Here is a 144,179-nt window from a genome sequence, read left to right on the forward strand (position 1 = left end):
TGCACACCTATTTTTATAATGTCTGTTAATATGGTACTTGCATGACTTGTTTTAATGGGGCAGTCAACTGTGTATACAAAATATTTCTCTATTTTTATATCTGTATAAAAAATGTTCACTCCAAAATCCTGGAGTTTTTTTTTGGATAAACTCAGTAATTGCCCCACCATGCTGGGTAGCACAATTTACACAACTTGAAGAGAAATAACCAACACAGATATTGGAAGGAAGGACATACTCGTGACATTGAAGCCAATTGTACCCTACATTTTCCTGACTGACATCAGTAGGCTCCACACAGACCAAGGCTAGATCCTCAAATCATTGTAATCTATATAGATCAATATCACAACATGTGATGCTTATCCCATTGGGGGCCTTACTTTTATTTAAATAGTAACTCATTGTTTTTTAAAAATAGAATCAGCATCTATTTGTATATTATAAATAATAGATAAGTCATGACATTTTATTTCAATATGGTTTGTAAAACCCATTGTCTATCTGGTCCAATGGAAAAGTTCATTTACAGAAGTGTCCACAGTTATCTGCAATACTTGTTACTTCTGAAGGTTTTCAGCATGGAGGTTTGCTGACAATAATAACCTCAAAATGTTTTACACCACGACACCTTAACTCATAAGCAAACCTGAAGAATTTTCTGCCAGTTCAGAAATTAAGGGTCGTCTCTGCCTTTATTCAGGTAAAAAACCAAAGGCCCTTTCAAAATTGAAGTATAGGTAATGTTTCAATGTTTGAAAACTCTGGAAATATTCACTGACAAAATCAGGGTCTACTGAAAACAAAAAAAACATTGGAGAATGTTTATAAAATATTAAGGCCCTTTCAATGGTAGAAAATAAAAAGTCAGTAATGCTTTTTTTCTTGGAAAGTCAGAGCAACACTTATCCCTAAGGCACTTTTACAAACACCCATGCTGAGATATTTTTCTAACCCCACTCCTCTTCCCTAAGGTACTTTTCCTGCTCACAATCTTCTCCACCACTCAGTTTAGTCATGACTAGTCATGTGCAACAACGCAAAGGTAAATTAACATATAATAAAATTTTAGTGTAAAAAAATTAAATGGTTACCTGGAGGTACACACTCATAGCAACATTTGTCAGCATCCCATTTTTTGTCAGCCTAAACAAAGAGAATAAACAGTAAAAAGTTAATAGCGCTCTTCAAATCTACAGTGATAAAACTTTGTGCCTGTAAGAATGTAAAGATGATCATGTGTGCTAAGGTATGACTAAAAAAAAGGAAAAAGTTAAGCCTTCCATTTACATACTCATTTTTTTCAGAAATGCCTCAAACTACTTCACGATAAACTTGCTAGATTTAAAATAAATTTGATCCAAAATGGGAGAATCACCACCCTTTTTTAAGAATTATTAATTGGTAACTCATCCCTGAGAATCAGTGTCCTCACTGATGCAGTTTCCAATTTCACCAGTTCTATGACATTTGTTTGTGGTGCATGTTTGAGTTGCTGGGAGTTCTAGCTCCCCAACCGATATATTCTTTAAGAGAAAGAAGGAGTAAAATCACATATAGATAAGAGAAAAAATAAATGTACCCACAGAGGATGATAGAATAAAAAGGGGGTGATTTACTTTGTCTTCATGCCTAGGGAATGTTTAGTTTTTGGTTAGGAGACAGAGGGGTCCCACAAGCAACAGTCAGTACTGCTGCTTCAGGCCTGCACTAGATACTGGGACTAATGGTGCAAACCCAGAAATATGTGTGGATTCAAACATGTCAAATAGGGTGTACTTCTGGTCTGCCCTGCCCAACTAATGCCATGTAGTAGGCTTAGGAGGGAAGTCAGGACAAAAATCAGGACTAATGTGTGATAGGAGTACAGAGGGATTGTAAGACACAAGAAAAAACAAACGGAAACAGCAGTCAAATTGTGTGACAGCCAGATAGAAACTGGGAAAGAGGGAAATTGGAGGGGCAGAGCAGTGGAGCCACAGAAAGATGGAGATGAGGAAAAGCAAATTAGAGAAGAGGTCAAGCAAAGAAACCATTACAGATAAAGAAAGAGGAGTTATTTTATTGTGTGAGCACTAGCACGGTCAGCTAATGACAATAACCTGCAGGTATAACATTTGTAATAAGTATAACAAATCAAAGTCTGCAAACTGCACAGGTAATTTCAGTAATATCCATAAACGCTTTGCAGTTATCATATTTCTACTGAAATATATTACTTTGTCCAGAATCGCATAAGTAACAGCCCAGGTAAGCTCTGGATTGTCATTAACTGAGCAGAAAAATCAATTCTGCATCCTGCAGCAATATTAATGCTGATATGGAAGCAATGGCAAAGTCACCATTTCCTTTTTAGCTATTTGATGGATATCAAACCATGGCCTGAATTTTCAACTTGGTGTGTGAGCGCGATCAGCGGGCCCAGAAGCAGATGTGACATCCACTCCCGCCCGCGATCGGCTGTCAAACTCAATTTCACACTGGTTGGCCAATTAACTGCTGGCCGGTGTGAAACGTTGCCGGCGGGGGCGGGGAGAGGGGGGACAGCAGGAACAGGAAGGGTTCAGGTGGGGGATTTAAATACATCTCCCTGTAGACTGGAAGTCTGCTTTTAGCACCTCACAGAGCTAGTTTGCAGTGGGAATATTTCTGATCTCCGTAACAGATTTGAAGTGCTGCTCCAGTGTGCAAGATGGCAGCGATGCCCGGATCCCATGCCAGGCATGACGGGAATGCAAGGATCCAGTCTGCCCCATTTTTTGGATGAATGCCTGAGGGTATTACTGAAGGCAGTAAAATAGCTGTTGTCACATTCTGCTGCCAAGGGACAGCAAGTGGAGGCCACCTCACGTCACAAAGATGGCCTGAGTGGGGTGGCGGGCCTGGTCAGCGGCCATGACGAAGCACGCAGAACCTGGATCCAGTGCTGGAAAAGTGCAATGACTTTCTACGCTCCGGCAGTGTGAATACTGATTCCAGTTGGAACCTTGGGTAGGTGTCTTTGTGGGAGGCAGCACGTGTTGGTGCTCAGGGATGTGAAATGCAGAGCACAATGTGGCATATCATGTGCCTTGATAGACCATGGCTGGCATGTAGGTTGGGTGATGTGCGACTATGTGACGGGCAACTGTTCCTGCATCTTTGGGGTTGGGGAAGCTGTAATGTGGTGGCATGTTGGGGGGAACTAATGGAAGCACTTTTCCCCTTACTGGGGAAGAGCAGTCACAATTTGGTGAAGTGTGGGCAGACTGGTGGGGTGATTCCAAAGCTACTGATCTTCAGTCATGTGGAGGAGCAGGCTTTGGAAATGGCCTGCGAGTGTGGAGCCAGGTCCACAGGTCAGAGAGAGGCAGGGGTGTCGGATGAGGGTGAGAGTCCAATGGAAAGGGACGAGCTTGGCGTAGGGTCTGAGAGATTTGGGGCTGTTGCTGTAAGGCTGACATGTGAGATGCGGTTGTTCCCATTGCTTGTCCATTCGAATGTATTTACTCAGCCAGATGTCCATTCTAATGAGAAAGCACACTGAGTGCACTCAGACTTCATAATGATGGTCGGTGCTGACATCTTTGCTTCCTCCCTCAGATGATTCATCATCATGACCCCAAAAGGACCCCGGGGACCTTCCCCTCCTGACTCCCAAGGAGGAACAGCTGCCAGATGCATCCACATCACATCCTCTCTCTGCACCATGCGCCAGTGCAGATACAGGCACATTGGTGAGCATAAATTCATGCTAGATTATTTGACACGGTTAAAATTCTTTCATATCATGTAATCATGTTTATAGCATGTCCTTTGAACAATGCCAGTTTTCATTAAAACTACTTCATCTGTACTTGATTAGGATTCGTCAAGATGAAGACAACTGATAAACCTGGACAATGTACTGTACAAACCTCTTTGCAAAAAGGGCGAGAAGCACAAGTCTTTGTGTGAGTTAAGACACCATTTTCATTACATGAGTAGGAAATACAGCCATCGTTGGGATTAATCCACATTTCATTTTCCTAGGAATGACAATGGGGCATAATAAAATAAGTACATTCAACTGAAGCTTCCCAAACAAATAAAGCAAAATTTAACGTCACCATTTCTTGTGTGAAGGGGACATTGGTAGGGTTTTCACAATCAACACAGTAAATAATCTCAATTTACTTGTTAAATATAATAGACCTGAAGGTTCACAGGGAATGCACATCCCACCAAGACTTCTGTTGCTAATTCTACCGAAGTTTGCAATGTTAGGGATGGATTCCTTCGGTTCCACTTTGCATCTCGAGCAACCCCCACAGAAGAGACTAGAAGGTTTTGTAAGGGAACTATGTAGAGAAGGTTTTTCAGTTGTATTAAAAAAAAAACTGGATCCCTTTCAGAGTTCCAGGCCAGGACCCTGGCCCCATTTCCACCATTTGGGATGTTTGTTCTCATCAGATATAGTGGCTGCCGACCCTGTCCTGAGTGAATTCTGATGTGCAAAGCCTCTGTACCAGCCCTGCCTTTCCTTACATCTTGCAAGAGTTGGGCTCAGGCACCACCCCTTTACAAGGGCCAGCTGAAATTTTTGCACCAGAATGGGATTTTCCATATCGCATTCCCAGCCTAACTTCCAAACCTTCTAGGAGCCTCCCACTGAAGTTACAACAGAGCTATATCAGAAGGGCTGCGGATTTCCAGGGACAATATCCTGGTTGCACGTAAAACAAACATTGACAGCTACTTGGGAAGAATAGGAATTATTAGCCTCAAAGTTTTAAAACCAGAGTTAAAATTGTGATTGAATACGAATGCCTGCCTGAAATTTCCACAGGAGTTATACAGCAGGGATGCAGTGAATCCCTGGAGAAATTATACAAATGACCTTTTGCACAACTTATCCGAAGATTCTGCTGAAGTTAAGTTGAAGTTAGAGAGAAAAGCACAGAATCTCTACTCTGTCTTGTTTAAACTTTTATTTGTTAAAAATTACACCAATTGCTGAAAACTAAATATAATTGCATTTTCATGGTTGTCTCTTTATTTTGTTGTACTTACACCTAGAAGCCTGGAAACTGCCATCAATGTAAAATCTTAAAGCAGCAAGATCCAGACCATGCACTTTCCACCTCCAGCAAGCCAGTTTCTAAATTACCCCAGGTCTTCTCACCAGCTGGTGCATCTTCTCAACAAACCTGTGTCGTAAAGACACGACCAATCTAGGCAATTAGTCGCTTGGTAGTACAGAACTTGAGTATTGCTGAGAAAAAGACACACGCAGTTGAAGCTTTTCTGTTTTGCTGTCATCAGGTCAGACACAAGAATGTCAAATTTCAAAGGGAGCATAATTTATACTGCACAAGAAAAGGGTGCTGATTGGTTGGCAAGTCAGCTCTGAATCGTTGGGGCTTTGCCATGGCAAATGCACCAAGGAGCTGTTGTCCCTGTGCTTCTGTTTGTTTCAAAAAGGTGCAATGTCTGGACATATTCATTTTGTCTGCAGGGATAGCTTCTAGCAAGTGTAAGCCTGGCTGATAATTTTAAATTGCACCTTAGTGCTATTCTTAGCACATCTGGGATTGTTTAACAAATGCTGCCCAATTGCAGAATCACATCTAACATTAACCATTACGTTCTGAGTTTTGCAAGCATGTGTTGGTTGAGTACGGCCAGTACTCTGCCTACTGTGAAAACTGAGGGGAGGTGCTGGTTTGATACGATCTGCCAGTCATTTGGATGTACAGCGTACTTACCTGGCATCGCACAGGCACTGAAATTCATATACCACATTACTCATTTGCGTGGTAGGCAGAACATCTTTTTGGCTTGGTGGCAGCAACCTGTTAGTGGAAGACACCACTCGTGTTGCCTCTCTATAGAAGCAGTGTGAAATGGCTAGCTTCACCTGTTGCTCAAATATTTGAGATACTTTACTCTTTCAGGGTAATTTGAGGTAGACTGGGCACTTTTCAGGTCCCAAAATAGCAGCTTTAGTCCCATTCATGAGTATGCGTGATACACAGTGAGCAATGATCAGCTCAGGGCAGCCATTATCCTGCAGGATCGCTTTGTTGTGCTCTATTTACATGACAAGCTTATACAGTGAATAAATGGCTCGGGCCCTATTTACCAGATTGCCGATAAGACCAATCTTATGGTGCGTGGAGCTGTAGGCATCCCAGCCAGTATACTGACCAGTGAAGGTTGGCTTGCTGGAGACAGTAGTAGAGAACCCATTAGCCGATTGCTCAGCTAGCATTGAGACTGCTCCATTTTAAAGGTGAATTTGAGTATGGGATGGACAGCAATTAAGGACAGCTCTCGTTAACATTTTCATCGGTTTCCACGAGAAACACGTTTTTGATGGAATGAACCTTAACCTCTTATCCCTTGCATATTTCCGATATGTAGATGACAGGGTTGCTATATGAATACAGCTACATATAAGGATTTCTTGACACACCATAATGCACTCCATCCTGTGCTCAAATTCACCTTTGAAATGGTGCAGTCAAATGAGCTCCCTTTCCTCAGCATGCTAGTTGAGAAATCTTCTAATGGATCTTATATTACTGTCTGTCACAAACCTTCCTTCACTGGTCAATATACACGTTGGGATGCCTACAGCTCCACGTGCTACAAGATTGACCTCATCGGCACTCTTGTAAATGGTGCACGAGCTATTTGATAAACGTGCAAGCTTGATGCTGAAATAGGCCACATCAAAGCTATTCTGAGGGATAATGTTACCCTGATCAGATCATTGCTTGCTGCGTATCATGCTTACTCATGCATGGGTCAAAGGCCACTACTTTCGGACCTGAAAAGTGTCCAGTCTACCTCACATTACCCTGGAAGGAAAGTACCTCAAAAATTTGAGAAGCAGGTAAAGCTACCCGTTCACGTTGCTACTATGCAGTGGCAACATGAGTGGTGTTTTCCACTAACAAGATGCTGCTGTCAAGCCAAAAAGGCATTCTGCCTAAAAAAGAAATTATTAATGTGGAGTGCCAGTGGTGCGATGCCAGGTATGTAGGATGTACATCCCAACATATGGATCGTTTCAAACAGCATGTCCCTTTGGCTGTTCTCAATAGGCAGAGTACTGACTGGACTCAACTAACCTGTGTTTGCAAAACTCAGAACATAATGTCTAGCATTAGATGTGATTCCACGATTAGACCCCACTTGCTGCAGAATGACACCAACAACCAATTTAAGATTATCAGTCGGGCTTACAATGTAGCTCACTTATGCTTGCTAGAAGCTACATACATTTATAGACAGATGCCTGCCTTCAGCAGGCAAAAGGAATATGTGGACATTGCACCTTTTTTGAATAAACAAAAACATGGGGAACAATAGCTCCCTGGTACATTCACCATGGTAATGTCTCAGCCATTCAGAGCGGACCTGATAACTGATCAGTGCCCTTTTCTAATGCAGTATAAATTGTTCCCTTTGAAATGTGGCATTCTTATGCCCATCCTGATGAGCACAAGAAAAAACAAGCTTCGCCAGGATGTTGATTTTTTTCAGCAATAATCTGGCCAATATTAATACTTCAAGAAGGAGCATAGTAAATTACCACTTTAATGCATTGTTAATGCAGTAACTCTCAGCCAAGTTCTTGCACTTTGAAGATCAAGGCAATTGCTGCATTTGATTTATTGAACATATTAGATGCACCGTTAGGTAATCAACATCTTACATGTTAACAGAAGGTGACACTGGCTAAATGTAATAAAATGACAATTCCAAAAGGCAGGTGTTCGCTTTGAGTCTAATTTCTTTTCCAAGTGATATCCACCATAACCAATCAAAAGTTCCCAACGTCATTGTTCCAGTGAAAGCAATGAACTGATGAAAACAATTCCATTCCCCAATATGACAAGTGAACCACAGTTAATAAATAACTGTTTACAAATATACTCTGCATAAAGGAAACAAATTCTGAATCACTTACCTTTCTCCGTGTTCCGTTACTGTCTAGGCAACCTGATTTTCAAGAAAAAGCTTCATCAGTTCTATGATTTTACTTGATACAGTGATCAAAGCTGTTCATTAATATTTGTTTTTATCTGACTACATATTGAGTGAAGGTAAGTAAACTTACATGTAGAAACACATTTGGTTTTGTCTTCAGATAGCTTCTTTCCAGGTGGGCAAAAGCAGCCTTCTTCGTAAGAGATAAGCTTCATCCCCTCCATCACTGCACTAAAAATGAGAGTGCAACCATTAGTATTTTAAAGAGTAGCCAATAATGGCCACACATGTTTTTCAGCTTTAACCCAGTAGTGACGGTCCAGCACTGACCCTGCCACATGTTGTGGGTCGAGTGGGAAAGCATGGGACTGGAGGGTTACTACAGACACATATCTGGCACCTGCCTGTCCCATGTAGCTGGAAAATCCAGCATCTGCCTGACTTCTATTAGCAGAAGGTGTCAGCAAGTTTGTCATGCCCATTTCTTGGTGTCATTGGTCCTTTAAGTAGGTGGTAGAGATTCTGGTTCTCACAAGGTTGACCAGGAATTCTCAGGGCTGGTGGGGACCCAGTGCAGCCTGGGGTTACAGCCATATTCTTGTGCAAATTCTGAGGAAATTCAAGGCCTAATTAAAATATTTATTACGTTAAAGATAAAATTTGAAAAATCAATCTGGGATTGCATTGCTGCTGCAAAGCATTAAAAATATGGCTGTCAATCATTATTTCTAACATTAATTTTCTGATCTAATGCCCTAGTTAAATTGCATGCTTGATATGATTGTTTGAATATGTTATCAATACAAGACCACCTGAAAGAACTGGTCTTATACCGTGATTGTCAAACTTGTGTTTCTTCAGTTTTAATCTAATCAGTTACATTTTTTTGCTTATTCATTCAGGGGATGTAGGCATCACTGGCAAAGTCGGCATTTATTGTCCACCCTTGGAGAAGGTGGTGTTGAACCTCCTTCTTGAACTACTGCATGCTGTAGATACAGCCGGAGTGGTGTTAGGGAGAAAATTCCAGGATTTTGACACAGTGAATATGAAGGAATGCCCTTATTGTTCCAAGTCAGGTGAGTGACTCAGAGGGGAACTTGCAGGTGGTGGTGTTCCCATAGACCTTCTGCCTATTCTTGTAGTGGTAGAAGTAGCAGGTTCAGAAGTTGATGAAGCTTTGGTGAGTTTCTGCAGTACACCCTGTGGATGGTACTACTGCTACCACTGTGCACCATTGGTGGAGGGAATGAATGTTTAAGGTGCCAGTTAAGTGGGCTGCTTTGGTACTGCATGGTGATGAGCTTCTTGAGTGTTGTTGGAGCTGGCCTCACGCAGGCAAGTAGAGAGTATTCCATCACACTCTTGACTTGTGTCTTGTAGATGGTGAAAAGGCTTTAGAGAGCTTGGAAGTGAGGCATACACCTTAGAAAACATATTCTCTGACCATCTCTCATAGCCACGTTATTTATGTTCCTTGCCCAATTAAATTTTTGGTCAACAGTAACACCTCTCCTCTTATCCCAGGATGTTGATGGTGGGGATTTGATGATGGTAAGGCTGTTGAATGTTAAGGGAAGGTGTTTACATGCTTTCTTGGAGGCGCTCATTGCCTGTCACATATGTGGAACAGAAGTTACTTGCCACTTACCAGCCCAAGTCTGAATGTTGTCCAGGCATTGCTGCATGCACACATAGACAATTTCATTTTTGAGGAAATGGAACTGAACACTATATATTCATCAGCGAACATCTCCACTTCTGATCCAATGATGGATGGAAGGTCATTGATGAAGCTTCTGAAGATGGTTGGACCTAGGACACTACCCTGAGCAACTCCTGCAGTAATGTCCTGGAGCTGAGATGATTGATCTCCATAATCATTTTCCTTTGTGCTAGGTATGATTCTGGTCAGTAGAGAGTTTTCCCTGATTCCAATTTTAAAAAGGTTCCTTGGCGAGACACTTGGTCAAATGATACCTTGATGTCAAATAGGATTTATTGATGCAATGTGAGTGACAGTCATGTTGCCAGGCAAGGCATCAATGAGTCATTTCATGAACTTGGGAACTGCTGAGCACAACCTTGTGAGTCAGGAGCAACTGGGTTTAAGAATGATATTAAATTTTAACTTTAGCATACTAAATATTTTAATACCATGAATTTGGAAGAACATAAGAGATAGGAGCAGGAGTAGGCCATTCAATCATTTGAGACTGCTCCACCATTCAATCAAATTGAGACTGATCTACCTCAGTTGCACCCTTCTGCTTTATCCCCATTTTCTTGATATCCTAGGATCCCAAAATTTAATGATCTCAGCCTTGATTATATTCAACAACTCAGCATACGAAGCTTTCTGGGGTAGAGAATTCCAAAAGTTTGCAACCCTTTGAATGGAGGAATTTCTCCTCACCTCAGCCCTAAGCAGCCAACACCTTATTCTGGGACTGTGGTGAAAAAACCCTAAAATTAGCACTTATATAGTGCCTTTCATGACCACCAGAAGTTTCAAAGCACTTTAGTCAATGAGTACTTTTGAAGTGCAGTCACTCGTAATTTAGAAAACATGGTAGTCAATTTGCGCACAGTGAATTTGCTGACATTGACCAGATAATCTGTTTTTGTAATGCTGATTGAGGGATAAATATTAGCCCAGATACTAAGGAGAACTCCCTGCTGTTCTTCGAAATAGAGGCATGGGATTTTTACCCCCTAGTTTTAGGCTCCCCGACTAGAGAAAATATCCTCCTAGCATCTATCCTTAATATTTTATGTTCCAAACAGATCATCTCTCAATTCTTCCAAACTCTAGGAATTATAGGCCTAGTCTGCTTAATCTCCGTAACTGTAATCTCTGGACTGTAACTCCAGGCTGTGCAGGGTGAAACGTGATTCTCGTGCACAAAGCTCTGTGGCAGCAGTACAAATTGGTAAATTCCAGCTTGTCTGTTGTGACCAAACTGGTGAGAGGGAAAGTAATTTTTGGTGCTAATCATTCATAATAAGCATAAGATAATATACAAATCAGAATCAAGCTCAAATTGTGTAAAAGAAAGTACATCATACTTACTTGCTCTCACAATAATCATCCTGCTTCATTTCACAAGGCTTATAAATGAAAGTTTCATTGCAGGGGAAAGCTATTAAAAAAAGTTTTTTAAAAAAAGTGAGTATAAGATGCACAAGCAGTCAGAAAAACCATCAGAAATGAAATAAATCATGACCTAATTTTAAATGAAATGAAGCTAGTAATGCCAGTATTCTAACACAAACACTAGCATGCACCCCACGAAGGCATTTTTAAACTTTGAAATTAAGGTCATTAGTATTGCCAGAGAATTTTCTAAAATATGCTCATGTAGTTTTTTTTTAATTCCTCGACTACAATATGTTCTCTAGGTCTGTTGTTTAATGGGACAAAAATCGCAGAAAAAAAACAAGTTTTGTTTAAGTTTTATAATTGAAAACTAATACATAGTTTGGGCAGATGAAATACTGTAAGAGCCATGGAGACTGATTTTGGTCTCCCAGCATGGGATGGGTAGGAGATGAACAGAGCAAAATTAACTAGGCGATGGGAGCAGGGAAAAGCCAATAAATGGTTGCATGTCTTGCCTAGGTACATCTTTACCCATTTTTACCCTTCTTGCAGGAGGGAGACAACTACACTATGTTTACCCTGCCATTCTGCAGACACCAGGGAAGAGATTGGTGTTGACGTCTCTAGATCAGACATGACAGTCAGCAGTGCAAAAGGTTAACCTTGGAGGCAGGGTATTGCTAGAAAGCCATGCTTTATAGTGAAAAGGACTTCATTTATTTATTGGGCTGAAAACACTGGTTGAGTTTTAAAAGACTGAATAAAAGCATTTCAGTGACTTAAAACAGCAGCTTCTAAAGTGGCCAAATATTTGCATAACTGTACCACAAAAATTCCAAAGCCGTTGGAAATGGAGTCAGTCTGCCTAGAACCCCCCACCCCGCCATCAAAGATGATCACCTTAGAGGAATATGAATGACCACATCTCCTGACCCATTCACAAAACATCCAGACAATCACCTGTGTATTAATCTGGGTGGAGAACATGCCGTTAGACAAAATCACTTTGGACAATGGACCCTAGCTGAGAAAGGAACTCTACCAGCCATAATCTATTCATGCCCAAACCATGGACCTGGAATCAACTTGCTTTGACCATGCTTGTACAGAGGGATTTATAGGGGGAAGTTGATGCTGCTACCTAGTCTGTAGTTCTACTACAGAAAATTAATTTAAACCAAAGCAAGAATATAAAAATTATAACCAAAAATTCCAATACAACAATTGTCCCTTTAAGAAGCCACTTTTGACCTGATCAGCTAGTCTTGTACACCTTATTTATACAACCTATATTTTACACTTAGAGCAAGGCAGGTATAAATGATGGAATTAGGTAATTCTGTTATTATCCTGTGCTGGCACTGAGAACAGGCACTTCTTCCATACACTCCCACTTTCAGCTGCAACTGCAATGAATGTAAAACAGGACAGAGAGCAGCTTAATGAGGCCCCACCCAAACTCGGCTTATATCAGAATAAATGATGCAAATGCACTCCCCGGCCCAACTAAGCAGTAAGTTAACCCTTTGTGGATACTTTCAAATAATAGTGTTTTAGCTTCTGATTACTATAACAACCTAATTAATCTAATTTTTTTCTGAAAACTAACACAAGTTTTTCTCTCTTTAAGAAATCTCAAAGTGATCCCCTTCTCTGAACATTTTCAGTAGCTTCCTTAATTTGAATGGGCTAACTTTCCTCACATCCTGGAAAGGTTATTGGCATTTTCCTGAATTTTGAATATTACGGCAGTGAGTCATGCATGAAACAAAATTATCACACATCATTGTTTAAGTTTGAATTATTCTTCTTGTCAAAACCTATAGGCTGTACTCAAATAAGTTAGGGTAAGGGGTCTGAATTACAGCCCCTAATTTATTTTTTAATATATTATGACTAATTAAAATAGTTGCCTCGAAATCAAAACCAGACACAAATCAACATTATATTTCATCTATAATTGCTATTATAACTTTGTAACAACCCATAATCAACTTCAATATGTGCACAGATACAGGGATCAATTTCAGTCCCAGGTGAGTTTTGGGTAAGGGAGGTGGAGCAAGTTGCTCAAATTTCAGGTCTGGGGAACTTTAATCCTGAACCTCAGCTACACACCACTGGATCAATTTTAACCCCACACATCTACCCCAATTTTTATTTACAAAAGGGTGGAATAACATGAACTGCTGACTCTGTATCACCCATTTTACACTGTGGCACAAAATGAAGATCTAAACCCTCATATGCAGGAACATACATAATCATTAAACACAGCCCTTTGAGGGTTTTACATACATTGGGGGTTTTATGTGTAGGTATCCATAAATATATACATTATATACTTTACATATACATAAAAGCCAGAAGAGAAAGAACTTGCATTTATATACCAACTTTTTACTTCCTCAGATATCCAAACTGATTTTGAGCCAAAACTTACAATCACTGATATTTTGTAGACAAAGACAGCAGGTTATTTGCACACAAGAAGATCTCAAACAACAAGGCGATAAGTCATTAACAATCCTAGTTTCACTTTTGCTTTTGAGCAAGGCGGACACACATAGCTCTGCTGCTGATGTCTTCAAGATTTCTGCATATATATAAATGTTCCCATGTACCTAGTCTAAATAAATAAACCCACAACATGTTTACCCAATCCATTATGAGTGATTGGTGCCTTTATATCATTATAACAACACAACATATTGTATTGCATTGGTGGCCGTGCCTTCAGCTGCCTAGACTCTGGAATTCTCTCCCTAAACCTCTCCATTTCACTACCTTGCTTGCGTCCTTCAAAGCATTCCTTAAAACTCTTTGACTAAGCATTTAGTCATTTTCCCTAATATTTCTGTATTTGACTTAGTGTCCAATTATGTTTTATAATGGTCCTATGAAATACTTTAGGGAATTTTATTCTGTTAAAGAAAGGGGGGCAAAGATTTGTTAATGCAGCACTGCTTCGAACAGCATCATGGAGGCTTGCTTCAATTCCTGGGGACAGAGAGCACTGCAGGTCACTACCTGTGCAACCTGCATGATATTCCTCATTGATAACATTGAACAATGCAGTGAGGCAGTGCAAGATGCGCAGGTATTGGCCCAGAGTGCTAACTGCACCTCCCCAACTGCCCTCCGAGAATCAACGTAGTCTGAGTAATGTACAAACTTTACCCCCACTATGAAAAGACAAGTTGTTGTTGTTGAGGGATGAGTTTTAGTCAGGCCTGAATAGTGCCTGAATAAGAATCTTTTTTCTCCAGCTGAAAAGGTGTATGGGGCCTGGATTCAACACCTCATCTGAAGGACAACATCTCCAACAATGCGGCCTTCCTCCAGTGCTGCACTGAAGTCACAATCTCTGTAATGGGTCTTGGAGTTGTGTTGACACAGTGTTGAATTTGTACAAGACATTGGTCAGCTGACAGTTGATTATTGCATATGGTTCTGGTCACTAATTATGAGAAATATAAGTGTGGAAACAAGACTTACTGGGCTGATAGGAGGAATGGAAGATTATGAAAATGGTTTGAATAATTGGATCTTTTTCCTTGGAACAGAAAAAGTTGGCATAGTGGGTGGGGTGATGGCGTGGAGGGAGGTGGAATTTGTAAGAGATGTCAAAATTATGGTGTGAATTTTATCCCAACACAACTGATGCCAACAAAGCTGGAGTGTAGGATGGGTCATTAAAATGGAGGATTCAGCCTTTCTGCCCCATTCCCAATAGAAATCCCATTGGCTGTCATGTTGACTGCTCTGTGTAATTTGCTGAGATGCCACCTGGAAGCAGGCAGCAGCCTCATACATTTATGTTAATCAGGCTCCTATTCCATCATGGGACTCCAATTAGTGTTTAAGTAGAGCATGAGTGGGATGTCGCCACAACTTTGCAGCCAGGCTGAAGCAACTGTCAGAAGAAGCATGGAAGGTGTGCTACTTTGGACCTTCTTTGAAAAGGCACATTCCAGAAAGGGGTGGACGATGGTGTCTTCCCCATCACAGCCACCTCAAGGGCAACAAGATAAACTTCAACTGCAGCTGGAGGGCCATTAGCTCGGTGAAAGACACTCTTTGGATTCCTGAAACTTGCTGGTTCCCCCAGTGCAAAGAGTTGTCCATGGCCTGGCACATTCCAAGGTCCAGGATTAGGTGCCGAGGGATGCATTGAAAGCTTGGGGCAGCCGCAGCAAAGTCACAATGGGGGAAGGTCATCATCTGAGGCCTTTCAGCCATAGTGCCCCAAGGGGCTGAAAGCTGGGTAAAACCTTCTGGCTATATGTTCAACATGTAAATGAACATTGTAAGTATTAACTGTAATAGTAAATAGAGTGAGTAACATACCATATTAGAAGAAACTGATCTGGTTTGCACCTTATGTAATGTCAACTTTGAACAGTTATGTACTTTTATAACTTTCATGAATAAAGTATAATTTTGGAAAAACAAAAAGATGAGACCCTTCAGGGGGAGTTGAAATCTTTCCTCTTGTGCCAAATGGGACAGAAATGATCCTCCTGGACCCACAAGAAAAGTCACAGCCTCTCCTGCGATGGACTCCAAACCACCTGCCCCATCCACAAACCCTGCCCCCCAACAAGACCACCCTGAAACCTCTCCCTGTGACTTACCTGCTTGTCAACACACTTTCCTTTGCTATCAACAGGTATTCTCTGACTGTCTGAACTTCTCCCATCTGCTAGTTGCTGCTTTCTGCCTGTTTCAGGCTGCTTAACAGGCAGCATTCGGACTGGACCCAGGAGTTAAATTGCCCCAGGCTGAAAATCTGGGCTAGCAACTTACTCCATTCTCCCCTCCAAAACCGTCGAACCAAAGACCCACACAGGATTAAAATTGTCCCCAGTATCTGTGCATTTATTAAGATAAGTTATTGATTGCTTCAAAATTATGATACAAAGCAAAAGAGAATATTTTTCTTAATAAAGTACGATTTGACTGTTCCCTAGGTTCAAAGTACTTACGACATTCATCTACAGACGATCTCCAGTCAACACAGGTGCTTTCTCTGCAGCTGGCAGCAGCAGCTGACACACTTACACAGTCCATTTCTGTAGAATTGACTAGACAGTGGTCAGTTCTACAGCTTATCTTGTAAGGCTCAAGATTTGTATTGGTACAGTTTTCAAATGGTCTGTGTGGTGGGGGAAAACACAAATATATTTAAAGAAAAGCCTCATGCCCGTATGCAATATCTTATTAAATTTCAAGTTATATTTTTTAGTTAATTCTAAGCATCAATGGATGCGTAAAACAGCAGTTCATTTGGTTAGTTCAAATGATAACTCAAATAACATTGTTCTAAATTATTCATAATCAAAACAGTAGTAGAGTGAAAACCACCTCCATATTTTAGGTAATATCAATCTTCCTATTTCTTCTTAAACATTTTACAGGTGTGTGTGCAATTACAAGCTAATATATCACTATGGAATCTCCCAATGTGTTTCTCATTCTAAAGTTGGGGAGGTAATTGAGGTGGAGCAGATTGGTAAGGACACAGGGTTGAGCTGGTGAAAGAAAGGGTTTAGAAGCAGGAAGAACTGTTTATGGAACACTAGTAAATAATGTATGCTGGCACACAGAGGCAAGAGTTCCAGTCATTGAATACTGGCTTGACATTCGGCAGAATCCTTCCATCTGATGAGACCTGAGTTCTCCCCTCCCCCATCCCCCCAACATCACAACTTGTTCTCCTAGTAGAGAGAGTTGGGCAGATGACCTGTCCAAGTTAATAGGAACTTTCTTACAGAAACAATCCAGAGCATCAGTCTGTAAAGCAGAGCAAGAAATTGCTCCATGTTCCACCAGGCATGGAAGGGAAGAACAGGTGATGTGCTGCAGATTGTTGAGCTAAGCCATCAGTATCTCTCATTTTCTCTCCAACTCTATAATAATATTTGTATTTATATAGCAGCCTATCAAATCAGACATCTTAAAATGCATTACACAGTGAATTTCTTCTGAAGTGCAGTGGCTACTATGAAGGCAAATTTAGTAGCTATTTTATGCTAGCAACATCCAACAGACAGTCCTGTGATGAATAAAGGCAAAATACTGCGGATGCTGGAAATCTGAAACGAAAACAAAAAACGTTGGAAAAGCTCAGCAGGTCTGACAGCATCTGTGGAGAGAAAGACAGAGTTAACGTTTCGAATCCATATGACTCAAACATTAACTCTGTCTTTCTTTCCACAGATGCTGTCAGACCTGCTGAGCTTTTCCTGCAATGAATGATGGCTTAACTGAGGGGAAATGATTTACACCTCAGTACTTCAACACGATGGGCATTGTGAGACTGGAAATAACCATCGAGGAAAATATAATGGTAGAAGATTATGCCCAATGTCTCAGCCAACAAAAATAACTCTTTACATGGTTCCTCAAATGGCACGTGTAGTGAGACCTGCTGCTTATGGAATGTGCATGTTACATTACTTCATGAACAGTCACAAGACTTCCCCCTGTTCTTTCTGCAAACACCACTCCCTAATCACCTGGTGCAAAATTTTTGACTGCCTGAGGAGGTGGGACCAGAGGTGGACGGTTCCATAATTTCTCTCTGCTGGCCAGCATACTGGGATGGGGGGGGGGGGGGGCGGGGGGGGGTGCGGTGGCAGGGAAGGGGTGGGGGTGGGGTGGTGGTGGGGTTTGTGACAGCTACCTGCCCACAAGCCAGTGGGTAGCCAATTAGACCAATTAAAGAGCCACTTAATTCCACTCTGCAGATGCTGACTGGAATTTTCCAGTTGGCCTGCAGGTCCCGAGCACCAGGCTCTATCCAGTCAGGAGACACACCTCCCGCACTCACCATAGCCATTGGGTCACAGCTGTGGTCACAGACCACCCATTGAGGGAGGGGCTAGCCCTTCACGATGAAGGCCTGGCAGCTGTGGCGTTTTTGAATAAAAAATATTATCAGAGCTCTTCAGGAGCGCTTCCATCTCCAGGTGCTCACCCTCTCCTGACTACAGTGGCAGACAGTGGCACTGCCATTCCCTCAGTGCTGGAGGGGCTCCTATTGTGCCTCCCGCCATGTGAGCCCACATGCCGTCCTTACTTGGATGAGCGCTCACCAAGGCCACTAATTGGCCTGCTTATTAAAATTCATGTCAGGCATCAATGCAACACGGGGGTCACGATCCGGAAATGCACCCAATCTTAGGAGCCTGGCTCCAGAATGAAAATCAGCCCATAGACTTTTGAAAACTATTTTAAAGTAAGTCAAATTATAATTTAGAGTTTTACATACTTTTGTGAAATGATGTCACACACAGGTATCTCGGAAGTGCAAAGTGGCGAGGGTGTAGTTGGTACACAGGTCTGATTTTGAGGAGCTGAGTTACAATATGGCTTACTGGGGACATTAACCTTCCAATCAAGTGCAGTCTTATGGCAGCAGTCAGGAGGCTCCATTGTCCCATTTGGTCTCAAGCAATCAACAGTGGGAATATTTGTGCAAGAGCCTGAGAGAGGGAGAAAAAACATAAAAAGTTTGACCTAATTGCATGACAAATATCTAACCACCAGCACCTTCAGCTCTGCAATGAAACATTAATATGGCAAAGAGCACAATATGAGAATATGAAACCACATACCACACTGTCCCTGGGTATTATTGATGAAAAACATTTCTGGCACGATGATTTTAAAGTCGTTCTGAGCGGCAATGATTGTTGTTTTAATTTCACTGAAATAAATCCGTGCACTCCAGGGATTCCGTTTAGTTACACTTATTCCATCTGTCATGTAGGGAATTTGTTTTGGACTTTGATTAACTGTTAGCTGTAAGATTTAAAATGCAGTTTTATTTAAACCATCCCAAATGAGCAACCAGCCTAGCAAGTCTTGGAAATTAATTTGGGCATTGTTAACTGTAACAAAAGAAAATATTGCGGAGGTTTGAAATAAAATTTGAAAATGCTGGAAATACTCTGCAGGGCAGGTACCATCCGTGGAGAGAGAAACAGAGTTAATGGTGAGAATTCTACCAGCCTGAATTAAGGCAGGAACAGGCAGGGGTGCTGGGAAAATTGCAGAGGGCAACAGTAGATTGGCTGCCTGATCATGTCCTGCTGTCAGGAAATTTTACCAATGGTGCAAATGGGATGGAACAGGCTTCCCCCCACAATGAGGCAGGAAGCTAATTTGAGTATCCATAGGCTCCATTAAGGGCCATTTTACCGGGTCATTGGTACTTTGCGATAGCAGGCTGAGCCCTCCATCACGGTGAGCTTGTCTAAATGTAGGTGGCCTCCCAAGGAGCAACTGGAAAGGGATTGTTGTTTTAATCAGAGGGGGATGCTGGAAGGGAAGGCAGCCCCTGCCACCCACCCCCCACCCCCCAGCAATTTCCTTGGAGAGGTTTCCCCTCCATCACTAAAAGATTTACGATCATTTTCGACAATTTTCAGCCTCCATGCTGCAGGCTACAGGGACCATACCTTCCTCAGCAGTAGCCACCATCCCTGGTGACGCTGTTGAGGCCCTTGAGCTGTCAGCCCTGTGATTGGTCATTCTTTCAAAAATTGTGTCGAGTCATTATTTCTCACACGTTGTGGGTTGGGACCTGGAGGTTCTCCTGACATCGCGTTCCCAAGCACAGGACGAAGGTCCAGCCCATGGAAGTTAATTGTAGTTCCCCCATCACTCTAGCTGGCAAAGCACAGACCAGTAATTGTTTGGCCTGTACAATTTGACAGCTCAACACACAATGCATTTGGATTCAATCAGTTATTGCTCTTCAAATGTTGCAAGGATATGTGGAACTGGTTGATTATTTGGCCAATTGACTAAGCAGATGTTGGACAGTATTAGTAAAAGAAAATGTGCAGAATACTTACCACAATGTCACGATTAGTTGAAATAGTTATCTGAAATCCTTTGTAAACAATGTTTAGTGCTTTTGGACAGGAAGCAGCGAACGCAGGAAAGCAGAAGTAATTATCCAGTAGAACACGGAAATTGTATATTGGATTACGTTCTTCCACAAGAACGTACGTGCATCTCTCGTAGAAATCATATGCCACCCCGCTGAAGGTACGGTAGTGTGGATCTCCCCATACTTGACATTCACCTAAAAAGTAAGCAGAATATGGTTTTCAAGGGTTTTTTTGTGATGAGGGAAACAAAATAAGTAATACTAATGCTACTAAGAATTTCTAATGATATAGTAATTAGAACAGACAAGAGATACTAACATCCACATTCCCAAGATGGGCAGCCACATTCATTTATGACTTCAATAAGCTTTAAATTATTCGGACATACAGGCTTCTCTTGTATGCAATTTTTTCGTATAACAGTTTTTCCATCCACACATTCTTTAATAGCACAGCCTTCGGTCCATGTTCCATTGCACTAGTAAAAGAAAGAAAGGCTTGCAATTATCTGGTGTTTTTCATGATCACCAGACATATCAAAGCACTTTTCAGCCACTGCAGCATGTTTGAAGTCTAATTTGTGCACAGCAAGCTCCTACAAAGCACGATGCGATAATGACCAAATAATCTGTTTTTGTATATGTTGATTGAGGAATAAATATTGGCCAAGGTACCAGGAATAACTCCCCTGCTACTCTTTAAAATAGTACCAGATGACCTGTTACAGCCACATGAGCAGGCGGAAGGGGTCAAGATTTAACAGCTCACCTGAAAGACAGTGCCTCTGACAATGATGCACTCTCTCAGTATTGCATTCCAGTGTTAGCCTTGATTTTTGTGCTCAGGTCCTGGGGCTACATTTTACACGCCTTCACTGGGTGTGTTTCCAGCAGGGCACGTAAAATAGGAGAGGTGCCCACCCCACCACCTTCCCATCTACCCCCGAGCTCACCCCCATTATCTGGAGAGTGGGTGGGCGCCAAAATCTGTAGCCCGCCTGCCATGTTTGAACTGGTAATCAAGGGTCAGTTAGGCTTTTTACCAAGCCAATTGATCCTGATAATATGCTGGCCACACCATAAAAGCTTTGGCATGGCTGTAAGGCGGGAGTGGGCAGCCCGATTTTTTTCCTACATTCATTAAAGGGCAGGAAGGAAGGGGCAGCAGTTCGATCTTTGGGGGCTGCCCGCCTAAGATGGAACCCCCTCCCCCCACTTTCTTCCTATCCACCCACAGCCTTAAACCCAATCCCGATCCCCCTCCCTGACCTGTTCAAACCCTTTCTGCCCATGACCCCAGGTTTACCTACTCTGGGGATCCTTTTTGCCACCTTCCTCCTCTTCCCGCAGCCCCAGCAGCGACCACTAATGCACTCTTTGTGCTGCCAGGACTGCTGGAGTTACCGGCTCAAGAGGCTGGGACTTTCTCCCCAGTGAGGAGTGGTAGTCTCACTTGGCACTTATTAAGCCCACTCTCAGCACATTATGGCTGTGAGGCGAGCCATTCTCCCCCAGCCCCCTACTCCGTATTATTCCCCTGGAGTGGGAATTGAGCCCAGAACCTTGTCACTTAGGAGGCATGAGTGCTACCAACTGAGTGATAGCTAATTCTAGGATTCAAGGAAGTGAATTAGATTAGTACACATGAGGATTTCTTTAACAGTACTCCTGTAATTCATGTGCCTGGGTGTGCTGCTGCAGGAAGTGTGACAAGGAAGCTATATACTTTATGGGCTGAGCAAGACCCTGTACAAGTTCAACAAACATTATAGAGAGATAGCCAACATGTCAAATGCAGAATTTTCTGTCTATAGGTCATGGGAGAAAGTGAAGAAAGTGGTTTACTGGACTAAAGAAGAATATCCAACTAGGTTTATTTTAAATGTACCTGCTCAAAAGAAAGCCAGTACAATGTTTGCACAGCCCGTTAACTGTGCAGCTAGATAAGCACAGGTCTCACCCTTTGCATCCTCCACTCTCAAGCTACAATGTCTGCAAAGCTGTTGCTGCAACTCAGCTGATTAATTTGGTACTTCGTCATTCATCATGGGGAGCTATATCTCCAAATTATTGGGTCGCTGGGTGTGGAAATTGGAGAACTTAGTAGATTCATGGAAGCCCCACTAGACAGTGAGTCCAGACATATCTGGCCACCAATATCATGCATTATATTGACAATGCTACTATGTGCACAGATATTTGGCATTTGGTTCATGCTAACATAGTTCCCTTTCTTTTTGTCTAAGGAGCTCCCGTCATGTAGCTTGCCACAGGAAAAACAAAAGATGGTCACTTCACAAATACTTGTGAATTACTCTTCTGTTCACAGGCAACAGAAATCAGATAGAGTTAGGAGCAAACACCTCATGAACTATTGAGCAGCAAGTGGAGATGGCAGCAAGCAAGCATCAAAAAATGGAAGCGAGAGTAAGTGCCATCTGTGCAGTCTGCCTGCTCCTTGAAATAATGCTGGCACTATGGACTGGTTCAAGATCCAGGTTTTATGAGAGCTACCGATATCACACATTCTCCTGTCTTATTCTGGTTCTATGGTTAGGCACTATCAAGATGTAGGTGGAATGAAAGTCTTCAATATAACTAAGGGGAATAATTGCCAAGTGAAACTAGCATCAAGGTCTGACCTGACACCTGAATAAACTGTAGCAAGATGCTCAAGATAGAGGAGTCTCAGTCCACATCATTCCAGAGTTAGTTTTCAACAACAATAACGTACCTTTATAAAGCAACTTTAATGTCACAAAAAGTCCTAAGGTGCTTCGCAGGAGCGTTATTAAACAAAATATGACACCAAGCCAAATAAGGAGGTTTTAGGGCAATGACCAAAATCTTGGTCAAAGAAGTAAGTTTTAAGTGGTGTCTTAAAGGAGATAGAGAGACAAAGAGGTGTAGGGAGGGTGTCCCAGAGCTTAGGGCCTCGGCAGCTGAAGGCATGGCCACTAATGGTGGAGCAATTAAAATTGGGGATGCACAGGAGGCCAGAATTAGAAGAGCACAGATATCTCAGAGGGCAGTGTGGCTGAAGGAGATTAAAAAGATAGGGAATTGCGAGGCCATGAAGGATTTGAAAACAAGAATGAGAATTTTAATATCAAGATATTGCTTTATTTTTCAATTTTACATCTGATTTATACCATGCAAGTTTGATATCCATGTGGAGCCTTAAATGTTCAACATCACTACCAAACTTGTAGGCCTTGGAAATCTTGAGGGCCCTCTCCACTGGTACTAGTGCAGTAGAACAAAAGTCCTTTTTTGCCATTCCCAAGACACTGATTCTACTCCAAATTTCAGTGCCGGGGTCATCCACATGACCAGGGTGAATACATTGAATCTGCAAAAACACCCACTCCAAACTGGCAGCTGGAGCAGTACCATCCCAATCTCACACTGGAAAGGAGGCCCAGCAAGGATCCAACAGAAAAATGATATCAATGGAGTGAGCAGGTCCATCAAAGGTTTGGGTCCTTCTAAAGGCCCTCAGTAAGGCTTAGACCAAATCTCAGCTACTGTGCGTTTTTATGATCATAGGCCTATCGAAGGAAGTGTTAGTGGAATGTTCAGGGACAGCCAGCAACTCCCATTGACAACCCGCCTTGCTATCAGGAGAGTGGTAAGAAAATTCCTCTTGGCCCCATTGGAATTTAAAGGTCCAATGTAAATGCAATAGAACTCCAGCCTAACCAGGTTTCACTCCAGGTTCACATAGTCCCAAAGCAGGCAGGAATCTTCCTTTCTATCTTTCTGGAGTCAGGAATTTCCAGGCTATACTATAAACATATTCTGAAATTCAGTACAAGAGCATTTTTGTTAACATAATAGGTGAGCAGATAATGACACCATCAAGCCTTGGTCAACTAAGCTCCAAGTTTCCTGCAAATATTTTGAAAGCCCTCAGAAGTGTCATTTAGTGGATTATTAAGTGAAAAATCCTCTATAGATAGCATTGCAAACAACATGATCCAGCAAAAACCGACAATCAACTCAAGGGAAAGTGGTTTAATAACATAATTCATGTAATGGTGTTGGATGTTGAGGAAAGTATCTTTGAACAGAAGCTAAAAACTGACGAAGGCTCATTGATGACAGCACAAGGGCCTTCATCAAAACCAGAGTAACAGGAAGAGCATTATTTAAGCAATGTATGGGCAACCATATTCCAAAATGTTTAAATAGTGCAAGAGAACAACAATTATCCTGACTAACCCTATTAAAAGAGTGAAGAAAGTGATTAAGAGAAATGTCTTTATGCAGAGAGTTGTAACAGAATGAAATACTTTATAGTTAGTAGTTGAGTTATGGGACGTTCTCCTTCTTGAGTTCTCTGCCCAAAGTCAGGTCCAAACCACAGAGCCACGACCTCCACCACAGGTAGGGCAAGGAGGCAAGTCTCAAATTAACCCTAGCTGGAACAGAGATCAAACCCCAAACTGTTGCCATCAATCTGATCTACACCCTAGTTGATATGTGGAGGATAACAATTCAAGAAAAGTAAATGAACTCTTACAGCTTGCTGTGATGTAGTATTTTTGTTGAGCAAGAGAAAAACATTTTCCTTCAAAGAGGATATTCAAGTAGAAAAACTATTGTAGAATCAAAATTGTAAAGTTCTCTTTACGCAGAACAGTGTATTCTATTATCATGCATTTTGTAGCAAAATCTTACCTGTTTGCAAGCACATGTTCCGGGGGTGGTTGTAGGAATGGTTGTGGGGGTGGTTGTGGAGATGGTTGTAGGAGTGGTTGTGGGGGTGGTTGTTGGAGTGGTTGTGGATGTGGTTGTGGGGATGGTTGTGGAGGTGGTTGTAGGAGTGGTTGTGGGGGTGGTTGTGGAGGTGGTTGTAGGAGTGGTTGTGGGGGTGGTTGTTGGAGTGGTTGTGGGGATGGTTGTGGAGGTGGTTGTAGGAGTGGTTGTGGGGGTGGTTGTGGAGGTGGTTGTAGGAGTGGTTGTGGAGGTGGTAGTGGATGTGGTTGTGGGGATGGTTGTGGAGGTGGTTGTAGGAGTGGTTGTGGGGGTGGTTGTGGAGGTGGTTGTAGGAGTGGTTGTGGGGGTGGTTGTGGAGGTGGTTGTAGGAGTGGTTGTGGGGGTGGTTGTGGAGGTGGTTGTAGGAGTGGTTGTGGGGGTGGTTGTGGAGGTGGTTGTAGGAGTGGTTGTGGGGGTGGTTGTGGGAGTGGTTGTGGACGTGGTTGTTGGGGTGGTTGTGGGGGTGATTGTGGGGGTGCTTGTAGGAGTGGTTGTGGAGGTAGTTGTGGGGGTGATTGTGGAGGTGGTTGTGGGGGTGGTTGTGGGGGTGATTGTGGGGGTGCTTGTAGGAGTGGTTGTGGGGGTGGTTGTGGAGGTGGTTGTAGGAGTGGTTGTGGGGGTGGTTGTGGAGGTGGTTGTAGGAGTGGTTGTGGGGGTGGTTGTGGGAGTGGTTGTGGACGTGGTTGTTGGGGTGGTTGTGGGGGTGATTGTGGGGGTGCTTGTAGGAGTGGTTGTGGAGGTAGTTGTGGGGGTGATTGTGGAGGTGGTTGTGGGGGTGGTTGTGGGGGTGATTGTGGGGGTGCTTGTAGGAGTGGTTGTGGAGGTAGTTGTGGGGGTGATTGTGGAGGTGGTTGTGGGGGTGCTTGTAGGAGTGGTTGTGGGGGTAGTTGTGGGGGTGCTTGTAGGAGTGGTTGTGGGGCTGCTTGTGGACGTGGTTGTGGACGTGGTTGTGGGGGTGGTTGTTGGAGTGGTTGTGGGGGTGGTTGTGGGGGTGCTTGTAGGTGTGGTTGTGGGGGTGGTTGTGGAGGTGGTTGTGGGGGTGGTTGTTGGAGTGATTGTGGACGTGGTTATGGAGGTGGTTGTGGATGTGGTTGTGGGGGTGGTTGTTGGGGTGGTTGTGGTGAGTATTGTACAACATACTCTAATTCTGTAGTCAAGGCACATGATACTGATATCGGAAGGTGGTGGGATGCATTTGAGTCCTTGTAAATCACATGTCACATTATCAGTTGTTCCTGAGATTGGCTGTTTGGGGTTTTTAACGGCTTCGCACTGAATATTATTATATGAATTTTTGAAACGACATAGGTTCTCTGGTGATTCTCGATCTCCCCTGTCCGTTATACTTGGTGTAAATGTATTGCTCCATTCTGACCAATAACCTGAACAAGGCTCCACTGCAAAATAAAAAGAACAAAATTTATCAGTTTATATAAATGTTTAAAAAGGAAAGAAAGATGGAATTACAATTTAAAGTGCCTTTCATGACCTCAAGGCATCTCAAAGCACACTCCAACTAATGAAGTTATTTTTAAAATGTAGTCACCACTGTAGTCTAAGAAAGACACCACCACATTTTGCACAGCAAGATCCCACAAAGAAAAAATAAACGGCCAGATCATCTGTTTTCGGTATTTTGTGCTATAAGGCCAGGATCAGTACTCAGAATTAATTTAGGATGTGTGTGCAGCTCAGGTTCCTCATCTATTCCATGAGTAATAAACATGTGTTGCCATTGTTCATCATGAAACCTTTTCTTTCAACTTTCCACCCTAGCATAACCAGCTTGATACTGTTACTGATCAGTTTGATTCTGTTTAGGTACAGTTATGTTATAATGGGATCACTGGATAGGAACTGCAAGTCCCTTTCATGTAGTATTGTGTGTCTGCCTTGTACCTTCCAGTGGGGACCCTGTGCACCATTTCCTGATGCTCTCTTATGTGTTACTGGTTCGTATATTACAATTGAGAAATTTTCTTTTGGTATCGTGGGCAGAAAATCATTTGAAGTCCTTTGAAGCCACTGTTGCATTATTTCTGGAATGCTTATCCTTAATGGAACAATCGTGACCTCAAAGTGGGGCTAGTAATCTTACTACCTCATTAAAGCCAAGCAAGTGGCTGCTGCCATTTTGAAAGATACCTACTATTGCATGCCTGTTTCAAGTGATTGGCCTATTTCAAAATGCAAATAGGACCCTGAATGTCATTTTACATTGGAAATAGTCAAAGTGATCACCAGCCACGATTTGATTATTTCCGTTTGCAATGGAACAGAAGAAAACTAGTCAAGGTAAGTTTGATAATATTTCTGCAGAGGTAATAGGAGCACAAAAACTTTTCCAGGTGCCACAAAAAAGAACTCTGCACCGCTATCATCCCGGGACTCCAACCCTCCACAATTTGCACACCTCCAAGTTTCACTAACCCTTGCCCCATACTTACATGTTGTGCTTGATGCGGTTGTAGTTGGAGCTGTTGTGCTTGGAGATGTCGTGGTTAGAGTTGTTGTAGATGTTGTGGTTGGAGATGTCGTGCTTGGGGATGTGGTGCTTAGAGTTGTTGTTGTTGGAGATGTCGTGCTTGGGGATGTCGTGCTTAGAGTTGTTGTAGATGTTGTAGTTGGAGGTGTTGTACTTGGAGATGTCGTGCTTGGAGGTGTCGTGCTTGGAGTTGTTGTAGATGTTGTAGTTGGAGATGTCGAGGTTGGGGATGTCGTGCTTAGCGTTGTTGTAGATGTTGTGCTTAGAGATGTCGTGGTTAGAGTTGTTGTAGATGTTGTAGTTGGAGATGTTGTACTTGGAGATGTCGTAGTTAGAGTTGTTGTAGATGTTGTAGTTGGAGATGTCGTGCTTGGGGATGTCGTGCTTAGAGTTGTTGTAGATGGTGTAGTTGGAGATGTCGTGGTTGGGGATGCCGTGCTTAGCGTTGTTGTAGATGTTGTGCTTGGAGATGTCGTGGTTAGAGTTGTTGTAGATGTTGTAGTTGGAGATGTTGTACTTGGAGATGTCGTAGTTAGAGTTGTTGTAGATGTTGTAGTTGGAGATGTTGTACTTGGAGATGTCGTGGTTAGAGTTGTTGTAGATGTTGTAGTTGGAGATGTTGTGCTTGGAGATGTGGTGCTTAGAGTTGTTGTAGATGTTGTAGTTGGAGATGTTGTGCTTGGAGATGTCGTGCTTAGCGTTGTTGGAGATGTTGTGCTTGGAGATGTCGTGGTTAGAGTTGTTGTAGATGTTGTAGTTGGAGATGTTGTACTTGGAGATGTCGTAGTTAGAGTTGTTGTAGATGTTGTAGTTGGAGATGTCGTGCTTGGGGATGTCGTGCTTAGAGTTGTTGTAGATGGTGTAGTTGGAGATGTCGTGGTTGGGGATGCCGTGCTTAGCGTTGTTGTAGATGTTGTGCTTGGAGATGTGGTGCTTAGAGTTGTTGTAGATGTTGTAGTTGGAGATGTTGTGCTTGGAGATGTCGTGGTTAGAGTTGTTGTAGATGTTGTAGTTGGAGATGTCGTGCTTGGGGATGTCGTGCTTAGAGTTGTTGTAGATGTTGTAGTTGGAGATGTCGTGCTTGGGGATGTCGTGCTTAGAGTTGTTGTAGATGGTGTAGTTGGAGATGTCGTGGTTGGGGATGCCGTGCTTAGCGTTGTTGTAGATGTTGTGCTTGGAGATGTGGTGCTTAGAGTTGTTGTAGATGTTGTAGTTGGAGATGTTGTGCTTGGAGATGTCGTGGTTAGAGTTGTTGTAGATGTTGTAGTTGGAGATGTCGTGCTTGGAGATGTGGTGCTTAGAGTTGTTGTAGATGTTGTAGTTGGAGATGTCGTGGTTGGGGATGTTGTGCTTAGCGTTGTTGGAGATGTTGTGCTTGGAGATGTGGTGCTTATAGTTGTTGTATATGTTGTAGTTGGAGATGTTGTGCTTGGAGATGTCGTAGTTAGAGTTGTTGTAGATGTTGTAGTTGGAGATGTTGTACTTGGAGATGTCGTGGTTAGAGTTGTTGTAGATGTTGTAGTTGGAGATGTCGTGCTTGGAGATGTCGTGCTTAGCGTTGTTGGAGATGTTGTGCTTGGAGATGTCGTGGTTAGAGTTGTTGTAGATGTTGTAGTTGGAGATGTCGTGCTTGGGGATGTGGTGCTTAGAGTTGTTGTAGATGTTGTAGTTGGAGATGTCGTGGTTGGGGGTGTCGTGCTTAGCGTTGTTGGAGATGTTGTGCTTGGAGATGTCGTGGTTAGAGGAGTTGTAGTTGGAGATGTCGTGGTCGGAGATGTCGTGGTTACAGGTACTAAAGAAAAAATCATGAAAGATCATTAACTCAGTAAGAAGCCTTTTGATTTTGTGTATCAGCCATTTTTAGCAATTAGATTGCAAAAATAACAATTTCACTTTCTTTCAAAAATATAAATTAGCACAGTAACTTTTGAGCCCTTTGCATTGTTGATATTTCAGAATATTGATAGGTCAGGCTCTAGGCTAATGTAAAACATGTACAAAAGATGAAGTAGCTACTGATGCCATCAGAAACAAAACTGTTCCCTGGTGTTTATTGCAAAACTTGTGCTATTAAAAGCTATTAACCAAATGCTAAGATTTCAACTTAGACTAATTAAAGTTTTTTTAAAGGAACTAATATCTACAGGAAACTGATGCAAATAAAATAGTAATGTGGAACTTGCACATTTACAAACATAAGAATATAGGAAATAGGAGCAGGAGTACAAAAAGTCCCCTCGAGCCTACTCCATTATTTAACATGGCTGATCTGCCTCAACTTCAATAACTCCCCATATGCTGATTCTCTGACTCCAAAGATCTGTCTATCTCAGCCTTAAATATACTCAATGATAGAGACTCAACAGCTCTCTAGGGAATACAATTCCAAGGGTTTACAACACCTGTGTGAAGAAATTTTTCCTCCTATAAATCTAAATGATTGACCCCTAGATCCATAATAGCTTTATCCCCATTTGTTTCCACCACATGTTGTTCCAGAAAACTGTCAGAGAAAGATTCTACAAACTCATCTGGCCTTGTCAGTAATGCTCACATCCCATGAAAGAATTTTAAAAAAACTTCATACATCTCTACACTGAACTACATCTGCCATCTTTTCACTCCTCCATTCTTCCTCATAGTTTGATTAAACTCCTCATTTGGTATTATGAATAATCTTCAAAGTCATTCTCCTCGTGACTATCTGTTGATGTCTGTTTCCTCAAAAAATCAGTACTTTTGTTATTATACTCCTAGTTTTAGAATCCTCAATTTTTGCAATCTTGGAATTTTATTAAATACCTTTTGAATTTTTTTTATCCACACACAGCAAAAAAGGTCTCAAATATTGCCGTACTACTAATGCTACAAGTGCTCCTATTGGGCCTCCCACCTTGGGAACCCACTCGATGTCCTTTATTGGATTCCAAGAGCTGAGGTGGTTCATTAATTATCCACCTCCCGAAACACTCCAACTGTTGCGTACCTCTGACCTGTGCAGGCTTGGGCATATAACTCCGCTTATTGTTCTAAAGATGTGGAAAGTCTTCACCCACAATGATTGACACCAGTATTTGCCTTCATAATGATTTACTGTGGTGAATGACTTACAGAAAAACAAAGTTTACTTACCACATTTGACTTCTCCTTCAAAGCATGTGCTGTAAAATATTAAACGTTCAAATGATTTATTTTAGGAAATCAGTTTTTTAAAAATCCTTATTCTTTATATAGTCTCTATATCCATTACACTACAAGCACCTGTTAGAGATTGGTACATTTGTAGGACACAGAGCAGTATAGACCATAAGACCATAAGACATAGGAGCAGAAATTAGGCCATTCGGCCCATCGAGTCTGCTCCGCCATTCAATCATGGCTGATAAGTTTCTCAACCCCATTCTCCCGCCTTCTCCCCGTAACCTTTGATCCCCTTACCAATCAAGAACCTATCTATCTCAGTCTTAAATACACTCAACGACCTGGTCTCCACAGCCTTCTGTGGCAATGAATTCCATAGATTCACCACTCTCTGGCTAAAGAAGTTTCTCCTCATCTCTGTTCTAAAAGGTCTTCCCTTTACTCTGAGGCTGTGCCCTCGGGTCCTAGTCTCTCCTACTAATGGAAACATCTTCCCCACATCCACTCTATCCAGGCCTCTCAGTATAGATCAGAGTCATACTGCAAACTGTGCTTCACTCTCTGGTGAGGGAATAATACAGCTTTTTGCAAGTCTACCCTACTACCCAAAAGTTATTTATGTTTTCACACTAATAAGATAATATTTGCTTCCACCTGGTACTGAAAATATTAAAAATAACTTTTAAAAATTGCAGTATATGGACAGATAGCATGTGTGTACTTTGAATTATTCTTTGCACTTTCATTTGTATTATAGCTAATGTAACACCAAAGCATGTGAGGGTGTAGAAGATACTGCAATTTTAGCATCACTATGGAAAGGCAGTGAAAGAGAGGAAATAGCAGCTTAAACTTCTCTTTATTTTCCTCCTGTTGAAGTATCCAGCACTGTCTTTATTCCCATTAACCAGGAGTGAATGTTGGTGAATAAATGTTAGTGGATAGATGAGTGGGTAAATGGGCAAGTGGGCGAAGGGGTGGGTGGGCAAAGGGGTGAGTGGGTGAACGGTAAGGTGAGTAAGTGGCTGAGGTGTGTAGGTGGGTAGGTAGGTGAGGTGGCAGGTGTGTGAAGTGGCTAGGTGGATAAGGTGGTAGGTGGCCGAGGTGAGTAGGCTGATAGTGTGGTGAGGTGGAAGGTGAGTGATGTGGGTAGGTGGGTGAGTTGGATACGGTGGTGAGGTGGTGGGGCTGGTAGGTGGGTGAGGTGGCAAGTGGGTGGGGTGGTAGGTGGGTGAGGTGGGTGGGTGAGGTGACTGAGCTGGTAGGTCGATAATGTGGTAGGTGGGTGAGGTGGGCCTTGTGGTTAGGTTGGTAGATTGGCTGAGGTGGTAGGGTGGGTGGGATAAGTGAGTCGGCAGTGGGTTCTGGAGTGGTTGGGTGATCAGGGTAGTAGTTGGGTCAGGTCAGGTCGGGAGGGACTAGTCGGGTGGTCGGAGCTGATAGTTGGGTGGTTGAGGGATAGTTGATGGTTGGGGGGAAGTATTTGGGGGCCAGTATAAGTAATTGGGTGGGGGGGGGTCAGTTCTGTCGTTACCCAGATGTCAGACAAGATTTTAATCTGTCCAACATTTCCTTGGTAACTATTCACATACCACGGAACTGTCCAAAGTCTCCAACTATAACTCAGAGTCGGAGACACCACAGAGGGACCAGGGAATTACCCACTGGAGGTTTAAACTTCCCAGGCAATTCCCACATAGGTCTGCACATTAGGGCCCCGACACGCATCTTCAATCATATATCCGGTGACTAATGATCTGGAGACTGGAAGATTTGGCACATCATAGTTTTCATGATCCATTGGTAGTAATAATTAACAATGAAATGACATGTTCTGGATACTTTACCAGTTTTCATCGGCAGGTACATTTTGACCTGTTTCATATATGTGACCATTGTAATAACAGGTACAGTTAACCAGGCTGACACATGTCATTATATTTTCATCCAGATAAGGAGCACTCTCTGGACACTTTGGGTAGCAACCTAATTATCAAAAAAAAATGTGAAAATTAGTGTGAGGTGCTTATAGTGTCATTATCATGTTAGCAATGGTTTTATCACAATTATATCATGTAAATTATACCATAGTTTATTGGTTATTAGACAGGTCTGGAATTTCATATGTATTTTGCCTATCTCCATTTTTCTAATAATAGCTCGTTATTTGAAATTTAGCGAATGTAAATTAACTATGTAAATACAACTGGGCAATGTAAATTGTTTGTGTAATTTATCTCATGCAGATGCCTAATTCATTCCATAAAAATAAGAATTTAGAGTCCCCACAAAATAGGTCTACTTTTTATTGGACTAATGTAACAAAAGTAGAAAACCTAAAGTTTCAGCACCGTGAATACTTCTTTTGGAGTTTTGCAAGGGATTCTTGATGCCACGCTCAGTAAAATGTTGCCTTGATGTCAAAGGCAGTCATTGTCACCTTGACTCTGGAATTCAGCTCTTTTGTCCACGTTTGGACCAAGGCAGAAGCTGAGTGGCCCTGGCAGAATCCAAACTGAACATCAGTGAGCAGGTTATTGCTGTGCAAGTGCCATTTGACAGCACTGTCAATGATGGAAAATTTACTGATGGAGTGGTAATTGGCTGGATTGGATTTGTCCTGCTGTTCTGGGGACAGGACATAGCTGGGTAATTTTCAAAATTGTTGTAGTTGTAGCCAGTGTTGTAGCTGCACTGGACATTAACAAGGTGCCCCTGACCTGGATTATATAAAAATAAGGGTAGTTCTTGCAATGAGTTTAGTTCTGGAACATTGATGAGTCTTTTTTTATCCTTATATGAATTCATAATTTATCCCTTCTGATGTATTACTTGTGTTAATTCAACAAAATTGTTGAATAATATTTATATCAAGTGGTACAAATTATCATAAATATAGCTGACATTCTCAGAAACTCTATATAGTTCTACAGATTACTAAATGAAATCAATGGGCTGGATTTTACAGGAGAGGGGTGGGCAGAATGCCCACCCACCTCAAAGTCAGCTGGCAGCCAATCCAGAAAGGAGCCCATCCCGCAGCCATAACACGCTGCCAGCAGGCTAAACTAGGTGAGAATAGGACTTCCACCTCTCATTAGGAGGAAGTCCTGCCATCAAGAGCTGCCAGCAAACCTGATTGGTTAGCAGCTCTAACAGTCCCGGCAGCACCAGAGCTCAGTGGTGGGCACTGCTGGGACTGCAAGGAGGAGCAGAAAGAGGAGTGATGGCTGCTGTAGACAGCTAAGTGCCAGGCTTTTAGGGTGGGGAGGAATCAGAGAGGCCTGGGAGGGGGGAAGAGCGGGTGGAGGCCAGGGTTTAGAGGGCAAGCAGTGAGAAATGATGCGAGGGGGGTGACATCTTGGTTGGAGGTGCCCCCAAAGCACACAGGCACCCCCAGAATGACTTGCCACCCCCTTCCATCCCATCCTTTTACAAGCTGACCTAAAAAAACATACTGCTTATGCCTATGGTATTATGATGTGGACAGCATATTATCCCAGTCAATTGGCTTGGTAAGAAGCTCAATTGGCCCATAATTATTTATTTAAATATGGTGGACAGTCTGCCAATTGCAGCAGCCACCCACCTACCATGTTACAGAAGACAGTTTGGGGGTGAACAGGAAGGGAGTGGGCTAGGCACCCCTCATCTTTTACGTACATCCCCACCAAAAATATGCCCAATTGGGGGGCTGTAAAATACAGCCCAATGCCTTATTAGTTATAACTAACCTCAATCATTGTGTATACCTTCACTGAAATGTATTTGAACCACAATTATGCAGATTATTTGCTCCAACTTTCTTCCTTCCTCTTCCAAAGGTAATGTCCTTTGCTGGGTCATAATTCCACTCTGGCAACCCTCAGTTAACCCTCTCTAGAAACCACGTGTCTTTAATTCTAGGTACTAAGTATTAGCAGGCTTTTTGACAGTGAGGAGACATCACAGTTAAGTTGGATTCTAACTTCACCTGCCCTTCGCACACATGATTTTTAAAGCAAAACCTAACTGGTTCGCTAGTCTATTCAGAGAACTGGAAACCTTCCACCCTTATCTTAGTCATCCGACATGCAGGTACATGCAATCAGGGCAAGTAGGGATTGGCTGTAAGTAGTGCCACAACAGTGTCACCCACATTCCAAGAACAAGGATCAGCCAGCAGGGAATGATCAGAAGTGGAAACCCTGAATGATTTTTCTACTCATTAGCCCACGGGGATTGAGATCAATGCTTTACTCTCACATCTCCTACTGCTGATCTGACCTTATGACACAGCACAAGAAGAAACTGAAATGGGAATCTTGACGCAGATGACTGAGCACCGCACCATCTAATGAACTGGATTAGTAATGGTGACAGAGAAAAAAAAAACTCGTTGCCTGCTTAATATTAAAATGCATATGAAGAAAACGAATAGAGAAATGCCTTCTGGCATACTTAAACTAGAGCAGAATTATGAAATAATACCACCTTCAAGAACAGCGGACAGCTTTTTTCGAATTGTATGGTCCTTGCATGTTTTTGCTGTCAACGTTCCACATGGTTGATAATGCCAGCTGCATTCATTGGGCCTGTTATAATAGTCACAATACACAGCTGCAATGCAAAATAGTAATAGTTAATATGAAATCACCAACAATTGATTCAACATCCAAATGAATAGTTCACATAAAAGTCCAAATGTTGTTGAAATAGATTGGAAATAATTAGCATTACTCCAAAACCATGCTACAGTTGCCAGATGGATTGTTTCATCAGGGCAGACAGATTGACTTCCAAGGTCAGTGCAACACCTCACTAGAAGCAACTACCTCAAAGTCTGTGATTCAAACTAATCAGCATTCCAGGCATAAGCAAAAGGCAGGCAAGTGCCAAAGATTAGAACTTAAAGAGGGCTTTAAAAAAGGTTATTTAGGTAGTAATGCAAAATTAAATATCAGAAGATTGCCAATTTGCCTGTTACTTTCACCCATAAATACTTATCTTCAATAAAATATGCACCTTTGAGATGACCCAAACTCTCCTACATTCACCCAAAAGTTTCAGTTAGTATTTCTAACTAAACCAAAAACTTAGACTTACGACATCGTTCAGGGGTTCTCCAGCGAATACAAACACCAGCACTGTTACAGGCTTCTGCATACACTGCTACAGCAGTACAGAAACCCAGATATTTTCCCTCCAGATCGCAGGCACAAGCTTCCTTAAGGCAAGCCTCATAGTATGGTTCTGGGTTAACCTGTAAAGGGGCCACAATACAGTGTTAGAAAACAAATGGAAGAGGTTTTACAATACTTCAATTGAAAAAAACAGAATCTTGACTTCTTTGTTTATTTTACACATGAAAGACTCAATTTATGAGGATCACCATTCATGTGAACAAATTATCAGGTCTTTTATACAAGTAAAATAGGTTAGCAATATACCAACCAAATGTAACACTTTCTGTTTCCCTCCCCTCTTGACGGTTTGCTTCCTTGTTGAGATTTATCTCAACATCCAATATTGCAAAATACTACACAAGCAGCACAAAGGAAACTATCTGATTTTAGCCTCAACCTAAGTCCCCACACTCATCCTGACAACCAAACAGTGTCCTAGGGAGACAAGTTCAAGCTCTTAATAAGAAATATCAGTTCAGTTTATGTAACATAACCATTACACTACACTCCAAGTATTAACTACCTGCAAGTGTAAGGGTTATGTCCCAATTGCTGTCCTGCTCTTGTAGCCATGTTGGTGGTATAGCAAGTTCACTTAAGCTCCTGGTCAATCTTGATACCCCAGGATGTTGCTGGCAAAGGTTTCAACAATATCGTTACTGTTGAAGGTTAGAAGGAGTTGGCTGAACCTTTTTTTGTTGGCAATAGTCACTGTCTTAGGGGGAGATGGTGGTGTAGTGGTAATGTCAATGGACATCCAGGGGCCCAGGTTAATGCCTAGGGAGCATGGGTTCAAATCTCACCGTGGCAGCAGGTGGAATTTGAATTCAGTTAATAAATCTGAAATATACATCTAGCTGCAGTAATGGAAAACCCCATCTGGTTCACTAATGCCCTTTAGGGAAGGAAATTTGCCATCCTTACTGGGTCTGGCCTATATGTGAATCCAGACCCAGAACAATGTGGTTGACTTTTAACTGCACTCTGAAATGGCCTAGCAAGCCACTCAGTTCAAGGGCAATTAGGGTTTGCAACAAATGCTGGCCTTGCCAGAGACACCCACATCCTGTGAAAGAATAAAGAAAAAAATGTAACAATTACCTGCCGCTACTCAGTCCAAACCAATGTTCCCTATAATATTTTTGTTTGCTTTGCATAGGCAGTTTTTTCAATGCACAGTACCTTTAAGAATTTTTGCACAGCTGCACACGAGTGGTATTTAACGTGGAACAAGGTCTTCCAGGGTGCAGCTGCACATGTGTGTAGCTTAGTGGGACTGTTAGCCTAGGCCTGAATGTATCAGGTCCTGCTGTAGGCTGGCAGAGGCTGCTTCATTACCAGAGCCGTTGTGAACGGAAATCAACAATGGCCAATGAACAACACTACTCTTCAAAACGTGATGAAGAGAAGGTTATTGAGCAAGCAGCAGAAGAATATTGGGACTGAGGAAGTCTTACAGAGATATCTTGGAGCTCCAGTGATTGACCTCCACCAGAAAAAAAACCTTACTTTGTATCTGGTATGGCTCTGGAAATTTGAGTATTTTCCACCGGGCTCCATTACTGATCTCAGTATGCTGAACGCCTTGATGCAAAATCGGTGAAATGCTGCCCCTCATGATTTTGAAAACTTCTATCAAGTCTCCTCTTAGCTTTCTCCTCTCCAAGGAAAACCGTCCCAACTTCTCCAATCTTTCCTTATAACTGAAGTGTCTCATCCCTAGAACCATTCTCATAAACCTCTTCGGCACTCTCTCCAATGCATTCACATCCTTCCTATAGTGTGGCACCCAGAACCGTACACGATACTCCAGTTGAGGTCTAACCAGTGTTTTATACAAGTTCATCATAACCTCCCTGCTCTTGTACTCTGTGCCCACATTAATGAAGCCTAGAATACAGTATGCTTTAGAAACAACTCTCTCTACCTGTCCTGCCATCTTTAATGACATATGTACATGTACACCCAGGTCTCTCTGCTCCTGCACAACCTTTAGAATAGCACCCTTTATTTTATACTGTCTCTCCATGTTCTTTGAACCAAAGTGTATCACCTCACATTTCTCTCTATTGAACTTCATCTGCCACCTATCTGCCCAATCCACCAATGTGACAATGCCCTTTTGAAGTTCTACACTGTCCTCCTCACAGTTTACAATTCTCCCAAGTTTTGTGTCATCTGCAAACTTTGAAATTGTACCCTGCACACCAAGATCTAGGTCATTTATATATATCAGGAAAAGCAAGGGTCCCAATAGCGATCCCTGGGGAACTCCACTACAAACCTTCTTGCAGCCTGAAAAATGCGCATTAACCTTACTCTCTGTTTCCTATCCTTCAGCTAATTTTGTATCCATGTTGCTACGGTCCCTTTTATTCCATGGCCTATAAATTTCCTCACAAGCCTGTTGTGCGGCACTGTATCGAACACCTTTTGGAAGTCCACATACACCACATCAAAGGCCTTGCCCTCATCAACCATCTCTGTTACCTCTTCAAAGAACTCCAGAAAGTTAGCTAGACACGATTTTCCTTTAACAAATCCATGTTGATGCTTCCGAATCAATCCACATTTTTCCATGTGACTATTAACTCTATCCTGAATAATTGTTTCTAGAAGTTTCCCCACCACCAAAGTTAAACTGACAGGTCTGTAATTGCACAGCAGATCTTTACAACCTTTTTAGAACAAGGGTGTAATGTTTGCAATTCTCCAATCTTCCGGCACCTCCCCCAAATCCAGGGAACATTTAAAGATTATTGCCAGTGCTTCTGCAATTTCCACTCAGTTAAATTACATTGGAAAGAATTTTCCATTTTCGAAACATCTGTTTTAATGGAATATAATAAAATTTGGTTGATACAATGCTGACATTAGGACCTTTCAGCTTTCATCCCTGTGATGGTAAGGTAAGTAAGCAGAATCCACTCTGAAAATGGTTAAATATGTGCAAGCACACTCCTGTACAGACTGAACATTTTTAAACACATTCAAATAATTTTGTTTTTGTAGCTTTAAAAATATCATTAATAACTGTCAAAGTAGTAATAATATATTTGAAAAGTTTCTTACCTTATTGTGACATTTTTTAAACACTTCATTTGCATCTTTAATTATGGCGCACTTTCTCTGTGCCCATGGAAAACAGAATGGGTTTCTCTCACAAGGAAATGTCTGATTCACTGAATTAGAGCAGGACAGTGCAGATTTCCAACTGTTTCCAAATTCAATGGAGCTGCTCACCAAGGAGTTAGATTTTGTTGTTAAATCATCTTCAGTGTCATCATTGAAATTTCCACAGAGACCGCATACTTTGTTCTGTTGTAAAAGTTATAAGTAATCAAAAAATCTGACGTTTCAAAATCAATCTCCAACATAAACTAACTTAGCTGATATGATCTGCAAGTCACAAATACCTGCCATTAATCTGAGAAATCACTTATTCACTCTGATCTTTGTATTTTCATTGATCTGTACTCAGGTAGTTCATCTCAGCTGACTTGGCAGCAATTGAACTCTGCACTGCTGGGCTAGGCAAGGGGACAGGGAAGAAAATCATCTTGGATTATCACTACCAATCATTAACTGGTGACCAAAGTGCTTATGTGAAAGCCACGTCAGGACAGGATTGGACTGGCCGACACACCTGCTGACCTCTCTTATCTAGGGTAATCTTTAAAGGATGATCCATTGGCCAAAGTATTAGATGGGAACTAGTGCCACACTCTAGCAGCCGTCAACATCTTTGGGAAAGGAAGGCAGGAAACTAGGAAAAAATATTTTGATCATTGTGAGCTAGGTCATTGCTGGATTGTGTTTATGCCCCTTGATTGGAGGTAATAATAGTTACCTATTCATTAGCATCTCAGTTTTTTTGCTCTAATCTGCAAGAGTATGATACTGTGCAAGTTCATTTACTCCTGAGATTGTATTAGAAATTTGAATACACATAGTTATTTCTTTTGCTTCTCCAAAGCTTTACCTGGCAACTTACCTCTCAAATTTAGTCTCATCATCAATGTTATTCTCTGTGTCCCATCTGAGAGGGCCACATTATACATTGGAATATAAGAGTATGGAAGTGAAGCTACAATTATATAGAGCTTTGGTGAGGGGACTGTGTGCAGTTTTGGTCTCATTACATATGGGAGGATATACTTGCCTTTGAGGGGATGTAACAAAAGTTCACTGGATTAGTTCCAGGGATGAGGGGTTGAGTTCAATTGGACTATATGCTCTGGAGTTTAGAAGAATGAGAAATAATCACAGTGAATGTGTAGCATTCTTAGAGGTCTTGACAGCCAGGTTCTCCTGGCTGGAGAATCTAGGACTAGGTGTCACATTCTCAGTATAAGGGCTTGGCCATTTAGAACTGGGATGAGAAGAAATTACTTCACTCAGAGTGTTGGGAATCTTTGGAATTCTCCATCTCAGAGATCTGTGGATGCTCAATCATATATATGGCTTTATTACATGAATCTATTCAAGACTGGGATGGCACTAAGGGAATCAAGGGAAAATAGGAATAGGGTGGGAAAATAGAGAGGAGATGGGAGAACAGCCATGAACTTCTTGAATAGCGAAGCAAGCATGACGCGCCATACAGCCTTCTCCTGCTCCTATATCTGCTGTTCTTACACATAGAATATATTAATATTGTTGCATTGCTGGAATTTTTCCCTAGCACATAAAAGACGTGTATAACTTTGAATCCCGACCAAGGGTCCAAGACTTCTAAACTGTGATTTTGAGGCAGGCTAAGTATTTAATAAAAAAAGATTTTTGAGCTTAACGTACATTAGTGCCTTTTTGAGACTGACAAAGGCCCTAGGTGTAGGGGTTGACGACCTTACTGACTTCTTTCTGAATGTTTCAGGATCACATGTGCTGGTCATGTGACACCAAGTTCTGGATCATTATCTGGTCACTTAAATTGCCTCTCTGGTTAAATTAAGTGAAATTTCTCCAGATAAATGATCTTCCTTATGTTGGTTCATGTGATAGCTATGGATAGTTGTAAGTTACAATTTCGGCACAATTTTTCTCTATTTGTATCGCTCAGCCAACTAATTGACCGGTAGCTCTTCATATCAAACTCTTCTGTTTGATTACAATTTCCATGTGACTATTTGTCTGTTTTCAGAAAGGGCGAAGAATCAAAAAGTATATGTAGGAGAGATTATTTTAACTCAAAGTGACATTTACCCTCCAGTGTGCATCCAGTGTGACTGAAAACCTGGTGTGTTTGTCCCAAATCACAGTGATTCCATTGGAAAACGTGAGGATCAGATAGAGCCCAACAGTGTGAAATGAATAGAAACCTTCTGTGCTTCTTGTTGTCATATTTGTATTAACTTGCCCATCTTCCAAAGTTAGTTCTTTATCCTATAAGAGACAAGCGGATTTGAAAACAGGATGTTTTATGATGTACAAGATTATTAACGGTCCCTGCTGAAATTTGTATTTTGAAAACTCTTACTAAAATGTTAATATAGCTACCTAATAATTGTAAATTAGAAAATATACCTGAAATATAATTTTGATGTTTCTGGAACATGTCACTCCATTTTCACAGCATGCAACATTTTCTACTAGTATTTGGAATGTACCAATCTTTCCTCTGCAATGGTCCTAAAATGAAGGTAGTTTTAAATAAATATGTCCAACAAAGTATATCCTGTACAATTGTATATGGCTTAAACAGTTCAATAATAAATACCAATGTATTGTATATCAGTCTAATGAGAAAAATACTCCATACAATTTCAACCATAAATCATTGTGATGTTTTAGTACACAAGGGGATCAAACCGATTGCCATTGTGCCAGTTTTCCTGGCAGAAAATGGCTACAGAGTTCCAATTTAGGGAGCCAAATTACAGTACCCAAACAGCATATTGTTTTGGGTACTGTAGAGATGTCCCTGATGTCCACCTAAAACAGATGTAAGGCACTTCAAATTTGGGAAACTGGAACTAAGAAGGTAAGCGTTTTAAAAGTATTGACTTGAGTGTGGACCTGGGAGAAGCAGGTATGCCCCACTCAGCCTGCGCTGTTTGCAAAATTTCTAGCGTGTCCAAAAATAGGGACTAATTAATCCTTTTACATGTCTTAATTGGCTAAACAATGCTCCCATGCAAGTAGCCGCTGCCACAGAAAGTACGCCTCCAGGAAAATTGCATGGAGATTGGAAGACATCATGGAGTTGTCGTGATCAAACCCCCTTGCCACCTTGAAAGCCACCTTTGTGGCACTGGGAAAATTCAGCTTGCTCAGTGCTTTATAGGTCTTTACCGATGACCTGTTCGCAACAAGGTTTTTATTTTTGTCTGCATCATATCGTTATTCAGGTTTGTCGAAAGGTTAAGAAATAGCGAATCTTCAGAAATGTGTAATATCTGTTTAGGATCTTAACTTATTCTCGACCAAAATCAATGCAAAGCCATGACTCACTTCCTACTAATAGTAAGTCAAGTATCTAGCCATCGTAACTTACCTGAACAAATATATATTCACAATTGCCCTCATAGGTGTACCTCTTCTCATCAAAAGTTGTGTAATGACCTTCACCATAAACCTTGCAGGTCTTTGAACATAGCTTCCCAGTACAATTCCATACTCCACCCTGGCACGTGCTGCAACATAAAGAAGAGATATTGGGTTCTGTAATATTAAAGTGCTTTTAAGATATGAAACTGATCAATGTTGACATATGTTGAATCTCACCATTTGTTGCAATCCTTTTTGATTACTTTTCCTTCGGTATGGCTCTCTCCTTCAAATAAACAAGGGCATTTTTCATACGATACACAGTTTCCATTTTCATCTTCAGCTTTACCATCAGGACAGACGCAGCCAGGAATGCATCGAGCTGGCTGTTACAAAAGAGAAAATCTTCAGTGATTCCTCCAAACTTGTTTAATATTGATGTCAAATAACATGAAAAAATATAAGCTTACGCTCATCAGTTTTGCCATTCTCACGTAGTCATGATTACATACGGATTTCACTTACACACACACCACACACACACTACACACACACTTTATTGCTCTAATGAACAAAAGAACACAAGGAATAGTAGCAGGAGTCAGCCACATGGACCCTCAAAGCCTATTCTGCCATTCAGTAAGGCAATAAGATCATGGTTTAAGTGGTTAAACTTCACTTTTCCCCACATCCCAGTCTTGAATATATTGAGCATCCACAGTCCTCAGCAGTACAGAATTCCAGAGATTCATAACCTTCTGAGTGAAGAAACTTCTCATCTCATTTCTAAATGACCAGCTTCTTATCCTGACACTATGGTCTGGATTTTCACTGAGTCGGATTGACTCAGGGGCCCTTTAAAAATAGCAGACGGATCCCAATTCTGGGATTCCCAACATTCCAGGCTCTCTAATTTTCAGGAGTGCCTTTAAAGTGTGCAGGCTTGTTCCTATCAGAAGTCCACATCCGGCACTCCCAAACTGGCTAGCTCCATTGTGTGAATAGGCATGTCCTGCTCCTCTGAAATTTTCATCAAATCAGGCCTGGTTTTTAAAGGGTTGTGGTTCACGGCCCCTTGGATAAGTCATGGGCCCTAGTGTGCATGAGGGAAGCTTTTTAAAGGTCAGTTGAAAAGCTCCCCCTCACTCAGGCCAATCTGATTGACCAGCAGCTCTCTGGTCCCTGCAGCGACGGCACTGCAATGGACAGAAGAAGAAATGCAGGAGGATGTTGAAGCCTCAGTCCAGGCACTGGAGATCCCGTAAGTTCAAGGGGTCCCAGGGTGGAGAAGGTAGGGAAGGCCTGGGAGAGCACGAAAGGGGCGATCAGTGTCTCGGGGGAGTGGCCAAGGGGCAGGGAGGGTGGTGTTGAGGGAGGTCCGAAGGCTATCGGACCTTTATGGGGGGGTGGTGCCCAGCTTCAGAAAGGGGCTTCTGATTGAGGCGCCCCACCCACTTCCCGCCTGAGATGTAATTCTGTTCTTTTTCGGACTTCACCTATGGAGGTTCAATCCTCCCGGCAGCCTAAAAATGGAGGTTATGTAGGAGGTGGCCCTTAAGCGGCCAATAATTAACCACTTAAGGGCCCCAGTTGGGGCAAGGACGTGTTTCCTGGCTGAGGCCTTTCCTGCCTCTGCGTAAAATTGCTGTGCGGTCAGGGCAGGTGGGAGACCAGAGGGAATCCGTCCCTCCACCACCTAAAAACCCACCTGCTGAGGGGGAGGTATAAAATTCTGGCCGATGTGATTTTTCCAAATCACAAATCCCTCTACACATTTACTAGTTTCATCTTTTAAAAATATTCTGCTTCCTAATCTTCCTGCCAAAGTTGATAATTTCACATTTTCCCACCTTGTACTCCATCTGCCACCTTCGTATCCTATCATTTAACAAGCCTATATCTCTTTGCAGCCTCTTTGTGTCCTGCTCACAACTTACTTTCCCACCTAACTTTGTATCATCAGCAAACTTGGAAATATTATACTCAGTCCCTTCATCTAAGTCATTAATATACATTGTAAATAGCTAAGGCCCAAGCACTGGTCCTTGTGGCACTCCAATGGTTAGAACCTGCCAATCGGAAAATGAACATTTATATTCTCAGCATTCTACCTGTTAACCAATCCTGAATCCATGCTAATGTAATACCTCAATATCACAAACCTTTATCTTGTGTAACAACATTACGTATGGCCACTTTTAAAAATCCAAATATATTTCATCCACTAGTTCCCCCTTTTCTACTGCCTTAAAAAACCTCAATCGATTTGCCAAACACAATTTCCTTTTCATAAGCACATGCTGACTCTGCCTAATCATATTATGATTTTCTAAGTGACTTTAGATTGTAGCATTGTCCCTGCTATTAATCTCGGGCTAACTGGTCTAGAGTTCCTTGTTTTGTGCTTCCCTCCTTAAACAGCTGGATTATGTTTGCTATCTTCGTGCCTATGGAGACCATTCTAGAATTTATGCATTCCTGGAAGATCAGAACCTGTGCTCATGAAAAATTCCTTTGCAAAACTTCACAATGTAGCGAAAGAATTTTGTACTATCTTTATCAACCGATCAAAATATGTCCCCGCATCGTTTAGAATCACTTAATATTTTGTGTTCAACTTCTGCGTTGCATGCAAGTATGCATGTGTGTTCTTTACAAACTTGTATTGTCGGATATCACTTACACATGGTAAATTCAAGTTGCTGCATTTCTTCCCACAGGAATTCCGATTTAATTTTCCAGCTCCTGAACAATTAAAATACTCCTTTCCCCCAAAACACCCTAATGGACAAAAAAGTATGTAGAAAGTTGTTTCATACAGGTTCTAATTCATTCTTGCAGTAATGACTACTTTAAAAAATACCAAAAATTTACCTGGACTTGGTGTAGTGAAACTAATTTGACTGCACCTAATTAATCCACCTACACAAAAGCTGAAGAGAGAAAAGAAAAGCTAAGGGTATTTTTTCATATGCTTAATGATACAGCTTTGGTAGACTGTGACAAGTATGCTCACCAGTTATCAACACTCTGTCCAGATTCAATATACATGCCCTTGTAGTAACAGGAGCAACGTCCTTGATCAACACAGAACCCATTTTCATCCATGTACTTTCCCTCAGGACAACCACATCCATAAACTGCAGCATCCTTAACACTACAGGTGAAGTCAGTTGTTCCCAGTGATCTGCAGGTCCGGTTACAGGGTGTCATGTTATTATCAAAAACCTGGTCCTGCTCACAAGTTGTATCTAGAAACAGAAACCACTAGTATTAGAAAACAGCTGAATACTGATGAAAGCAAAAGATAAAGCCAGAAGCGTTCTCCACCACCTTCAGCCAAAAGTGCCAAGTAGATGATCCATCTCAGCTTCCTCCTGAGATCCTCACCTTCACAATCATCTGCCAATTTGATTCACTCATGGTGTGGAAAAACGACTGAGCACACTGGATACAGTAAAGGCCATGGGCCTCAACAACATCCTGGCTATAGTGAAGATTTGTGTTCCCAAACGAGCTGAGCCTCTAATCAAACTGTTCTAGTATTATACTGCCATCTACCTGACAAACCGGGAAATTGCTCAGACATGTCCTATCCAAAAGAAGGAGGACAAATTCAACCTGCCCAATTACAGCCCAATCAGCTTACGCTCAATCATCAGCAATGTGATGAAAAGCATGGTCAACTGCTATCAACTGGCACTTAATCAATATTGAGTTCAACAATTTTAGATCATGAACTCTCTCCTCCATCCCCACCCCCTTTCTGATCCCCCCTTTTTTTCCCAATAATTTATATAGATTTTTCTTTTTCCACCTATTTCCATTATTTTTAAATGTATTTCCATCCATTGTTTTATCTCTACCTTTTAGCCTTTTTTGATTCCTTCCCCCCACCCCACCCCCACTAGGGCTATCTGTACCTTGCTTGTCCTGCTTTCTACCCTTAATTAGCACATTCCTTAGATAATATCATCACCTTCAACACCGCTTTGTCCTTTTGTCTGTGACATCTTTTGGTTATCTCCACCTATCACTGGCTCTACTTGTCTCCCCCCCCCCCCCCCCCCCCACCCTTAAACCAGCTTATATTTCACCTCTCTTCTATCTTTACTTAGTTCTGTTGAAGGGTCATTCGGACTCGAAATGTTAACTGAGTTCCTCTCCGCAGATGCTGCCAGACTTGCTGAGTTTTTCCAGGTATTTTTGTTTTTGTTTTGGATTTCCAGCAGTCGCAGTTTTTTTGCTTTTAACTTAATCACCAATAACCTGCTCAACAATGTTCAGTTTAGGTTTCTCCTGAACCACTCATCTCCAGTCTTGATCCTACATGGGAAAAGAGCTGAATTCCAAAGGAGAGGTGAGAGGGACTGCCCTTGACATCAAGGCCTTGTGTAGCACCAGGGAGCCCTGGGCTGGGATTTTCTGGCCCCGCCATGGTGGGACCTGCAGCAGGAGATTCGGCAGCCCAATCAAAAGTCCATTGACTTTCGGCGGGACCAGATGGTCCCAACGATGGGCGGGACCTGAAACCCTACCCCTAGTAAAACTGAAGTCAATGGGATCAGGGGAAATTTCTCCATTCGTTTGGAGTCACTTCAAGCATGAAGGAAGATGGTGGCTGTGGGAGGCCAATCAGCTCAGCCACAGGACATCAGTGCAGGAGTTCCATAGGGCAGTGTCCTAGGCCCAACCCTCCAGTTCCTTCATCAGCGACCTTCTTTCCATCATAAAGTCAGAATGGGGGATTTTTGCTGATGATTGCACAGAGTTCAGTTTCATCTGCAATTCTTTAGATAATGAAGCAATCTGTGTTTTCAAGGACACTATCTAGGCCTGGGCTGGTAAATGTATTCACATCATACAATTGACTGGCAATGACCATACCCAATAAAAGTGTCTAACCTCACCTCATGACATTCAGTGACATTACCATCATTAACTGCTCCACCATCAACATCCTGAGGATTGCCATTGACCTCAAACCTAACTGGACCAGCCATATAAATACTGTGGCTGTAAGGACAGGTCAGAGGCTGGGAATTCTGTGGCGTGAAACTCACCTCCTGACTCCCCAAAGCCCATCCACCATCTACAAGGCAAAAGTTAGAAGTGTGATGGAACACTCACTTGCCTGGATAAGTACAATTGCAACATCATGCAAGACACTCAACATGATCAAGGAAAAACAGCTTGCTTGATCTGCACCTCATCCGCCACCTCAAGAGTCACCCTCTCCACCATTAGTGCACAGTGGCAGCATTGTGTACCATCTACAAGATGCACTGAAGCAACTCACCAAAACTTCATCAACAGCACCTACAAAACCTGCAACCTCTCCCACCTAGATAGACAAGGGTAGCAGGTCCTTGAGAACACCAAGTTCCCCTTCGAGTTGTACATCATCCTGACTTCGAAATATATCAGCATTCATTCATTGCCTAAAACTCCTTACCTAACAACACAGTGGGAGGGTCTTCACTATATGGACTGCAGGAGTTCAAGAAAGGGCTCATCACCACCTTCTCAAAGGCAATTAGGGATGAGCAAGAAATGCTGGCCTTGCCAGGGACACTCCCATCCCACAAATCATTAACTTTAAAAGAGCATAATTAAACAGTCAATATATTTTACTTCTAAATGAAAACGTTTATGTACCATGACTGAAAGATTTCAATTGGCAGTTTATTTCAGGTTACACGTAGTACTCTTCACTATCCATGGTCTACTTTAGTTAAGGGTTTCCCCTAAGTAAAGTTGTTTTTTTTTGCCCTAAACCCTAATTTTCTTCTATTTATACAAGAGCTTCTCATATTTTGCTGTTTACAATACTTCTGACAATTGTTTAGCTTTCTTCTTAACTGATCAAGTGTTCCAGTGCTCTATCCAATTTTTTATGTTCTACTTTTGTTATCTATCAATCATGTGACATAAAATATTTCTCTCCAATTTCAATTTCTTTCCAAGGACTCTACCAAAAAGCATAGCCAACCACATTCTATCAAAAACAGATCTCCAATAGTTTTTATCCAACCTGCTACATATTCCTAAAATAACATTCAAATCATAACAAATAAATGCAGTTTATTCAACAATCCAAGAAAAGATATTCAACAACTTTCCCGCCCTATTTTCTAATTGCTGTAGCTCACTCCATAAGTGCATAACCTGACAGCTTCTACACAGCACATGAACATCACTGAAAATAGTGTAGAGGAATGTAACCTGGGCAATTCTTGATGTCAGAATGAGGAGCTATGAGGAACAATTTGATAGCTTCATGACTGCATATATCACCTTGTAAAATGTTTAATAAAATAGAGAAAGTGAACCCAATATAATACTAAGACAGCAGGGCAAGAGGGCACCGGTTCAGGGGGCTGAAGTACAAATTTACAGCTGATGTCAGAGTATTTCTTTAACAGTGGACGATTATTATTGAAACCAAGGCCAGGATTTTACGGCTTCACCGCAGTGTGTCTTGCCCCCACCGCGGATGCGGCAAGATATTTAAATCTCCATTTAGTTCGGGAGGACAGTAATAGCCTGCCGAGCGAAAGGGGCCGTAAATTCCTGGCCTGATTGTTGGGAAGGTTGAGGTTAACTCCCTGGACTCATTTAAGAACTAGCTACATATTCTAATGGAAGGATGATATGACTGATGTTCTGAAAGGAAGAGATTGAATAGGCTCTAGGGCTTTCTTCATTGGAATCTAAGGATAAAAGAAAAAAATACTAATATGTACTAGGTGAGGTCAGTGAACTCTCTCCTCCATTAATTAAGCAGTCTACTAATTTATTATGTGTAGATCCCAAAGCTGTTATCTGTTAAATTTTGGGTCCATCATGGAGGAACTTCCTATCAAATGAGAATGCGTTTTCACAAAAAAAACAGAAGAAACATTTGGAGATAGTTGGGTTGAATGTCAGTCTAGAACGGCATGGACTTGGTCTCCAGGCATCAACACACTTAAAGAATGATATATACTTATGTTCATTTGTAACTTTTATAAATTGTTTTCAAATAACTGATTCTGCCTGCAGAAAATGGTGTGAAATTCTATGAAAGATAAATATCTCAACTTACTGCAAGTGCCTTCAGTCCATTTCCTCAGGATGACACCTCTTTCTGCACATGCATGAACATATGACCCAAGTGCCGCACAGATGCAGTGATCAATATTCTGACAGGTGCAGACGGAATCCTTACACATCTTTAAAGCAAATACAATTAAAATGATTATTTTCTTCCCTTATCTTTGGTAAGTTGATGTATATTTTGCTAATCTGGATATAACCGAATCGCAGAATTACAATGCCAGAACATATCAGGAGTCAAATAATCTTAGCTTTTTAAAAACACATAGGGCAGGATTTTCCCCCCGTCGGGGACGAAGTTGAAGGGGGGGGGGGCGAAGTTGAAGGGCGGGCGTGCACAGATGCGCCTCCGATCGGCGCCCCCAATCGGGGGCGTGGAGCCATTTTACGTGGGCGGGCCAATTAAGGCCCGCCCAGCACAACGTCCACACGGAAGCACTATGCACTCCCTGTGCGGGTGGGGGGAATCCCAAAATCGAGAGTGCACTCTTTCGCGCATGCGCACGAAAGAGCGCACTCATCTCCCTGAGGCTAAGTGCTGCCTCAGGGAGATCGCCTGTTCTGTGGCAAGTATTAAAAATAGGAAAAAAAGAAATTCCTGATATGTCCCCTCATGTGACACTGTCACATGACTTGGGACATAACAATAATTTTTACAAAAACATTAATAAAATGTTTTAAAAACCTACATGAAACCTCATCCCGCCCATGGATGAGGTTCCATGCTTTTTCTAATGCCCGCCAGGGCTCCTGGCCTGCCCGCCAACCTTAAGGTTGGACGGGCGGGTCCATTAATTAGCTAAATGACTCTGTTAATGGCCTCAATTGACCATTGACAGGTCGGCGGGCACACAGCTTATTTTGCTGCACCCCCGCCTACCGGAAAATTTAAATGGGGCGTGGTGACGTCAGGAGTTCCGCCCGATGTCACCGTGTGTCATTTTACGTGTCAGCGAGTGGGCCCCATACCCACTTGCTCGCCGAAAGGAAAATCCTACCCATAGGGGTCGAATTTGACAATTGAGCTACTGTATGTTGGAGTATGTTGCAGTAATCGTCAGTCCACTTTTCCGGCGATAAGGTCCCCATGATTTTGAGGACCCAGCCTCAGTTAAATGTTCCAAGGGAACTGCTGGGTGCCAAACGGACGGCCTGAAGCAACTCACCAAATTACGGCTCTATATCGGGCTGTGATGACTGCTGCAAGATGAGCTGTGAGGGCGTCATCTTCATGGAGGGTGAGGTCCCAGGACAATAGCAACCCAGATTATTTTTTGCCAGCATTTCTGCTGTTCAGGGGCCCACAGAAATAGTACGGCACAATGCAGACTCCAACCAGTCTGAATTAATATACTAATTGGGATCCTACTAACACTTCACAAACTCAATTTATATATTACAAGGAGACTATCACTTGAAACAGGTGGGCAAATTGGAGACCTGGCAATCGGCTTTTTCATTTTCTAATCAGTTATTTTCTAGAGTTTTTGATGACTTTCATTCTACTTTTCCCCACCAGTGGGTCAACAGTTGACAGTTGTCTTTTGGATCCGAATGATTCCATTTACCATAAAATTCCAAATAACATTGTGACGTGACTAACAAAATAGGTCTAATTAATTTGCAATAAGTTTATTATAAATATGAGTGATTTACTTTAACTTCCTTGCATTCTTCGAAATTTTACAACTACTCCAACTTTCGCGAGAGAAAAATTAATTTTTGAAGTGGTGCCCTCAGATTTTATTTCAGTAAATTACCGTCCTTCTAGGTTTCTGTGGATGAGTTATCTTAATATTTGAGCTATTGTTTCTGTGATATTTTCTGCATCAAAACAGGAGTGTCCTCAGTTCAATGGGCAGGATTTTGAGGTCGTCAGGCGGACACGGTGGGCGGGCCCAGGAGTGGCTGGGGAACGGTTCGCTACCCATGATCGGACCCCGACCACGATTTCACGCTGGTGGGCCAATTAAGACCCACCCAGCGTGAAACATGGCTCCACACTGGCCAGGAAGGGCCAAGCGGGGATGGGGGCCTGTCAGCTGTTGGATCCAATGGCGTGTTTAAAAGTGACCCAGGGAGCCCCTGGATGTCTGCCATGCAAGGACATCTTCTGTACTTCTGCAATGGAGTCAAGTGTGTCTGGACATGGCAGATGGGAGGGCAGGTCCGGTGGGCGCTCAGTCCCCCGCTTTTCTGATGAGTGCCTCGCCCGTCCTCCTGGAGGAGGTGGCTGCCAGGAGGGATGCCCTTGTCCCCGGGGATGGGAGGAGGAGGCCACCACACCTCACCAAGAGGGCATGGGAGGAGGTGGCAGCAATGGTGAGCAGCCATGATGCGGTGTGGCACACATGGGTGCACAGCCGGAAGCACCTCAATGATCTGTGCGCTCAGGAAGGGTGAGTGCCATGTTGGCATGGGTCAGTGTGCAGAAGTGTTAAGGTGTGGCCTTCCCCCCCTTGGACCTCAGGGGGGTTAGAGTCTGAGTACCAATTGCCAGTGACACCGGAGCTGACCAAGGGGATGAGCCCTGGCTGCTTGGACTGAGTGCCTTGCATCTCCGACTTGGGTGTGCCCTGCCAAGTGCTCCTCATCTGGGATTGGCCGGGCTGCAATGGGGCTGCAGGTAGAGAGTGGACTAATCAATGCTCCTCTGTCCTTTCAGGAGAAGATGACCCATAATAACATTGAAAGGTTGTGGGCCAGCGGAGGCCCTGCTTGCCTCCTAATCCTTTGCAAATATGAGCAAGATGCCCTGGAGCTCGAGAGCCAGTTCGTGCCCCATGCAACCAAGTATGGAGAGGCGGGGGTACCAGACAGAGGTAAGAGAGCAGTGCACAGAGATGAGGTTTCGGTTTGTGCAAGTCTCTTCATTGATGTGAGTCTTGAACCTGGAGTCCCCATTGATCATTGGAAGACGAGGGCACCATGATGCAGATCTCCATGGTCTCACCAGGGTGCCTGGCATGCACAGTGACAGTGTGATGACTTTAACTAATGTCTTTGTTCTCCATTTTAGTTTTGCCAGCAGGTGTGCACTCCGTGGACCCCGAAGGGCCACCCCTGGCACCAGAGGACCACCGAGCTTCTGTTGCACCTGCATCACACCCGCTCTCTGAAGCAGCCACCAGCGCAGATATCAACACCTTGGTGGACATTATATCAGCAGCTAGTGTATCAGTGCACATTGGTGAGGGCACTTCACACTTGCTTGAGGTGCAGGTGGAGGCAGAGAGTGTCCAGGGTGACAGCAGTCGGGAGGACTGCTGGGGACCAGGACGATGCTCAGTTGAAGGCTGATGATGAGTCTCTGGAGTCGCCCATTAGGCGGCAGATGCTGGATGTCCAGCGAGATGTGTGGGAGGATCTGGCGGAGATCCATGAGGGAATGCGTGCCATGGTCTCCGTGATGGAGGAGTCCATGCAGAGCATGAGCACTACGTTGCCCGTCATGGCCGAGCAATTGCCTCTTCCATTGAGAGAGTGGCGACTCTCATGGAGAGGCAGCTCCAGGAATAGAATCAGGGATTCCTGGGCCAGAATCTTCGGGTCGCCGTGCGGGGTCGGGCCCCGCTCGCTGACGGGTAAAATGACGCGCGGTGACATCGGGCGTGCATTCCGACGTCACCGGGTGCCTTTCCAATCTTCAGTTCGGCGGGCGCACGCTGGAGTTGCCTGTCAAAGGCCTATTAAGGCCATTTAAAAACTAATTAAAACGATTAACAGAGCTGCCTGTCCAACCTTAAGGCGGCCTTCACATTTATCATGAAACCTCATCCAAGGGCGGGATGAGGTTTCATGGTGGATTTATAAATCAAATTATTTTTTCCATTAAAATTCATCATCAAGGCCAACAGGACAGCAGAGTCAGCAGGCTGTCTCCAATGCCAGTGCTAGAGAGGGGGGAGCACCTAGACGTAGCACTTGCAAACGTAAGTTAAAGGCACCATGAGCACAAGAGGGACAGGTCACGGGTGATTTTATGTTCATTTGTGTTGACTTTACGCATACAGGTCTGGGGTTGAAGACCAGAAACGTTTATGTAAATATTGTTGAACTGTCAGAATGAGATAAATTGTGCTTTTGTCGCCATGGCCTGAATATGCTTCACCTTTTTAATTCATTGGTGTGGGGAAAGCCAATATGTAATACTGGACGTTGGTGGCTCTGAACTTTATTGTGCAGGCACTGAGTGTTCTTTGTGTTCAAATGAAAGGGTCCTTTCAGACATCTGGGATGGAGGCGACAGCCCTGGCGTGTGGCTGAAGATGATCTTTGGTGGCCTAGCTGAAGGAGCGTTGGGTCAAGGTGTCCCTGATGTTCCTGCTTCCCTGCAGGTTACTGAGGTCCAGTTCCAAGGCCTCAGTGTTCTCCTCATCTTTGGACTCACTACTGGACTCATCATTTGTGGCTTGTGCAGCTGCATCAAGATCCTCTTCCTCCAGTGGGTCCTCCATTGCCAGTGCCAGATTGTGGAGAGCGCAGCATGCAACCACTATCAGTGACACCCGCTCTGATCGACCCAGGCATCGGAAATGCATCTCAAGAAGACCTATGGTCCTCTCCACCACTGCCCTTGTGGAGCCATGACTTGCATTGTAATGTTTCTCTGCCTCTGTTGTTGGGTGCCGGACAGGCATCATGAGCCACCTCTTCAACGGATAGCCCTTGTCACCCAGCAGCCATCCATCCAGTCAGGCTGGAGCACTGAAGGGCCTCGGCACCTGGGAGTGTCTCAGGGTGTAAGCATCATGGGAGCTGCTAGGGTACCTTGCACAGACTTGCAGAATCTGCATTCTTTGGTCACACACTATGTGCACATTGAAGGAGTGGAATCCCTTCCTGTTGATGAAGGCATCCGACTGACCCACTGGTGTCTTGATAGCCACATGTGTGCAGTCGTTTGCACCCTGGACGTGGGGGAACCCAGCAATCACTGCAAAGCATCTGGCTCACTCAGCCTGGCTGGCCTCATCCGTATGGTAAAGAATAAAAGTCAGGACCTGCCTGAACAGAACTTCTGTCACCAGCTTGGTACAACTGTGGACAGCTGATTGAGACACTTCACACAGATCACCCACTGACCCCTGGAACGAGCCAGAGGCATAGAAGTTGAGGGCCACTGTGACCTTCAAAGCCACTGGCATGGACTGTCCACCCATACAGTCGAAGCTGGCCCCAGGCCCAATCATCTGACAAATGGAGGTCATGGTCTCCCTTGAGAGGCAGAGCCTCCTTCAGCATTGCACCTCAGACATATTGAGGCAGCTACATCACCGCCTGTAAACCCTGGCCGCAGGAGAGTTGTGTCTTCTGCGGCCCCTTCCTCCTTGGAATACCTGCTGGCCCTGTGCCCCTTGTGCCTGCGCATCTCCTTCCACAGGCCACTCCCTTGGGACACCTGGCCTCCTCTCCCTTCTGCCCCTCTCTTCCTCTTCAGAGGATGTGCCTCCAGTGGAGACCACAATCACCATTATCAGGGTAAGGGAAGGCTGTCTGACACTTGGAATGGTCCACATGGTCTGAATCCTCCAGGGGCCTTGCACACACCAATGAGTCCTGCGATGAAGTCTGGAAATGCTAAGAATGAAGCCCCGAACAGAGATGAGGCTGCCAAGTACCAATAAGCAACCAGCAGCAAACTATCTCCAAACTTCCTCATTACTCACAATGGCAATGCTGCTGACCTTTTTTATCCTGCCCATGGATGAGGTTTTTGAAAATGTCAGCTGGCTGCCTGCCCGTTTTGCCCTTGCGACAAGTGCAATATCACACGGGCAAGGAAAAATCGCCATCAATTGGACTGTTAAGTGCCTTAAGTGGCCTTTTAATTAATGGTGGGCCTGGCTCCGGCAGCCGCGCACGCACGCTGACCAAAATATTGCACGAGTGCGCGATGACATTGGGACGCTCACCCGACATCATCGCATGCAATTTTACACCTGATTGGGATGTAAAATTCTGCCCAATGTCTCTTTTCCTTGTCTTGCACAATTCCTTAGTTTATTAAATAGCATCCTCATCCAGCTGTAAGCAAATATATATCCATTGTGCATAACAAGTATTTTATTAACCCTGACTAAAATCCTAACAATCACCCCTAGAAGCATCTTTGACATTTTTATTACTAGATGATTTAATAGTGGACCTAATAATAGACCAATAACTACATTAATGTGCTGAAGGAATATTGTCTGTTATACAATAAATGCCTGATTTTTTTTCTTCCACTGCATTAATTAAAGTGGTTTAGTAAGGAATTATCAGAACAATTTATATTTAGTTTAATCCATTTCCCTTTTAAGTGTTCAGCGGGTGTTAAATATAGACTGTGCAACTTATTTCACTTTGATTCTGAAAGGTTTTCGCTTGCACATGCCTGCAAAATATTCCTGCTTACCTCATAGTATTTGACGTAATCTACTACAGAATGGCATTTATGAAAAACACCATTAGGGTTTATCAGCTTGGAGCAATGTCCTTTTGCATAGAAATCTGCAACATAATAAGAAGATGTGATTGTTTGGAATTCCAGAATGGAATTCATTGAATTCAGATAATTTCAACAACTTAATCTAATACAAATATAGTGAAAATAAATCATGCCTCGATGAATAACATTTGAGAAGTTCAACTGATATCATGAGCTGTGGATTGAAAATTCCACTTTGACTATAAATGAGACCAAAAAGCATGTTTTCTCCAATGTTAATGAAACGGTTAAGGTAGCATTGGAATGGGTTGCTTTCAAATATTTGTTTTATGAGAAAGCAATTTAATTAGTGCAATATAAACTTAGCAGTCAAAAAAGTGTAAAAGTTCAGTCATCCAGGTTCAGTGTGCAATTGTTGGGGGAAAATAGCTGAATGTCTACTGAGCAAAAGCTGTCAAAGCTGTTAAACACAAAAAAGCCTTAGGCACTGCTCCTCACTTATGCCAGCACAACTTCTGCAATACATCCGCTGCCTGGAGCAATACATGTTGTGAACTATCTGCCTGCTCCTCTGCACTCCTCATCCCCCACTCTTGCTACAATGCAATAAAACCTTGAATGCCCCCTGTTACAACCAAGGTCTCTGACAGCTGTGGTAGTACATCTCCCCTTTAGTTAAACTCACCAGCTGAGTTTGACATATAGTAATTCAGCAAAACATTTTGTAAGCAAAATGGGCCATTTTGTCTCACTCTTCACTTGTTTTTCTAAAATGCTTGATTTCACGGTTCAATGCTCTGAGCATTATCATGATCATAATTCATTATCATAATTATGCACAGCTTTAGACACGGTTTCTGGCAGGTGCAGAGAGTGAGAATGTAAAGTGAGAACGAAAAATCACAGGTCAGTGAAATCGAAAGTGATAGACAGTTACAGGAAAGGGATAATATAAGGTTGCAAAAATCCTTACAGACATAGGAAAGGCTCAGAGAAACTTCATCTCATTGAATGCTTTTGTCAAGTCTGAAAAGGGAAAAGTGCTATGATGTGTGGCAAGCAAAAAAAAAAGGTTAAATAACCCAAGATGCTGGCACAATGTTTACAGGAAAGTATGGAACAGCCCAGCACCTGGCTCCCTGTTTGAGGGGTGCAGAAGTGAAGGTGGTGCTGCATGAAATGATCACAAGAGGGTTGCATCACTCTCAGTGCTGGTCTGCTGTCAATAGATCACAAGCTTATGGGGTCAAGTATCAGGCTAAAGCAGACTGTTGTTATTGAATGTGTCAGCCCTTGGCTACATGGTGACTGCAGGTGTATTTGTAGCAGGTGGCGAACAAACTATATCAAGCTCGCCAGTAACAAGTGAAGGTTGCTGCCACCATGACATACTGCAAAGCTGGTGCTTCTGAGAAAGCATTGATCGGGCATTCACTTATATTGGTGGTGCCGGGAGGCAATTGGCCCAGTTTTCTTTAGAAATTGAAACCTCTGCACTATCATCAAAGTGAGGTAGGTTTGGTTATCTGCAATCGGTTTCAGCCAATGGGCAGAAAACACCTTACATGCAGCCAGATCTGTTTGGCACACCTTAGTTTGTCCTTCCAGATGTCTTAAACAGGGAAATTCCTAATGAGGAATGCACTGGTGCCAATTATAAGGCAAGGGGAGAGGTAGGACAATCGACACAAAGCCTCAAGAGAACTTAGGTGGCAGACATAAAAATGAATTAAAAGAAAGATTGTTAAGAAATGGCTTTAAAGCTACAGAATCAATTAATTTACTGTACCCTTTAGATCAATTACTGCGCGCAACTGATTTTCCTAGCAACCTTTTTCAAAATGGGTGTCATTTGGACCAGAAGTCTTGTATGTAGAATATTCCCAGCATTTTTTAAAAAGCCATCTGCTGTTAAACGTGGGGATCCCATGTTTAATAAGGATCAAATGACTTGCTAGAGAGTCAGTAACCGTGTGTTGCCTCACAACATCTTTCTCTGATGGCCATTCAGTCACTTTTATCACCATAGCTGGCCAAGAATATTTCTACCACAATAGGAAAAATCAGCTTCGTGAAAATTAAATACACCTTAGCCATAATCTAATTGAATGGAAAAACAGGCTCAATGGCCAGCTTTACTTCACACCTTCATTACTGACCTGTAATAAAACTGTTGAAAATGAGTAGTGATATATTAAAATACATTTATAAAGCACCTTTAATTGCAGTGAAATATCCCAAGGAACATTTACAACAATTGACAATCCATTGCTGCCAACCCAGAGTGAAATCCATGCCATGTGCACAAATTTGCTGAACTTTTTCTCCTGCTAAGAACTAGTTGAGAATAAAGAGTTCTATTTCAAGGTTAGGAGGAATTTGCATGTTAGCAAAAAATAACAAGGTAATTCTCAATTTCAACAGAAATCTACAATGATTCTGCCTGAGTGGAAAATGCTTGCCAGAATTTGATTCTGTAGAGGACACACTCTGCCAGCAGGATGATCCAAGAGAGATGGAAGGAACGTTAGTATAATGGTTTGTGACGCAACCACACACTTACAAAACAAAATGAAGGTATTAGCTGAAGGTCAGGTATGAAACAGAGCATTACCTTTTTCTGTACTAATACAAGTGTATTCTGGTTCAGTGGGTTTGCATTTTGAAATAGATTGCCATGAACGAGCAAAATTGACAATCGATTGTTCCACTATATTCTGTGAGGATGTTAAGTCATCAGCAGCATTGTCATTAAAGTTGCCACATAAGCCTGGAAAATAAATGATTGCATAACATCACAAAAATGTAAAGATCTGATTTGGTTGAGCAGCTGTTTTAACTGAGCTACATCCTCAAGTCATAGTTCATTTTTCAAAACAGCGGGCTGAATTTTTCCATCGGCAAGCAGGGGGCGGGGCCTGCTCGCCGACGTGAAAATGACGCAGGATGACATCGGGGGGAACACACCCCCCACCCGACGTCATCCCGCCCTATTTAAATATTCAGGAAGGCGAGGGCACAGCGACATCAGCTGTCCACCCGCCGACCTGTCAATGGCCAATTGAGACCATTGACAGGATAATTAAAACAGTTAAAGGCCCTGCCCGTCCAACCTTAAGGTTGGCGGGCAGGCCAGGAGCCCCGGCGGGGAATAGATAAAACATGAAACCTCATCCACTGGTGGGATGAGGTTTCATGTAGGGTTTAAAAAAGTTTATGAAAGTTTCAGTGAAATTTATGAACATGTCCCATCTCGTGTGACGTTGTCACATGAGGGGGACATGTTAAGGATTTTTTTATTTTTCTATTTTTAATGTTTGAATAACTGTCTGCGCTCTCCCTGAAGCAGCACTTAGCCTCAGGGAGATGTGCGCTCTTTCATGCGCATGCGCGAAAGAGCGCACTCTCACTTTTGGGGAATCCCCTCCCCCCTCCCCGCCCACACAGGAAGCGCATAGCCCGAGATTGGGTCAGGCCCGCCTGGCAAGCAGAAAATTCTGCTCACTGTGATAGAGTTTATTCCTCGAACAATAATTAACAAAATATGACATTAAGCATTTTATGAGACTATTTTAATATTTGCCTTTGGCTCATGTCTAAACGGTCCCATTACCCATGTCCAAACCCCCCTTTCCCTTTAAAGTCCTTGAACCATTGTTATCTCCCAACTGTAAGAAACAGATATTTTCCACATAATATAGAACTTTCATCGGATTTTCTAAACAGTATTGATTCTCTGGAAAGATGATTTCTAAACACTTTGACCTTGAAACAGTCTTAGCAGTTCAAGCCGCCATGCTGACATTCCTAAGCTGTTAGGATGGCGCTGTGTGTACCCCCTTGTCTATGTAAGTGTTTGGAAAAGGGCCTGGATATGACCCTTAGCAAGATGTAAACTAAAAAGCTGACCTCGAGCAGGGTGACGCACAAGAGGGGTGGTAACCACCCTGTCCTGTCCAATACCTGTCCTGTGTCCATTGGTCAGAATAGTTTGAATAGGTGACTGACACTGGGTAAGCTAGCAACCCGCCAAGAAGTGTATATATGGGGAGGTGCTGGTGAGGTTGCAGTACTTGTCAGTAGCTGCCTTCTTCAGAATGTATGAGGAGGAGGAGGCAGATGAGATCAACACACTCTGTGCCAGCCAATGCCTATCTTTTGTGGCCAATCACAAACCATTGCCTAAATTCTGTACCTGTTGCTGGCCACCATTTCAGGCTGATCCCACTTTTTGACCCTGAGCTGACTTTCCAACCACCTACTTGCACCCCCATAACATCTCTTATTTAACTTATACTTCAACCCATCTGATTCTGAGAGCCTCCTCCATGCCATTATGACCTCCAGACTTGACTATTCCACGTTCTGTAAACTTCAGCTCATTCTAAACACTGCTGCTATGTCCTATCCTGGATGGGTTTAGTCCCACTCACCCAGTATCACTGTTGATGACCTTAAAAAGAGCAAAAGATATTTAGGCGAAGTTTGTTCTGAATAGGGTGTGACATTGATTAATTGCTCTGTCATCTTCTTAAGACATGAAAGTGACCATAAACTGTGTTAATCAAACCTTATTTTCTCCTTATTTAAAAATTGACTTTGCTGGACCAAAAACATGCCTGCTACATATCACATGGCTTACAAGTTGGTTACAGTTCTGAAAAATTTCAAAAATAATTACAGGACAAAGCTCAACCCTCAGTTTTGTGGAATATCATGCCTATCATTGTGTGGACCATTTACAATCAATGAAACAAGAGATCGGTGGATGGCCTGTCTCCCCAGCCTGGACTTACAGTAAAGAGGGAGCCATTGAAACTTGTTATACCTACAGAGGCACTAATAGCCACCATCTATCTCCTAAAGTGAACAATGAATTTTGATCAGAGACATGTAAACTGATTATTAACCTAAAACTGACTAACAATGTGCAACACCATACGATCATACAAAGCTCCTTTGGCCTTTGGAAAGTTTTAATGTTACATTCCTGGACTCCCCCGGCAGTCTGCTGTTAACAAGCAGCTTGTGTACATCGAAGCAGGGCTCCAGGCTGATAACAAAGTCCAAACCTTCTCAAAGTCTGGTTCTTTGGAAGTTTCCTGCCAACGCCCACAGAATGGACCAAGCCTCTGTATACCAACCTTACCTGATTGCATCACCAACAACTTTGAAGGAATTCAGCAATTCCTGCTTTCGGTTAGCTGAACCCATCTGAACTTTAACTCCTACGTGAAGGAACCCTCACTCTACTCTGACATTCTGAACTCTGATATTCAAATAAATTAATATCCATATCTTTGATTTCATTTTGTTTTAAGTTATTCCTTGCTATAAAACTCTTTTCTTTCCTATCTCCTTCTTTTGTGCTTGAGTGTGTGCATGTAGCTGTGATGAGTATTCCCTGGGTCTAAATGTATGAATAAACAATACTGCTGATTTAATCCTAAAGAGAGTTTGTGGTGAGTCACTTTAAAATTGACTTCACAAACAAAGGGAAACATTTTCCCCTCGTTGGTGGGGAAGTGCAGGAGCGGACCTGGGCGGGCGCGCCTTCAATCGGCACCCCTGATTGGGGGTGCGCCACCATTTTACATGGGCGGGCCAATTAAGGCGGCAGCATGACATCCGCCAGAAAGTGCTATGTGCTCCCTGTGCGGGCGGGGGGAGATTCCCTCAGCCGGGAGTGAGCGATGAGTGATAGAAAAGTGATAGAAAAGTGTCCCTGACAGGTCTCCTCATGTGACGTCACATGAGTTGGGACATGTCCATAACTTTAACTGAAACCTTTATTGAAAATTTAAATAGCCTCATGGAACCTCATCCTGCCCATGGACGAGGTTTCATGCTTTTTCTGAAGCCCACCAGGGCTCCCGGCCTGCCTGCTAACCTTAAGGTTGGACAGGCAGGTCCATTAATGATTTTAATTGGTTTCTCAATGGCCTCAACAGGCCATTGACAGGTTGGCAGGCGCGCAGCTGACTCGGCTGCGCCCCCGCCAACCTGAAAATGGAAATGATGCGGGGTGATGTCGGGAGTTCCACCCAATGTCATCCCACGTCATTTTACACATCGGAGAGCGGGCCCTGCCCTCGCTCGCCGACCGGAAGATCCTGCCCAAAAAGTTTGGGGAAACACGCCACATCCTTTTTCAAAAATTAAAACACCTCTGCTTACGGCCAGACAGCGAGAAAAATAAAGTTCAGTTAGCCTCTTTCCCCTGTCCGTAACGGTGCAATAATATATATTATGGGCAAAATCTTTAGCTCAACGGTCAGATGTGCGCCCAACCCGCTCGAGTATAAAATGATGCGCGTTGACATTGGGTGAGTGTCCCAACGTCAATACACGATATTTCATTCGCCGGGCATGCGCCAGAGTCGGCAGCTTGCCCGCTGACAATAAAAGGCCTTTTAAGGCCATTAAAGAATCAATTAAATAGAATTTTTCGCAGCCCATCCAACCTTACGGCTGGCGGGCAGGCGGAAAGGCCAAATGGTCTTTGCACTTTTTGGGAAACCTCATCCACGGGCGGGATGAGGTTTCCTAAAGCAAATAAAATTAAAATAAATAAATTTAAAATTTATTTAATAACATGTCCCTGCTCATGTGACAGAGTTACATGAGGGGACATGTTTTATAACATTTTTAATTTCTTTATTTCTTTTCAGCTCTTCATCTCTCTGAAGCAGCTCTGTGCCTCAGGGAGATTATCAAGCGCTCACTCGCGTGCATGTGCGAAGTTTGCGCACGCTCTGCTTGCCTTCTTCCCTTCCCCACCCCCCTGGGCCTGCATAGGCAGTGCTGAGCTGCCGCTCATGTTTCACACTGGGCCTTAATTAGCCACCAGCGTGAAATTGCCTTCTGGCCTCGATCGCGGGCAACAGTCAGTTTCCCGACCGCCCCCGCCCGCCTCTGTCAAGCCCGCCCGACAAGGGTGAAATTCTGCTCTATGTGTTCCTTGTATGTTGATTATTGATTTTCTTCGGTTTGGGTTGGATTTTACCCCAAAATAGGTGTTCGGTTAGGATTGGATGGGGGAAGTTAAAATCAAGAAAATGTGTTTCCAGATACAAACCCATCTCCAACTTAATAATTTCCGGCTTTTACTGAGATAAGGAGGTTAGTGCCTGTCTCCTGGATCCGAGTGATTGCTTGAAAAGCCCCGGAGATTAGGCAGACCTTCGCCCCCCCCTGTGGTCAATAAGCAGCTATTTAGCAATACCTTTTACAGTTCCTTTGCTCTTTTCTGGCAGCGAAATGTACACCTGCATAATGGGAGATATTTGCACTTGCATTGTTAGCCCAAACGATGTTGAAAATTGAATGAAGTATGAAGACCGTTCAAATATTATTATTCCATCTGTGGAATTTAAAAAAAACAGTTTAATTTAAGTTTGAACAAATTTAGCTTTTTGATTAAAAGGAGGAATTAATTTTCTTCAATTTTAATTTTACCCTGATTTTGAGGAAGATTAATTTCTTTGCCACCAGAATAAACGTTGCCCTTGTTGTTGAATTCATATGTGATCTATAATGAAAAAGATTAATATAGCATATTCAAGCATAATTTAAATAAACAAAATAAGTGCTAAAAAAAAAACCACAAATGCTTACCGTACTTTGAGTGTAAATAACACTTCCTAAGCAGATCTGATTAACTGCAGTTTGACATAGGTGCATCTCAATATTTACTGACCAATCGATTCCCTGGGGGGTTTAAAAAGTTGGACTTTAAAATATGGAGCTCAAAATCCTGTCACACAAGGATGGATATCATAGATACTGTCTACCACAAATGTAGCAAAATATCTCACGTACAAGAACTGCAAAGTATTTGCAATCTCCTCTCAAATTATAATATCTCCCATCAAATGTTGTAATGTGTGTTCCTTCTTCTATTTTGCAACTTCTGGGACAGCTATGATGAGAGCAATCCCATAGTCCGCTATTACAAACACTAAAAAAGAAGCAAATGTCATTAGTGAAATATTTGACAACACATTGTTGAATTTTCTGATGTGAGCTGAATTAGAGCCATTACCATGTCTGGCAGTCGGTCTCCCTTCTGTCCCCAGCATCATAAATCTTTCCACTGTATACACAAGGACAACTTGAATTTCTGATGCATTTGTTGGTGTCTCTTATGTTATCAAGGACAGTGCCTGAAGTAGAATAAAAGTATAAGTGCATTGAATCCCAACTAAGGCAAAGTTTTCATTTATAGTTGCAACACTGAAAACTTTGTTATTACATAAGGCTGAATTTCCATCACCAAGGTAGGAGCGGGAGTCAGGAAAATTCCTGCCCACCTCGGGAGAAAGTGCCCACAAACACGGGATCTTCATTGCTGGCGGATGGACGTGGGCTTGAATTGGGCCGGCTGGCCCAGGAAAGAGATTGGGGCAGCTACAGGAGCTGCCAGTGCTGAGGTAGACTGTTTCAAAGACCCGCTGTGGGACTTCAGCCTAGCTAAAATAAAAATAGAAAGAATCTCCAGTCTTCTTACCTCACATCCCCTCAACACCACAGACACCCTATATGCCCCACTCATGCCACTTTATGCATCCCACTCAACCCCTCCATGGCCCCTCAAGCCCTCCACGCAAAGTTATGGCACTTCCATGCCGATTAACCCACGATACACTGTATAGAACCAGTGCACCATGTAGTGACAGTAGGATGTGTAAAAAGTTTTGAAGAAGTCATTCATTCATTACTTCCCACTAAGTCAAAGCAAAGTCATTTCACCACAGCCCAATAAAAGTGCCAATCATCCAGACCCTTTAAAATGTCAATAACAGCAATTGCAAGCCCTTGAAAACTGTTAGCCTTGTGTAAATAAGCATTACGAAATTGACTGCAGAGATCAGCAAGCCAGAGCTGTCAATAAAACAATGTTTTCTCTGGGGCTCAGGTGTTTCAACATGAGTAATGGATTTCTGGGCACTCAGTTAAGCTTCATTATGGAATTGAGTCCCTCCATTTTTAAAGGGCTCCAGTATCATCCCGACTTAGCAAAAATCCATTCCTCTGACTTTTGCCTGGAACTGGAATTTTGGTATTTGGTCTAGGCCCAAATTTTCAAACTTATTTGACAAAGGATATTTCTAATTATAGAAGATAAGTTGCTAAATAGCTAGGATGCCAATGAGATGTAATATTCAGAGCTACTCCTGGTTGTCTTACGGACTCAGAGGGGAATTTCCCAAAGCTTTTCCTAAGTTGGCCCCAGGTTGTTTCTCTGTTCCTTTGCCTCCCCCAGGAGATTACATTATTGAGGGCCAGGTGAAGGGTGCATGTTGTTCCCTCTCAAATGGATAGACAGACTCAAATGGCCAGATGGCCTGATCATGTCCTTTTAATTTCGAATCTAATTGGGTCCCTTGGTACTGTAAAGAAGATTTATGAAGCGAACATCTTGGCTTTGCAGATGTTTACATTATCAATGTTTAGAACACGATTGCGAAAATTTTAATTTGCATGATCAGGTGCTGCCAATCAACTATACATATGCAAATATAGCAGAAGTGGGTGCAAACCACTACATTCCACTCCTTAGCTGGTAATGTTCATAAGCAGAATTACTGTTCACAAATTAATTAATTTACAATGAGGCAGCTAAGTGTTCACCAAATGTTTAATCTCTGGGTAAATTTAGATCCATGTCTGGGCAATGGCATTACTTAAATGGGTCTATCTTAAGACAAACAGCAAATTAATCCAAAAATTGGATAATTATCTGAATAGGAAAAGACTACATGGCTGTGGGGAAAAGGAAGGGGAGTGGCACAATGTGAATCGCTTAGAGGACCAGCATTAACACAACAGGCTGAATGGCTTCCTTCTGTGCTGTAACCATTCTATGATTATATGATTCTAAAGCAGGCATGTTTCCTTTAACAGAAAAATATTATTTTTTTCCCCCTGTTTGTCTCACAGTTTGGAGACGATGTAATAATCTCATTGGATATCCTCTTTGATCACTAAATGTCTTCATTGAGCATTTCAAACTATTCACAATTTTGGCTTAGTAGATACGCTGTACTGTGACAAGGGGCCATTACCACATGCATTGGTCCTTTAAACTATAATAAAGATTCCCATTCCTGCTGAATGGCCTCTATATTCTGTTATAAAAAATTGAGCAAAGTACACATTCATACAAATAAACCTACCAGGAAAGCTAGGATTTAACTATTTAATCCTGCAGTGCCCATAACTATCAATCTTCAAAGCAATTGCATACTTAAACTCGAAAGTTAGAATTCTATTTATTGCTGGGTGGTGCGAACTAGTTTGTTGTTTCAAGGTGAATCCCTAAGAATTTCTGGAGCTAATGCTTATTTTATTGATTCTTACAAAAGGTGAATGAAATTAAAAACCAGCTCATGAGCACAAACAGGATCAACAGAAAAGAGGAGATCCCATTCTTATTTTATCAAAGTTTTGACCTAGTAGAATTTGGCATGTATTGCACCTTTCTTAAGTGTAAAGCAGCCACTAGGCAGTGGAAAATTTTGAGCAAGCCTCGGTCATACTGCCAAATTTATAGGGCTCAATGTTGAGGCGTTTCCAGGCTGATCTGCAGCAGCATCTCATCTCAATTATTAAGGTGAGCCCCAAGGACCATTTTCATTCAATCTTTGGGACCCTGGCTTTTGGTGCATACCTTAATGCTGGACCTAGGCTTGAAAACAGGCCCACACTAATTCTTGTCCATTTATCTTTGCTGGAGTGACTAACATCTGATATATTCAGGCCCTACACATTAAATAGCTGCCATGAGATGCTTCTGTTATAAACGGTTGTCTTTACTCATGAGAATGATAATACAAATTGAATATTGTGGAAATTTTACACTTTATCAAAGGCAATTTTTATTCTCCATCAAGTCTCTGGTAGACTGTTAATCTAACTTTATTTCATGTACAAAACAACAAATGGGATGGTGGTCCTCAAAGTTCAAGCACCAAGACATAGCCCAGCCGAGTGGAAAGAGACAAATTCCTGGTGTCAACCACACTATTATGCATAAGTGCAACGCAGTCTCTCATCTAGAGGAAAAATAATAAAATGGGAAGATTCACCTGCTGCTTTCATGTGCTTCCTGGATGTCAACCAGAGCAAACTAAAGTCTGCCTACTGAGAATATTATTGGCGGTCAACCATTCCCCACCCCCCTTCCAACTTACATCCGCCAGCAAAGATAAATTTTGTCCTTAACCTCTGTGAATTTTTCTTCCATTTTCCTCATTGGTTGCCAATCCATTATCACCTTCAAATCCCCACTAAGACATTTACCACTTTCTGGTCACCCCTACCTTACTTTCTCGCTACTTTTACACCAACTCCCTCCCTGGCTACATTTACTATCCACAGAACCTCAATCTCTATCGTTTCTATTTCTTCTCTCAATAGCTGATTGTTGCACACCTCTTTCCTTCTTTCCTCATTGTTCCCCTTTCCCTCTGCTCGTGCATCATCCATCCACTGCCTCAAATTGATACCATTATTCCCCAACCTCCAAACCAGGTATGAAAAATTCAAATTTATCTCAAGCTACCCATATACAATGCCATAAAATCCGATGCATAAAATGCAACACAATAAATCTGTCTCAGTCAAAATAAAAATTGTTACCTGTTGGACATTCACAAGCGTTTACACAGGGGTCATTTGTCTGTTGAGGTTTTGGATCAGTACATGTTGGAATAATTTCTGAACCACAATGCTTGTAAATCTGGTTCTCAGGACAAACAGGCAGTTCTAGAAAGGAGGAGTCATATGTTTCATGTTTTCTGTTATAATGAGTACAAATACACACATATCATTACACAAGAATAGAGTTGATGTTTCAGGTTGATGACCTTTTATCAGAAGGCATTCTGATGAAGGGTCATCGACCTGAAATATTGGCCTGGATGAATTTTCATCAACGAGGCGGGTAGCGGCAGATGGTAAAATTGTTGACTTCCCAAGCCCACCTCGGGACAAAGTGCCCGCAAGAGATTTACATTGATTGGGGGTGGGGGGGGTAGGGGTGGTGAGGGGTGGTGGGTGGAGGCTGCAATCGGGCCAGCCAATGCGGGTAAAGGTTGGAGGCAGCCACAGGGACCACCAAGTGCCAAGGCGGGTTGTTTAAAAATCCCACATTGTTGCTCTAGGATTTTGACTAAGTTATAATGGAAGTTGCAAGGCCCCTTAGCCCTCACTCCTCACTTCTCAAAAACTCCTCATGCCCCAGCCATGCCACCTCATGGCCCCTATGGAAAGCTATGCCTCTCCACCCGCCCCCATGGCCACTCATGCCTTCTATGCCAGGTTATTACCCCCATCCACCACACTGCCCCTCATTCCCCCATGCCAGGCTATGGCACTTCAATGCCCATTGACCCAATATACACTGTATAGAACCAATGAACCCTATAGTGACAATAGAATGTCAAATAAAAAAAGCTTTAAGAAATGTCATTCATACATTACTTTCCACTGTATTAAAAATGTAATTTTACTACAAGGCAATAAATGTCTCAATCATCCAGACCCTTTAAAGTACCAAGAACAGAAACTGCAAGCACTTGAAATCTCTTAACCTTGCATAAATAAGCATTGTACAATTGACAGCATAGATCAGAGAGCCAGAGTTGTCAATCAAGCAATGTTTTTCCTGGGGCTCTGCTGTTTCAACAGAATAATGGATGTCAGAGTGCTCAGCTGAGAATGCATAATGAGATTTGGCTGAGAGCCCAGAAATGCGGTAGTCTGTTGATACACCTGAGCCCCAAAGAAAATACTGCTTGATTGACAGCTCTGTCCCTCTGATCTCTTCCGTGAAGTACACAATGTTAAGAGGTTTCAAGTGCTTGCAGTTTCTGCTGTTGATACTTTAAAGGGTATGGATGATTGACACCTTCATTGCCCTGTAGTAAAAGGACTTTTTTTATCATGGAAGTAATAAAAGTAATGGTTGAATGGCTGTTTTTAAAAAAAAAAAATTCACACATCTTATTGTCACTATAGGGTTCATTGGTTCTATGCACTATATGGTAGATCAATGGGCATGCAAGTGTAGCCTATGGTTCACGACCCCTGAGGAGCCGGCAATGACAGGAATGCCAAGTTCTGGGCTTGCAACCAGAACCAGCTCGCATCCTTAAAAGGCACTCCTGAAAACTGGAAATGGGATCAGGAATCCTGGAATCGGGACCTGCCTGTCATTTTTAAATGGCTTCTGAATCATCCCAACTTGTCAAAAATCCAGGCCATTAACTCTGTTTCTCTCCACAGATGGTGCCAGACCTGCTGAGTATTTATTTATTTATTTCAGATTTCTACCAACTGCACTATTTAGTTTTTACACAAATATTCTTCTATTTAAGGGTGAAATTATTTATAAGCTTTAACCATGAACTATTTATTTCTTTTATTTTCTAAATATGCAGGAAAACATACCACATCTTGTGGCCTTCCTCCAACCAAGGGCAACAATTTCTGCCCCACACTGGTTTGCAAGTTCTGTTAAAGTGGGACAGTTGACCTGATCTTTATCCGGAGAAGCGCAGACTTCCGTTATGCATATTTTGGCATATTGTTGAAAATCGGCGCATTGAGTGAAATAATATGATATAGGAGATATGCAGTCCTGATGAAAAGAAACACAACAATGAAAATTATAGAATTACAAGTCTACTGCTGAGTCTTCAAGCTGTGAAATCTACTACAACTCAATGTCTCTAATTAAACTCAAATACCTTTTGCATTATCAAATGATTTCTAGTTTTCCAAATAGAGGCTTATGCATTTAGTCAAGATATAAAGGTACTTTTATTCTTTATCAGATCTAGGAGACTGTTTATAGAAAGAGAACAAACAGCACAGCCTAAAACAGAACAGTAATATTTTCCAATTACATTTTTGAAGTGTGGTCTCAAATCAGAAAAACATACAGTAGTGGCAGAAAATTTGCAATAAATTTTTAGCTTGCTGCCTTGATGTAAAGTGGCTTTTATGGATCAGCCGCCCATTTCTGTATCTTTAATGGAAAAGTGCTTCTATCTCACTGTGATCATTCTAGCTGGAAAGTTGGAAATATGTCCATCTATTAGTCAATAACCAGAAACATTCACTGAAACTTTCAACTTTGAAACAGGCAAAAAGGAAAAGAAAATGTGTTGGGGTGTGTAAGAATAGGTGTACTTGTTAGAGTAAGTAGCCTTAATAAGCCTATCTAGAATATAAAGCTTATATACATACATAATAAAGTCTAATTAGGCAGTGGTTGCAGCCTGGAGACATTACCTCATTAACCATCTATAAGAAAATATAGTAAATCAGACATATAGCTGTAGCAAGGTAATATGGGATGAATAGACTTGTGTTATGAATGTAATGGGAAGAGACAAGAGTGAGGAATTAGATGCTATGCAGAGATTCTTGGAAGGGATAGTAAACAGGTGTGGTTATGTAATGTATTACATTAGAAGGATGTAATTATACTTACAAAAGGTACAAACACTAAGGATACTTGGGGGTTTTTGAGTCTTGCTGAGGTTAACATAAGGAGTTAATCATGACATGTTTTTGATCTCCTGAAAGGGTCCCTGGTAAGTGATTTCCAATGTTATAATTGGTACCCAAATCTCATAAATGGCATGAAAGAGGATATGTTTTACTATCTCAATGACTTAATTTTATAAAGAGGTCATAACTAGAATTTCAATGCTTTCTAGTACTCAAATTTGTATTAGAGATAATGGATGTATGACAACATCCTATAATACCTTTACATAAGTGCATTAAAGATATATAGCAATATCCTATATAAACCCAAAATGGGTGTATATTGGGTCACCTCCAATAGCTGCTGTTTCACGCCCCTAATGATTTAAGGTTCTTGTGTGTTTTTATTCCCCATTCAAAGTAGCCCAAATATCTTAATTCACTTTTTTATAATGGAAATCTTGAAATTTTTAGATAAAAAAGTTAAATTAGCAGTTTAGTGAATAAGTGAATAGTGAGGAATGAAATGTTAAAATGAAGTATATAGTTGACTAAGCCATTGAAACACATTATGATTTGATTCTCTGAAATCTTCTAAGTGAGAAGACAAAAATTAATTTCCCTGTCCTGCTTGTGATGAAGTGATCTGAGTCTGAAAGGGCCATAACTGCAAACTTGTAGAACTTGGAGTCTGTTTTGTACACCTGCCTTAGATGGAGAATTTTGAATAAAATATTGAATTGTTAAAACTGAAACTGACCCCAGTAGCATTGGCCACTTTAATTGGGTTGGTTGTGTGAACTAATCACACATTTAATGGTGTACCCTTGTAATGTAGTATTCAGATCAAAATTGAGTTGCATCTGTGCAAACAAATTATTTTGTCTAGATAAGAACAAATGAACTAAAATGCAGTGTTTTAGAACAGCTGTTAAGAACAACCAGTAAAACTTAGGAATGAAGGGTACTAGTAATATTGTCCCAACTGGTCTTGTATACCTTAAAATGGAACTCTAATATTACTGGTGCCAGTATCACCGATCTTTACTGGCATTTGAAAATTTTGAACAGGCTTTTCCTTCTGGGAGGATTGTGGTTAGCAGATTTGCATGGCTGAAAATAATTAACTGCAGGAAGGAAGTATGCTTTAAATGAAATTAACCATTATTGGAAGAGGGTTGAAGTGTAAGAGTATTGCAGCAATTGGCTCAATTAAAAAAGGGCACTGGCGAGATCAAATCTGATGTACAGTGTATGGGTCTGGTCTCCTTACCTAAAAATGGATATACTTACCCTTGAAGAGGTGCAACAGAGGTTCATTAGATTGATTCCTGGGATGAGAGATTGAGTAGTATGATCTTACAGTCTCTGCAGTTTAGAAGGATGAAATCGCATTGAAATGTACAAAATTGATAAAGGGCTTGACAGGGTAGATGCTGACAGGCTGTTTCTCCTAGCTACAAATTCTAGAAAACTAGAAATCAAAGTCTCAGGATGAGGGCTTCGTCATTTAGGACTGAGATGATGAGAAATTTCTTCACTCGGGGTTATGAATCTTGTTCTCTACCCCAGGGATATTCCTTTGTAAAGTATATTCAAGACTGAGATTGATACATTCTTGGCCACCAGGGGAATAAATTGATATGAGAGCAGGACGGAAAAGTAGAGTTGATATAAATGTACAGCCGTGATATTATTGAATGGTGTAGCAGGCTTGAGGGGCCAGATGGCCTACTGCTGCTCCTATTTCTTATATTCATATAATGGAGTAATCTGCATTATCTCAACTCTATTGGATCAATATAAATATTTTTTACTAGAATCCAGGTCAGGTTCATGTTGTACTAAATTGATTTGTATTTGCAGTATTACAGTTCTCCCTGGAAATAAATAACTTACAGGTACGGCTTTCTCACAAGGTAAGCTGGTTCCAACAGGTACTTTGATAGGGCAGTCACCAGCTGAAGTAGAGTATGCACGGATTGAGTTTTCCTCCACTAGAACAGAGAGAGAGAGAGAGAGAGAGAATGACACTCCATGCTTTTGCAATGTGGTTAATATCATGTATGTAGCAAATCCTTCAGTGAACTTGAATTGTTTGAATACAAAACGGAGCTAAAATTCAAAGTAACCAAAGCAAACACACACAGTTTTTAGAAGTGCTGAAATCACTTTGCAGCAAAATTTGGCTTTTTGCTCATTTGCACCAAAGTGTCAACATGACCTTCTAGTCCTTCCTCCCTGAAGTGTTAATCCAGCTTTCACTCAAATGCTAATCGCCTCAACTATTGCCTATGCCAAGTCTGGATTTATTAATGGCTATATTATATTTGCTATATTATATTTGTGGCCCTTAATTTTGATCTCCCCTAAATGTGGAAACATGGGATAGAGTTTAATTCAGGCAACACGGGTTCTGCTGGTAGACACAGATGTCGACAGGAGTCCCGAGCGGGTTGAATGGGGCTGGCTGGCTGCGATCGTATGGCAGCCCGCCAATAAGGGGAAGTGACTCACAGGGCTCACCCAATTACGTGATGGGGGTGGGAGTCAATGCAGGAGTGCTAGCATCATGTCATAGAAGTGCAGGAGGTGGTGCCATTTTTAAATGGCAGCCATCCCTAATTCAGATTTCCATTGTTCTAACAGTGCTGAACATTAACCAAGAAAGTCAATGACAGAAGCAACTCAGAGCAGCAGCCTACAGATGCAAACTGAAGTGGTAACAGTGGAAACAGTGATCATAACATAATAGAATTTCACATTCAATTTGAGATGTTTGGGTCTAAGATAGGTGTCTTAAACTTAAATGAAGGTAATTACATGGGTATGTGGACAAAGTTGTCTAAAGTGTACTGGGAAAATAGATTCAAAGGTAGGACAGAAGAGAAACAGTGGCAGACATTTAAGAAGCTATTCCAGAACTCTCAGAAAAGACATATTCCATTGAGAATGAAAGATTCTATGGGAAGGCTGCACCATTTGTGATTAACTAAGGAAGTTAAGGATAGTATCAAATTGAAAGAAAAAGCATACAATACTGCAAAGATTAGTGATAGCTCAGAAGTTTGGACAGATTTTAGAAATCAGCAAGGAATGGCTAAAAGTAATGAGGAGGGAAAGATTAGAGTATGATAGGAAGCTAGCTAGAAATACAAAAACAGATAGAGTTGATACACATACTTAAAGGAGGAAAAACAGTAACTAAAGTGAGTTTTGGTCCCTTAGAAGGAGAGACTGGAAAATTAATCATGGGAAACAAGGAAATGGCAGAAGTGTTGAACAGGTATTTTGTGTCTGTATTTACTGTAGAAGACACAAAAAACATACCAAGAACACTTGAAAATCAAGAGGCAAAAGGGAGGGAGGAACTTAAAACAATCACAATCACTAGGGAAAAGATTCTGGGAAAACTAGTAGAACTAAAGGTTGACAAGTCCTCTATAACGGATGGCCTGCAACTTAGGGTCTTAAAAGAGATGGCTATAGAGATAATAGATGCATTGATTGTGAACTTCCAAAATTCCCTGGATTCCGGAAAGATTCCAGCAGATTGGGAAATTGCTGATATAACATTCAAGGAGAGAGACAGAAAGCAAGAAATTATAGGCCAATTAGTGTGATTAAAAAGTGTTAATGCATTCCATGCTGTGTACTCTATCCATTGATGGTTTATTAATGACAGGCTCAGGGGATGCTTGAATCCACATGTAAATATGTGCAAGGGGCCTTGCATTATATTTCTCTCTCTCTAATGAATGATGCAGCTCAGAAGCAGAGGAAGGTCTATGTGATGTACATTTTGGAAGGACAATTGAGATGTGTGGTCTAGTATGAAGCTTGGGGATTATGTGCATATCATGAGAGGCAAGGATGCTGGAAAGGTGTTGGATAAAGTTTTACTAGGGCACCCCTGGTGTCTATCTCCATCACTCTGTCCTTGGCAGCAGGCAAATGTTGTTGTCCTCCTTCCTGCTCAGCCTCCTCTATACCATCATCCAAGTCAGATGAGGCTTGTGTCTCCTCAAAGTCCACTGGTTTCAGGTTCTCACCCCTTGGCAGTGCCAGGTTCTGCAGCGCACAAAGTACTACAATGATACATGAGACCCTCAATGGGCCATTTTTGAAGCTGTCCCCCCTGTCAAGGTAACAGGAGCACATCTTCAGTAGACAAATGGCTTGTTCTACTATGGCTTTGTGGAGCCATGACTGATACGTCTTTCCTTGGCCTCACTGACATCATCAGACAGGTTCAGAGAGGGTACGGCCTGTTACTGAGGATCCACCCATTTAGCTGTGGAGGTGGGTTGAACAGACGCAGCACCTGGGAATTGCGAAGCATATATGCATCATGGCTGTTGCCTGGAAATACACACACATCTTCATAATGCACTTCATGTAGTCACAGACTAACTGGACACTGAGGGGTTAGAAGCTCTTTCAATTTATGAAGGCTGCCGGCTGATCAGGCGGTACCTTTATGGTGACATGTGGGCAGTTGAAAATACATCTATGATAACTGCACTGGAATTGTGTGCTATTATAATTCACTCCATAAGGGAAATGTCTGGCCCAGTGATGTGCTCATTTTCCTCAGGCACTGCCACCCCCACCTCCCTTTCAAAATCACAACCATCAACCACTTCTCCTCAAAAAACTCTTATCCCTACTATCCTTGCAAAGAACTATTCCATCCCCAATCTCCCATTTCAATTCAAAGCCCCTGAACATGCTTTTGCCAACCAAATCTGTGCCTATCTTTCCTGCAATTCCATGTTTGAATCTGTCCAATTAAGTTTCAGTCTGAAACCGCCTTAACACAAAGTCACAAATGACATCCTCCCTGATTGTAACCATGTTGCATTTTACCTCCCTGCAGCCTTGCCCATGCTCAACCATAGCATCCTTTTCTAATGTCTCTCTCTTTTGTCCTGTTCACTCAAACTAATCTGACATGGTTCCACTCTTATTTATCCAATTATAGCTACAACAGCTACAACAATGAATTCTCTTTCCACCTATGCACTGTAACGTTTGGAGGCTCGAATGATTCATCCTTGGGTCCCTCTTTCTCCTCACATATATGCTTCTCCTGACGACATCATCCAAACATATCGGGTCAACTTCCACAGGTAGTCTGATGAAACTCAGCTCTACCCCTTGACCACCTCCCTAGACCCCTCCTCGGCTTTTGTGCTGCCAGACTTCATCAGTTTTGGATGAGCCTCAATTTCCTGCAGTTCAACATGGGGAAAACTGAACCCATTTTTTTCATTTCCTGCCACAAACTTGATCTCTGGGCAACCAAATCCACCTTCTACGAACCACACACTACACTCCCTGACCACTGTTTCAGCTTGAAATGGGCTATTAGTAACCTCAGCATCCTAATCCAGCCCAGTTCAATATTTTAACCCCATATCTTATCTATTTCACCTATTTCTACTTAAATATTTCATTCCTCCATTCACCAAAAGTAGCCTTTTTCTGATGGTCCGGCCCTGCTATCAGAAAAGCCGGTGTGGATTGCATCTGCATTGATGGCAGCAGCCTTGCAGGCATTTAACGGTCTGTGGAGTGTTATTTGGCTGGAGACAGGAATTCAACCCCTCACTTAGGAGGAAGCCAACCTGCCTGGCCAACGGCTCTGTAGTCCCACAGCACCACTGGGTGGCCACTGTGTGGGCTAGAGGTAATCCATAGATTCCAAGTGCCAGGAGCCAGGATAGAAGTAAATGTAGGGGTCTCGAGAAAGGGATGGGGGGGTGGAGGCCAGAGGGGGAAGTGAGACAGGGTTGGGGGTCATGATGGAAAGGCTGTCGGGGATGGGAGCGCCCTAGGGTTCTAGACTTTTTGGGGAGGTTGGGGAGATGACGGGGTGATGGAATGAATTGGAAAAGCATTTTCCACCCAGGCCTGAGCAGGGTAACCTGCTGAACTTCTATCCACCCTGAACTCTTCTCACCAGCCTCTAAAATTGCAACCTGGTGGGAAGCACCTCTTAAGTGTCCATTAATTGGCCAATTAGGGACCTCAATGGGGCAAGGGCGGGCAAGCTGCCCTTGGCCTCATCTGCCCCCAATAAAATTTCAGACTGGTTGGTGGCGGGAGGGTCAGTGGCGGGCAGGGAGGCAGCTGGAGGGTCACCCAAAGAATTTTATGGGGCATGGTCTTCAAACCCGCCAGCGGAGGCCCGAAAAATTCTACCCGAAGTGTCATCATAGGGCTGCAATACGAAAGAAGGAAAGCTTAATCCAGTGTTGAAACACAAATCAAATGCACAAGGGGAAAGGGTTAAAATTCTGCCTGGATTTCATTTGTGCCAAGATTTGCATTATTGTGAAAAATTACACATCCTGCAACTTAGATATGAGAAAAATGGTTAAACATTGTGGGACAATGGTATTTACTTAAAAATTGTGTGTTTATTCTTACCTCTTTTAATCTGGCTACGTGTATTCCCTATTTTATCAAATTTTCCACATAGTCCACAAACATTTCCACTGTATTTAGGGTGAAGTTTTAGCTTAAAAAGAAAATGGATGCAATATTTAAAGTATGCACATAAACATTTAACTTGTTTGATAATTCTAAGTTTTTTTTTCTAATAGTATCACTCTCAAACTACATCATTACTAATTAAATATTAAATTTGCTCTTTTTTGGCCATTTGCACAGCTTTCTATGCAAAATATTGCCTGATTTAGCAAGCATGAACTGTTCAGGACAAACCAAGAAAATGATATCAAATTGACATTTGTCGTTTTTACAGAAGTACTTCTGAGACACATCATCAAACAGTCATCAGGGCATAATGGAAAAGTCTGGGCCTGCAAGAAGCATCAGGATAGCAGGTTGCATGTAAAAGGAGAATAAGATGACCAAGATAAACAGACAATGGTTTGGATGAATAGATACTGTGGCCTGAATTTTCGTAAAAATGGAGATGGCCTCCGGCGTAGCCAAAATAATGCCAGAGAACCAATTCCATAAATCTTATCCCCAAACCTGGCAACCACCATTTTCACCAAGGGGGAATGGGGGTCAGTTGTAGTTTGCACATCCTTACATTTTTCAGGAAAAGGTCTAAAGCTGCTGGAGGTATCTGAAGAGGTAGGGTACCCTTTTAGACAGGTCCAGGGACACCTTTGGGAGAGGTCAGATGCCCTGTGGGAGATGTCAAGTTCCTTTTGGAAATGTTAAAATTAGACATGAATGTATGTAAAAAGTTGATAAACTCATTGGAACCGTCAAGCTGGCAAGGCATTTAAATCCCCTGGCCTTTAAATGCTTTCCCAAAAATATTCTGCAATGCGATTTAAAAAATCCTTGCTAGTTCACTCTGTCTGGTGACATAAACCAGAGGACTATCATTATAGGATTTGTGCTGCATGATGATTTCACAACCTATCATTATCACAGTGGGATGTCTGCCAGATCACAGCTTGATTGACAGTTCCCAGTGGTTATAAAGTCTTTGATGTGGGAATATAAATACAAACATTTGCTTTTATAAATGATTGAGCACTTGAATGAAATGTTTGTTTTGTAAGGGATTATGTAGCTGAAGGAATGTAAATGTAGTGTATGCATTTTCATAAATGAGAGTTTTTAAAAAATAAAATTGCAATAAACACTTAGGACTTTATTTTATTTTATCTCAGCATGGGGCCTGAGGTCTTCTCATGGTAGATACTGGGCGAGTTGGCATTGAGGCTATAACAGCAAAGGGTGGTGGATGGGGAGTATGGGTTGGCATGAGTTGGTACTAAGATGACAGAGGGCTATAAAGGGCTGTGGAGGTAGAAAGAGGCATATAGGTTGGCATGGAAGGTATGAGGGGCCATGAGAGACATAGGTTAGCATGTGGGGAATAAGGGGCCATTGGGGTGGGTTGGTAGCATGAGGTAGCATGGGTCAGCTTGGATAGGGCATGAGGAGTGTGTGGCAGGGTGAGAAAGTATGCAGGTGAGAGCTGGAAGGCTGTTTTTTGTTTTATTGTTTTTTACGGCCGGGTTGAAGTCCTGGATCACCAAGGCCAACCTTTTGCACAGCCCAACTCTGCACCGGCAACCCCTGTGGCAGCCTCTGAACTCTTTCTGGGCAAGGCAAGCCCGACTCCTGTTAACACCCATCCTCCACCCCACAGCACCCCCCTCAGAAGGAAACTTAGATCATCTGGGGCACTTTGTCCCGAGTTTGCAGAGATTGGGAATTTTCCTGAATCTGCGCTCCCAACTCAAGGGTGAAAATTCAAGTCTGGTCTTCCTCGGTAAGTTGCAGAACAGGGAATGCTGGACAGGCAGAATTGACATAACAACAAGAGCTTGCATTTACATGACACCGTTAATATAGAAAAAACATCCCAGAGCAGATTACAAAGCTATAATCCAAAATAAATGGATGCCTAAGCAAAGGAGAGGTTTTTTCAAGAAGTAACCAAGGGTTGAGTGAGGAGAGACCAAAACAGAAAAAGGAAGTCTAAGACAAATATCAGGAGCAAGATTCAATTACTAGCCAGGAAGGTCATGGAAAGACCAGGTTTGAAGGGACTAACAATTCAGGAGGCGAGGAGGTTTAATGCCAGAGAAGGTTATAGATAGAGAATGGGGGACATAGCCTGTAGGGACTTAAACATGAGAGTAGAAATTATCAGTTGTAGGTGTTGGGGAAACTGGACCCAATGTAGGTCAGCAAGGATAGGAATTACGGGTGAGTGGAACTGGGTGAGGGTTAGGGTATAGGCAGTAGAGTTTTGGATGATCTAGAGTTTATGACTTGTAGAGTCTGGAACAGTTAAGGCTGGAAACGGCAAAGGCATGGATAAAAGTTTTAGAAAAAGATGTGCTGAGTACAAACAATATTATAGGGGTTGACATAGGTTGCCTTTGGGTATCAGGTTGGGAGCTTAGCTTGGGATAAAATAGAATGTTGAAATAGTGACTAGTCTAGTTCAGCCTAAGACAATGACTGGGGAGCAGGATAGAATCAGTGGCAAAGGATTTTGCAGCAAGGACCAAAGAGGACAGTTCGGTCTTTTCAATGTTTAACTGGGTGAAATTACATTTCATCCAAGTGTGGCTATCAGACAAACAGGCTGACAGATTAGAAGCTGTGGAGGAGTCAAGAAAACTGGTGGAAAAGTCAATCTGGATGTTGTCACGAAAGGGAGGGGAACAAGCTTTGATCCCTCCGGGACTTCAGAAGTAACCATAAGGGACAGGAAGAGAAGCCATTCCTGGAGGTGCTTTATGATTGGATAGATAAAAGTGGAGCCAAGAGTTGGTTGTCCAATTAAGCTGCACAAAGAGGAGGTGAAAGGGAACATTGTGGTTGACCAGGCCAATGGTTTCCCGAAGGTATGATGAGGAGGTATAGGGCACCAGAGTCAGAGTAACAAAGGATGTCATTTGTGACTTTGGTAAAGCTGTTTCAGTGCTGTGGCAGGAACAAAAACATCTCTGGAGAGACTTGCACATCATGGAATTGCAGGAAAGATAAGCATGGATTTGGAAGGCAGTGAGGCGAGTTAAGGGACTTTGTAAAGCAAAGGGAAATTTGCAGCGGAGAAGTAGTTTGCAAGAACAGAGCACTGAGGATGAGTTTCTTCATGAGCGAGTTGATTACAGTGATATTGCAAGGAATAATGTCAAAACCTGAACAGAGTAAGCCACTTACAATGCCACCATAAATACCACAAAGGAACGTGAGATGATCATAAATTTAGTGCGGATGGGGTGAAGGGCCAAGTGGTGGATCTTGATAAAACCATATTACAGCTCAAAATCGTCATAAAGGTGATTAATTTAATGGTAAACATAATCATTCCCTTCTGTTTTTCCCCCAAATGTGAACCCAAAGTGTCTTTCTTGTAAGTTTTCTGTATTCTATTCTGAGATTCGCTGCTAGTTGTCTCAGCAGAGCTGATGAAAGGCTGCTAATGCTCATGCTGGGACCCTTGACAATGTGGCTGATGGCTTCTGGGTTTTTGAACCTGTGAAAGCCTGACTGCATGGCTGATGAAAAAGGCATATTGGCACCATTACGGGTCCTGCCTCAAATTGATGATCCCGTCTCCCCATCCCAATGCTAAAATCACCATCACAAAAATCTATTCCTGTTGTTTGAACATAAATGCAGCATTTTTTATTATTCTAAAACTGTACCCGATTGAGCTTAATTTATGTAACTATTCATAAAAGAATGTCTTTCTGACCTCCACATTTGCATCATCTTCATTTAAATATGTTTGTGTTGCGTTTCATTCTTTGGAAAGGTAGTCAGTAGAGAACATTCTTTATTAAGGGATTAATTTTGACATTCAAAACACGTAGTGACTTACAAAACAAACAGTTTCTAAATTAACCACTGGGGAGAATGTTCCCCTGTTGAGGGGGAAGTGCGGGGGCGAGCGTGAACCCGATTGGTGCACCCGATTGGGTCTGCGCCACCATTTTATGAGGGCAGGCCAATTGAGGCCCACCCAGAGTGACATGCGCCCGGAAGTGCTGAGCACTCCCTGCGTGGGTCGGGAGGGGTTGGGGTTCCCTAAGTCAGGGCCTGCTCTCTTTTGCGCATGCGCGTGGAAGCGTGCAGAAATCTCCCTGAGGCACAGGGAGATTAGTTTAAGGTTTAAAAATTTAAATAAAGAAAAGAAAATATTTTAGGACATGTCCCCTCATGAGCTGGGACATGTCAAGGAACATTAATGAAAAAATTTATTTAATTTATAAACCCTTCATGGAACCTCGTCCCACCCGTGGATGAGGTTCCATGAAAAATGCGAAGGCCACCTGGGCTTTTCGCCTGCCCACCAACCTTAAGGTTGGATGGGCAGCTCAGTTAATTACTTTAATTGATATTTAAATGGCCTTAATAGTTCTTTGACAGTTCAGCAGGTGCGCAGCCGACTCAGCTGTGCGCCTGCCAAACTGAAAAACTAAATGACGCGTGGCGACGTCTTGACACAAGTCCAACGTCGCCCCGCATCATTTTACACCTCAGCGAGTGGGCCCTGCCCCTGCTCACCAAGCCAAAAATTCTGGCCATTGTTATTGGCCAAAACAGAGCTCAATGTCAATCGCAAGAAAACATACTGCAACTACAGAGGGAAAGGTTCACCTTTACTGCCACGGGAACTCTCTTCTTGTTCATTTCATCAAATAATCATTTCTTTCTATATATAGAAATGTAACCATGGTGTTAACTATCAGTTACTATATCAGAGGTGAAGAAGCACACACAGGTCAGTTTAAGGTTGAGTGTCGTGCTCAGTTACAAGAAAAATCAGTTAGCAAAATGTGAAATATTAAAATAGCAAAAACTCCATGAAATTGATTAATACAATTCCTCTGATGATGAACAGAGCCATTTTTGAGAAACAGGATTTCACCTACATGCATAAACTTATCATCTAGAGAACACATATTACACATTCACAAATGAAAATAAGAAGTGTTGCATTTATGTACTTCATTTGCAGAGTGAAGGAAAATGAAAATGAAAAGGAATGCTACACTTAAAACATCTCACCATCAATGCATCTTTATGGTTCCAGGTCAAGGAGATGGAATGTTTCTTGTTTGCAATCTTGATGTTCTCCCCATTTCTACGAATATTGACCACCTTGTCATCGTACGGCAAAGTTTTTCTACAATGGTTATATGGGAATTAAGTAGAAAAATGTGGCTTGTGTAACATTACTTAAAATTTTTGCTTTGATCCATACTAATATATTATTTTTTCTTTCTGTGCCTGGTAATGCAGCAATTTTGTAACTAAATCATAAGAAGATAAGACCGTAAGAAATAGGAGCATGAATCGACCATTCGGCCCCTCGAGACTGCTCTGCAAATCAAAATGTCATGGCTGATTTGATGTGGCCTTAACTCCACTTTCCTAGCTCTTGTCAAAGAAAACTCTGTCTAACTCAGCCTTGAATATATTCAATGATCCAGCCGCCATGCCTCGCTGGGGGAGAGGATTCCAAACACTAATGACCTTCTCATCTCTGTCTTAAATGGGACTAATGATTCAGACAAACACAATCTCAAATCCCACCATGGCAGTTTGAAAATTTGAATTCAGTTTAAATAAAAGTGGTCTGGTGCCGTCCTTACCTGCTCTGGCCTATATGTGACTCGCCCCACATAACCGTGTGGATGACACTAAGGGCAGGATTTTGAGCATCCCGCCATGGAGACAGGCAGGAACCGGGAGTAGCCCACAGCAGGTAGGTGACCCAGCTCATTAAGGCCATTTAAAGGAGGCCAATTGCGACTTTGCCGTCCAAGTTTCAGCAGGCACAGTTAGGGTGTCAGGAGGCAATCTCCAGGCAGCAGACCAGGGGACCAGGGGGCCAGTGCCCCAGGGAGGTCTAGCCTGCCTGCCTGTGTGTTGGAGCAGCCACAGCCTATAGAGAGGCTCCCCGCCACTCTTCTCTAATAGGAGTGGCCTGGTTGCAAAAGCTATTCACTCACTCACTCACTTTTCCAGAACTGTTTCATCCAATTCAGGATCACAGGGAGTTGGAGCCTATCCTGAAAGGCAATGGGTGCTAGGTGGGGAATGCCAGTCCATCACAGGGCACACACTCACAGGCACACGCACACACTGGGGGACAATTTACCCTAGCCAATCCACCTAGCCAGCATGCCTTTGGGCAGTGGGAGGAAACTGGAGCACGCAGCAGAAACCCACGCAGACACAGGGAGAACGTGCAAACTCCACACAGACAGATTGAACCCAGGTCCCTGGAGCTGTGAGGCAGCAGTGCCAACCACTGCGCCACTGTGGCACCCTGCAAAAGCTGTATTTTAGTCCAAATTTAAAAATGTTGGACAGAGGGTGCCTCTGTCTTGACATGCTGCCTCTCTCACTTATCTTCCATTGCAACCTACTGCTCCTTTCAAGATGGGCAGCCTTTTATTTGTCCTCCAGCTTCAAGAGTGTGCCCACCACCCTTAATCGGATAGTGAGCCCACCCATTAATTGACCCACCCCAGGGAAAATCAGTGACTGTTTCCCACAAAGTGCGGATTTCTAACCACCATTTCTCACCCCCTGATGGTGGGGCTCAGAAGCCCCCAAGGGAAATTCTAATGACCTGAAGTGGCTTGGCAAGTGACTCAGTTGTATAAAAGCACTGAAAGGCTTCAGCACATTGATTTGGTCTTGCTAGTGACACCCACAACTTGATAGTGGAAAAGAACAGCTTGGAGTGTGGCAAGAAATAGAAATGGATATCAATAATAAAATTCCAAACAATTTATATGCTTATTGTTTGTTAGGATTATTTTAAAGGAAAAAAAAAATTTTTTTTTAATTCCCAGCAACGAGTTTTAATATTCCATTGACTCTACTTAGGTTCTCCTCAGCAAGTTTCACCTTTTTCACTTGAATACAGAAAGTTACTGCATACAGTATATTAAACATATCTCCGTTTATCTCATTACCTGCAATGTACATTTATCAGAACCTAAAATGACTTGCCTTCAACTAATTTAAATTCATCTGAAAAGCCTACGAATGATGAAGCTGCTGAAGACTAATCTGGATTCACTATGAAACTAACACAAAAATGGAGGTGGCTGGTGAGATTAATACAGATTAAATAATTAAATGGGTTGTGAAGAGAGAGGCCCACTCGTTTGGTTATGCCTCAACATTTTGTCATTCTGGATTGTATTAAGGGAGGCTGCAAAGAACATGGCAGGACTCATTCCTCTCCCCCTTGCTCTGATGGATCATAACCTTCCCCAGAATAACACAAAAAGAACATAGACCAGTTAGAGCATTTGCAGACTTCCTGGCAGTTTGAAGTCCATTTGCTATTTTCCTACATGAATCAGACATCTCCCAAACAGGTGACAATGGAACAATTCAGAATCTGGGCAAAGTTAACCTAAGTAAGAAAACACCATGCATAAGGTACAGATTGAATACTAAGACCCGATTCAATGTAGACATGATCCCCGATTTGCTCAAAAATAAGCCAAGTCCTAGTGATAATGCCAAAATTATCCTGGGCTGTAAAAGTGTGCTATGCCCAATGTGTATTCAACTGTAACCCCAATATGACAATTCTCTTCTCCTGTAAGCCCTATGTGAACAATCTGTATCACTTCACAAATCATTAGCAAGCAATCTTTTCTCTGATATTTTTACAATAGCTTTATAATTTTGAAGTGTTTTCACATATTCTGATGATAATAATTGAGAACTATCACCAGTTAACTTTGTTTTGTTAGGCTCAGACAACTATATTCTCACTTCCAGCCTTCTGACTCGGCTATCAAGTATCAAATGCAAGCCATGCCATTTAGTCTCCCTCACTTTACTGCGCTGATGTAGCCGGGCGTACCAAACCACATGGACTGCAGCGGTTCAGGAAGGCAGCTCACCACCACCTTTCTCAAGGGCAAATAGGGATGGGCAATAAATGGTGGCCTAGCCAGCAACACCCACATCCCATAAATGAATAAGAGAAAACAAAAGCAGACCTGCAGAATTTAACTTACATCTGGCCTTTAACCTGAATTGTCCCATTTGTCAGAACAATTTGGGTGGTTCCAATTTTGAAGAATACGTGCTTCAGATGTCCATCTGATCCTCTGCGGATTTTCACCATATAATCATCATGTTGGCTTTTGCATAGCATGCTCATGATAAACTCACAATTTGATGTAAAATAGAATAGTTCATTGTCAAAATCCTTGAATGCTCCCATTCCCCATGTGTTGCAGGTATCTGGAAGAAAAGGACAATTCCCTCTGTTACAACATTCTAAGATTGTTTCTCTGAAAGACAGATGTGAGATGACACTGAAGTTAAGTGCATTTGGGTGATCAAGTATATTCAATGTATTGTACTCACGATGATTTTGTGGTGATTGATTGGAACTATCCAATGCCCGCTTGAAGACTTGAGTAAGAACAGCCTCATTCAGATCTAAAGCAAAATTATCAGTTTAAATCCAAGTGAGTTAGCTATGGAAAATAGACTACAAACATATGGTTTATTTTCAAAATGTTATTTCTATATTTATACAATCAAATTTTGTTAAAAAAGACTAAGTGCAATGAAAGAGCCTGCAACCATTATACGCTGTAACCTCTCCAGTCTGGAATCTGAAATCTGGAAACACCAGTTGTCTGGACTTCTTTTGAAAGGCTCTGCACTTCAGATACTCACATTCGCAGCACCGCAAAAAATCATGAAATAGGAGAGAGAGACAAGGTGAATGACGCTGGAAGAAAAGTTGGTTAATTAGGTAGGAATTGAAATTAAAAATCAAAGCCTTTCACTCTGGTAGTATATTGCCAATCTTTCTGAGAAATTGCAACCACAGCAATTGTTCTCTGTTTCTTTTATATTGAATGTTTATCATTCCCTGCGTCCCCTAGCTTGGGCCCGTTGTAGTGCTAATTCTGGATCCTGTATTACACTGTGGCCTCACACAGTGTTTCCCTATGCTACTGTCACTGTCCCCCCACCCCTCCATCACTCACCATTCTCTGTCCTCAGTTAGTTTGTATCAGTGCTTTTGAGCAGACCAAGGGTAAACTGGTGTAGTTTTCATTTTAGTAAAATTAAACAATTTTTATTAGGGCTTTCTAAATTTTTTGTCAATGTTTTATGTCTCAGATACAGAGTTATATCTGGCTCACACATTTGTGGTTAGGCATTCTAATGTTATTCCATAATCTAGAAAATTCCAAAATCCAGAAATGCCTTGGTCCCAAACATCTTTCAGACATTAACAGACCTAAACATTTGGGGGAGTGTAGGGCTTGAAGAGTTTGCAGAGTTAAAAAAGCATAAGGTTATGAAGGAATTTAAACACTTTAAATTGTAAATCAAATTCACAAATGAAAGAGAGCTAAGAACAGAATCTTGGGTCCTTATCATTGTGTTTCTTTGAAGATGTAAATTAACGCTCAATTACACTTTATTAACAAATGCCAACAGACAATTTAAGCAAAGGAGAGCTGAGAAAATATAATGACAGTATCTCAATAGCTATTTTGAGCTTAATAATAAATTTTATGCCTGACTTTTTAGTTTAGGTAAATTTACTATATCATCAAAATGCTTGTGCTATTTTTTGATGTCAACTTACCGAAAGTGGAGTGTCCATAACCTTGGTTAAATGTGTCAGTAGCATCATGACCTGTGATGGAAAAAGATCAATTTTTCTTAATGAAAGAAGCAAGAGAAATCAATTCATTTAGAATATAATGCAAGCCTCTCTTTTCCTTTTCTAGAACTTATCTGCAGGATTCACCATTTATGGCATTCAAATACAAACATAATGGGACAGAAGTTGACCCTTGGTTCCAGGGCCTGAAAACCCAGTTCTCTGCAATGAAGTTTCCATGGGGAAAAATTTTCCCACCATTGGTGGGGGGAAGTGCGGGAGTGGGTGCGGGCACGTGGGCGGGCCAATTAAGGCCCGCCCAGTGTGATGTCCGCTCGGAAGCGCTACGCATTCCCTGTGCGGGCAGGGGGGGATTCCCTCAGCTGGGAGTGCGCTGTTTCGCGCATGCACGTGAAAGAGCGCACTGATCTCCCTGAGGCTGAGTGCTGCCTCAGGGAGATTGGCTCAGGTTTAAAATTTGTAATACAAATGATAAAAAAAATTCCCTGACATGTACCCTCATGTGACACTGTCACATGAATTGGGACATGTCCATAACTTTTATTGAAACCTTTAATAAAAATTTTAATACCCTCAAGAAACTTCATCCCACTCATGGGTGAGGTTTCATGTTTTTTACGACACCCGCCAGGACCCCTGGCCTGTCCGCTAACCTTGAGGTTGGATGGGAAGGCCCCTTAATGACTTTAATTAGTTTTTCAATGACCTCAATAGGCCGTTGACAGGTCGGCGGGCATGCAGCTGACTCAGCTGTGCCCTCGCCGACCTGACAATGGGAATGATGTGGGGTGATGCCAGGGGTTCCACCCAATGTCATCCCGTGTCATTTTATGCGTTGGTGAGCGGGCCCTGCCCCCGCTCACCAACCGGAAGATCCTGCCCATGGAGTCTTGTCCTAAAAAGGAAGATCAGTTCCAGCTTAGTTCTCACCCTGAATGAGCCCTTATTCAATGAATCACACTCATATTGAGACACTGAAGACCACCTTTGAAGACCAGGGACAGATGGTAAGGGTCAGCCATCCTCAACTCAACTCAAACACCAACACCTGCTAATCAATCAATACAATGCCATGCTACATGGAGTGAATAGCAGCATCAGAAATATCTGTTAATGTCTTGTCAATTACATTGTTGAGATTTGTTAATGTTAATTACATTGTTAAGGTTAAAAGAAACAGGTGATGGGTATTAATTGTCTTTGAGCACAAATAAATAGGGGATAGCTGGGACACTGGGTTGTGTGGGAGTAGAGCTCTGAGATTGAACAAGTCAATAAACTCTCTCAATAAAGAAAAGTTCTGTCTTGGTGTCAGCTTCACCAATCGGCTTGGATCCTTTTAACAACATCCTCTACCATATTCCCTGTCAGGAAATAGTGAACCTAACATAGGTGCATTAATTACTGGTCTTCAGGCTTTGGAGGGCAATTTGGTGAGAACAATGGCACCCAGTTTCTCAGATCTTCAGAGCATCATCTCTCAGGGCCTCTTGAATATAATGGTTTAAAAGTTTCCATGAGTTCCTTGAAATGGCATCTCCCGCCAGTTAGCAAAAGACAGTTTTCATATGATTTGCCACATCTATCTTTGTTGAAAGTGCAATTTATCTATGTCTCAAAGTACTATCAATCTGAGTTTGTGATAATTTAGATTTCTTATGATAAAAATGGATTTTTAGTCACCTCTCTAGAGGTTTCCCCTCAAAAGAGTAAAAAGTCATCAGACGAACATGCAATTCACTAAGAAAAACCATATATGTTGGATAACTAAAATACTAATATTTTGAAAGATGCCTTCCTGGATTCATTTTGTTTCATGGCAGGCTGAACAATGCAGAGGGATTATTTCCCTAATGGAGTGTCTGCTGTCTGCTGCTATTATTTCCACTATGGTTGCAAAATGTTTTCTTCATTAAAAGTACACCAAACAAACTATATTCATTGTTAGTCCCAATGTTGGTGTACAGTGGTTACAAAAATGTCCATTAAATACATGACAAGACATGAAATGCATCTCCTAAACCACCCCTAGTCCAATCCTTTGCGTGAATCTGATGCTTTATCATTGATGGGTGCGATCCTGGGAAGGGTCCAATTTCTCAGCTTGGGGAAGGCTCAATCCCTGAGCCCCAGGCAGGAGATTCCAGTCCTTGGGGTAATGAGGGGTTTAGCAGGAGAGTGGTCCAATTTCTGTCCCCAGAGAAGGGTCTGAACCAGCTCAGGTTGGGATCTGATGCTGGGGGAATTGGATCTGATGGGAAGGGAGCTTGCAGGGCCAGGAGGAAGCATTACTGCTCCTGTCAGCCCACAAGGAGTGCTCCACAAGGCCATCCATGCCTCACTGCAGTTGATGTGACTCCCAAAATCCAGGAAACCTAACAGTGTACTGTTAAACATGTAAAACAGGTTAAATATGAGTCTCCTAAACTCATTAACATATTTAAAATGTCAGTCCATTTTCTGGCTGCCCAACCCTTGTCCTGCCTGAGTAAAAGCCAATTTCATGATACACTTCCATTTTCTAGTCATCTAACCAGACCAGCCACCAACCACACCAAGGTAACTAGCTGTCTCTTATTTGGTGAGATCGTCCTGTATTTTTAACAATTGTCCCACATATCTTACGAAATGCACCCAGGAAGCCATTTGTCCCATATTCTCTGCAATCTTGCTAGACCGGAACTCCAAAATTTGGAAACACCAGTTGTCCAGAAATTTTTCGGGCTGACCTGCAATTCTTGAGCTTGTCACTTTTGGCTCTGCAACAGCCTTGAACTGAATCAATGTCAAGAGGTAATGTGTCTGCCTCAAAATTTGTCTTTCTGCTCCTGTTTCATGTGGGGGAGAGGGAAATAATTACTGTGTGTGGGGGGTGGGGGAAGGAGGGAATGGGGAACAATTACTGTATGTGCGGGTGGGAGGTGGAATAATTAGTGTGTGGGAGGGAGAGGGGAATAATTATTGTGTGTATGGGGAGAGGGGAATAATTACTGTGTTTGGGGCAGAAGGGAGGAGGGAGTGGGGAACAATTGCTGTATGTGTGTGTGGGGAAGGGGAAAAATTAGTGCGTGTTGGGGGGAGAGGAGAAAAATTACTGTATGTGTGAGCGGGGAGAGGGGAATAATTAGTGTGTGAGGGGAGAGGGGAATAATTACTGTGTGTGGGAGGGAAGAGGGGAACAATTACTGTATGTGTGGGTGGGGAGGGGGGAATAATTACTGTACATGGAGGAGAGGAATAATTACTGTGTGTGTTGGGGAGAGGTGAGTAATTACTGTGTGTTGGTGTAGAGAGGGGAATAATTAGTGTGCGTTGGGGTAGAGAGGAGAACAATTGCTGTGAGTTGGGGTAGAGAGGGGAATAATTACTGTGTGTTGGGGTAGAGAGGGGAATAATTAGAGTGTCTGTGGGAGGGGAATAATTATTTTGTATGGTCAGGAGAGAGGGGAATAATTACTGTATGTGCCTAGGAGAGAGGCAGGAGAGGGGCTTAATTACTGACTGTGAGAAGGGGAGAGGGGTTATTACTGAATGTGAGACGGGGAGAGGGGAATAGTTAATGTGCGTGAGAGGAGGAGAGGGGAATAATTATTGTGTGTGAGAGGGGAGGGAGCTAATTACTGAATGTGAGAGGGAAAGAAGGGGCTAATTATTGTGTGAGAGGGGAGAGGGGCTAATTATTGTGCGTGGGGGCGAGAGGGGGGTGTCTAGTCTGCTGCTGCCTTCACATCTTTTTCCCCTTTGCGCGGTGCACTGGGCTCCTTCTGGTGACCACAAGGGGGAGAGCAAGCCTGGGGAGTGCAGAACTGCTAGTTTGATTGTATACATACAAGTTCCTTCTCTGAGCAAGGCTCTTCCCTTCACTCCTTCACCGCTCTCACCTCCCCCCACATCGCCCCCTCCCCTCAACTCACACCCTCCCATTTCCTCGCTCTCAACCCTGTTTCCCCGTGCTCTCACCCCCCTCACCCCCCCCACCTCAATCTCCCCTCTCCCAACAACCCCAGCCCCCTTGCTTTTACCAGTGCTCCCTCTCCACTCTCTAACCCTCTTCCCCCCTCCCAGTCCCACGATCAAAGTGACCATTATTTTATTTCATGAGTTGGTCACACAGTCCCTCCCCTATACATGCACCCCACCAAATCAATTCCGTTACCCAACATGTTAAGCATAACATAAACACATGTTAAAAATGATTCAGTTCATGCTGAAAAATTAAAATTAGTCTCTAGAAGTATTGGTCTGGAATAGCTTTACTTACACCCAACATCCTCAAACCATATTGTAGTTCCCGATTGGATACCGAGCACAACTAAATTATTAAGTGACAACATTTCTTTGCTCTTGTGGACATTGATTGCCCACTATACCATGGTAAAATTGGTTTTAAAGTCATTGGCTGTCCGGAAAACACAGCATTGTCCCTTACATAAATGCAACAATTGAGAGCAGGTTCAGCCAGTTTGCTGCTTCTCAAATCTTGCTTTTCCATTAGCTGGCTGTAAGTGCCGTGGTATTTTTGTGCTCGTTTGCCATGGTCCAGTCACATAGGCCTGAATTTTTCGCTCGTCGGGTGTGCGCGATCAGCAGGACCAGGAGCAGATAGGAAATCCTGACCATGATTTCACACTGGCTGGCCAATTGACAGCCAGGCAGCATGAAAGGCGCACTGAGAAAGGCTCAGCACTGCTGGTGGGGGCGGGTGTCGACGTCGTTGGTGTTGGTGAGCTCTTGCAGTGAGCTCTCTGAAGGCAGACAGCTGCCTCAGGGAGCTGAAGACCTCCACAGAATAAACAAAACTACAAAAACGCTGTAAAATATGTCTATGCAGCACAATCAAGCACCTGAAAGCATGCCTCATAAAAAAAAACAGTCCCCAGGTATCTCTTTGCATTTTATTTCCCCACGGGGATTTCATCCCGCCCTGGATTGAGGTTTGAGCAAAAATGTAAAGGCCGCCTGGGAGAATGGCCCATCCGCCAACCATAACAGTGGACAGGCCATGAAAAAACGCTTTTAACTGCCTCCTTAATGTGCTTAATTGCCCACTTAATTGTCAGCGGGTACACTTCCGACTGCTGAGCGGGGTATCGCACTAGTGCACGATAGCGCTGGGACACTCTCGCCCGACGTCATCCCATGCTATTTTGCGGCCGGACAGGTCAGACGCCCGCCCACCCGCAGGTTGTAAAGTTCTGACCATAGTAATACTGCAAACAACTCTGAAGTTTAGAAGCTGGTCTGCCCCCGCTGCCTGAGCTGAAGATGGCTCTTTGCAACTGCTCTAACCTCAGAGTGAAACAGAGTTCAACCTGCCAAGAATTAAAATTTCAGAAGAAGTGTTAGAATTAAGTAAAATCCATATTGTCAAATAAATTAGAAAATGCAGGACTTCCTACTCTGAAAGTGAGAAACTAAAATATATTTTAAGTGACATTTCTGTTCCATAAAATTGCCCAAATTTGGTGAATTCAACTTTTTTGTACAGCAAGAGGTTTTATAGTTCACTTTGCATAAAAGGTTTAGCATCAACACAGCCTTGGTTTTCTAAAGGTCTATCCAAACCCAATGCATTTCGCTTAGACCGTGTCCATCCTGCTCACTGAAACATAACTTACAGTTAGAAGAAAATCGAAGATGAATTTCAGAAACTGTTTTTTTAGAAAAATCCTTGGCTAATATAAATCCATGAGATTTTCTGCTACCAAACTTTATTTCCAGCCATCAAAAAATTTACATTTGCTTTAAATTACTTCTAACATCTGAATCATAATTTAGGGAAGGAAAGTACTGTTAGAACTTGAAGACCAAATTATTTTGGATTACAATATAATTATAATTCAAGTTATCTTAATTAAATAATCTATATTTTGTTTGAAATAGTAAATTAATTACTACCACAATGTGCAAAAAACAGTACCCACCGCTTATAGTGAGCATGTTGGTGTCATCATATTTTGTCTGCTATACACAATGGACAATGTAACCAGAAGCTTTTTAAAGAGTATTTTTCTTTACATTTGTTAACAGGATAATGTTAGTTTTGGCTGAGACCTTTGCTAGCAGCTTCTTCAATCACCTGGCAGCTGAGATCCTGAAACTGGCAGGGGACATAGCATGGGACAACAGTCAAGTGTCATCCGTCATCTGCCACAGCCTGCCACCTGAAGGAGCTCAACATACTGGAAAGAATGACTTGAAGCAGGCATGGGAGTTCCAGAGGTCCGCAGGGTGGAGAAGAAAGGAAACTAGAGTGGAACTGCCTGATCCAAGTTGCAGAGGTTGAAATTGGTAAGGGACTTAAGAAAGACATGTCACTAAGGTCGCACTTCAACAAGCTGCAAACAGCTATTTGAAGCTGCCAGAATTAGTCTGACCCGCAATAAGTAATAGGTGGTGTTTCTGTATTTAACACCTATGCCAAAGGCAGGTGATAATCACCATTTGCCCAATATAGGGTGTTTTTTACACATCCATCAGCAATTTGGCAGTAAGTTATGAACAAAATAAAAGAATAAATTAAAATCCTTATTCTCATACACAATGATGCAATTAGTGTATTTTAAATATATACATACCCTAGAACAAGCAAAATATGCAAACATACAAAAATATCTAAGAAAGTCTTACCATTAAAGAAGGCAAAAGTCCAGATCACTACCAATACAGAGTGCTTCATTGTATTAACTTGAAACTAAACTAGAAATTCAGTGTCATTCTAGTTAGTGCTGTGATCAACTGAAGCTCCTACTTTTTATACTGCAGATCATTTCCAAGATATTTAAATGGAATGAGGAAATGAAAATCAAGAACAATGATATTCGGTAATCAAAATTCTGGCAATTGTGACAGACACATGGATTTCTACAGCATGCATAAAAATATTTTCTTGTGAAGTTCTAAAGTCAAATGTTGCAAATTTTGGTGCATTTATGTTCAATTATTCTTGTGTAAAGCTCTTATCACCCTAAAGGTGCTACCTGAAAGCAATGCATTTTATGTTCATTATCCAAACCTTAAAGGCAATATAGCATATATGATTTTTCTCTATTTAAGTAAGAATAACTCACTCTACGTCAAAAAAAATCACAAAGTAATTTCATCATCAGCCATAAACTAGAATCAGTATCAATTGCTAAGAATTGCATCACTGTAGTTATAGTATTTCATCCTTTTTCTAACTTTACATGAATTGTTGAAAAAGCTGACTGAACCACCTAGAAGGAATTACATTTATCTTTTCTGAACCAATACAATTTCAAGTCATTAAGTTAACTAAATGTTTTTTTTTTACTTTTTGCTTACAAGAAAAGGCAATGAACAATGGCATTAATGAATCAAGAATGAGTAAAGCAACACTAGTCAGATAGAGACAATCAGCCTTTTTTGAAAATGCCACATTACCACTACCAGGGCTGAGTAGGAATATCCTACACTGGGTGGGAGAGAAACAGAAGTAAACCCTTACATGCTGAAAGAGTAATCTTAAAAGGGGAACAAACAATTATGAATGTCTTCTGGATTATTTCACCGCTGAACTAGAGTATTTTTGAACAGGTAAGTTTCCAATTATTATTTGTCAACCATGTCAGGCAATTTAAAGTATTTATATCATGTTGGTAATGCCTAAAGTGACAGGTTACTGAGCATGAAATCTTACTGATATTTAATCCTGCGGAATTTCACACAGTAAGCAGGATAGGGTGCATTGTAACATCGGCCCATTTAACTTCAACATGAACTGTTAGCAATAGTCGCAACAGAAGTAGAGATGCCCTTCTCTTGTACTAAGGGCTCACTCTTTCCACTGCCCCAAAAAATCTCAGGTCCCCTCCACCACATCTATGTTTCATAACAGATTCTGCTTCAATTGTCACTGGCTTCAACAATCAATCTGGCACAACTCAAGGGGGTTTCTTTACCTGCCCCTCCTTCTTCACCTGAAGTGAACCTCTGTATTGGTGTGTCTGTGTCCTGCACTTTCTTTCCGTCCTCCCCTCCTTTCCAGTTATACTTTGTCCCCCAAATGCCTGATAAAATAACTAAAATCTGAACTTTGCTTAGCCTGATTATTCATGTATGTACGTATTCCAGAAGTAGTGAGTTCTGTTTTAAACAAATTCAGGATCAATAGCTTGTCAGCTGAATGGGTTTCATGAGTCCTGCCATTGAGGAATAAAGCAAAAACAAAACTGAGGGACAGGACACTGGTGCATTGCAGACAGACAGCGACAGATTCAGTCGTGGGGATAGAGTACCAGTTAATGACTGGATGTAAAGGATGGCTATACAAATGTGGCACCTACATAAAAATAACTGGATTTTTTGGGTGGGTAGGCACTTTGTACATTTCAGCTGAGGTCTGTTGCATGTCTAAGTTGATGGATGTTCTGTTGCTTCTTTGCAGCTCATCAGTTGCCAGTTTTGGCATTAAAAAATGAAACCAATAAAATTCAGGAAAACTGACAGAAAAAAAGTGACATCACAGAGAAAAATCTTTGGCATACATTTCACTATCACTTCTGAAATCTGTGCACTAGGAGGCAGTAGTGTAGAATTACATTCGTATTTATAACACTTTAAAAAATCTTGTTAAAGAATTTTACACTGAAATATCTTTTCAATGAAAGCCAGTTTGCAGAACTTTCGTTACCTGGCCAACAGCTTTATAAAAGCTGATAGTCTCAAAACATAGATCCTATGTTAAATGTTGAATAATCCAAAAGCTCAGATTCATGATTCTGAGGCAAGTTCAAATTCGATCACTGCAGATGGGGAATTTCAAATCCATTTATTTAATAAATCAGGAATAAAAAGGTAACACCAGTAATAGTGACCATAAAACTACCAGATTGTCAAAAAAAAACATCTTGTTTCACAAATGCCCTTCAGGGAATGAAATCCGCCACCTATAGCTGGTGTGGCGTATACATGGACCTTCTGAAATAACCTAGCAAGTCACTCAGTTGTACCAAACCGTCAGGGCAAAATGTAATCGCTGCAAGAGTATCTTCACCACACAATCTGCAGCTGTTGAAGAAGAAGGCTCATCACCATCTCCTCAGAAGCCTTTAAGGATAGCCAATAAATACTGGTCATGCCAGAAATGACCACATCCGTGAATGATAGTAAAAAAAAACGGATGATGCAAGGCTTTGGCACAGCTGCATTTCAAGTATGTGTACCGTTTTCATGCCAACAAATTACAAGGGATGAAAATGTTGATCAAAATGATGCATAGTCTTAAGATCTTTTCTATCAGGGTATGCTTAAGGAATTGGGCATGTTTTTTCATTGAACAAATTAAATAACTTTGAGGTTTTTAAATTGATAAAGGAGATAAATGCTGGTTTAGTTCAAAGTAGTTTCAGCGCTCAATAGAGATAAGGGAGAAGTAATATGCAATATGAAAGCCAAGATTTCGGGTAAATGTCATTAAGTATCTTTTTCCCACTCAGAGTCACCAACCTCTAGAACACATTGCCAAGCATGGGTTCACTGAGGTCCATCAAAAGGAGCCTAGACAACTTTCTGTGGGAGAAAGGCATCTCAAGTTATAAAGGATATGTGTAGGCTAGGTTAGGTTACTGTTACTCTGTTGCTGTATTCTACTGGAACTTCCTTGATTATCTTCAAGAATCAAGGAGACGATTTCAAAAAATTTATTTAATTGACATCAAAATGGCTCAATTGTATAACCCCTGAAACCTGGCACAGGGATCACAATGCATCATTAACCCACACCCATTCAAAGTATTGCAGACAGGCCATAAGCTTCATGCTGCCTGAGAATTTTAATAATTGTGGACTTCAGCACAGCATTGAATGTGCTATTAAATGGCCATATGCCTCAGCAAGGGGCCCAGGTTTGTACAAGGCCAGCACCACTCAAATCTAGCCTGCACCACATAAACTAAAGCAAAATTCTGTGGATACTGGGAACCTGAAATAAAAAGAGGAATTGCTGAAATACTCAACAGGCTTAGCAGCATCTATGGCAGGACAGAAAGAATTAATGTTTCAGGTCAATAAGCTCTCATCAGTAGGTTGTTTAGGATCTGATGTAATGTCACTAAAAAGTTTATTCTCCTCACATGCTTGGTCAAGGTCAGGGAATGCATCTTCACATACCTTATCCTACCACTCACTACCAGCCCCATACTGTTCTCTTCAACGTACCCCCTTCACACACCTACCAACAATTTTTATCATTTACAACTTATACCTCACATTCACAGCCTCGCCTCACCTTCACACACTTAGCACTGTTGGAAGCAGCTTACACACAGCTCACAGCTTGCACACACTGTCAGTTATTCAACTGTGGCAAGCACATCATCCAAAGCATATTGCATCACACTCACTGAAACACTTTCCTTTAGTTGAAAGGCAAGGTAGTGCATTATTTAAGGCAGCATCTGCTGACCAGTGTGGGCAGGTACAGCTTCATGCCCTCACCCCCATGGAGTACATGATGCTGGAAATCATTGGAACCATCACTGAGGCTGTGGCCAGCAGCAGTGCTGAAACCACGGAGGAAGACGATCTGTTCCTGTTTAATGCATCTTCTCAAGTACCACTTCAATTTCATCCAGTAACCTTCTATGATTTACAATTTGCAAATGGTGTAACCATGTACTCTTGATTCCACCACCCCCCAAACCAACCAACTCAATCCAACCCTGCCCTTATGCCTTTATGCTTTCAGATTCACAAGCTTCCTGGCCAGGAGGGCTGAAAGCCTAGAGAAAGAAGAAGGTGTGGAGGAAGAAGCACCATTACTCAATCTGAGAGTCACAGCTACCAGGCGCTGCAAATGCTTTGGAGGCTAGAATAGAGGCAGCATCAAGCTATGGTGATACACTGGGCAAGAGATTTTTTTAATTCGTTCACAGAATGTGGACACTGTGGGCTAGGTCAGCATTCATTGCTCATCCCTAATTACCTTTGAGAAGGTGGTGGTGAGCCACCTTCTTGAACTACTGCAGTCCATGTGGTGTAGGTACACAAACAGTGCCAACTCCAGCATGATGCCACCATCAAACACATATTCCCTTCATACCCCCTGGCAGCATTCCGTAGGGATCATTCCCTCCGTGACACCCTGGTCCACTCCTCCATCACCCCCTACACCTCAACCCCCTCCCATGGCACCTTCCCATGCAACCGCAGAAGATGCAACACCTGCCCCTTTACTTCCCCTCTCCTCACCATCCAAGGGCCCAAACACTCCTTTCAAGTGAAGCAGCATTTCACTTGTACTTCCCTCAACTTAGTCTACTGCATTCGTTGCTCCCAATGCGGTTTCCTCTACATTGGAGAGACCAAATGCAGACTGGGTGACCGCTTTGCAGAACACCTTCGTTCTGTCCACAAGCATTACCCAGACCTCCCTGTCGCTTACCATTTCAACACTCCACCCTGCTCTCATGCCCACATGTCTGTCCTTGACTTGCTGCATTGTTCCAGTGAAGCTCAACGCAAACTGGAGGAACAGCACCTCATCTTCCGACTAGGCACTTTACAGCCTTCCGGACTGAATATTGAGTTCAACAATTTTAGATCATGAACTCTCTCCACCATCCCCACCCCCTTTCTGATTTTTCCCCCTCCTTTTTGTTTTTTCCAATAATTTATATAGATTTTTCTTTTCCCGCCTATTTCCATTATTTTTAAATGTATTTCCATCCATTGTTTTATCTCTACGTTTTATCTCTACCTTTTAGCCTTTTTCGATTCCTTCACCCCACCCCCACTAGGGCTATCTGTACCTTGCTTGTCCTGCTTTCTACCCTTAATTAGCACATTCCTTTAGATAATATCACCACCTTCAACACCTCTTTGTCCTTTTGTCTGTGACATCTTTTGGCTATCTCCACCTATCACTGGCCCTCTATCCAGCTTTCTTGTCCCAACCCCCGCCCCCCTTAAACCAGCTTATGTTTCACCCCTTTTCTATTTTTCCTTAGTTCTGTTGAAGAGTCATGCGGACTCAAAACGTTAACTGTGCTCCCTTCCACAGATGCTGCCAGACCTGCTGAGTTTTTCCAGGTATTTTTGTTTTTGCCAACAGTGTTGATGCTGAATTTATGTTGCAATGAATGCTTTAAATTGGTAATTAAGCACAGCTGTCCCCAATTGGGGAAGGGTTAGGGAGTCATTGTAAGGGTATATAAACCAGTTCACTCTGAATGTTTGAGGGGGAGATGGTGGTGTAGTGGTATTGTCATGGTCATGGTCATGGTCATGGTCATGGTCATGGTCATGGTCATGGTCATGGTCATGGTCATGGTCATGGTCATGGTCATGGTCATGGTCATGGGATTAGTGACCCACTGGAGGCAGGCTAATGCTCTGAGGACATGGGTTCAAATCCCACAAAATCAATTAATAAATCTGAGTATTTGCAAGGAGCTGGGAGAGTCTTTGCTTTGCTAGAAATACACCTGCTTTAAGGTACAGGCTAGCTTCAGACTTGATCTGCCTCAACATACAATTATTGGAATTAATACACAGTCCTTTTAGGAGGAGAGTTCCTAGATTTTGACCCAGTGACATTGAAGGAACAGTGATACATTCCAAGTCAGGATAGTGTGTGTCTTGGAGTGGGGGGGGAATTTGCAAGTGGTGGTGTTCCCATGCTTCTGCTGCCCTTGTCCTTCTTGGTGGTAAAGGTCGTGGGTTTGGAAGGTGTTGCAGTGCATTCTGTAAATGGTACACACTGCTGTCAGTGTGTGCCTGTGGTCGAGGAAGTGACTGTTTAAAGTGGTGGTTAGGATGCCAATCAACAAGTTGCTTTCTCCTGGATTTTGTCTAGCTTCTCAAGTGCTGTTGTTGCTGCACTCATCCAGGCAAGTGCAGAGTATTCTATCACATTCCTGACTTGAGCCTTGTAGATGGTGGACAGGCTTTGGGGAGTCAGAAGGTGTGTTACTCGCTGCAGAACTCCTAGTGTCTGACCTGCTCTTGTAGCCACAGTATTTATATGGCTATTCCAGTTCAGTTTCTGGTCAATGGTAACCTACAGGATGTTGATAGGGGTTTCAGTGATGGTAATGCCATTGAATGTCAAGGGGAGATGGCTGGATTCCATCTTGTTGGAGATAGTCATTGCCTGGCACTTGCATGGCATGAATGTTACTTGCCACTTGCCAGTTCAAGTCTGGATATTGTCCAGGTTTTACTGCATTTAGCATGGACTGCTTCAGTATCTGAGGAGTTGTGAACGGTGCAGAACATTGCACAATCATCAGCGAACATCCCCACTTCTGACCTTATGATGGAAGGAAGATCATTGATGAAGCAGCTGAAGATGGTTGGGACTAGTACACTACCCTGAGCAACTCCTGCAGTGATGTCCTGGGACCAATTGATTGACCTCCAACAACTACACCATCTTCCTTTGTGCTTGATGTGACTCTAACCAGTGGAGAGCTTTCCCCCGATTCCCATTGACATCAGTTTTGCTAGGGCTCAAAGATGCCACACTTGGTCAAATACTGCCTTGATGTCAAGGGCAGTCACACTCCCCTCACCCCTTGAGAACTCTTTTGTCCATGTTTGGACTATGGCTGTAATGAAGTCAGGAGCTAAGTGGCCCTGGCAAATCCCAAACTGAGCGTCAATGGACATGTTATTGCTGAGCAAGTGCCACTTGATAGCAGTGTCCACAGCCCCTTTAATCACTTTGCTGATGATTGATGGGGCAGTAATTGGTTGGGCTGGATTTGTCTTGCTTTTATTGGACAGGACATACTGGGCAATTTTCCACATTGTTGGGTAAATGCCACTGTTGTAACTGTACTGGAACAGCTTGGCTAGGGGTGTGGCTAGTTTTGAAGCTCAGTTCTTCAGTACTATTGCCGAAATATTGTCAGGGCCCATAGCCTTTGCAGTACACAGTGCATTCAGACATTTCTTGATATCATATGGAGCGAATGGAATTGGCTGATGACTGGCACCTGTGATGCTGGGGACCTCTGGAGGAGCCACTTCTGGCTGAAGATGGTTGCAAGTACTTCAGCCTTCTCTTTTGCACTGACGTGTTGGACTCTGCCATCATTAAGCATGGGGATATTTGTGGAGCCTCCTCCTTAAGTTGGTTGTTTAATTCTCCACCACCATTCACGACTGGATGTGGCAGGACGGCTTAGACCTGATCTGTTGGTTGTGGGATCGTTTAACTCCATTTATTGTGTGCTGCTCCTGCTGTTTGATATGCAAGTAGTCCTGTGTTGTAGCTTCACCAGGTCGACACCTCATTTTTAGGTATGCCTGGTGCTGGCCCTGGCATGCCCTCCTGCACTTGATCCCCTGGCTTGGTGGTAATGGCAGAGTGGAGGATATGCCGGACCATGAGGTTACAGATTGTGGTTGTATACAATTCTGCTGCTGCTGATGGCCCACAGTGGCTCATGAAGGCCCAATTTTGAGTTACTAGCCTGTTCAAAATCTATCCAATTTAGCATGGTGGTAGTGCCACACGACACAATGGAGGGTACCCTCAACGTAAAGACAGGTCTTAGGCCAGAATTTTCCGGCCTCTCCCACCAGTGGGATCTTCTGGTCCCACCAGTCAATTTTGAATGGCTCGCTGAATTTTCCACCCCTGCTGCGACAGGGCTGGAAAATTCCTCCCTTCATATCCACAAAGAGTACGTGGTGGTCACTCCTACCAATACTGCGATGGGCAGGCGCATCTGTGACAGGTAGGTTGGAGAGGATGAGGTTAAGTAGGTTTTTCCCCCTTGTTGGTTCCCTCACCACCTGCCTCAGAACCCGTCCAGCAGCTATGTCCTTTAGGACTTGGCCAGCTCAGCCAGCAGAGGTGCTACCGAGCCATTCCTGGTGATGGAAATTGAAGTTCCCACGCAGAGTACATTCTGAGCCCTTTCCACCCTCAGTGCTTCTTCCAAGTGGTGTTCAACTTGGAGGAGCACTGTTTCACCGGTTGTCGGGGGGGGGGGGGGCGGTGTTGGTAATAGCTGGTAACCAGCAGGAGTTTTCCCTGCCTATGTTTGACCTTATTCCTTGAAACATCATGGGGTCCAGAGTCGATGTTGAGGATTCCCAGGGCTACTCCCTCCCGACTGTATACCACTGTGCTGTCACTTCTGGTGGGTCGGTCCTGCCAATGGGACAGACAGAACCATGCCCAGGGATAGTGATGGTGGTGTCTGGGGTACAGCCAGGACAGAGGGAAGGGTTGCACATATGTCAGCTCCCCAGAGGGCAAGCTGTGCTGCGGAGGACTCAGGTGAGGATTTTGATGGAGTGACATGCACACAGAAATGTTTGGTTCATAAACAGGCTTCCCAGAAAAGCTGCTGTTGCTGTCAAGGAGTGTGGAAGAGTCCAGCTCCAGCCTGACACAGGAGTTTGTGTGGAGCTTGGAGTCCTTCTACCCATCCTTTCCAGCGTGGAAATGGTGGCCAACTCCATGACAGCATTTGTGCGATCAACATGAAGCAGCATCTGCTGGCTGGTGTGTCAGCTTCCATTGTAGCACAAGTAGAAGCCACCCAATAGCTCAGTGCTGCAGTGGAAGGTAAAAGATGTCATGAAATCTCAGCCTGTTGCTGTTCAGGTTCAGACTGCACTCATCATGGCTATGGATAACAGTGCTCAAAGGGACTATCAGGACCTAACAGCAGTCCAGCAGCCCATCCTCCCGTATGTTACAAGGATCGCTGAGATGTTGCCCCAGGGAGTGACTTTGGCCCTGTAGAGCACAAACATGTTGTCCTGAGTTCCAATATTTGTGCTCCCACCATTGCCACTCTGCCAATGCGTTTGCCTGTCAGTCAGCCAGCCCAAACTGCTGCCATCCTTCTAAGGTGATGCAGTTTGAAGCCTGGCCTTCTTGGGCTAGTGCTGCGCAGTGTCATCCTGTATCTGCAGTGACCCCCGTGATAATCAGCAGCCTTCCACAAGTCATGGCGCAGCCACTAGGGTAGCACTGCACATGAGCACCAGACCATTCAAAGGCACCTGCAAGACTGGTACCAAAGAATGCTCAAGGATGTTTAGTTTTGTATGGAATATTAGATCACTGTTCAATAAATTTGGTATGGATTAATTGTTATGTCGTGACTTTTAAAGCATGATTAAAGCACTGATGTGGTTGTCAAATCCTTGGTGCAAGGCCTGAGCCCTTATGATAGACCAGATTGTTGAGGATGTAGTAGACCACCATGGCTTGAGATACCCAGTCCAGTGAGTACTGAAGGCTTAGAATATTTGTTTCAGCACCCTAATTGGCTGGTCAGTGATGTTTCTCATGGCAGCATGGCCAATGTAGTCTTGATTGCCACTTCTGTTTGCGTCATGGATGGGAATAATAGACCAGGCATTGAGCAGATAGCTCATGTAGCGAAGCAGTCACCCCCTAGTTTGACATGGTGGCTGAAAGACTGATGGCATCACAGATTGAGCATGGTCTCACATCAACTCCATATTCAGCGAGTGGTCATCTTTGTGGTTATTATAGTACTCCACAGCATTGAGATGCACCAGCACAAACCATGTGCGTGCAATCGATGACAGCCTGCTCCATGGTCTGCTATTCTGGCAAAAGTAACATCACAACAGTGACTACACTTCAAAGAGTATCTCTGTAAAACACTTTGTGATGTGGTGTCTGGTAGCTGTGAAACATACTATAAATGAAAGTCTTTCTTTTCCTTCCCATTTAAAAGACATATATTTTCTTTCTCTCCCTTCAGTTCAAATTAGCTGTTTCTGCCCCCACAGTTCATGCTGACACTCTCCTTATGTCCCACGCAGCACCACAACAAACCAAACCACACTTACCCCACCCAAAACCAACCAAGTGCCAATACCATCTCTTACCCCTGGCTGCTCCTTTGGAGATTCAATGCCACGGCAAACTGAGGGGGAGAATTACTCATCTTGCAAGAATTTTGTGCCCTAGCACATGGCACAGGAGCCTGAAACAACACTGAGGACAGGAACCAGGAGCAATGCTGAGCAGCAGAGGTAGGAACAAAAGTGACTTTATGCACGTATACAGAATGATAGAAATTTCAATAGTGACTGCTTACAACTTTACCAGTACAGTGATCAAACTCTACACATACATGGGGCAGGATTTTATGTTTGTCGGGCGGGCGGGCCTGACCCAATCGGTGGCGGGCGCATGGCTGATCTCCGCCAGCGAAATGGGCCACGCCGCCATTTTGCGCAAGCGGGCCAGTTAGGGCCCACCTAGCATGTTTCAGAGTCCCGTGTACAGCGGGAAATTCAAATCTGCGGTGGGCGTGTACAAACCGCTGGTTCCAATGGGGAACCAGCAGTCTGTATAAAGAAAGGCCAGGCAGCCTCCTTTAGGCCGTTCACCATGGCCTGTGACTGGGCACCAGAGGAGGTCAGGGCAGAGGAGGAGGAGGGGGGAAGGCTGCAGGGTAGGCCAGCGGGGGGCCAATGTGCCCCTCAGTTCTCCGATGCCTGCCTTGCTGCTCTCCTCGAAAAGGTATCACATCGTCAGGAGGTGTTGTTTCCCGAGGATGGGAGGAGGAGGGTCCCCCACGTGTCTAGGCAGGCGTGGCAGGAGGTGGCGGAGGGAGTAAGCTCTCAAGATGATGTGCGGCGCACAGGAATCCAGTGCTGCAAACGCTTCAATGATTTGTTGCGCTCTGGAAGGGTGAGTACCATGTCGGCCTTGGCCATTTGACCCAGCAGGTGACCTTAGCCTTTGAGGCCCCCCTTTCCCGCCACGTCTTAGTGTTGTTATTGCATTAGGCACTTGGTGTACGCTTGTTGGGCAAACGGGTTCTCCCCGCAGCATATGTTGGTGTTTGTCACATTTGATTAGTCTGGGGGGAACCTGCAGGCGAGGCAGCTAGACACATACTCAGAACTCCAACACATGCCTTATTGATGGTGATGAGATGGTGGAAGGGGAGCCTCAAGGTATCGTGGCCAAGTGCCATCTGCTGGCCTCGGCACCGCACCTAGTTGCACCTCCTTGCCATGGTCGCTAAGACCCGTGTGTTATTCAAAGTGATGGACGCCGAATGTGTCCAAAGTGGCCTTTGGGGGAGGGGGTTGAGACCAGCCAAACTATCTTCAGATGAGCCACTGTGGTTGGGGTGTGGCGTGCGCATGCAGAGTACATGAGCGATCAGCCCCAATAAATCATCTTCTCTGTTCTGCAGGCAAAAGCAGAGCACAATCGCTGGGAGCGTCAGCGGACTGGTGGTGGGCACGCCCTGCTGCAGCACCTAACCACATTTGAGGAGCAGGCCATGGAGCTGGGGAGGAGGCAAGCGGCCAGGTCAGCAGGTGTCGGCGAGGCTGGGGTGCAGTGGCCAGGTATTTGAGGGCCACAGTCCCAGCTACTCTGTCTCCCCACCATCCAAAGCACTGATGGTTGCTGCAATCGTTAATGCAGCAACACTGCTCATTCACAGACTGATACAGTCAGGCATGTGGGTCATACAAAAAGGTCCCTCAACCCCTTGAGGGTGCGCGTCTCTAGCACCTTCCAAAGTCTCCTTATCCCATTTGTGACCACTATCCCCATGGCCTAACATGCCATGGCATCACTGCTGCACATCCAAAGATTTATTACATCTTAGGAGGGTTTGTACCTCCACCACCCTTTCAGCCAGTGCGTCCCACATTACTCTGTCCAAAAGGTCCTCAGCACCTCACCCGCCAACCTCATGGCACTCAACTTAAATAAATGCCACCACGTTAGTCATCCCTGCACCAAGGGGAAATGTTGCCTTCTGTCCACCCGTTCTATGCCCCTCATAACGGTATGAAGGTCAATAATGTGACCTGTCAATCTCCTGTGCTCCATGGCAAATGTCGCAAGTGTCTGCAATGTTTCCTCATCACTCCAACTCTCCAGGCCAGCATGTATCCAGGTCAGGAACCTCTGCACTCTCTCCACTCCAATGCCATCCCTCCATGAAGCGCAGCTCACAACTGAACGCAGAAGTGTAGATGTGGCCTCAACAGCATTTTCTGCACTTGCAACATGGCCTCCCTTTTCCTACACTCTATTCCTCGGCTAATAAAGGCAAGTCTGGCTTTGACCTTGTTAAACACCTTATGTTCCTGTTCTGCTACCTTAATGGGTCTGCCCAGCAAGGTCCCTGTAATCGTCGTGACTTTCCACGGTCCTACCATTACTCATGTATTCCCGTACCTTATTTGTCTTGTCCAAGTGCTTAACCGCACACTTATCCACATAACATTCCATGTGGCATTCCTTAGGCCCTCTGACCAGCCTGTCTGTATGCATGTGTAATGTTTGGGCCTCCTCTTGACTATTTACCACCCCACCAATGTTGGTCTCCTTAGGTTCTTGAAGGTTGAGCGCATTATGAGCCTGGGGGGGGAAAGGGATGAATGGTGTTACTGACTGAACGCTAACTGATCCACTGTCCTTGTTGTTAATTTCAGCATCACCACTGCATTGCTGCCCCCCCAACAAGTCCGGAGCCCCCCCTCCACACCTGGGGGGCGTCACTTGCAACTTGCGTCACATCGTTTCAGTGAGCCAGGCACCAGCGCAGAGACTACCACATCAGGGGGGATTTTGACATCGGCTAGTGTCCCAGGTCACAGTGGAGAGGGCACTTCACAATCGCTGGAGGAGATGGCACGGACAGAGAGTGCCAATGGCGCCAGTAGCCGGAGGACTGCAGGGGACCAGGCACATGCTGAGCCGGGCAGTGATGATGTGCCTCTGGAGATGTCAGCCATGCAGCAGCTGCAGGACAAGCGGCAGGCTGTGCAGGAGCATCTGGCAGGGTTGCATGAGGGTGTGCTTCAGTTGGTCTCTGTGGTGGAGGAATCCAGGCAGAGTGTCAGTGATGGCATGAACCTCAGGACAGAGCGTCAGGCTTCCTCCATTGAGAGCTTGGCGACTCTCATGGAGAGGGGCTTCAATTGGATTGAGACTCTCCTGATTGGGTTACTCTCCGACCTGCAAGCCCTCACAGCGGTAATGGCCACAGGTGGTCATTGGCAATGTGGGAGATGTTCTGGGTACCAAGTGTCGCCGCTCGGTGCCCATCCATCTGCGGTGAGCAGGGAGGTCAAAAGTGACCTCATGTCGGCGCAGCAGCTGCCTGTCGTCGCTGCGAGCTCCTCTCAGGGCACTCTGGAAGAGGGCAGCAGCTCCTCCGCCCCTCTGCCAGTCAATGTTGCATCCGTTGAGGCTGTGACAACTGGGGAGGTGCCAGTTCTGGAACTGGCCACTCCCTCCCAGGTGGGGCCAGCACAGGCTCCATGGGCCAGAGGACGGCCACCAAGGTCATCCAGGCCAACAGGACAGCAGAGTCAGCAGGCTGTCTCACAAGCCACTCTGAGCGATGGGGCGGCACCAAGACGTAGCACCCACAAACGTAAGCATAAGGCACGTTAGTCCCTCCACGGGTTTGTCACTGGTGATTTTGTGTTGGCCCTAGATTAGGGAATGTTTCATGATCAGCGTCAGAGTGACGTTTATGGTTTATTTTGGTGGCAATAAAGTCCACTTTTCTGACCATGGCTGAGGGTGTTTCCTTTGTGCTGCATTTGTATGTTTCACAGGCATATCATGAGAGTTTGAGTGGACATTGATGTTTCTGTACTAAGCCCTTAGTTGCAGCTGATGAGGTGGTAGATGTAGCACCTAAGTGCCACGTGTGGAAACGCCAGGCAATACTGGTCCTGCTGATCCATGTGTGTGGAGCTAGCTGAAGGTTCATTGGATTAAAGTGTCCCGGGTGTCCCTGCCTCCTTGGTGTAGTATCGGGTTGGTGTGCTGCCCTTCATCATTGCCCTGTGCTTCCTCATCCTCTGAGCCAGTGCTGGATTCATCATGTGCAGCCTCATCCACTGCGTCAAGGTCTTCATCATCAACTGCATCCCCCCCTTTCCAGTGCAAGATTGTGCAGAGCGCAGCATGCTACCACTATCACAGAGACGCGATCTGGGGGGTACTGGAGTGCACCCCCTGTGCGGTCCAGGCAATGGAAGCGCATCTCGAGAGGACCGATGTCTCTCTCTACCACAGCCCTTGTGGTGCCGTGGTTCCTATTGTAGCACTCCTCAGCTTCTGTTCTTAGATGGCGGAGAGGCGTCATGAGCCACCTTCTGAAGGGATAGCCCTTGTCACCCAGCAGCCATCCATCAAGCCAAGCCGGAGCACTGAAGAGCCTCGGCACCTGGGAGCGTCTGAGGATGTAGGCGTCGTGGGAGCTGCCTGGGAACCTTGCACAGACTTGTAGAATCAGCATCCTGTGATCACACACTATCTGCACGTTCATGGAGTGGAAGCCCTTCCTGTTGACAAAGGCACCGGGCTCACCTGCTGGCGCCTTGATGGCCACATGTGTGCAGTCTATTGCACCCTGGACACGGGGGAAGCCAGCAATGGCCGCGAAGCCTCTGGATCGCTGTGCCTGGCTTGCCTGGTTGCAGCAGAAGTGGATGAAGGTCAATGCACGTCTGAACACAGCGTTTGTAACCTGCTTGACACAAGTGTGGACAGTTGATTGGGAGACACAGCAAAGATCACCCACCGAGCCCTGGAAGGAGCCAGATGCATAGAAGTGGAGGGCAACTGTGACCTTCAGAGCCGCTGGTATGGGGTGTCCACCCACACAGTTAGGGGAGATCTCAGGGCCAATCATCATAGTTCACTGTCTCCCTTGACAGACGGAGCCTCCTTCGGCACTGCACCTCAGCCATATTGAGGTAGCTGCTTCTCCGCCTGTATACCCTGGCAGCAGGATAGTGGCGTCTTCTGTGGCCCCTTGCACCTTGGACAACCTCTTGGCTCTGAGTACCTTGTGCCTGCCCCTGGCCTCCCAAAGGAGGCTCCCCTGGAGGCTGATTGTCCACTCCTGGCCTCCTCCTTATTCTATCCCTCCCTTCCTCCTCAGAGGAGCTGCCTCCAGTGGAGATGTCAGAACCCATACCCCCAGGCTAAATGGAGGCCTCCGGAAAGCTGCAGGCGTGATAAAGATTACTGTCTGCAGACTGGTGAGCTGAAGCTTCAAACTACAGAGAAAGTCGTTGGAAATCGATCTGAACTGCTAACAATCACCCAGGCAAGTTTAAAACACTTTCTGCAATAAATACTTCAGATAAAACATTAACAACCCCTCTGAGCCCACATATCCCTCCCGTGGATGAGGTTTGTTAAAAAATCACTTACCCGTCTGCCCGTTGCACCTGTGCGCCGAACCGAAGATCGCACGGGCGCCTCAAAATCGGCATCGATTTTGCTGAGTTAAGGGCCTTAACAAGGTCTTTAATTAATGGCAGGCCCGCCCAGCTAAATATCGCGATGCCGCGCGCTGACATCGGCACGCTCATCCGACATCAGCGCGCGACATTTTAAGTGCTGACGTGCGGGCTCCGCCATCCACACGTCATACATAAAATTCTGCCCGTGGTCGGATACACATACATTCAAGAACAAAATCCTTCATCTAACAAAGTGTAACGTTCCATCGCAAAATGTTGCAAGGTGCTTCACAGGAGCGTATCAGGGAAAATCTGATGATTCAAAAAAGGACAGCTGAAAAAAGTTTAGATGAAAAAGTAGGGTTTAAAGAGTCTCTTGTAGTAGGAGAGGGAGGTGGAAGTGGAGAGGTGCAGGGTAACAGTTCCAGAACTTAACACCTACATGGCTGAGGACAGAGCCACCAGGTGAAAGCAGTGGGTGTACATGGGAAGTCAGCTTTGGAGAAACACTGGAGGGTTGCAGAACATGAATTACATGTGAAAAGCCTCATTCTGTCAATGTTCATTTCCATTGACTGCAAATAACAGTCAGAATTTTTCCATAAGTATAAAATAGAATTGTTGTATAAGGGGCTGCCAAAGCTTTAGCTATAATACAACAGGCCAAAACTAAGTGATTCAAGGTCATATGGACATTTTCAAGACTGAGCCAATATCAAACGCAACAGCAAAAATATCACACGAGTAACACCATCAAACAAACAGAGCAATCCTAACGATTCCTCCATGTAAGTTCTGGTGTAAGAATCTGGTATGTGCTCAAGATTGAAAACAAAAAGTACATGAATTGGTTACATTGCATTTATTATATTATTTATTATTACATTTATAATACTTTGGAAAGGTAAATGTTTTAAAATAGCTCATATCCATTATGTTGAAGCAATTTTTTAAACTTCCTTCTTGGAACTCTTCTATAGAATTAATTATAGTCCTGTATGTTTCCGGTTTTGCAAAAATCTTTACAGTCTGCCCAGCCAATTTGCATATTGCCAAAGTAACATTTAAGCAGTTTTGCAATTGATCCTGAAATTTCAGCAATGGTGAGGCTAAAATACAATGCTGTAATTAACTTCTCGTACTTCACAAAATTCCATAATTCAGACTGAGGTGTGGCACTGACTGGATACTTGACATGAAACTCTGAAAAGGCCTTGATTCAACTTTGAAAAGTTACTTATATTTAATACAACTTTTTACATTTCATTTTTCACAATGCAGTGAAAAGCAATCAAGAGTGTTTGGCACATAGTTTTCCATAGAAATGCCTCAAGAAGAAGCCAAAAAGAGAGCCCAGAGCTTTGAAGCGGAGAAACTTCAGGCCCTTCCTGAATCAAGTCAAGAGGAGGCATGAATGGCTGCTGGGGACTGCACTGGTGAGGGTTCCTCACAAAATTAGTGTGGTGGCCTGGAGATGTCAAGAAGATATAATAATTCTCATAATATCATTGGAATTTATTGTAAAATAGAGAAATAGTGGGATGTGTATGTGTCTATATGTGTGTGTGTGCGTGTGTGTTTGTGTGAAACTTAATTGAATTAAGCTGGGTGGTTTGATCTAAGAGAGGTTAGGTTTTAAATCTTAACAAGGTAAACTTGGGGAGGTTTAGAAACATGGGGCTGAATCTTACCTATGTCAGGCGCGCCATTTTATGTGGGTGGGCCAATTAAGGCCTGCCCAGCATAATACGCATTCCATAGCACACAGCATGCACATGAAAGTGTGCAGCAATTTCCCTGAGGCACAGAGATTAAGACTCAGGGAGATTAAGTACGTAATGAAACTTTTTTATAGTCAAAGTGAAAAATTATTTAGACATGTCCCCACGTGTGACAGTGTCGCATGAGCTGGGACGTGTTTGTCAATTTAGCAAAATTTATTTATTTATTTTATTAAACCTTCAGGAAACCTCATCCCACCCATGGATAAGGTTTCCTTGAAAATGTGAAGGCCAGTTGGGCTCTTCACCTGCCTGCCAACCTCAAGGTTGGACAAGCAGCATTGTCAACAACTTCAATTGCTTTTTTAATGGCCTTAATTGACAGGTCGGCAGGTGCGCAGCGCCCGCCGAGCGAAATATTGAAATGACGCGCAGTGACGTCGGGACACAAGCCTGACATCATCGTGCATCATTTTACGCGTTGGCATGTCGGGCCCACACCTGCACACCGACGGTAATATTCTGCCCATAGGTGTCAAGGGAAAATTTGCATTTTTAAATAAACCAAACTAAATTGTTTCTATTTAATAATTTATATAGATTTTTCTTTTCCCACCTACTTCCATTATTTTTAAATGTATTTCCATCCATTGTTTTAACTCTACCTTTTAGCCTTTTTTGATTCCTTCACCCCACCCCACCCCCACTAGCGCTATCTGTACCTTGCTTGTCCTGCTTTCTACCCTTAATTAGCACATTCCTCAGATAATATCACCACGTTCAACACCTCTTTGACCTTTTGTCTGTGACATCTTTTGGTTATCTCCATCTATCACTGGCCCTCTATCCAGCTCTACTTGTCCCACTCCCCCTTAAACTAGCTTATATTTCACCTCCCTTCTATTTTTATTTAGTTCATTCGGACTTGAAACGTTAACTGTGCTCCTCTCCGCAGATGCTGCCAGACCTGCTGAGTTTTTCCAGGTATTTTCGTTTTTGTTTTGAATTTCCAGCATCTGCAGTTTTTTGCTTTTATCTTAAAGTTATCTCCAGTGTCTTGGTTAATATTTACCCCTCTATCAACATCACAAACACAGTTTATATGGGTTGTCATCATATTGCTGTTTGTGGAAGATTGGTGCACAAATCTGCTGCCCTGCTTCCTTCATTATAACAGTAACTAAGCTTCAAAAAGTACTTCTGTAAAGCGCTTTGAGATGTGATGCCAGGTGGTTGGGAAAAGCAGTATAAATGAACATCTTTCTTTCTCTTCCCATTTCAAAGAAGTTTCCTTTCCCACTCCCTTCACTTCAAATGAGCAGTGTCAGCCCCTGCAGTCCCACTGACAGAACAGACCCACCAGAGGTGGCGGCATAGGTTTACAGTCAGGATGGAGTTGCCCTGGGAGTTTTCTGCCATCATCAGCAGCAGAATTGTACTCAACCATAATCTGTAACCTCATGGCATATCCCCTACTCTACCATTACCATCAAGCCAGGGAATCAACCCTGGTTCACTGAAGAATGCAGGAGAGCATTCAGGAGCAGCACCAGGCATACCTAAAAATGAGATGTAAATCTAGTGAAGCTACAACACAGGACTACTTGCATGCCAAACAGTGAAAGCAACATGCGATAGATACAGCTAAGTGATCTCATAACCAACAAATTAGATCTAAGCTCTGCAGTCCTGCCACATCCTAATTGTGAATGGTGGTGGACAATTAAATAACTAACTGGAGGAGGAGGCTCCTCAAATATCCCCATCCTTAATGGTGGGGGAGCCTAGTGTTGTGATATGCCTTTAAGGGATAGCAAATTACCTCTACTCTTAGAGGCTCATAGGCCAGGATTTTCCACCCCGGGCCTAAGTCGCATGGCGGGGGTGGGAGGCAAAAGCATTTCCTTCTGTGGAGCCCAGCAGGAAATTGCGCCAAATTGCACGATGCTGGGCTCATTAATTATGCAGGCAAGGGTTTCCCGACCTTGTTAACAGCAGGGTGGACAGGAAGTCACGCGCCCCACCGTCATATCTGCGCACCATATTTAAAAGGCTCCTTTATCCCACTCTGAACTGCAGTCCAGGAAATGGCTCGATCCCAAGCAGCACCAGCACCCAGATTCAGCAATGCATCCCTGGAAGTACTGCTGTATGCGGTGGAGGAGAGAAGGATGTCTTCTACCACAGGGATGGAAGGAGGAGGCCCACCCGACTCACCAGCCCTGCATGGGAGGCAGTCACCAGGGTGGTGAGTGCTAACAGTAAACACCAGAGGACAGATCTGCAGTACAGAAAAAGGATCAATGACCTCACCCATGCCATCAGGGTAATTAAACCCTCTACCGCTCCAACTTATCTCACAGAGTGGGATCTAGATCATGGGCCTCAGTGGCCAGGCCACCATCTGTGCTGCCCATGCATAAATAGCTTCTCAACGTGATGCATTGATGCCTCATAGTCATACCACAACCCAGGTAGTCTGCAGGTAGAGAGGCAACTGCGAGTCATTGATCCTGCTACACAGAGAGCCCATATTGTTGAAGGGGCGGGGAGTTTGGCATAGAGGGCACCAGCAAGCACAGCTGATGCCATGGCTCCACGTGCCTTATTCTTCTATCTGCTTGAGCTCACTGCTCTGGAGGGTGTTGTGAAAGAACCCCAGTGGACTAACTGCAGTACATCTTTCACATGGCATACAGTAGCCAGTGGGTTGCTGCTGTCGACTGGCAGCATTTGAATGCCATCTGCATCCCAAGTGCTGTCAAACCATCCTTTCTTCTTGTGCAGGACAACTTGATGCACAACAAGCACGAGAGAAAAAGGATGGGAGGGAGCATGGCTCAACTCTGGCCTCTCACACGGTACAAAGAGCAAGCTGCCGAGTTGGCAGAGGAGGATCAGGACCGGGCATGTGGAGACGACAAGTTAGGCGCCCGGCCTCCATCCAATAAGGAACAATGCTTAATGTCTCTACCTAGAAACCTAAGGGGCATGCGTGGTGCCATGTTGGATGCAGCCCATGCAGTCACTCACTCTCTCTTCCCACAATTGCAGCTGCCAGCAAGAAGAGGATGAGGCCAGATCCCGAACCCAACTCCACCAACAGCTCCAGCCCACAGGGGAGCAAGGGTGATGAGGGTGACAACAGAATTGCACCTGTAGAGCTGTCACAGCAGCCACCTGCACCCCCCACCAGCCCAGAGACACACACCTCGGTGGGTACGAGACTTGTTCAGGCAAGGTCTCACATTCTGCTGGTTACAGCACGGACACATTTCCGCAACAGGAGGAGGGAGGGGTATCCAAGCTCACTGGCACCCGCAGGACTACTAGGGAAGAAGCCCCTGCAAAGCCTGAGTCAGATGATGAGCCCCTGAGACCGGTCCTAAACAGAATGTTTCAGATGCACCAAGAGGCAGAGACGCATCAGGCAGCGATGTCAGATGCATTCAACAGAGTATCACGTGAGGTGGAGGATAAAGTGATATGGACGTGTATGCGCATTGAAGTCTCCATGTGAGGGTGGTGGATGCCATAGAGACCCTTGTCCAGCAGCATGCCCACTTTCTGCCAGAGATGCGTGCAGACCTGCTCTCCATGGGCAAGGTTTCACAGTGGCTCTCTGTGTCTGTGCAGCCTTTCGGAATTCCCGTTAAGTATGACCCCATCAGCTTTGGCATCTGTGACCGCAGAGGGTGCAGCTGCACCAGAGCAGGGGACCCAAAGTAAGCCGGGGCCCGCCTGGCCTCCAGGATGCAGAGGAGGCCTGCTACAGTCATCAAGGACACCAAAACACAGCGGTCAGCAGGCTGTCTCCACCCCTGCTGCACCTAGGGTAGCACCTAGACACAGTGGCAGGCAACGAAAAATTAAGAAGTTCTGATTTCACATGTGGTTGCACAGGTGCACTTTCACTGTTCAATGTTGATACACTCCTGTTAATAGACTGCACTTGCACTTTAATGAGGTCTGATGTGGTTTCATTTGTGATTCTTAGTTGTGCAGCCTGTGTGCCCCCTCTCCCCCTTTTCAGAGGGATACCCCAGGCTGGGTCTATGTCTCCCAACAAGAGAGAATCCAACCATGTCCCCTTGACAGTCAATGGCATTACCATCACTGAATCCTCTATTATCAACATCCTGGGCATTATAATTGACCAGAAGCTGAATTGGACCAGCCATAGAAATACAGTGGCTGCATGAGCAAGTCAAGGTGGGGAATTTTTTTGGAGAGTAACTCACCTCCTGACTCCCCAAAGTCTGTCCACCATCTACAAGGCACAAGTGAGGAGTGTGATGGAATACTATCAACTTGCCTGGATGAGTGCAGCTCCAACAACACTCAAAAAGCTTGAACACCATTCAGACCAAAGCAACCCACTTGATTGGCACCCCTTCCACTACCTTCAACATCCACTCCCTCCACCACTGACACATGGTGGCAACAGTGTGTACCATCTACAAGATGAACTGCAGCAAGGGGCTCCTTTGAAGCACCTTCCAAACCTGTGACCTCTACCACCTAGAAAGTCAAGAGCAGCAGATGCATGGGAACATCACCAACTGCAAGTTCCCCTCCAAGTCACACACCATCCTGAATTGGAACTATATCACCATTCCTTCAGTGTCACTGAATCAAAATCCTGGAACTCCCTCCTTAACACCACTGTGTGTGTAACTGCACCACTTGAACTGCAATGGTTCAAAAGAGGTGGCTCATCACCACCTTCTTAAGGGCAATTAGTAATGGGCAATAAACGCTGGTCTAGTCAGAGATGCCCACATCCCATGGAACAATAAAAAGCTCATGCTGACACTCTCCTTATGTCCCACGCAAACCACACCCATCTCACACACAACCAACCAAATGGCAATACCATCTCTTACCCCTGGCTGCTCCTTCAGAGATTCAATGCCACGGCAAACTGAGGGGGAGAATTCCTCATCTTGCAAGAATTTTGTGCCCTTGCACATGGCACAGGAGCCTGAAACAACACTGAGGACAGGAACCAGGAGCAATGCTGAGCGGCAGATGTAGGAGCAAAAGTGACTTTACGCGCACATACAGAATGACAGAAATTTCAATTGTGACTGCTTACAACTTTACCAGTACAGTGACCAAACTCTACACATACATGGTCGGACACACATACATTCAAGAACAAGGTCCTTCATCTAACATGCTCATTGTTATGAGGGCAGTTGCCTTGCATGCTACAAGAAGTACCTGCAGCTGATGTCCATGACCGATTTGCAGAACCACTCACTGCAGAGTCAACTCAGGGCCATGAGGGACATGCTGCTGGCTCATTGTGTAAAGCATAATGGAAGACTTAGATGGAAACCAGATGGTTTAGTTAGTTTCCTATTATGGGCAGAGACTTTACATCATGCACTCTAACTGGGATCTGTTGCCCAGCTGCTTAATCCACACGCTATTGGTGAGAGGGTTAAGTCTTTGTCATACGGAGGGTGGATTCTCTCACCACAAGCAATGAGGGTTGTGCTCATTAATGTAGCTCTTGGGTGCCAAGGAATAGCTTTGAGGGATTTGAGGATAGATATCTTGCTTAAATGTTTCACCAACACTTTTGAGTTGGTTGATGTGAAGTGTTTATGTATCGGAGATGGGGTGGGAGTCAGATGGTACTCCCTGAGGAAATACATGTTTTAAGATTTCTGATTTAAGGTTTTTTTAGTAATTATTGGGATTGCCCCCTTTTGGAGAAATTAGCTGGACTCTGATATCATTTCTGTAAAGCACGCCTGGATATTATTTATCGGTCTGATTGGGAAAACTAAACAGAACTAGTGGCCACCAAATAGTGAGAGGAGAGAGAGGACCAAATTTGCAAGCAAATTACACAAGGTGTAAGAACTACAGAGTAGTGATGATGATGGATTTCAATTATCCTAATATAGACAGGGATAGCAATAGTGTAAAAGGTAAATTGAGGAAGAATCTGAAATGTGTACAAGAGAACTTTCAAGTTTACTTAACTAGTGAACTCATAGACTCAAGACATAAAACTGGCAACAAGGCTGGGATATAGAAAAATTGTAAGACTCCTGAGTGAGAATCTACAAGATGGTGAGCAATACATTAGAAAGAGAATCTGAACTTATGTTGTAAAATAGACAGCAATCAGAGCAGAATGCAGTGCTGCAGTTTTAAATTTAGAAAAAAAAGAGAAAAGTTAAAAAAGAACCCTGCAGATTTGCAGTTGCTGGGATCCCACCAAAACTCAATAAGAGCACGAAACACAGCACAAAAAAGCCCACAGCTGAAGAGATGGAGTTGGAAAAAAAACGGTGACCGCTCTTAAAGTGGCAATACATTTAAAGAGGGACATGCCAGAAAATGGCTATGAACTGAAAAATTATAAGAGACCCCAGAGAGAGGGCAACTCTGCGGAAGACAAAACATGAATCGATCGATGACAGTCAAGAAAGCCAAACATCTAAATTCATCATTAACTGGGAAGCCATCAGAAGCGCAGTCCCCTTGCAGTCACTCAGGCGTGTCGATCCATTTGACCCCATTTCAAAAGACTGCTTTCAGTATGTCGAGTGCCTAGCGTTCTTTTTTACCACTAACAACAAGGTGAGGGAGGAGAAGATGAGGGCGATTCTTTTGTCCACATACGGGAGCAAAACATATGGGTTGATCCGCAGCCTCACATCACCTAACACCCCCGACTTGAAGACTTTCGACGAGTTAATAAAAATTATACAAAAACACCTGAGACCAAAGCCCTCAGTTACCATACAGCGCTTCAACTTCAATTCATGGAATAGGCATCCAGGGGAGCCAATAGCTGACTGTGTGGCCATTTTAAAGGCATTAACTGAACATTGCGAATTCGGAATGTCCATTGGTGATATGTTGAGAGACCGACTGGTATGCGGGATTGGAGATGATACTATCCAACGGAGTTTGCTAGCCGAAGCTAATCTGGACTTCAATAAGGCATTAGAATTAGCCACAGCCATGGAGAGCGCTGTTAGAAATTCGGAAGCTATAAGAGATGCACAAAATGGTGCCGTCCATCTGGTAGGGCAGGACAGACCAGCAACAAAACGCGTGAAAACATCGGACCCCAAAGAAAGACGGGAAATGCCCCCGATGTACAGATCAGTAAAAACCAGCAGCACTACAGTGAAAACCCACAAAATGAATGAGAGAAATGCATCCAGGCATCCAGTGGGCGATTCACAATTCAAACAAGTTGAATGCTATTTCTGCCACCGCTATGGTCACATAATGCAGCATTGCAGAGATAGGCTGAGACAGCATTTAAAAGACAAAGGGAGAATTCGTGAAATATGTCTCTTGGAAGAACCAGAAGAAATAGAATCAGACATCCATTCAATATATAACCTGAAAGTGGGTAGAACCGAGCCAATCCAAGTAGTCATTATAGTCAATGGACAACCTGTTAAGATGGAAGTTGATTCTGGAGCATTGATGTCCATCATTGGAGAACAGACATTCAGATACTTGAATAAAGGAACCCATCCTATAAGATTGGAAGTTTCAGACACTAAACTGAGAACATACACAGGTGAAAAAATAAGATTGAAAGGGCTATGTCAAGCCTTGGAATGGAGATCAATCTGAAAGGATGCCCTTGATAATGGTAGCTGGAGAGGGCCCCAGCTTAATAGGCTGCAACAGGCTCGAAAACATTAAATTGAAATGGGCCAAAATTTTTCAAATTGCAACAAAAGGCTTACAGGGATTGTTGCAAAAGTATGCTTCTGTTTTCAACAACGAGTTAAGAAGGATTTGAGGGCTACAGGCCAGAATCCATGTAGATCCAAACACAATCCCCAGGTTTATAAGAGCCAGACCAGTCCATTATGTTCAATGGGACAAGACTGAAACTGAATTGAACAGACTGGAAAAATTGGGCATCCTACAACCAGTGCAATTTTCTGAGTGGGCAGCACCTGTCGTGCCTGTACTGAAGCCGGACCAAAGCGTGCGTCTATGCAATGACTATAAGCTAACTGTTAATAAAGTGGCCAAACTTGATAGACACCCAATACTCAAAACTGAGGAATCGTATTCTAAGTTGGCAGGGGGCACCACATATTTGAAATTAGACATGAGTCATGCCTACCAGCAGGTAGATTTGGAAAAGGACTCTAGGGAATTCGACACCATTAATACACACCAGGGATTGTGTCAATATATATGTCTACCCTTTGGGGTCTCCTCGGTGTGTGCTATTTTCCAAATAAAATGGAAAACTTGCTCCAAGGATTGCCCCATATTATCGTTTACTTGGATGACATATTCGTCACGGGATTGACCGACGATGAACACTTATCAAATCTAGGAGAGGTGTTTAAACGCTTTGCACAAGCAGAGGTACGTTTAAAACAAGATAAGTGTCTGTTCAAAGCTAAGGAAGTAGTTTACTTAGGCCACAAGGTTGACGCGCAGGGCCTGCATCCTGTGGAAGAAAATGTCCAGGCCATTCACGAGGCACTTGCCCTGAGAAGTACCACGGAGCTTAAGGCCTTCTTCGGCTTGGTAAACTACTAGGGCCAATTCTTCCCAAACCTCTCGACTGTGCTGGCCCCATTGTACAGCCTGCTTAAGAAGAACCAGAAATGGAGTTGGCAAGCCCCACATCAGGATGCCTTCCTGAAAGTGAAGCGATTGTTAAGATCATCGGCCTTGTTGGTCCACTTTGACCCCAAGAAGGAATTAATTTTAACATGTGACTTATGGAATAGGGGCTGTCCTTTCACATCGGATGGCTCCAAATGACCCACTGGTTATACATCTTGCACACTCTGTGTCACAGAGCAACGATATTCCCAAATTGAAAACGAGGGCTTATCTATTGTGTTCGGTGTCCAGAAATTTCATCAAAATCTCCACAGTTGCCATTTCCATATTACAACCAACCACAAGCCTCTACTGGGATTATTTGGAGAGGTTAAAGTGATACCCCCTATCGCACAGCTCACATCCAGAGATGGGCACTAATATTAGTCACCTACGAATACACTTATGTTCACCGTTCAGGCAGCCAAATCACACATGCCTACGCACTAAGCTGTCTTCTCCTGCCAGCTAATAATGGGGAGGCTCCGATTCCCCAGGAACTGGTCTTACTGCTAAATTTTCTGGGTTCCTCCCCTGTTCAGACCAGACAAACCTGGGAGTGGACAAGCCAGGACCCACTACTATCTAATGTCCGAAAGCAGGTCTTGAATGGTTGGTCAAGTGGATCTAAATCTGAGGAGATGAAGCCCTATCCTGATCGCAAATATGAACTCTCCTGCCAGGACGGCATATTACTCTGGGTTATCGTGCCCCCGAGGGGGCGAAGGTCGTTATTAGCCAAGCTACATAGCGCTCACCCGGGCATTAGCAGAATGAAGATGCTCGCACGCAGCTATTTGTGGTCACCAGGCATGGACTCAGATAGCGAAACCCTGGTCAAAAGCTGTCCTCAATGCCAGAGGTGCAAAAGGTCCCCCGCTTAGCCCCATTGCACCCTTGGGAATGGCAGGGTGGCCATAAATGCACCTCCACATCGATTATGTGGGACCCTTCTTGGGCACGATGCTTCTTTTACTGATTGACTCCCACTCCAAATCAATGGGCGTCTATGAAGTCCGGTCACCCACGTCGGCTCCCACCATAGACTGTTTGCAGCAGAGTTTGGCAGTGCATGGGTTACCGGAGGTCCTCGTGTCCATCAATGGAACCGCATTTACCAGCGGAGAGTTCCACAGGTTCGCAACCCTTAACAGCATTATCCATATTAAAACCTCACCCAGCATCGAACAGCATGGCTGAGCGGGAAGTCCAAACCTTTGAATCCAGGATGAAAAAGATGGAAGGGGATTCCATTGGCATGAGAATGTCCCAGTTCTTGTTCGCATACCAGACCACGCCACACATGACGACCGGCATTGCCTCTGCAGAACTACTAATTATACAGACGTCTCTGCTCCCGTCTGACCCTTATCCGGCCGAATTTAGAGGGGAAGGTGGAGAAAGGCCAAGATGCACAGAAGACCAGGCATGATGGTTATGGTCACGAAAGAGCTTTCAAGGCGGGAGATGCAGTCATCGCGGAGACCTTTGGAGATGGGCCCAATTGGCCGTTAGGCGAGGTGAGTGCGGTAACTGGACCCCTCTCCTATAATGTATCAGCAAACGGCCAAATAATTAGACAACCTGTGGATCATCTCTGCAAGAGAACATCAGTCCCACAAGGAGAAATGCAGTCTTCACCTACGCTTGAGTCTGTGCCATATGTAGAGGACAGGTCACACGATTGGGAAGTACCGGTGGGGCCTGTGGGACCCGAGGGGGTTGGGGAGACAAACCTGCCAATTTCCATTGTGGAACCTAGTGGACAACTGTCTCCTGAAAAGGAGGTCTCGGGAAAACCAGCCGAGGTTGTTGAACTGCGATGCTCAACAAGTCCGAGGAAGCCTCCTGAGAAACTTGATTTGTAAATAGTTATTACTGTAAATAATTCACATTATTAAGTTTGACAACTGTATTTTTTACAGGTTCACTGTAAGAAGAGCATTATAGAAACCCTAGCTTTAGTTAGGAACAAACAGTGCTAGAGGAATGGAACGATGAGGACTACAGGTGCTCAGGGACCGCAAGCTAGATTAAAAATGACAAAACCCAGGTTGAAAAAGCAAAACGGTATGGATGTTATGCTGGATGAGAAAATTTGAAGCAGTGTGAAACCAACAACCAGTGGAATTAAGTTATTTGTTTGTGCACAGCTATCTGTAAAATAAAGCAACTTATTGATTCGCAACAGGCCTCATCCCACTTGTGTTTTTGGTCTGCCTGTTGAAAAATTGGAGGAGATAGTGAGGGCACATGAGAAAGGTACGATTCCAGTTAAATCACAGTATCTTTACAGTGCAGAAGGAGGCCATTCGGCTCATCGAGTCTGCACTGGCTCCCTGAAAGATCATCCCACCTAGTCCAACACCCCTGCTTTATCCCAATGCGCGACCTACAGTCTCTGTCACAGGTGGGGCAAGCGGTGGTAGGGGGAACGGGTTGGTGGGGTGCCCGGGTTGCCATGCGCTCCTTTCGCTGTCAATGCTTGGCTTCAGCTAGGTCCACAGTCTAGGTCATTAGTATATATCAGGAAGAGCAAGGGTCCCAACACTGACCCCTGGGGAACTCCACGACAAACCTTCCTCTAATCTGTAAAACAACCATTTATCACTACACTCTGTTTCCTGTCACTCAGCCAATTTCTTATCCAAGCGCCTACCCTCCCTTTTATTCCATGACCTAGAATTTTGCTCACAAGTCTGTTGCATTGCACTGTATCAAATGCCTTTTTAAAATCCATATATACCACATCAACAGCATTTCCCTTATCAACCTTCTCTGCTACCTCCTCAAAAAACTCCATAAAGTTAGTTAATCATGATTTTCCCTTGATGAATCCATGACCACTGAGGTCAAACTGACTGGTCTGTAGTTGCTGGCTTTATCTTTGCATACCTTTTTGAGCAAGGGTGTAACATTCACAGTTCTCCAGTCCTCTGGCATCTCCCCTGTGTCTAAGGAAGACCGGAAGATTATCACTAGTGCCTCTGCAATTTCCAATCTCACTTCCCTCAGTACCCTTGGATGCATTTCATCCGGTCCTGGTACCTTATCTATTTTAAGTAAAGAAAGCCTTTACAACACCTCCTTCCTCTCAATTGTAAATTCTTCTAGTGTATCAGTTAACCCCTCCCCCTCACCTCGGCCTGGGTAACTTCTTCTACCTTGGTAAAGACAGATGCAAAGTACTCATTCAACACCTCCGCCATTTCTCCAACCTCCACATGCAAGTTGCCTTTTTTGTCCCTAATCACCCTACTCTTTCTTTTATCATCCTTTTATTATTTACAAACTACAGCCCCCTAAAGCAAGGAAGCAATAGAAATGTGTGTCTAGTTATCATCTTTAATATCAGCATTAAGATCATTTAAAAAAATCAAGAATTTTGGAGAAATGGGATAATTTCCTTGGCCCAGATGAAACAATATTAGGGGAATGGATATCTAGAATAAGATTAGAATATTTTTCAAAATTTGTTCAAACATATTTGGGGTGTTTTAAGCTTTTTAAATTGTCTTTGTAGGGATGAGTGATCTTTAAAAAATGAACTAAAAGCATTATTTTGGGTAATCTTGCCAACTAGGTACAGGGAAGGATTTCACACCCACCATTGTGTAATTCTTCCAAGGAATTTACATAATCTTATTGAAAAAATAACACTACGTTTTAATGTTTAACACATTATAAATTTGAAAACATCCCCTTTTGTCATCTGTTCCCACAGGAACATGTCCTGAGTTGGTAGGTATGCCCTTTATATTGAATACATTAGGCTTCACTTCCTCGATTTGGCTCTCCTGGAGGCATTTGTTTAATAAATACTGAATAAATTTATGAGCTGCTAAATGCAAGCTTCGCTAAAACTTGCATGCAAACTATATAAAAAGTAAAAATTTCCAATACATTGAATTAGTGCCATATAATTCAATCATGTGTCAAATCAAATCAAATCAAAACCCTTCCCAAAGGCTTTGTCACATTTAATCTGGCTAGCTGAGCACCTGTAGCCCCGATCGTTCCATTCCTCTAGCACTATTTGTTCCTAACTAAAGCTAGGGTTTCTATAACGCTCTTCTTACAGCGAACCTGTCTTAAGAATCAAACTTAACAGGATCACCAGGCCAAGAATAATTTCTCACTGCAAATGTAATGGACATGTTTATTACTCAAGGATGCTGTCTTACATCAGGCACTACTTTCTGCTATTCAGACTCACCTAAGGTGGGCGTCCTTTTTTCTATTCTATATTCTATTGTTGCATATATATCAAGATTCCATGATGTGCTGCTCCTCTCTAAAAGAGGTTGGAGGCTTGGAGGCAATGGTGTTATTGAACCAGACCGTACCAGTGTCTTTAGTGCTTTTATCTGGAAGAGAATTTCCAGTTGTAGTTCTGTTACATTGAGGAATTTCACTGAAAATAGAACCCCATCCCCAAATTTATTTTAAAATGCATCACATTGACTCATCCCCAAATTCTTTTGTTGAGAAACATAGGATCAAAAATCTTGAACTATGAGAGGCAGACACTGTAATGCTGGCAGGTATGTAACAATTTTTCAACTAGTCTTATGGGTTTTAAAATTATGATGCCTTGAACTCTGGTGATAAAATTACTTTTTCTCAAAAAAGGTGCAAACTTCTAGCACTCTACACTGCAGGCAAGCAACGTGTGGCATACAAAGGTTTTGCTATTTTATGGACCTCCTCATAATTATAGTCCCTGAAGCAGGAACTCCCTGCATCAGCTTTCAGCCTAATGTTTCATTCCATAATCTTCCACTGCCAGCCATTCTGCATAGTCGAGCAGTTTTTTCCCCCCCCATTTCTAATGTTTTTGTAACAATTAAACAAAGGTGCCTAAAGAAAAAGGGGAAAAGAGCACTTTTTTTTTAAAAATGCCACTATGATTTATTTTTCTCTTGAAAGCAGCCATGTCTAAGAGATTAATCCCCAATTCCTGGGCCTGGGGGCATGATGTTCCTGCTTCTGCTTGGGTGCTCCAGAAAGTCGCCAAAATTATTATAGAATTATAGGAAATGAGGCCATTCAGTCCACTGTGCTTGTTCCAGCTCTTTGATAGAGCTATCCAATTAGTCCCACTAACCTTCTGTTTCTCATAGCCCGGTACAATTTTCTTTCTTTAAGCATTTATCCCATTCCCTTTTGAAAGTTATGATTGAATTTGCTTCCAATCTTTCAGGCAGTGCATTTCAGATCACAACAACTTGTTTCTTAAAAACAAGCTTCATGTCTCCTCTGGTTCTGTTGTCAAAGAGCTTAAAATTGTGACCTTTGCTTATCAGTTGAATTAAGTTCAGAATTGAACACAATATGCTAGCAAAAGTAATTAGAGAAATGATTTTAAACAAACATTTCCTGTAACATCTGAAAAATTGAAAACACCCCCCATGATGTGCTTTCCTTCTGATAATTGTATTTGTATAATGTACAGATTGGATCTTAAACGCCCTTAAGTTTCATATTAGCTACAGTTATTGTTCCTGCTTTAGCTCTTAACGGCCTCAATGGGAGAACTAGAGTTTGACATTTAACCTTTCAGGTGTGACTAATCATTTATTATGCTTGAGCGGTATTTGTTCTTCTGAACAGTCAACAAAGCAAATGTTGATGGTGTGTTCACATAAAGAGCAATGTACAGGACGGGCAAGGTTTTCCATGCCTGCTGGCAGTGGACATGAGAGGTGGCAGGTGCAGACAATATGGCGCAAGGTGGTTCACGACAGCAGGAAGGCAGGTCGCGATCGTCCACTCAGCCCGCCAAGAGCAGGCTGCATTTCCCGCCAACAGTCAGCAGGGAGCTCATTGTAATACATCAGCATCTCATTAAGAGGCAATCCCGCCAGGCTCTGGACCCCCAATGGATCACCTGTCCACGTCGGCAGGAAAGCACATCGATGTGCTTCACAACAGAACATAGGCGACATGCACTTGGTGGCCTTCACTTTGGCGGAACTGAGGTGAGTGAACAGCATCGTTTTCCACAGCTCGCCAGGGTCACCCTGTTGCTTTGCAGGCTTCGGGGGGGCCTGGGTGAAGTGCCACCCTGCCTCGGAGGCGACTGTTTTCGGGGGCGGTGGTGTCCAGGGCAACTGCTGCCCTGGTGTTGGATCCCGTGCAGAAGAAATCAAGGTGGGGGTCAGGCTATGCGAGGGATGTGGCCACGCAGTCGGGACACCTGTATAAACTGACCATCCCTCTGCTACCGAGACAGTTCAAGCGCAGCCACAGTGATATGATTGGGGTCGGGCTCCTAGTCTGCCCGCCCATGCAAGCAATGTGGAGGCACTAATGTACCACCAAGTCCTCCAGACCTTACCCCCCCCCCCACCACCCTGGCACAGACCACGAGTCTGCAACCACTTTACTGGACCACAGAGCAGTTGGACTGCAGAAATTGTACAATCTCCTCGCCAAAGCTGGCCATGTAGCAGTCACTGCTGGAGACGCTCACAGCCCCTTGCAATCTTAGCATCCCAGTTTAGAACAGTTTCTCCATGTCACAGGTTAACAGGGCAGCCACGCAGCACACTCTTCTATGGCCATCCGAGGGGTGGCCAGCACTCTCTGGGAAGCATTCATGGGCGGTCACATAGGGCCAGGAAAGGTGCTAAGTACACCCATGCTAACCACGTCTCTCTCTCTCTCTCTCTTTCATGCTGCAGGAGGACCATGTCAGGATCATGGATCCTGGTGACCGAGCTGTAAGCCTGATAGCCCACGGAGAGCGAAGAGAGAGTGACTGAGGCTCCTGGCCAAGCAAAGGCAGGAGCAGCAACCTCAGCAAGAAGGGGTTGAGGGGACTCCCGCACACGCTGCCCAGGAGCAACAGCGAGCCATGGCTGGTCACTGCCTAGCGACACCCAGGGTCTGCAGACACCGCCTGCCGTTCCTGCAGATGACTGAGAACCAGTGTCGCCAAAAACTGCACATGTCTAGGGACCTGGTCGCTCACATCTGCCACTTACTGTAGGACTTGGTGCCAAGGGGACATGCACGGCATCCACTGCCATTGGCTGTGAAAGTGACCACAGCGCTCAATTTCTATGCCAGTGGCTCCTTTCAGTGCTCAACAGGTGACCTCTGTGGGACATCACAAGCCGCCACCCACAAATGCATCCATGAGGTCACAGGTACCATCTTCTCCATGGCACACAACTTTGTGCATTTCGCCCAGGACCGGGACAGCTAGGATGCAAGGGCCATTGGATTCGCCCAGATCTCAGGATTCCCACAGGTGCAGGGTGCAACCGACTGCACCCATGTGGCGCTAAGGTCTCCGTCACTACCCACAGTGGACTTCATCAATCACAAGGGATTCCACTCACTGAACATATAGCTGGTGTGCGACCACCAGAAACACATCCTGCAGGGGTGCGCACGGTTTCCAGGGAGTGTGCATGACACCTACATCCTCAGTCACTCGCAGCTCCCTGCAGTCTTCCAGGTTCAGTACAAGGGCTACCCACAGAGGCCGTGGCTGATGACACCCATGCGGTGGCCTCAGACTGCAGCAGAGTGAAGGTATAATGAGGCTCATGCAGCAGCTGCAACTTGGTGGAGCAGACCATCAGGATGCTGAAGATGCAGTTCCGGTGCCTGGACTGGTCTGGTGGAGCCCTGCAATACAGTCCACAGAGGGTGTCACACATCATCGTCATCTGCAGCGCCCTTTACAACCTGACGCTCCAATGGGGAGACAAGATGGCTGAGGAGGAGGTGGAGGAGCTGGAGGTCTTATCAGATGGGGAGGGCGGCAACGGGGCTGAGGGTGAGGAGGTCCTTGGTGGTGACGATGACCGGGATGAGGCTCTCACACTGGCTAGATGAGGCAGCTCTGGAAGCCCTCAAAGCTGTTACATTTGTGGAGGATGATGACGACATGCAGTGAGGTGTCCCTATAGATCCTCACATCGCAGATGTGAACATTTAACTCCAGTCTGGCTTATGGCAGCACCAAAAGACTCTGTGATAATGCTCCTGCCATGGAGACACAGTGGAGGCTCTAATAGTCGCTCGGTCACAGGAGGATGATGATGACATGCAGTGAGGACACTCCATGAATCTTCACATAGCCTCTGTGAATGTCTGACTCCTGTCTGGCCGAGAACAGCTGACTTGCTCTCCATGATCAGGGCCATCTCATAGAGACACAGCCATGAAACTTTAGATGCACCAGATGCTGTGTCCGCTTTCACCATCTGATCCCCTCAGGAGCTGGTGCACAGCATCAGTAGTCACAGATAATGGCGAGATGGGAGCCAGCTGCACATTAAATGTTCTGAGAGCGCACAGAGAGAGTGAAAGAACTCTGTGGTACCTGCCCACTACATTCTGGCAGCAATGACCTGCACCACCGAGGTGCAGGCATCAGTATTGTTTCCAGGGAGTATGAGGCTGGACCATCACTGTGATCTGAAGCACAGGGAAGAGGCCCTGGACTGAGGCACCTGCCTTTTATCTTGTGCAGAAAGGTTTCACATCCGAGTGATAAGAACACTGCTCATCAGAACAAGGAGCCACAGGCAGGGAGACATTCTTAGGAGTTTATTGACAATAGTGAGCAGTATGTACAAGTGATCAACACCTGTAGCCAGGCTGTGCAACTACTTTTACCTAACTTTCCTAACCCTGCTGCTACGTCTTGGTGCTCCCCGGACATCCACAGCAGAGGTGGAGGCAGCCTGCTGACTGTGACGCCCTGTCTGTGATGACTTTGGCGGGCATCCTCTGGAGAGCCGAGACTTGGAGAGCCCCGACCTGCTTTTGGGGTCCTGCTGTGTGGCAGCGGCAACCTCCTTGGCCTGTAAAGCTGGAGCTGCGGAGGTCACAGGAAGAGGGAATTCGGATGGACACTCCTGGTGTCATCTGGGCGAATGACCCTGGGGTGTGCACACATTGATCATTCTCCCTATGGGTGCCCGAGGGCCCCTGGCTGACTCCACGAGGGCAAGGGGTAGCTGGAGTGAGATCAAGCTGCCCAGCACCCTTCTCACATACACACTGTTGGAAGCCAACTATGGCATCAACGATGGAGTTCAGTCCATGCAAGAGTGATGTCCTGGATGAAGATCTCCATGGTGGCCGCCATCCTGACAGGTTGACCTCGGTATCTTGCAGTGTCGGCACTATAACCTCAGCCTGAAGATGGATGGACTCCTCCATCGTGCCTTGCAATCTGAAGAGTGCAGCGGACATCCCTTCCTCATGTTCTCAATCTTGCCTTTGCAGCTCCAGCAACTGTGACATGACTGAGTCCAGAAGCTCGTCATCTGACTCGGGCTCAACAGGTTCCTGGCCTCCAGCAGCCCTCCGGGTGCTGGGGTCTTGGGAAGTCCTTGGCGCTGCCTGCAGTGGATCAGACCATACACTGTGCTCACTAGTATGTGATCCTGTGTCTATTCTCGAGCTAGGTCCCACTGAGATGTGTGTCTCTGCGCTGGTGGAGGGTGTGGGTGAGAGCTGTGATGGAACTTCGAGGAGGGTGCCTCCAGATTCCTCTTCAGAGGTTTCTTTGGGGCTTGATTGGAGGCTCCGGGTCATGGACTCTGTCGGCTGTTTGGCAGATGTGCCTATGAAAGCAAGGAGGGATAATTAGTGCATGGCAGTGGCCTGTGAAAGAGGACATATCATTCACGGCATGGTTGTCTGATTGATGTTGCACTGCTGGACCCTCACTTGGTAGAGCAGCGCCGACTTCACCATCAGCACAGGACCGATCCCGGTTATCGCCGGCCAGCTGGATGGCTCTGTTTTCAAAGTCCGTGAGGACCTTGATCTCGGGCATTCCACCACCAGTCTGTGACCTCTCTCTCTCTCTCTTGTTGTGTGCCAGCTTGTCCTGCATGGATAGAGATGGAGACAATGTAAGCAGGGTGTCTGCCTTGCCAAATGATAGATGTACCTGGCCTGTGCAAGTGGTGAGTGCTCCCATGGACAGGGTGAGGACAATGACGCTGTGTGAGGGAGTGAATGGTGATGTCTCTTGCACTGGCAGTGAATAAGGGCCCTGTGCAAGTGTGCTGGGTTTGTGAGTGTGTGAGTTGGGAGTGATGAAAAGAGTGACTTACCCTGGTGGAACGGAGGAGATCATTCATCCTTTTGCGGCACTGGGTGGCTGTCCTCCTCAGCAGGGCATCTGTGCTGACCACCGCTGCCACCGCCTCCAAGCCAGGTTGGTCATGTTGCTGCCCATCCTGCAGCCAGAGTCGGGTACAGAACATCCCGACGGACCTCCACGGCATCCAGCAGTCGCTCAAGGGACCCATCATTAAACTGGGGGGCTGCGGTCCTTTCTCCTTTGCTAGAGATGTGTGCGAGCAGCTGGACTTTAAATATGGTGCCCGGCGTGCTAAAGTGGTGAGGTGATGGCATGGCGGGCGAATGAGAGTCCACCCACCATGGAAACGGTGTGTTTCCCCGGAACGCATATTCAGCGGTTTTGGGACAATACGGCATGAAAACCCGCCATTGCGGCCAGCAGGTAAAATGTCGTTCTACCCGCTCGCTACCGCACTTAGAGCAAATCTGGGAAAACTCCACCCAATGTCCTTGTAATGGGACAGCAAAGTGAACAGAAAGGCAAGTTATATTCCCAATTAATCCAGTATAAATTAGGAGAAGATGTGCTAAAGTTGTACATATGCCCCGCCCAGTTCATGGTTTGAGTGCTGTTTTATTTTGGTATTGAGACATCAGGGAAGTGCCCAAGCCATAGAATAAAGATTACTTCCTAGCAACAACAATAACTACATATATTTACATAGCACTTTTGACGCAAGAAAATGCCCTCAGGAACTTCTCCAGAGTATTATAAAACATAAATATGTCACCAAGCCACCTAAGGTGATATCAGACTCGATTTTTACGGAGCCGTGGAGACTCCATGGCATATCCAAGATGGGGTTGGAAACCTGGATCCAAAGTCTAGACCCCATTTCTGACAGATCCTATTTTCAAAAGGCACAACGTAACTCACACAAGTAGGAGCCTGAACGCAGCAGGGCCATCTAAACTCAGTGTTGAATTCAAATAGACACCATTTTCACCGGAACGAGGGCTTTATCCGACATGTGTGAGTTACAAATTTTTAGAGTAGAGGTAAATGATCGTAAAGGGCGGATAAGGTCTGTGGAACTGTCATCCTTTAAAATTATTTAAATCACCTGCCCTTTAAAAATTGGGGGGAAAAACCTGCCTGTGTCTGTGAGTTGAAAAAATAATTTTTTTTGCAATTTCAATAAATGTTTGTTAACATTACCCTAAGTGCTATCATTACAGAATTATTGCTATTTGTCTGCTTCCACAACCTACCATTATCATAGTGTTGGGGGAGGGGTGGGGGGGTATTGGTGGGGCGGCTGTATGTTCTTGGTTTTATTGACAGCTCCAAGAGGATATTACAAGATTAGCTATCTTTGATGTGGGGTTATGAATACAAATATTTATTCTTGTAATGGATTACTTGAAGGGATTTAAAGGTATTGAATGGGCTTTCATGAATGAGTGTTTTATTTATATAGTGAATCTCTAATAGATAGTTTGAACTTTATTTTGTTTCATCTCAGCATGGTTCCTGAGGTCTGCCCATGGTGGATACTTGGTGAATTGGCATGGATGGTATTAAGGACCAGTGGTGGGTGGGGGCCATGATTTGGCACTAAGTTGAAATAGGAGCTAAAACAGGCCAGAAGGGTGGGGAGAGGGAATGGGTTGTCAAGTATGGGCACGGGGAGTGGTTGGGGGGATGAGGGGGTATGAGGGCTGATTCCTGTAGGGCCTAATATTTAACAAAACGACTGGGAAAAAGTCCCAGAGAACTGAACCAAGCCCTTTAAGCAGCCCACCTCAGTACTCAGCAGCCCCCATGGCCACCTCCAATCTGCATCCAGGGATGGCAAGCTTGACCCTATCCCACACCCAACCCCAGAATGAAGATTCCAGCGTTCAGGAATCTTTCTTTTCCAAAGCAGGTGCGGCAAGCCGGGAGATTTCCCAACTCTGCGCATTTGCCTCAGGGGCGAAAATCCAGGTCATTAGGTCAGATGACCCAAAGCTTGTTCAAAGAGATAGGTTTTAAGAAGTGATTTAATGGAGGAATGGGAGGTAGGGAGGCTATTCAGGAGCTTGGGGCCTAAGCAACTGAAGGTGCGGCCAACATTGGTGAACCAAATATAATTGGGAATGCACAAGAGGCCAGAATTAGAGGAGTGCTGATATCTTGGTGGGCTGTGAGGCTGGAAAAGATTACAGAGATAGAGAGGGGTGAGGGGAGGGATTTCAAAACAAGAATGAGAATTTTAAACTCAAGATGTTGATCGACTGAGAGCCAATGTGGTCAGCAAGTACAGGGGTGATAGGTGAAAGGGGCTTGTGCGAGTTAAGACAGAGCCAGCAGAGGTTTGGATGACTTCAAGTTTATAGAGGATAGAATGCGGGAGACCAGTCAGGAGTGCATTGGAATAATTAAGTCTAGAAGTAACAAAGGCATGAATGAGGGTTTCAGCAGCAGATGAGCTGAGACTGGTGAAGTTGAGCAATGTTACAGTGGTGGAAATAAGCAGTCTTAGTGATGGCTGAATATGAGGTTGGAAACTCATCTCGGAATCAAATTGACACCAAGGTTGCAAACAAGTGTGACTGAATCTCAGACTGTTGCCAGGGAGAGGGATGGAGTTGGTAGCTAGTGGATGGAATTTGGACCGGGGACTGAAAACGATGTCTTCAGTCTTGCAAAAATTTAATTGGGGGACATTTCAGCTCATCCAATACTGGATTTCAGATAAGAAGCCTAATGATTTAATGCAGTAGATGAGCTGAGTGAGCTGGTGGTGAGGTAGAGCTAGGTGTCATCAGCATACATCTGAAAACCAATTATGTGCCTTTGGATGATGAAACCAAGGGGCAGCATATAGATGAGAAATAGGAAGTCACCAAGGATAGATCCTTGGGGGACACAGGAGGTAATGGTGTGAGAGCAGGAAGTGGAACCATTGCAAGTTATTGGCTACAATTAGATAGATAAGGATGGAACCAGGTGAGAGCAATCCCACCCAGCTGGATGACAGTGAAGAGGCATTGAAGGAGGATGGTATGGTCAACTGTGTCAAAGGCTGCAGACAGGTCGAGAAGGGTGAGGAGGGCATCAAAGGATTAATGGATAATCAAAACAACTGGGGCACTTTGGACTGGGAATGTGAAAAATTAGAGGGGACCTTATGGAAGACAATGGCTGAAATTTTCTGTGCCTGCTGGCGTTGGGCATGTTCGGTGGTGTGAACGGACAATATGGTGCGATTGGTTTCACGAAGGCATGAAACCAGTTCACGATCGTCTGCTCAGCCTGCCGATGACAGGTCGCATTCTCCACCAGCGTCATCAGAAACCTCATTGTAATACATCTGCATGTCATTATTAGGCCTGCCCACCAGAATTGTCCCCCCGCAATGGATTGTCCTCCCACGTCGGCAGGAAGACACGCCAATGTGTTCCACAACAACACATAAGCCACGTGCACCTGGCGGGCTGCACTTCACCTGGAACTTCGAGGTTTCTTTGCCTACCTTGCTTCAGTCAGCACTCGCAGTCATCAGCACCAGGCTTCACAGACAGCACCACAATGCTTTTAGGGGGCCTCACAGCAGGTCTCCACCTACCAGATCAGCCACACGTGGGTGGTTTTTCGAAGGCTGCAGGGCTAGTTCTTGCTTGGGGATGGGGGAGAATTGGCCTCAGGCAAGGGAAGAGGCTGTAGCACGAGGGCTGTACTGGGGAAGGAGAGTAACCCAGGTTGTGTGCGGGGGCACGTGTTGATCTGTGCATGTGGTTTCAAGATAGTGAGGGCTGAGGAGGCAGCCTCCAGAGGAGATGAGGCCAGATGGACATGCGAGGGTATGTGTGTGAGAATGGGTGGTGATGCCCCATGAGCTGGCAGTGAGTGAGATGCTAGTGAATGTGCGATGGACTTAAGTGTGTGAGTTTAGGGTGATGAGATGGTTGCCATACCCTGGCTGCACGGATGAGATCATTCATCCTCTATCTGCATTGGATGGCCAACCTCTTCTGTGCAGCATTGGCACTGATCACCACTGCCACCACCTCCCAAGCCTGGTTGGTCATGCCACTGACCATCCTGTGGCCAGAGGTAGGTAGAGGACATCGAGGCAGGCCTCCATGGCGTTCAAAAGGCGTTCCACTGATGCGTCACTAAACCTGGGGGCTGCAGTTTTTTTGCTTTTCGTGGACATCTTCCCCACAGCAGTCATGGGCTGGAAGCACTGAGAGGTGTGTATGAGCGGCTGGACTTTAAATATGGCGCCCGGCATGACGAAGTGGCAAGGTGATGGCGTGGCAGGTGAATGAGAGTCCGCCCGCCATGGAAATGGTGTGTTTCCCAGGAATGCATAACTTATTCAGTGGATTTGGGACAATACAGCGTGGAAACCCACCATTGCAGCCGGCAGGTACCCGCCCACTCCCACACTTTGTGCAAATCTGGGACGATTCCGCCTTACAAGTTATTACATTGTATAGATAAGATTAATATGGAACATTACTCCAAGGTATGTCAGTATCTAGAACAAATGGGGCAAAGGCATAAACTGCTGAAAGAAAAATTAAGGCCAGATAGCAGAAAGAACTTCATGAAGCATCAGTAATAGTTAGACTAGTATTCTGGGTAGGGTACTGTTGCAAAAAAAGTTACATTCACTTAAGATTCAGTCAGATATTATGATTAGAAGGGAAATGTTGGAAAACATTTTTCTCCTGGGAGATAAACTAAGATGGGTTGAAACAGCTGTACCAAAGAACCAAACAAAAAGACAAATGAATTGAATGTAAGTTAAAAATACGAGTAATGGAACGAAAGATAAATAAATATCCGGGACATTATGGTGGCCTGAATTTTACCCTTGGTAGGTGGGCACGATCGACGAGCCCATGACCAGTCGGGAAATGGGCCACCACCCGTCATCGGCCCCTGACCGTGATTTCACACTGGCTGGCCAATTTAAGGCCCGCCCAGCGTGAAACGCTTCATCCCAACTGTAGGGAAGGGGCAGGCAGGTGCCGCCGGGTCCAATGGCCACCCAGCAGCTGGTTTATAAATGGCACAGGCAGCTCCTTGAAGGCTGCCCGGGAAGAACATATCTTCTGCATTGTGAACACTGAAGTGCGGCTGGAGACGCCAGGCGGGAGGGTAGATCGGGCGGGCGCTCGGCCCTTTGGTTTTCAGATGAGTGCCTCGCGGTCCTCCTGGAGCAGGTGGCTGCCAGGAGGGGCACCCCTTGTCCCCAGAGATGGGAGGAGGAGGCCACTGCACCTAACAAAAAAAACTTGGAAGGTGCTGGCAGCACAGTTCAGCAGCCACAACGTTGTGCATGGGTCCAGCACCACTAAAGGTTTAATGACCTGCTGCACACAGGAAGACATGATTACCGTGTTTGCATGGATCAGTGTGTTGATGTGTTAAGGTCTGGCCATTCCCTCCCCACCCAATCAAGCTCAGGGGTGTTAAAGTCTGAGTGCCAATTGCCAATGAAGCCAGAGCTGGTCAATGGGTGAGCCCTGGCTGCTTGGACTGAGTACCTTGGGGCTCGAGGGTCACGACTCAGGTTTGCCCTGCAAGGTGTTCCTCAGGTGGGGTTGGCCAGGCTGTTATGCCGCTGCAGGTAGACAGTGGACTAATCCAGGCTCTTCTGTCCTTTCAGGAGAAAACGACCCATAACAACATTGAGAGGTTGCGGACTGGTGGAGGCCCCTAAACCTCCTAATCCTGTCCAGATTCGAGCAGGGCACCTTGGAGCTGGAGAGGCACCACGCACCTCGGTCAACTGGCCATGGAGAGGCTGGGGTGTCAGACGAAGGTAAGACTGCAGTGCACAGAGGTGAGAGTTTCAGATGGTGCAAACATACTTGTGTAGTCTCATTGATGGGAGCCTCAAAACTGGGTTCCCCAGTAATCATTGAAAGATGATGGCACCATGATGCAGATCTCCATTGTCTCACCAGAGTGCCTGGCATGCACAGTGACAGAGTGATGACTTAAACTAATGACGTGCTATTGTTCTCCCTTAGATTCGCCAGCACACACTCAATCGCAGGACCCCGAAGAGCCACCCCTGAATCCAGAGGACCGCCAGGCTTCACTCACACCTGCGCCACACCCGCTCTCTGAACCAGGCACCAGCACAGATACCAGCACCTCGGCGAGTGTTAGATCCTCGGCTAGAATGTCGGAGCACAGCGGTGAGGGAACTTCACACTCGCTTGAGGAGCAGATGGAGGCAGAAAGTGCCCAGGGTGCCGTCAGTCGGAGGATTCCTGGGGGCCAGGCTAATGCTCAGTCATAGGCATAGGACGAGCCTCAATTAGGCGGCAGATGCTGGATGTGCACAAGAATCTGGTGGCGATCCATGAGAGTCTGCATGCCATGGTCTCTGTTGTGGAGGAGTCCATGTGGAGCATGAGCACTGCGTTGACCCTCTTGGCCAAGTGCACAGCCTCCTCCATTGAGAGAGTGGCGACTTTCATGGAGAGGCAGCTCCAGGAACAGAATCAGGGGTTCCTGGGGTTGCACTCGAACCTGCAAGCCCTCACATGGGGTCATTGCCAGTGCGGGAGATGGATGCGGCACCCAATATCCCAGCTAGGTGCCCGTCCATCAATAACGAGCAGGGAGGTCCAGAGTGACCTCACATTAGCGCACAAGTTGCTTGTCGTCTCTCAGGGCGCTCTGGATGATGACAGCAGCTCCTCCACCCATCTGCCAGTGACCATGACATCTGATGAGGCTGTGATGACTGGGGAGATGCCAGCCCTGGCACTGGCCACTCCCTCCCAGGCGGGACCAGCACAGGCTCCACTGGCCAGAGGATGACTGCTAAGGTCAGCAAGGCCAACAAGACAGCAGAGTCAGCAGCTGTCTCCAATGCCGGTGCCAGCGAGGAATGGTGGGGGTTGGGGGTGGGGTGGGGGGAGCACCAAGACATAGCACTCACAAGAGTAAGTTTAAGGCACCATGAGCACAAGAGGGTCTGTTCACGGGTGATCTTCTGTTGTGTAATGATTTGTTTGTTTACTGGTCTGGGAATGAAGACCAGAGAAGATTATGTTAATTTTTTTGGAATGTCAAAATGAGATCAATTTTGTTTTTGTCGTAATGGCTCTGAGTATGCTTCACCTTTGTAACTTTTTAGGTGCAGGTTACGCCAGTAAGTAATGCTGGATGTGAGTGGCTCTAAACTTTATTGTACAGGCACTGAGTGGACTTTGGGTTCATTGCAGACACCCGGGATGGAGGCGGCAGCACTGGCATGAGTTGGAAGCAGCCTAGCTGAAGGAGCATTGGATCAAGGCATCCCTGAAGGATACAGAGGTCTGCCTCTATGCCCTCAGCATTCTTCTCACCGTGCTCCTTTTCTGACTCACTAGATTCATCATCTATGGCCGGTGGAACTGCGTCAAGATCCTCTTCCTCCAGTGGGTCCCACTTTGCCAGTGCCAGATTGTGGAGAGCACAGCATGCAACCACTAAGATGTGACACCCACTCTGGGGGGTATTGTAGTGCTCCCCCTGAATGGTCCAGGCATCGGAAGTGCATCTTCAGAATACCTATGGCTCTTCCTATTACCACCCTTGTGGAGGCATGAATCCTATTGTAATGCTGCTCTGCCTCTGTTCTTGGGTGGCAGAGAGGCGTCATAAGCCACCTTTTCAACAGATAGCCTTTGTCATCCAGCAGCCACCCATCCAGTTGGGCTGGAGCACTGAATAGCCTCAGCGCCCGGGAGTGTCTCAGGATATAAGCGTCATGGGAGCTGCCTGGGTACCATGCACAGACTTGCAGAATCTGCATCCAGTGGTCACACACTATCTGGATGTTCACTGAGTGGAATCCCTTCCTGTTGACGGAGGCACCCGGCTGACCCACTGGTGCCTTGATGACCACATGTGTGCAGCTGATTGTACCCTGAATGCAGAGAACCCAGCAATCGCTGCAAAGCCTCTGGCTCACTCAGCATGGCTGGCCTTGCCCATGCAGAAATGAATAAATGTCATTACCTGCTTGAACAGAGCTTCTGTCACCAGCTTGACGCAACTACAGACAGCTGATTGGGACACTCCACAAAGATCCCCCACTGACCCCTAGAAAGAGCCGGAGGCATAGAAGTTGAGGGTTACTGTGACCTTTAGAGCCACTGGCATGGGGTGTCCACCCACACAGTTGGAGGTGATCTCAGGCCCAATCATCTGACAAATGGAGGTCACAGTCTCCCTGGAGAGGTGGAGCCTCCTTCGGCATTATTGAGGTAGCTGCATCGCTGCCTGTTAACCCTGGCAGAGGGTAGTGGCCCCTTCCGCCGTGGAATACCTGCTGGCCCTGCGGCCCTTGTGCCTGCACCTCTCCTCCCACAGGTTGCTCCACTGGAAGCTGCATTGGACACCTGGCCTCCTCTCCCTTCTGCCCATCTCTTCCTCCTCAGAGGAGGTGCCTCCAGCAGAGACCAGAATCCCCATTACCAGGGTTACAGAAGGCTGTCTGATACCTGGAAGGGTTCACATGGTCAAAATCCTCCGTGAACCTTGGAGACACCAATAAGACCTGAAATGAAGCCTAGAAATGCTAAGAATGAAGCTGTCAAGTTCAAATAAGCAACCAGCAGCAAACTACCTCCTAAACCCCTCACTACTCACAGTGACAATGCTGTGGAGCCTTTTTGTCCTGCCCTTGAATGAGGTTTTGCAAAATGTGGACTGCCCGCCTGCCCTTTTTGCCTGTGCGACAAGCATGAAATCATACGGGCAACGTAAAATCAGGTTCAATTGTGTTTTTAATGGCCTTAAATCGCCTCTTACTTGATGGCAGGCGCGGTTCTGACTCCCGCGTGCGCCTGCCGACGTGAAGATTGCACGTATGTAGGATGATGTCAGGACGCTCACCCAATATCTTCTCACGCTATTTTACGCCTGATCGGGTCGGGTGCGCACCCGCCCGCAAGGTGTAAAATTCTGCCCAGTGTCTACTCCAAGATATGTAAAGGAATGGGTGAGGAAACAGTTGATATAGAAACATAGAAACTAGGCCATTCGGCCCTTCGAGCCTGCTCTGCCATTCATTATGATCATGGCTGATCATCCAACTCAATAGCCTGCTCCTGCATTCTCCCCATACCTTTGATCCCTTTCGCCCCAAGAGCTATATCTAACTCCTTCTTGAAAACATACAATGTTTTGGTGTCAACTACTTTCTGTGGTAACGAATTCCACAGGCTCACCACTCTCTGGGTGAAGAAATTTCTCCTCATCTCAGTCTTAAATGGTCTACCCCATATCCTCAGACTGTGACCCCTGGTTCTGGACTCCCCCACCATCGGGAACATCCTTTCTGCATCTGTCCTGTTAGAATTTTATAGGTTTCTATGAGCTCCCCCCTCATTCTTCTGAACTCCAATGAATATAATCCAATTCGACTCAATCTCTCCTCATATGTCAGTCCTGCCATCCAAGGAATCAGTCGGGTAAACCTTCGCTGCATTCCCTCTATAGCAAGTACATCCTTCCTCAGATAAGGAGACCAAAACTGCACACAATATTCCAGGTGTGTTCTCACCAAGGCCCTGTACAATTGCAGCAAGACATCCTTGTTCTTGTACTCGAATCCTCTCGCTATGAAGGCCAACATACCATTTGCCTCCTTTACCGCCTGCTGCACCTGCATGTTTACCTTCAGCGACTGGTGTACAAGGACACCCAGGTCTCGTTGCACATTCCTCTCTCTCAATTTATAGCCATTCAGATAATAATCTGCCTTCCTGTTTTTGCTACCAAAATGGATAACCTCACATTTATCCACATTATACTGCATCTGCCATGCATTTTCCCACTCACTCAGCTTGTCCAAATCACACTGAAACATCTCTGCATCCTCCTCACAGATCACCCTCCCACCCAGCTTTGTGTCATCTGCAAATTTGGAGATATTACATTTAATTCCCTCATCTAAATCATTAATATATATTGTGAATAACTGGGGTCCCAGCACCAATCCCTGCGGTTCCCCATTAGTCACTGCCTGCCATTTGGAAAAAGACCCATTTATTCCTACTCTTTGTTTCCTGTCTGCCAACCAGTTTTCTATCCATCTCAATACATTACCCCCAATTCCATGCACTTTAATTTTACATGCCAGTTTCTTATGTGGGACTTTGTCGAAAGCCTTCTGAAAGCCCAAATAAACCACATCCACTGACTCCCCCTCATCAACTCTACTAGTTACATCCTCGAAAAATTCCAGTAGATTTGTCAAGCCTGATTTCCCATTCATAAATCCATGCTGACTCTGATGGATTCTGCTGAGTTGCTGAAGGTAAACATGCAGGTGCAGCAGGCAGTAAAGAAGGCAAATGGCATGTTTTCCACGTGCTCAGCTATTAAATCTTTTATAATGGACTCTAGAATTTTCCCCACTACTGACATCAGGCTGACTGGTCTATAATTCCCTGTTTTCTCTCTGCCTCCCTTTTTAAATAGTGGGGTTACATTAGCTACCCTTCAATCTGTAGGAACTGTTCCAGAGTCTATAGGATCTCGGAAGATGACCACCAATGTATCCACTATTTCTAGGGCCACTTCCTTAAATACTCTGGGATGTAGATTATCAGGCCCCGGGGATTTATCAGCCTTCAATCCCATCAAATTCCCCAACACCATTTCCCTACTAATATTGATTTCTTTCAGTTCCTCCGTCTCACTGAACCCTGTGTTCCCCAACATTTCTGGTGTGTTATTAGCGTCCTCCTTTGTGAAGACAGAACCAAAGTATGTATTTAGTTGGTCAGCCATTTCTTTGTTCCCCATTATAACTTTCCAAGTAATGTGCCTTGGGTTTTAAATTGTTACTGTCATCCAGTTTTTACTAAGGGAGAACATGAGTAATCAGGTAAATACAGATTTTTTGGTTAAATGTCCAGTATTGGCAAGTTGCTGGAATCAATATCAGAGACAGACCCTATGAATACTTCAATCACCAGACCCTCAATGTCTCTCTCTCTCTCTCTCTCCCCGCGCCCCCCCACCCCCCCCCCCCCCCCACCTTAAACCAATTTATATTTCTCCCTTCTTCTAACTATGCTTCAGTTCTGCCGAAGGGCCATGAAGGCTTGAAACGTTAACTGATTTCTTCTCCGCCGATGCTGCCAGACTTGCTGAGTTTTTCCAGGTAATCCTGTTTTTGTTTCAAAACATATTGTTTGATCAAGGAGAGTCAGGAAGGATTTTTAATGGGTTGGTCCTGCCTGACTAATCTAGGTGGATTTTTTGAGAATGCGGTATCAGGAGGTAGTTGAACCAGTTCTTGGCCAAGAGATTACATTAAGTAAAAAAATAACAGATGACACATGGTCAATGGATTCTGATGGATTGAGTTTCACTTATCTGAGGGGATGAGCTTCCCCCCATCACCATTATTGCCCTGTTCTTTATTTCCATTTGATTTTCCTCTCCCTGGAGATTAAATGACAGTGAAGAAAAAGTAGGTAGTGCCTATTCATGATACTCGAGCATTCCGAGCGTGGGCAGGTCTCTTCTCGTTCCTCATTTTCAGATGTTCAAGGTCATTTGCATGGTAAAAGCAGAAAGCACATGCAATTGAAGGCAACCTTGTGACATGAGTTGATAATTTGTTGGGAGATAGGAACAAAGAGCAGGATAAAGGGGTTATTTTCTGATTGATAAAGAATGCCAACTGGTGTTCACCAGCAGTCTCTACCAGGGTCTCAGCTTTTCAACATATGTATTAATAACTTGGAAGACACAACAAGCTATGTGAATGGGAGGTGAAAGTTACAAAGGGACATACGCAGACTGCAAGAGTGTGCAAAACTATGGCACACAGAGTTCATAGGGCAGGATCTTAAGGTCGGCGAGCAGGGGGGGGCGGGGCCAGGCCCAGCTCGCTCACCGACACGTAAAATGATGCGGGATGACATCAGCGGAACTCCCGACGTCACCCCGCGTCATTTCAATTTTCAGGTCGGCAGGGGAAGCGGGGATCAGCTGTGCACCCGCCAACCTGTCAATGGCTCACTGAGGCCATTGACGAAGTCATTAACCTTATCAATGGGTCTGCCCATCCAACTTTAGGGTTGGCGGGCTTCAGAAAAAGCATGAAACCTCATCCATTGGTGGGATAAGGTTTCATGAGGGTTTATAAAAATTTAACAGATGTATGGTTTAAAGTGATGGACATGTCCCAACTCATGTGACAGTGTCACATGAGGGGACATGTCAGGGAAATTTTTTAAACATTTGTCTTAAAAGTTTTAATTCCGAGACGATCTCCCTGAGGCAACGCTTAGCCTCAGGGAAATGAGTGTGATCATTCGCGCGCATGCGCACAAGGACACACTCTCGGCTGAGGGAATCCCCACCCCCCCAACCTGCACTGGGAATGCATAGTAATTCTGGCGGACGTCATGCTGGGCGGGCCTTAATTGGCCCCGCCCACGTAAAAAGTCAGCGCACCCCACCCCCCTCCCCCAATGGGGGGAAAATTATTTCCTCGAGTGGGAAAGCATAAAGCTATCCAATTTGGACCAGAGAAAAATAATATCAAACTATTGTCCTAAATTTCATATTCCCCCACTGGCAGGTTTTTAGGCGGGGGGTAGTGTAAAATAGCACAAATGGCCATCCCGTTGGGCTTCTGCCTGCCCTGACATCTCGGCAATTTAATGCTGGGGTAGGCAGGGCCTCGGATGGGCCGCTCACCCTTACCCCAATTGAGGCCCTTAAGCCGCCAATTATTGACCACTTAAGGGCCATTTCCCGCTTAGCCTCAATCTTTAGGCTGGCAGCAAGATTTCCCGAGTGTGGGAGAAGCCCAAAAATGATCAGGTTTAGGCCTCAGATGGGAAGGGTGGGGGGGCCTCCATCAAAAGCCCCCTTCTAACTTCAGGCAAGCCCTCCACCCACCCACCCACCCCCCGCCACTTAAGATCCAGTGGCCACTGGATCTCCCTCACCCCACTCCCCACCCACCCGGCCTCCCACCCCTGACATCCCAATTCTCCACTATTCACCCCCTCCGAGGCCTTCTCTACCCTCCCCACCCTAAGACACCAAAAATTTAACTTTCCGTGCATTCCCGGGACTTCAGCTCCGTGGAGTTCATGAACTTCCACTTCTGTCCACTGCAGCTTCTGTCGCTGCAGGGACCAGAGACTTGCCGGCCAATCAGATTGGCCAGCAACTCTCTAAGGCAGGAACTTCTTCCTGAGTGACAGGTGGAAGTCCCGCTTGCAGCCAATCAATGCTCATTGGAGTGTGAAATGGCTGCAGGTGATGTGTTCCCCACCGACACTGCCTAGTCTAACTCAAATTACACTGGATAGGCAAAGTATCTCAAAAGTTTGAGCAACAAGTGAAGTCAGCTGTTGCATGCTGCTACTATGCAATAGCAACACAAGTGAAATTCGCCAATAACAGAATGCTGACATCAAGCCAAAAAGACATTCTGCCTATCACACAAAGGGGTAACGTGGTGTATGAACGTCAGTGCCAGTGTGATACTAGGTATTTAGGCCGTATATCCCAAAGACTGGTAAATCATATCAAACAGCATGTCCCAGCCGCTGTTCGCAATGGGCAGGGTACAGACTGTACCCAACCGGCCCATGCTTATAAAACTCAAAACACAGTGTCCAACATTATATGTGATTCCACGATTGAACAATATTTGCTAAATAATCCTCAATTTGCTAATGATTACGCTGACAGCCAATTTAAGATTGTCGGTCAGGCTTGGAGTGTGGCACATTTCCATGTACTGGAGGCTACAAATATTAATACACAGGGACCTGTTCTTTGCAGACAGAAAGAACATGTCCACACGTTGCGCCTGTTTCAGCTAAACAAAGTAAGTGACAGCCTTTCCTGGTTCATTCCCCAGGGCAATGTCTTGACCAATCAGAGTCAAGCTGCCTGGTTTAAATTTCGAACAATGCTTGGCACTTAATTGTCAGTCACCATGGCAACGCCTCTAACAATCAGAGTCCGCCTGCCAACCAATCAGCGCTCTCTTTTCATACAGTATAAATATGTTGTTTCCCCTGACGTTGGTATTTTCTTGTGGATTGTCCTGATGAGTGCAAGATGAAAAGCTTCAACCAAAAATCTCTTTTCTCAGCAATATTTCAGTTCTGTACTACCAAATGACGATTTGAAAGACACAGAGAACTATTTCCTCTAGTGAGGGAAATCCAGGGCTGGAATTTTATGGCCCCATCGTGGTGGAGACGTAAAATGTGGCATGCCATTCTAAACCCCATTGACTTTGGCGGGAACATAAAATCCAGCTGCCGTAAAATTCCGCCCCAGAACAACAAGGCATAATCTTAAAATTAGAGCGAAACTATTTAGAAGTGCAATGAGGAAGCACTTTACACATTAAGGGCAATGCAAACCTGGAACTCATTTTCTCAGAAGGCTGAGATTTGAAAGAATTTTGTTGGGTAAGATTATCAAGGGATGTAGAACAAAGGTGGGGGGTAATGGAGTTGAGGTACAGGTCAGCCATAATCTATTTGAATCGTGGAACAGGACAGGGGGGCTGAATGGTGTACTCCTGTTCCTATGTTGCTGTGGTTCCATGAATGGCTTTCCTCATCTACATGTATCATGCTGGCTTCACCCCAGGACAGTCAGTTATATATTTAAGCTGACTATCACAGATGGAATGTAAAATGTCTTGGATGAGCTGTGTGTGATTGGATCAACATTTTAGAGGCTACTATCTATATGCAATGGGGAGACACTTCCTTTCCTCAGTAGATCCTATCACCAATAGTCAGGCGAAGAAAAAGCAGAAAGAAACTTGATATTCTTCAGCAATTGTCTATGTGTGACTGTTGAGACCAATACCGCTTCGGGGAACAGATATAACTCTGCTATTTATCATTTTTCATATTCTTCACATGCTTTGCTAAGTACAGCAATCACACTGTTGCTTTCTGGGAACCTGATTTCACACCCACAATGTCAATACTTGGCTTGTTCTAACTACCATAAATCTGAAATGTTTATTGCCGAGGGTTAGTTAAGGATAATTCAATTCGAACACATCCACACATTTTGCAAGTCACTGCTCAGCAAGAATTTCTGGTGAATCACCAGTCAGTTCATAGTTATCAATATAATCAGAGGCAGAGAGGCGTGGATGAGGGTTTCAGCAGCAGTTAAGTTGACCCAGGGCAGAGGCTTGCAATGTTACAAAGGTGAAGCTAAGCAATCTTAATGATGCCATGGTCATATATTTAAAAGCTGACCTCAGTCAAATATAATACCAAGGATGAAAACAATCTGCGGAGAGAGTGAGATGGAGACAATAGTTAGAGTGGCATTT

The 144,179-nt window shown here is 44.2% G+C and overlaps 1 protein-coding gene across 39 annotated transcripts; it reads right to left on the reverse strand.

Annotated features, from left to right (window-relative positions):
• Nucleotides 1-1,053: 1,053 nt before the first annotated feature.
• On the reverse strand, nt 1,054-92,926 carry LOC144687401 (mucin-6-like). 39 transcript variants are annotated; one of them, XM_078553503.1, is made up of 47 exons: nt 92,831-92,926; nt 86,162-86,212; nt 84,916-84,990; nt 84,561-84,789; nt 81,574-81,691; nt 76,477-76,567; nt 71,941-72,038; nt 68,995-69,184; nt 67,183-67,308; nt 63,584-63,704; nt 63,361-63,499; nt 63,157-63,249; nt 62,998-63,070; nt 62,765-62,902; nt 58,154-58,309; nt 55,507-55,601; nt 49,096-49,222; nt 45,025-45,259; nt 44,883-44,941; nt 44,692-44,789; nt 42,246-42,394; nt 42,016-42,154; nt 41,046-41,150; nt 40,725-40,904; nt 38,592-38,837; nt 35,440-35,596; nt 34,828-34,953; nt 32,202-32,340; nt 30,346-30,374; nt 28,984-29,005; nt 27,561-28,350; nt 27,176-27,296; nt 25,804-26,125; nt 25,552-25,611; nt 25,492-25,515; nt 24,976-25,443; nt 24,651-24,927; nt 20,287-20,446; nt 19,930-20,162; nt 18,685-18,871; nt 18,339-18,552; nt 16,051-16,220; nt 11,033-11,102; nt 8,090-8,190; nt 7,940-7,971; nt 3,897-4,007; nt 1,054-1,146 (listed from the first exon to the last, which is right to left on the reverse strand). In XM_078553503.1, exons 1-47 carry the CDS (start codon nt 92,877-92,879, stop codon nt 1,069-1,071), a joined length of 7,071 nt encoding a protein of 2,356 aa, XP_078409629.1. In that variant the 5' UTR covers nt 92,880-92,926; the 3' UTR covers nt 1,054-1,068. The 39 variants fall into 39 exon arrangements, with proteins under 39 accessions (XP_078409629.1, XP_078409633.1, XP_078409625.1 ...); XM_078553507.1 differs by having other exon boundaries at nt 24,976-25,335; nt 25,468-25,515; XM_078553499.1 differs by having other exon boundaries at nt 24,976-25,515.
• Between the last annotated feature and the right edge of the window lie 51,253 nt (nt 92,927-144,179).

Source organism: Cetorhinus maximus, chromosome 12 (assembly GCF_964194155.1).
Source record: "Cetorhinus maximus chromosome 12, sCetMax3.hap1.1, whole genome shotgun sequence".
In the NCBI taxonomy this organism is placed as follows: Eukaryota; Metazoa; Chordata; class Chondrichthyes; order Lamniformes; family Cetorhinidae; genus Cetorhinus; species Cetorhinus maximus.

Excerpts from the sequence above, each read along its gene's own strand:
- LOC144687401 (XM_078553466.1), bottom strand. The coding sequence starts at position 92,879 with ATGAAGCACTCTGTATTGGTAGTGATCTGGACTTTTGCCTTCTTTAAT. Across the intron at positions 44,790-44,882 it reads TTTCACTACACCAAGTCCAG|GGTGTTTTGGGGGAAAGGAG; the intron begins GTAAATTTTTGG and ends TTTGTCCATTAG. Across the intron at positions 30,375-32,201 it reads GTACCTGCCGATGAAAACTG|CACATGCTTTGAAGGAGAAG; the intron begins GTAAAGTATCCA and ends AATATTTTACAG.